The 144,179-nt window shown below is 39.9% G+C and overlaps 3 protein-coding genes and 1 long non-coding RNA gene across 12 annotated transcripts in view; 3 read left to right on the forward strand and 1 right to left on the reverse strand.

Annotated features, from left to right (window-relative positions):
* Positions 1–12,712: 12,712 nt before the first annotated feature.
* Positions 12,713–20,182, forward strand: LOC120297194. Of its 2 annotated transcripts, XR_005553720.1 has the most exons (4): positions 12,713–13,217; positions 13,398–13,516; positions 14,813–14,905; positions 19,824–20,182. It is a non-coding gene; the product is annotated as an uncharacterized LOC120297194 (long non-coding RNA). The 2 variants fall into 2 exon arrangements; XR_005553719.1 differs by having other exon boundaries at positions 12,713–13,516.
* A 13,821-nt stretch (positions 20,183–34,003) lies between these two features.
* On the forward strand, positions 34,004–43,962 carry SIX1 (SIX homeobox 1). 2 transcript variants are annotated; one of them, XM_039319522.1, is made up of 2 exons: positions 34,004–35,598; positions 42,456–42,603. In XM_039319522.1, the coding sequence occupies exons 1-2, from the start codon at positions 35,098–35,100 to the stop codon at positions 42,465–42,467; spliced, it is 513 nt and encodes a 170-aa protein (XP_039175456.1). In that variant the 5' UTR covers positions 34,004–35,097; the 3' UTR covers positions 42,468–42,603. The 2 variants fall into 2 exon arrangements, with proteins under 2 accessions (XP_039175456.1, XP_039175455.1); XM_039319521.1 differs by having other exon boundaries at positions 34,087–35,657; positions 42,456–43,962.
* A 50,939-nt stretch (positions 43,963–94,901) lies between these two features.
* Positions 94,902–107,919, reverse strand: SIX6 (SIX homeobox 6). Its single transcript, XM_039319542.1, has 2 exons — positions 107,090–107,919; positions 94,902–98,159 (listed from the first exon to the last, which is right to left on the reverse strand). Exons 1-2 carry the CDS (start codon positions 107,659–107,661, stop codon positions 97,982–97,984), a joined length of 750 nt encoding a protein of 249 aa, XP_039175476.1. The 5' UTR covers positions 107,662–107,919; the 3' UTR covers positions 94,902–97,981.
* Positions 107,920–108,508: 589 nt separating this feature from the next.
* CUNH14orf39 (chromosome unknown C14orf39 homolog) overlaps positions 108,509–144,179 on the forward strand; it is a 38,256-nt gene continuing 2,585 nt past the window's right edge. The window contains exons 1-17 of one of the 7 annotated variants that reach the window (XM_039319534.1): positions 108,509–108,639; positions 108,946–109,103; positions 127,029–127,085; positions 127,703–127,759; positions 128,205–128,331; positions 129,415–129,504; positions 130,258–130,445; positions 131,378–131,420; positions 132,522–132,642; positions 133,247–133,359; positions 135,072–135,205; positions 136,261–136,340; positions 136,877–136,953; positions 137,053–137,114; positions 141,933–141,994; positions 142,462–142,613; positions 142,720–142,858. In XM_039319534.1, coding sequence (XP_039175468.1) covers positions 127,037–127,085; positions 127,703–127,759; positions 128,205–128,331; positions 129,415–129,504; positions 130,258–130,445; positions 131,378–131,420; positions 132,522–132,642; positions 133,247–133,359; positions 135,072–135,205; positions 136,261–136,340; positions 136,877–136,953; positions 137,053–137,114; positions 141,933–141,994; positions 142,462–142,613; positions 142,720–142,858 — 1,494 coding nt within the window. In that variant the 5' untranslated portion in view covers positions 108,509–108,639; positions 108,946–109,103; positions 127,029–127,036. Of the gene's footprint in view, positions 108,640–108,945; positions 109,104–125,640; positions 126,038–126,381; positions 126,435–127,028; positions 127,086–127,702; positions 127,760–128,055; positions 128,084–128,204; positions 128,332–129,414; positions 129,505–130,257; positions 130,446–131,377; positions 131,421–132,521; positions 132,643–133,246; positions 133,360–135,071; positions 135,206–136,260; positions 136,341–136,876; positions 136,954–137,052; positions 137,115–141,932; positions 141,995–142,461; positions 142,614–142,719; positions 142,859–144,179 lie in introns of those variants that run through there. The other 6 variants (XM_039319539.1, XM_039319540.1, XM_039319536.1 and 3 more) reach the window with 6 other exon arrangements.

The following is a 144,179-nucleotide window of genomic DNA, read 5'->3' on the forward strand; positions in this document are numbered from 1 at the left end:
CAGCATCACTTGGATCACCAGGGCTGGAGATGTAAATTTAGTATCATCATCGTACTGAAGACACCTCATCCCATGGTGGCACATGATCTCACCTAATAGTTTTATGTAGCCATGAAAAAGAAATAGAGGGAGCACTGAGCCCAGCGGCACGCTATAAAGGGAGTGATGGATCTCTCAGTCCCTGTCAGCACCAACTGGGACAGACTTTGGAGAAAAGAGCCAAACCAATGCAATACTTTGTCACCCAGCCCCAAACTCTTTAGCCAGCACGAAAACATACCATGGGTGATGGTATCAAAGGCCACTGAGAGGTCAAGAAGGCAAAGGATGGTTGCTCTACAGTCATCCCACTCTCACCAGAAATCATTCATAAGTCTGACCAATGATGTTTCTATTCCATAACCTAGCCTGAATCCTGAATGGAAGGGATCAAAATAATCCGTTTTATCCAGGATACTTTGAAGCTGCCGAGCAACCTCCTGGAAATTGGACAAAAATGTCTAGGCATTTGGGATCAAGCAATGGCTTTTTGAGGAGAAGGTGAACCAGGGCCTCCTTAAAATGTCCTGGGAATGTTCCCTCCTGCTGTGAAGAATTTATCATTGCCTGAGTCCACCTAGCAGTCACCATCCTGTCTGCTTTCACCAACCAGGAGAGACAGGGATTGTACTGACAACATCGAGAACCCTGCCCACTTCATCAGGTCCAACAGGATTGAACCGTTCCCAGATAACTGGGCAAGACCTTTCCCCATGCGTCTCACATGGATCTGCACCATGCAGAGAATTTACTTTCCTATCTGACTCCCTAAAAAGTAGAGGTCAGAATTTGCAGTAAGTATGTTATGATCATCCAAGAATATTCAAGAGCAGAATGTTCAAAACAATCTGGGATTCCCTTCAGTTTAAACAATCCTGAATTAGTGTCTGAAACAATCTGGAATATTTCTGATCATGTCAAGCTATAAACGTTAGTCGAAGTCACACATGCAGTAGGATCCTAAGTATAAAGTATTTGTGCAGGGTTTTTTTTTTTTTGGTTGTTGGGTTTTGGGGGGGGGGGGAGGGAAGCTCTGCTGTAAGTGTGTCTGCTTTTCATTTCCCTGCTGCTCTTTTAGTATCTGGGGGCAGAAGAGGAGGCTGCAGAAGTTTGCTAGAGGAAAAATAAATATTGTCTTTTCAAACAAAAGGGGCTGTTTGTTAAACACCATCAGCGGTTGCATGCTACCATTGCTCCCTTCCTTGAGACTGCATTAAGCTCCCAGGAGACAGCAGCTAAGCAGTTGCCTACAAGTCCGCGTATCAAGACTGGAATGGGATTGGACCCAAATTAGCTCTTTCACATTGGGGTACCAGAGGACAGAGAAGCTATTCTGAACAAAGAGGTTATGAACTGAATGTGTCTTTTGCATTCATAAATAGTCCTCTGCTTAAGCGATGGCTTGTATTTCTGCATCCTGGCACAAAGCCCACTTCTAGCCTTATCTGAGGGTTGCCCCAACAATATTGGGTGTCTGAGTGCAAAAGTCAACTTGTGTGCCACCTTTCTCTCCACTAATTCCCCTGGAACGTGTGCCCTTACTCTGTCCTTACCAAATGGGGCTTGGATAGGAATAGGGGAGGGGTTCCTCTCCTGAATGTGGTAGTAAAAGTTTGGTACCCACTAATATACATATAAGCTGCATTCACTAGCAAATATATGAGATGCCCCCTTACCATGCAACCAGATAAAAGGCCTTCATGTTTTTACCTATATCTTTATTTACAGCTCTGTTTGCTATAATAATTTTCATTAAAATATATATATTAAAGTTGCCTGAAAAAAATCAGTCCAAGAGTCACTGACTGAGTTCATAAATTGGTCTAACCCAGTTTGTTTTAATTATGGTTTCCTGAGTTTCAACTACAATCGGCTGGATGAAAACAACATACAAAGGCATAAACTAAGGTTCCCAGATGTCAGCTGAAATTTTGAAAGCATGCTCAGATTGTTCAAAGTAAAGCCTCCAGGGCTTGTCCAAGGCATGTCCACAGAATATGAGTCAAAAAAGTCCAGGTGACACTGTAATCAAAGCTTTGATTGCTCTTTTTTGGCTGTGATCTTGACTGCATTTTACCTTATCTGGTGGATAACCTAAGCTTGTCCATTCACAAATTGGCTACCATGGTGACTGTAGCCAGGCATAACCAAACAACGTACCAACAAGCAAATTTGTGATGCTGTTCCTTGTTCCCTCCCCCAATAACCCACGTAATGAACTCCTAGCTTATTTTTTTTCCTTAGCAGGCAGCTTACCTTTACAACAAAAGCATTGGCTGCAGCTAAAACCACTTGTTAGTTTTATTTTCTAAATACATAGAGAGAGCTTAACTAGAATCTAACTTCATTCTTGACAATAACGTTAATTCTGGAGACTAATACTTGCATTGCTGCATGCCAGCTACCTTTTTGTTTTAGTTCTTCATTCCTCAAATAGGGGCAAGGAGTCTAATGGGCACCATGAGATCTGGATACAATATGCCGTGATTTCTGGCTCCACTCAACATCCTACTGAGAGTTTGCAAATCTTAAGAGCAGTGGTTTCAAAGTTGTTTCCCAGGCAGCCTTGGAATTTGCCTGGCCTTTTTTCAGGAAGATTTCAATAAAAGTATCCATGGGTAAGATTCATTTGTTATTGGCATACACAGGCCAGGACACCCCCACCTCTGGTATCTTTTAGATGTATTAGGAATGCAACACCCACTCCAAATGTATATGGAAGGCTCTGGTTTAGAGAAACTGGATCCTAGCTGTGAAGCACCAGCATCTGTCAATAGATGCTCAGGAGCAAGGATTGGAACAGTGTTGACAGAAGCTAGTCTACAGGTTTCCTTCTTTAACAACCCTGCCAGAATCACTTTTGGTGTACTCTGAGTAGTCGCCATTTAAATATTCATTGTATTGTTTTGGATTGAATCCTCTAAATTTGTTTTATTTTGGAACTCAGTAAATTAGCCAAGTTCTTAATGTGCTGCATTCCATCTGCTTCTTCAGACATTCTACTAATGCAAACTATTGATTATTTTGGAGCTTCACCAGTCTGTTTTGTAAAGGCATCTAGGAGCTTTCCCACTTGGATTGCAACCTGGATAAGGGAAGAAGAATCTGGACCTTTGTGCCAAACCACAATCTCAATCTAGACTGGAGCCCAGAGCTATTTGTGGCAACAGGGGAAACTAATTTCTACAACAGCAAAAATGTTATCCTATGGCTAATTCCAGCTCCATTGTGGAAATCTGGACTATCTATAGCTCATTAGAGATAATTAAACCATAGCCCATAGCATGAACTGAAATTGCACGATTCTTAAAATGCATTTTGGAAAATAACAGCAACAGCCTATAACCTCTATATCTGGGGTCAGTTAACAGGGTGCAATGATGAATTTTCATATGGGCCACATATATTGTCAATATGAGCAACTGATAAAGCCATGAAAACATCCCAGAATACTGCAGAAGAGGCATCACATGATTCTCATAAGACAGAAAGTTTGTGAACTTCACTGTCCTTCAGTTAAGACCAGCTATAAGAGATAATAATTCTCCAGAGCAGTGGGGAAGAGGGAAGGACAACTAAGAGGGACTGACCTTGCCAAATACAATAAATGCTGAATGAACAAAAAAATACTTTGGCTGTCATACAACCCTAATAGGCTTCAGTCATGCTGCCCCACCCAAACAAATTTCCCACTCAGAAGAATGCTGAATAGGAATGCTTTGTGGATATAAGAGCCAAAGAGGGAGGGGGACAGAAAGTACATTGGCAACTGGCCAGCCAAAGAAACTTGCAAAAGGTTGAAATGTATTCAGAATCAAGAATTGGGCATTCCTGTCCTTTATCTCACCATAAGCAAATTTACCTCCAACAGGGGGAGCTGCAGTGAATATCTGAAACAGCTTTTTCTAGTGTAATCCACTTTCGTATGTTGGACTTTATATTCCATAAAGTCATGGTAGCCCCTGATGAAAATACAACACATGTGGAAGATGCCACAAGGCAAAGGTTTGCACAGTATCTACATAAAATCTACTCTTGCAATAGATCTGCACCCGTTGTCCCATTCCTACTCTGCCTTCCTAGCCAATCTGTCCTATTTAAAAAGAAGCTAAGTGGGATTGCACAGTTTTAAAATTATAATTTGCATAGTTTAAATTTTTTATTTGCTTTTCTATTTATTTTTTAGGATCTGTAAGCCGCCCAGAGTTACCCTATCAGGGAGACGGGTGCCATATAAATTTAATAAATAAATAACATTGGGTTAGTACCCAAGATACTTAAATGGGAGACACTAATAAATTCCAGGGGCTGTAGTCAAGATTGGAAAATAGGGAGCAGGCAATTCCAAAGAGGAAAATAACAAATCACTTTCATAATATTGCCAAGGAAACTATATGGATGTGTTCATGAAGTTACCAGGAGCTGAGCTCCATTTGAATACTTTATCTTTGCTGCTCTTCTCTATACCAAAACTTAAGGGATAGTATTTCTTCTTCCTCTTTGGGTAGTACACCACAGCTCCTTGCTTGGCCTCCCCTTTTAAATTTCTTTTTCTCTCCAGGTCAATTTCTGTACTGCCCCTAATTTCTCTTCCATTTTATGATTTTTAGTCATAGCATTATTTTGTAGGATTGCTCCACTATCTGGAAATTATACCCTATCAAGGTTTCACCCATGTTAAAAAGAGTATTAAAAACTATAAAGACCACAGTCTTTATAGTCTTTATAATGGATTGTGGATTAAAAAGCTAACAAAACAATATTTCAGTTGTTTCAATAGCAATTGATGGGGCTTTGTTTCTGGATCCAATTCAAGATGCTAGTGTTGAGCTTTAAAGTCCTTCAGGGCATGGGTCCAGGTTATTTGAAAGGCTGCTTTTCCCCATTTTCATCTGCCTGCCCCACTAGATTGAATTAGAATGGATATTTTATGGGTCCCATTGTATAGGGAGTTACATTTGGCAGGCAGTACCTAGGCAGCCGGCTTTTTCTACTATGGTCCTTGTGCTATAGCATCTTCTCCCCGTGCCACAAAGTGAGAATGGCCGCCTCATCCCTAGGCTTCTTAAGGTCTCTTAAGATCTGGTTATGTCAGCAGGACTATGGACCCTATGGGAGGACAGGTGAACTGGTGAGGTGGTTCCCTTGCTATTAACATTTCTTCTCCTATTAATTTTGTTTTAGCTGTTTTATAGTGTTTAATGTTTTACTTTTTGTTATTGGATATTTATTGTTCTAGTTTAATTGTATGCTGCTCGTTATCACTTGCCTTTGAGATAGGGGCTAGATAAATTAGATAAATAAATAAAATTGACAGTCTTTATTCAAACTAATAAGAAAGTGACAGCAGCTTGAAGACGTAATTCAGTAGGCCCAAAAGCAGGCAAGTTTAGGCCTGGCTTAGTGAACCCAGCAACCTCCAGATGTATTTATTATAATCCCTATAATTCTGCAGCCAAATTCAAGAAAAGTAGCTTATTTTGCAGTTCATGGTATCCTAGCACTCTGCTAAATTTACTGCCATTCAAGAAAGGAATAGAAGGATTTTGCTTCCTTGCAGACAGTTGAGTCCAAAGCACTGTTGGTGGCAATTGTGGCAGATGGGACACCCACCATGTTTGTGTGGAAAGAACTGATAACCTCCCCCCTTCCTTGATGCTTGCTTATTAAAGATGACCTTTCCCCTTTCTAAAATTTCAAAGCTGATGTTCTGAGCACTGAACAGACTGTGTGCCATATGTAACATGACCTCCGCTCTGTTCTGCTGGAGCGCTGATGGCACCACTAAGGGGGTGGGTGAAAGGTCTCTCTCTCTCCCCCCCCCTCTCTCTCAGCAGCTTTCTCAGACTTACCAGTTCTGCATTAGGGTATCCCCCAGCGTCCCCCATGCCTTCCTCACAGGAAAACTTCATTTAACAATGGGAAAGTCTATCTCAAAATGCTTGAAAATGAAATACAGCATACTGGTAATTTTGCTTACACAGAACATTTTCTTTTTTTTTTTTTTTTTTTTTTAATTGAAAATTTTTACATTTTACAAAAACAAATCCCCTTCCCATACCCCCCCCTACCTCACCCCCCCCCCTTCCCAAGCTCCCAAACCCTCCCCTGGACTTCCCAGAGCTGAGTACAGGCTTAATTAAAAAAAAAAAAAAAAACTTAAAACACTTTTAAAACCTAAACAAATTTAAATACAATCATCATTCTATATAAGCTCCCTCCAAAAACACAAATTTAAACATTACTTTCTTTGAATATCTATATCTATAATATAAAATCTAATTTCTCCCTCTTTCTTTATCCTAAAACGAAAAAATAAACATACAAATCTTTGTTATACCATTAAAGCTAAATACTCTTAAAGAACTTAAAGTAAGTACATATTTCCTTCAATCTTCATAATCTTCTCTCCTATCCAAAAAGAAAAAAAAAAAAAAAAAAAACTTAAAAAACCTATAAGTCCTAAACAAATCTAAGCACATTTAATTAAACAAATTATTTTGTCTTAAAAATATTAATAATAATATTTAAAAACTAAAAACACTTTTAAATCCTAAACAAATCTAAATACAATCATCACTCTATATAAACTCCCTCCAAAACCACAAATTTTTAAAATTTAAAACATTAGAATCCACTCACTAAAATAAGCAAATTATAATCCCTTCAAAACACAAATTTAAACAATATTATCATTAAAGGTTCAAAACTTAAAACAACAAAGTTAATAAACACATTAAACATTTCAATCTTCACCAATAACTAATTCCATCCATAAAAAACTACATCCTTATCAATCTCAATTATATTAGTATTATTAATTATTCACATTCCAGTTTTTTCCATTCTCCATTCTTCCATTCTTCCATTTCCCTTCTCCATTCTTGTATCAAACTCGTAAGAAATGCTGCAAGTTCTGCCTTAGGAGACTGCTCCAAAATTCCTGAATCTCCCATCGACTCCGAAGCCAATAAGGGTTCCTTAAATTCCTCCTTGTATTGATCTTTACAATTGTAAGTTGTACAAGTTATCCTCTGCCCATTCCTCTCTTGTTGATGCCCCTCAGACTGAGATTTCCCAGTTTCCATTTCAGGCAACAATTCCACCCTTAAAGATTGCTCCAAAGACTTTGTAGGTCTAACATCTCCCAGAGATTCAGAAACCACTAAATATGAAACTTCCTTAACCTTCTTCTGTTGCTGCTTTTCTTTGGGATTATATACTGCACAAGTTGTCTTCTGCTCCTCAACCTGGACTTGTTGAGGCCTCTCACACAAAGATTCTCCAGTTTTCATAAATATAGGCTCTTCAAACTGTGATTCTACATTCTTTTCTTCCAAAGCTTTAAACTTAATTGATGGCGATGCACATACCCCCAGGACCGAAGTATAAAAATCTTTTGCTTGAAAAACAGTATTAAGTCTATAACATGTCCCCAGGTAATTCACCACCATTCCAATCGGAACATCCCATCTGAATGAAATTTTTCTCTTTTTAAGTTCATTTGCTAAAAAAGCAAACTCCTTTCTTCTTCTTAAAATTTTAGATGGGATCTCTTTAAAAATTATAACATCTTGTGAAGCAATTTGAAATCTCTTCTTATAATAGGCTTGCACAATTTCATTGCGTAAAGATCTTTTACCAAAGTAAATTACCACATCTCTTGGCAGATTCTTCTGTGCTGCCACCACAGAGTTAACCCTAAATAATTTTTCAATTTCATTAAGTATTCCCTCTTTTTCTTTATTCAAAATCAATGCAAAGTCCTTTGCAACCATCTCCTTCAGATCTCCTTGCAAAGACTCTCCCAGGCCTCTAATTCTTAAGGCATATTCCATTTGTCCATATTGAAGCATAAGAATCTCATTTTCCATTTCTTTTTCCATACTTTCAATTTTCCCCTCCATTATGTCCACTTTTTCAGCTACCTCTTCCACATGGGAGTTCACCTTTTCAAGAACAGAAGCAACACCTTCTAAAGCCAAAACAAAATCTTGTCTCAAGATCTTATTGTTTTCCTCTAAAATCTTTTTCATTTCTGCCCTAATTTGAATTATAACATCTCCCATCATGTCTTGCAAGTCCTTCATAGTTATTAGCTGACCCCCAGAAGAGGGTGAAACTGTTGATTTAGAAGCTGTAGAAATCCCTGGACGCTTTGGAGCCATCTTAAAGAAAAACCTTTAGTCCTTCTTAAAAAATTATAAAAATTCCTTCAAAAATCATAACTCCCTCCAAAGAAGGTCATTATAATAAAAAGAAAAAAGGGAAAAAAAGGAAGAGAAAAAGAATTAAAAAAAAGTTTTACTCCTTCTTAAAAATTACAAAAAATTAAACAGAAAAAAAGTCCTTCAAAAAAGGGTCATTACAATAAAAAAAGGGAGTTCAAAGGAAAAAAAAAGGGAGAAGAAAAAAAAAATAATAATAATTAAATAAAAAAAGTCCGTTCCAAAAAAAATACTTAGAGATACCAAAAACAACCATTCCAATCATAAGGAAATAAAAAGAGAAAGGGAAAGGAAAGAAAGAAAAACACCAAAAAGCCTGCCGGTCAGCATTCTAACTTCCAGAAAAAAAAACACCGAGGAGTTTGCCGATCGCCATTTTACTTTCCCTTTCAACAAAGAAAAAAAATAAAAAGAGAGAATAAAAATAGAAACAAATCTTAAAACTTAAAATCCAAATAAGTCAAAGAAAGCAAAAACTAAATCCTCTACTCAGCTCTGTCCATTTAAAAAAAAAAACTCACCAGTTCTCTTTAAGCACGGAGGTGTTTGCGGCGGCTCGTTTTGTCCCTAAGGACAAAAACAGCTGGGAAGCGGAGACAAGTCTGAACTCCGTGGGAGCACTCCTTTCACCCCCCCCCAAAAAAAAACTTGGGGGGTGCGAAAGAGGCTCTACCACTATTCAGACACTCTCTACCCCCCCCCTTTGCCCGGGAGGGGGATTTTGAACCGCTGAACAGCTGGTGTCTGCTGTTCATAGCGGTTCTTACACTTACCCAGGAGGACGGCTACAAAGTAGCCGCCATCACGCACGCAAAATCCACCGGAAGTCCAACATTTTCTTTGCAGAATGCAAAAACAGAGTAGAGAAACAGGATCATGATGCAAATCTCAAATGCCATTCAATCACACAGCCCTAGGAGTAGTTTGTCCTGAAGAAAATACACAAATTGCAAAACGCAGGTGTATTGCTATATTATTTTGCTGTTTTTTTTCCTCACTTCCCCTTCCCTTTAAAGCTGGGATTTAGAAATCTGTGTATATGCAGACTGACTCACTCTCATTCAGTTTAAATACTTCAAAATGTTGGAAAGAATCAAAGAAATGAGAGCACAGAAAGAATTCAACTTGGCCATTTCATCTGGCACATTAAAATGTAAAATGTAAAATTACTTTAATTTGTGATTCCTTGATGCTCTCCAAGCTTGATTGCTTGCTTACAGACCTTTTATTCTCCTTTATTGAGACCTTTCATTATCCAACTAGGTAACATTAGCATTGTATTTTTAATTTATTAAATTAAATTAGTAAACAAATTTGAATTATAACATCAAAATAGGCTTTATATTGCAGACTTCAAACATTATTTCAACAATTTCTAAAGCTGTCCTATCAGGTGAATCACTGGAACTTCTTTAAAACATAAACATATTGAAGACACAGTTCTAGATTTATCTATTTGAAAGAACCAGAGTCTTCTGAGGGTGAGATTGTAGCCATATAATTTATTTGTTTATTTATCACATTTTGAACTGCCCATTTCTCTCAAAGAGGGACTCTGGAAGGTGTACAATAAAACATCAGAATATAAAAACGGCATATAAAAATTAAAATATTAGGATTAAAATTTCAAAATTATTTTTTTAGAAGGAGGCAAGAATAATTAAGCCCTATTAAAAATTAATTAATAAAGCGAAGGAAGGGCTCTCAGGACACCAACCAGCCTCACGGCTGCAATCATCCTTTGAGCTCCCCACTCGAGGCAACAGAGTCATTTTTTAATATAAATTTAATAAATAAATAAATAAAGTAAGATGGCTGGAAGGGGCTTCAGAGGTCTTCTAGTCCAACTCCCTGCTCAAGGCAAGAGCCTTATACCATCCCAGTCAAATGGCTGTCCAGTCTATTTTTGAAAACATCCAGTAACTTCAGGAGGCAAGATATTCCATTGATTAACAGTTCTTACTGTCAGAAAAATTCTCCTTACATTTAGGTTGGATTTCTCTTTAACCAGCTTCCATCCATTACTTCTTGCCCTGCCCTCAAGTGTTCTAGAGAATAAATTAATCCCCTCTATTTGTGATAGTTCAGTTTACCTCCTGTGTACAGAGCCCTGAATGTAAGATTGCAGTCTGGTAGTACCCTCCCAAACCTAGAGTGCCTCTGCTTTAATTAACAGTCAGTGCAGGTAAGAGGATTTTTGGGAGGTTTGGTCCCAGTATATTGGAGAAGCAGCATAGTGGAGAAAGGGCTACCTTGTGTATTTATTGGCAGAACGGGATTTGAAGAATCAGAAACCTGACACTTGCAGCTCCTAATTGAGAACATACACCAATTTAACAAGCCAAAATATAGATGAAATTTTCTGGTTTTGCAACTCAGACCCCTCTTTCTTGCCATGATGTCAGTCTAAATAAGTCCTGAAGTCTTCTACTAACCAGAGATTCCCAGTTTCTCCTAACAGAGAAATTATGTTTAACATCTTTGAATACAGAGCCAAAGTATACTATAAAATACCTATTTTATCCTTTTAAGTAACAAATATAAATTATGTCAAATTCCGTATATTGTTTAATACACAAACTTGTCCAAACAGGAAGACAAATGTTACATTTATAAAGGAATATCCATAGCCCCGTAGAAGTTCTGCAAAATGGGCAAGAAGGAAAGTTTAAGGCTTCCCTATGTAAAAATAATATTTCCTTCCATATACAGTACTGGTATTGGGAAAAGGTACTGTATCTTTATTGCGCAACAGGAATTACAGGCATTACTCGACTTATGAACATGTCGGTGCGGAGAATTCTGTTGTAAATCATGATGGCACCCACATGATGACCTGGTTTTACAACTTTTTTGTGATGGTTGTTAAGCGAACACATGGACTTTAAGTCAACGTGGTGGTTGTTAAGTGAATCCATGCATTCCTATGGGTGCTTTTTGCTAGAAACCAGCCAAAAAGGCTCAAAACTGGCAAAAAATATCATGAATCGAAGTCAATGACCACAGAACACTGCAGCCAGCCATAAAGGTGAGCCAGTTGTCAAGTATCCAAAATGCAGCCATATGATTCTGGGTGAGTATACAGCCATTAGAAGTCCAGAACCAGGCCATAAGTAGCTTTTAGGGGGGTCCATCATAACTGTCACTGAGCAACAAGTGAGGACTACCTATATAGCAGCTTTCCTTAATCTGAAATGCTTGATATCTTGGATCTTAACTGCTAGAATGTCTGGCAACAGATGCCACTTGGAAAGGCTACATTAGGCGAGACAGGTGTGTGAGGAGAGGTGGTTTGTTTCCCTAACTCAAAGCTACACAGTAGTAACCAATCTGAGGCTTAACTTCCCTTGGAAAGAGGAAGAGATAAGGAAACTGAGATAACAGGAAAGATCATTCTGATACCAAATATGGTAGCATATAGTAAACCAGTGTTTCTCAATATTGGCCATTTTAAGATACCTGGACTTCAACTCCCAGAATTCTTCAGACAGCATACTGGCTGAGGAATTCTGGGAGTTGGCCCACACATCTTAAAAGTTACCAAGTTTGAAAACCCTGTAGTAAATTATGTTCATTCACCATCTGTGAACACTAAAAAGGTCAGGAGTTAAGGTTTTATTAGGAAGAACTATATAAGCCAATGTTTCTCAACCTTAACAACCTTTAGATATGTGAACTTCAACTCCCAGAATTCCCCAGACAGCATATTGGCTGAGGAATTCTAGAAGTTAAAGTCTACACATCTTTAAGTTGTGGAGTTGAGAAACAGTGACCTAACCTTTAGAACAGCGCTGGGCCTCCACATCTTGATTAGCAGCCTCCTCTCAGGCAATTCTCAAGTTTTAAAACTTCGGTGGGTTGAGGCAAAAGGCTGTTACAGCATTACCAGATGGTTTTCTCCGTGAATCATGCAGCTGACTTCTCCGCTTGGCCTCCCACCTCTCTTGCGGGCCATGTCGTTTTTCTATCCCTCCCTTCAAATCGTAAAATATATATATCGGGAGCAGGACAAATGGACAAATGAATGCAAACGTGCAAGCAAGAATCCGCAGGCAGCTTTCTTTGTTTGGCCTGAAAGTGCGGACTCTTTCTTTTTGCAAAGGGAACGCGCTCGTCGTTTTCGTGGCAAGCGCGCCTTTGTCTCCCCTCAGACTGTAAAAAAGGGTCTTCGTATCTTTTTTGGGGGGGGGCTCCCTGAATGATCAATTCGCGAGGCACTCATTGCCCAATTTGTCTGCAGCGCTTGCTAAACCTACTTCGAAATGCATTATCTCGTTTTGAAAAGTAGAGGGGGAAGAGGGAGCTCGTAAGGAAGTCACAATTATCCTGGGCTCGGATTACTGCAAATTCCATTATGCTGAGAAACCGGAGGGGAGAAAATGCCCCGTGAAAATGCGGATTGCTTTGCTAATAACTCTGCGCAGTTAAAAAAAAAAAAAAGACTGCTCTGTCTGCGGCTCCGGTCTCTAATTTCTGCTTGCCGAGATAGTTTTCCCTCTTCCCATTTGTAATTTGCCGGGAAGGTGGGGGGACGTAATGCTGGAAGAGGAAGATGCCTGTTTTACCTTAAGAAATCGTTCGATGCTGAGCCGAGCTAAACTGAGCCGAGCCGTCGGTGCGATCCGGGGTTCTTCTCTATTGTTGAATAGATCTATGGCGTCTGCTCAAGAAATGTAGAAGTCACTTATTTTTGCTTCTGTGTTCCCTCGCATTGTTCAGATGTATTCCGAATAGAATAAAAGAAACGCTGTATTTAACGGAGAATGTTCAATTTGGGGGGTGGGGTACGATTGCTTCTTCTATGTACCCCTGGAAAGGTTGACACTCGAGAAGATTTTTTTTTCTTGAACTCGACAGTGGTCACCAGAGCAGGACCTGGGGCAAAAGTCAAGGCTGTCACCCAGGAGAGGAGGCGGTGAAAGCCACATAACTGCCCTCTCTCATGTTAAAGTAAGTGAAATCAAACGCATTCCTATCTAAAGTAGGGGGGCAAAAGGGTTGCCCTAACAGCCGTAGGCAGTTTGACAAAACATCCCTTGTTGGATTGGTTGGGGGCAAAAAAGAGGCCCCTTTGGGGGGGCTGTTCTGAGGGGCAACACCCTAAAATTCTTCAAACCTTCTCCCAACTAGGGTCTGGCCCTGCCCACTTAGGGCATGTGACTCTTGACTGGGTTTATGGAAAACCTTTTGTTTCTACGCAATCTTTGTGTTTGGAAAGGAGCTCAACTGTCCCCAGGGTGAATTAAAAGGTAAAATGAGGTGATCTAAGGTAACCGGGGTTTCTAGAAATGGTAGTGGGGATCAGCGTTTTGATTTCTGAACACTTTGCTTTTCTCAGAATGGTATATATATGCAGTCCACTTTCCTTTAAACCAGTGTTTCCCAACCAGGACATACTGGCTGGGAATTCTGGAAGTTAAAGTCTACACATCTTTAAGTTGTGGAGTTGAGAAACAGTGACCTAACCTTTAGAACAGCGCTGGGCCTCCACATCTTGATTAGCAGCCTCCTCTCAGGCAATTCTCAAGTTTTAAAACTTCGGTGGGTTGAGGCAAAAGGCTGTTACAGCATTACCAGATGGTTTTCTCCGTGAATCATGCAGCTGACTTCTCCGCTTGGCCTCCCACCTCTCTTGCGGGCCATGTCGTTTTTCTATCCCTCCCTTCAAATCGTAAAATATATATATCGGGAGCAGGACAAATGGACAAATGAATGCAAACGTGCAAGCAAGAATCCGCAGGCAGCTTTCTTTGTTTGGCCTGAAAGTGCGGACTCTTTCTTTTTGCAAAGGGAACGCGCTCGTCGTTTTCGTGGCAAGCGCGCCTTTGTCTCCCCTCAGACTGTAAAAAAGGGTCTTCGTATCTTTTTTGGGGGGGGGCTCCCTGAATGATCAATTCGCGAGGCACTCATTGCCCAATTTGTCTGCAGCGCTTGCTAAACCTAATTCGAAATGCATTATCTCGTTTTGAAAAGTAGAGGGGGAAGAGGGAGCTCGTAAGGAAGTCACAATTATCCTGGGCTCGGATTACTGCAAATTCCATTATGCTGAGAAACCGGAGGGGAGAAAATGCCCCGTGAAAATGCGGATTGCTTTGCTAATAACTATGCGCAGTTAAAAAAAAAAAAAAGACTGCTCTGTCTGCGGCTCCGGTCTCTAATTTCTGCTTGCCGAGATAGTTTTCCCTCTTCCCATTTGTAATTTGCCGGGAAGGTGGGGGGACGTAATGCTGGAAGAGGAAGATGCCTGTTTTACCTTAAGAAATCGTTCGATGCTGAGCCGAGCTAAACTGAGCCGAGCCGTCGGTGCGATCCGGGGTTCTTCTCTATTGTTGAATAGATCTATGGCGTCTGCTCAAGAAATGTAGAAGTCACTTATTTTTGCTTCTGTGGTCCCTCGCATTGTTCAGATGTATTCCGAATAGAATAAAAGAAACGCTGTATTTAACGGAGAATGTTCAATTTGGGGGGTGGGGTACGATTGCTTCTTCTATGTACCCCTGGAAAGGTTGACACTCGAGAAGATTTTTTTTTCTTGAACTCGACAGTGGTCACCAGAGCAGGACCTGGGGCAAAAGTCAAGGCTGTCACCCAGGAGAGGAGGCGGTGAAAGCCACATAACTGCCCTCTCTCATGTTAAAGTAAGTGAAATCAAACGCATTCCTATCTAAAGTAGGGGGGCAAAAGGGTTGCCCTAACAGCCGTAGGCAGTTTGACAAAACATCCCTTGTTGGATTGGTTGGGGGCAAAAAAGAGGCCCCTTTGGGGGGGCTGTTCTGAGGGGCAACACCCTAAAATTCTTCAAACCTTCTCCCAACTAGGGTCTGGCCCTGCCCACTTAGGGCATGTGACTCTTGACTGGGTTTATGGAAAACCTTTTGTTTCTACGCAATCTTTGTGTTTGGAAAGGAGCTCAACTGTCCCCAGGGTGAATTAAAAGGTAAAATGAGGTGATCTAAGGTAACCGGGGTTTCTAGAAATGGTAGTGGGGATCAGCGTTTTGATTTCTGAACACTTTGCTTTTCTCAGAATGGTATATATATGCAGTCCACTTTCCTTTAAACCAGTGTTTCCCAACCAGGACATACTGGCTGGGAATTCTGGGAGTTGAAGTTCACACATCTTAAAGTTGCCACGGTTGAGAAACATTGATTTAGGCTTTCAGAGCAAAACATGCAGATGTTACATTATACTATAACCCAATCAATCTTTACCAATTAAAAATCTTTCCATTTATTTCAACAAATACAACAAGCAAACCACTTTAGTTTTATTGGAAGAAAACAATAGAATACTCAATACAACAGGTGTATACTATTATTTAAATTTCTACTAACCTTGTTTGCATCCTGCATTAAACCATAGTTTGGTTAATTGTTGCTTGACTAACAATTGGCTGATTTTTTGCAATTTGTTAAGCCATAAACTAGATTTGCAGACTACAGTGTCTGATATGCACAACAGGCTAAGGCCAAACAAAGTTATGTTTACATTTTTATAGACCTATAGACTGTTTGGGAAACGAATGACCTGAAAGATTGCCTTCACTTCCCATTCCTTACTATGAAATTAGTTTCATAGATCATGTTATTATACTTAGGAGTAACTAGGCTAAGGACAGAAAAAAAGACAGTCTTTTGTTATACCCATTGATGTTTGGAGCCAATCTGAAATTTTGGAGGAGAGCTGATGTGTGTGTATGTATGTTATATTAAGGTTTTATGTTGTGTTGTCCTTTGCACATATTTATTTAAATTCAATTAATAAAACCTTTTTGAGTTGGTTAATAACTCCACTTACAGCACATTTTAGGCTCAAAAAGGGTATATTCTAGTCTTGCACAGTGAAAATGTTTTTGTATCCTGAAAGTGCAGTCTAAATTTACATCTATTGTGGCATAGAATGTGTCAAATCAACCACCATTCTTCTATTTCAAGTTTCTAAAACACAAGGGAAAAACTAAGGCCCAAAAGTTGCTCAACAACTCTCAATCTGTATGTTTACTTTCTTTCCCCTTCACTTGAGCTGAATCATTCGGTGTGGAGGAAAAGGAAGCAAAAGGAAGAAAATACAATGAAACTTATTCCCAAGAAACTGTACTTAGAATGGTAACCTACCAAGCCTAATCAGCTCATATCAGATCTTCTGTCGTAATGTTAAAATTGCAGCCCTGTGTAATAACATGCTTTTATAGAAGAGAAGCAGAGGCCAAAAAAAGACTTTTATGCCCAAGGCAATCAATGAGCAAATGGATTAGGTTCAAACAGCTTGACAGAACTTGAAACGAAGTTGCTTAGGCTTTGTGTATGCAGGGTCAAAATACATGGATGTGGCTAAGACAAGCAGATAGCATAAAATAGCTCCACCAAATTGGAACCAAATTGTGTTAACAATAGATTAGTCTTTGAGAATACAAAAATCAGTCCTCATTGCTCTAGAATCAAGCTTCCTATTACTCCTGAACTCCATAATCAAGGGATTATACAACCTTAACCTATTAGTTGGAAAATCTGCTATTTCCTGCTTAGAATTTCTCTCTAGCCTAAATTCATCTTGCATCATCTGGTCAAGATATAGAGATATTTATCTTTTCTTGGTATATTTTAGAAACAAGCCTCCCACTGTTCACCATTCATTTAAACAGGTATGGGGAAATCATGTCCTTCTCTATATATGCATTCCATAATTAAGGTATTACTGTGTCTGCAGATACAATTATTTCAAATTATAATTAGGATTGTTATCTAGTGTAAATAAATATTAGTTACTTAATGAACCATTGTAGGTCCACTGGCAGCTGTAGAAAACAGTATTCGTGGCTCTTTGGTCCAATTCAAAATACCTGTTTCCATGATTACTTAAATGTCTAGACATATACTAGTAAAAACAATTGTTAAGGAAAAAAGTCTTCTTTGTTTTTAGAAACTTTGTGTATGTTTTATAAAAATGCATCCTCCTATTAGGAAGCATCCCATTTAAGAAAAAGAGTGTGACTCTTACAAGATGATACATGCCATCTGTAGTTTTTTTTATGAAAATCAGTGTTTTCAGCACAAAAAAATTGGATGCTTAATCAAGATATTTTTTAAATATAAAATCATTTCAATCAATTAAACTAACAGATTAAACTAGATTGCTATCTTGGTTATGCCTTCTTTAAAAACTACTTGTTTTGGAATTCCTCAATATTTTTGATGCTACATCCTAATTTTGACTACAGTCATACCGGTATGTATTTTGGGGATTAATGTTTATTGAATTTAATGGATTTTTCTTCCAAATATATTTGCATAGCAAATTTTTAAGAAGAATTTTTTTAAGTTTTTAAGAAGAAACTGGACAGCCATTTGTCCGAAATGGTATAGGGTTTCCTGCCTGAGCAGAGGGTTGGACTAGATGACCTCCAAGGTCCCTTGCAACTTTATCATCATCATCATCATTATTATTATTATTATTATTATTATTATTATTATTAAATGTTACAATATACATTTTGTTTGATAAAAACAAAGGATGCAATCTAATATCTATCTGCTTATGAATAAATCCCACTAAATTCAAGAGCATTTACTTCTGAGCTTATGTGTATAGGATTGCACCATCAGTAATGAATTTCAAAACTGATTCTGAGCTAAACAGGAGCCTGGCTACCTAAATCAATACTGAAGGTTTTTACTTAATTGCTCACAGTCTTAAACAGTTTGAAAAGAGATCTCCACCTCTCGATGGCTGGAATCAGTGGGATTTTCTTGGGTTGATATATTCATTCATATTGGTACTTTCATATTCATTCATATGGGTTAATTCTATCTAGAAATGCTTTCATTTGAGGCTTTGGTAGTTTAGAGAGTTTTGTTTCCTTGATTTGGTAGGCAAATAGGAGGAACAAAGAACTGTCTGAACTGTAAAAGTGGGTGCTAAGGGCAGCATATTCCACAGAGGGCACTGTTTTACTGTCTAGCAATATCAATTTAAAGAGTGTGTTTATTTATGTAAATAAATCAATGGTTGAACCCTAAAATTGGTGTACAGTTTTGCTCTCTTGATTATTATTCCCAGGTACAATATAAACAGAATTTTGGTTCCTTTTGTTCAGTGAAGTACTAATGAGTAGTGTTCAATATCAGTTAAATTCATATAAATATTCTAAAACAAAATTGCTTGGCAGAATATGTCAACCTTTGTGATTTGTAATGTGTTTATGGTTTAGAATTTTCTGTGGGTTCAGCCATATGCCAAGACAAGATCATAGTTGTGGATTATACTAAAACCCAACAGATTTTTTTAGGCCCTACCCAGGAATAAAAACTGAGTCCCATATGTTCCAATTGAGAATATACTCACAGAATAGGGTCTTTTCAGTACTGGTGTGTCATTGTGAAATTTTCTCCCTAATTTATTCTCTTCCTGTTTAATCCTAATATAGAAATTACTTTTTGTACTGGCAGGTATATATATTTTTTTCTTCAGCTATCTTCTTGAATGTTGATATTGGTATATATTTGATTTTGGGGGGAAAACTTTAAAGAACAGGATATAATTATATAATTGCAATTATATAATTATAATTACAATGAGCAAATGGTAAAACTTGGGCAATGAAAAGGTATTGCAATGATCTGTTGGATAACTTGGGTGAAGGGTGGACAGAAATCAAAATAATACATGCTTAGTTGTAAACTCCTAATGTTGATGGTTGTAAAAGGAAAAAAAAAGGTGTCAGGATACTGCTTGAGTGCTTTTCTGGCAGCAGAGAGGAGAGCTATTCATGTGGAGCCTTGAAAAACTGCCCTGAAACAGGATCTGATTCACACATTGCATTAAACCATAATGTGATCTGTTTGGTTTGGGTTTAGTATCTTATATGAACTCAAGCATTTGCTTTATGAATAGAGCTGTCCTGTATTAGAATGTAAGAAATCATCTATTTAGAATTTATTTTGCAAAGTATAATTAAGCAAAATCAAGATTTATCACATGTGAACTCAGTGTCTTATGGCAGTCTGACAAGTTGGTACCTCATCATGTCTCTGGAATTAGTGCTCATGTCCCCACCCCCAAATTAAGAATGAAATAATGCAGTCTGGCAGAACTGGAAACAAGGCACTGGGCCCTCTTTAACATCCTTTCATGCAGATGTACTTAAAATCAATATATCTATCCCTATACCCTGCAGCTAAAATATCTAAACCTGCAATTATCTGGAAATAAGACAACTCAAAATTAATGAGGCTTATTTCTGCATCGATATAGACTTGTGTGATAACGCAACCAACTTGAAAATTACTCTGCACATGCTCAGTCCAGTCTGGAATATTACCCTCACCTTTTCCAAGTAATGTGTGTTAACCAGTTTGTAGATCCTAGTATCGCAGATCTGCTTGCTTTACTATGGGCAGGAGCTAGAGTTCAAAATACTGAATGGGGAGGAGGGATAAAATGAAGCCCCCCCCTCAGAAAAGGGGAAAGTTATAACTTTGCTGTGATTAAATAAAGGGTTTAGAATAACAACAAACAGTTTTGAGATATTTAAAAACTTTCTCTATCTCCTCCCCCAAGCCCAAGTCTCCACATCTTGAAGTAATCAGCAGCTGAGAAGAGTGCGTCCCCTTGGCATCTCAGGTTAAAGGAGGTCCAGGAAAATGTGGTGGAGCCATTACAAGAAACCTGAGAGGCATTCATCAGGGACTCCAATTGCCATCGCATTAGGATTGATTGGAGAGCAGCAATACCGTAATGACCCGGAAAGAAGGGCAACCTAGTGCCTTTCCTTTCGCAGCTTCTTCTGGTGCCCCCCCCCCTTTCTCGTTCTTTTTTTTTCCCCTCAAAGGAGCGTTTTATGTTACCCACATGGCTCTTTTCTTGTGGAAATTTGCTTGGAGAGAAGAAAAGATTGGTATAAAGCACTATTATTATCATGAGTTGCAGGGTTTTTTGAGGATATCTTTTTAAAATTCCTATGGGGATAATATAGTAGTGCAAGTATAAATGAATGGAGCTGGGGAATGAATCAAAGGGGAGGTGATGGTAAGATTAACTGCCTGCTGAAGTTGCCCAACATGCCCAAACTACTTTGCCTTAGTACCTTAGGTGATTTCCAGTCCAAGTGCGGTGGCCTTGTGGGTCAGTGTATGCTATGAATGGAGAATGAAGCCCATAAGTGAGTAAGTGTGCCTTAAGAATACAACTTGGTAGGTTCAAGAGCTCTAAATTATAGTTGCTGACATAAATCGTGTTCATGTTTGGGAAGCCCCATTGAGTGCTATAACTATAGCTTGTAGAAAGGAAAACTTGTATAGAATAAAACATGCATAGGAGTGACTGATGCCAGGCACCCAATTCTGGGACCCTCAGCGTGGAATAAATAAAAAATAAAATAAAATTACTTTTTTTTCTTTTTAAAAAGGCTTGGTATAGTCCAAGCTGAGAACCAGGCAGAAAATGAAAGCAACTTTTTAAATGAGTCATTTGATCAATTGGTCCGGGTGTTATTCCTCCTGCTCTAGTTTTGGTCCTGCAGCCCTTTCCTATATACCTGGATCAGGGGCAGCTTGGACTTTCTGAGTAAGGGCCACCGAGATAAATCTGTCAGTTCAAGGTTTTTGAAATCCTGGGCTTAGCACCCCGAATCAATTTCTTTAGCAAGAAGCATCCGCTGAATCTGAAGGGAGCCCGGCGGAATAAAACCTAACAGCACCGGCGTGGCTGGGTCTCCTGGAGAGTAAGCTCCTCTTGAAATTTACCTCCAAGAGAGTTCCTTCCCGGCAGAGGTGCAGCGAAGAAGGTACACGTGTGCACCTGCGCGGCTCGGGCCCCTTGCCTGAAAAGCGAACGGCGGCACATTCCCCCTACCCCCACCCCGGATTGCCTGGAGCTTCCACCGCCGCTTCGTTCCCACCCCAGGCGAGAGTCACTATTCGGTAAATCTCCTTTTCCAGGGTGCCAGCCGGGACTTCCCCGCTGCTTCACTCACCCTGGCTCTCAGAAAAAATAAAATAACAGGTCCAAGGTTTTTAACACCCCTGTTTAAGAATGCATGTATGTTAAAGCTTCGTTTCTCCCCCGTCCCCTCCACAGCCCTCTTTTTTTCTGCGCCCTCCTCAACGGCTGGAGCGAAGGGGGAGAACTAAGGGGCGGCGGCCGCCGGCAGGGGCGCTGAGGGGGTGGAAGCGGAGAGGAACCTGGATAAACAGAGCAGCTGCAGCTTCGCTCGGCGCTTTGCGCCAAAACAAACCGGCCCCTCCTGGTCTGGCTTTAACTGCCGCTCACCGGGTAATGAACTCCATCTTTCCAAGGCGAACTTAACTGTTTATTTAGTGTCACCCCACATTACCGTCACTGGCACTTTCCTCTGAACAGAAGGAACTGGAGGCTTTCTCCTCCAAAAAGGAAATTCTTTCTCGCTTAGACAGACTTCAGCATCCAGAAAGGACCGACCAGGCGAGCGGGGGAGGGAGGGAGGCCCTGGGTCCTCTGTTTACCAAGCAGCTAGCGGCAAACGGCGTAAGGAAAAAGAAAGGCGGGCAGAGGGCACAACGGCACGTGTGGACTGCCTCGGTTGCAACTCGCGTCCCCTTTTCGGAGCCCTCTGTCAGCCGGTTCCGAAGGGCGGCCTCGTTACGACTCGCCCGAGGTCCACGCCACTTTAGGCCGCAGCCCGACCGGCGTCGCTCCCCGGAAGTGGATGCATGCGCCTTATTTCGGCATTAACGTGCCGGGCCTGCTGCGGGACACGCTTTGAAGCCCTGTCAGGGACGGGAACCGGACAGCGTGTCTTTGCTGGGGACGTTGGGGGGAGAAAGCCGCGTTATGGGGGCAGAAAAGCAGGAATCGGGCCTCAGCTTTTCCGACTACGTACATGTTAAGGAACTGACTCTGATGCTTCTGATAAAGAGCCGCAGGTCGGGAAAGCTTTTGAGCTCATGAAAGTTATGCCTTTCCATAACATTATTCGTGGAAAAGGCGCGACCAGATTCCTGATTCTTTGCTAGGAAGGGCGCCTCAGATGGGGCCTTGGATAAAGATATAATCTGGCAGGCTCACTCTGAGTTAACATTGTTTTCGAAAATTCAGTACACTCCGAAGATTGGCCTTTGGGCTGCAATCCCCTCTGCTCAGGCAGAAAAGAAGCTGCCTCCACTTCAGAAGAATGGGATCCTCCTTATTGACTTACATTGCCCCCTTGCATCACCCAAATTGCATAAAGCCTGCCCTTATGACTGATAGGAGACTATTGTATGGCAGAAACACATTCTAATAACTTTATCTCTCTGCTGTGTCCCCACAATGTGTTAGACTTATACCAAGCTGCCAAGTGAAACAGGTTCAAGTTCTTAGTGTTAAAGGAGTATTTCTGCTTCTTCAGACACCCTCAAAGCTTAGTCATCCACTACCCTAAAAGGAACCAGAAATAACTAGAAATAGGAGTTGATAATGTACAGTAGACACCAGCTCTCATGCTAGTGTCCTTTCTCTGTCAATTGAGTGGAGACCACCAAAAGAGCACTGATGTAGCTGCAGGAGTTTATTCAGCTATATAGTAATGAGGTAAGCCAGTGAGAATCTTCTTACTGATTTAAGCCAGATAAGGAAAGACCTGGAAGATTCTCCCAGTAGGGGATTCCTGCATGGACAAGCATTGCTTATTGGAGGAAAAACAATCACCCACTAAGCTTCCTAACAGTAGAGAGTGGAATTAGGAAAGTGTAGGTGCTTGGGACAGCAGATTTAACAACCTATCAAGTTGCCCAGTTTATAGATCCTGCCAGGATTTGTGAAGAGTGGTGTCAGGCACAAGCAAGAAGATCCAGTCATGAAAGATCAAAGTTAGATACTTTATTGTGTTCTACCTATATTGCAAGAATCTCCCCAGACTGCTTGCCTACCTTTGGGAACAGATGGTTACTAAGGCATGAATCACCCTGAGCAAAGCCTCTTGATCCAGGAATGGATGCAATTGGTCCACAACTGCCATCTGTTCTTCAAGTAGGAGAATTAAGGAGGGTGGCTTAATTACACACTAACTCTGACTACAGAAGTGCATTCCCAGCAGAGTTAAAGATGGAAAATCCTCAATAACCAACAGATACTCAATCTTGCCCAGGTTGGGTCAAAATCTATTCTAAGTGCATAAACAGCCCTGTGGGGTGGGCACACCTATAAATCATATGATCACCTGCAATGGGAGAGAGCAATTTTATTTCAGAAGAGTTTTCCTGAATTGTATAGTGTGCTGTCTTCATCATATGAAAACCAGAAACAGATACCGTGATGACAGTTAACATATTTCTCAGACCTTTTTCATATTCCTGAGTTGAAGAACTTTTGAGTAACAGGACTCCAAAGAAGGCAATACTGGCTCAAAATCTGCTGTCTCCATTGCCATCTTATATTCTGCCTCTGTTGCTTCTGTTTCCAGTTCCTGCTGTCCCTTGACCTCCTTCCAAGGCAGCAGGTGACAAAGCTGAACAGTTTTTGCCCACCTTCAGGTGCCCTTGTGTGGTGGAAAAATACTATTTTAATATAAGCAACAATTAAGAAAACATAAGGATATCTCCCTCATGAGCTGGGATAAGATGAAAACAAGGTCACAAAGATATGGCAGGACAGAGGCATGTTTTAGCATGGTTACATGCAAATGTGGAAATGACCAAATTAATTTTTAATGATACACATAAAAACAGTTTTGATCACATTGTCACAACTTCCATTTTGACTTTTTTTTTAAAGTCAAACCTTAAAAAAACTTGCAACACCCATTTTCTTGAGGCTATGGGCAGATGATTTTGCTGCCAATTGTATCTAGAGGGAAAATAGAGTGCACCCTGTTTTAAAAATTAATTACCTCTATTAATGCTCCAATTGAATTGGTTTAGGAGTTGTACTCTTCTTAAGGGTTATTAAGAGTAGTGATCCAGTAGCACATTGGTGTGGTAGCCAAGAGAGACTGGGAAAGTGGGAAGTCTCCAGGCATCCACAGTGGAGGAAAAGGGAGGCAGGTGATAAACATGAATTATGGTGCTGTGATGCAAACTCTGCCTAGCATGTGATTTCACAATTAACATTACAGATAGTCCTCAAGTACGATCACAATTGAGCCCAAAATTTCTATTGCTAAGCAAAACTTTTTTTAAGTGATTTTAGTAATACAGATGTTAAGTGAATCTGGCTTCCCCCATTGACTTTGCTTGTCAGAAGGTCGCAAAAGGGGATCACATGACCTCAGAACACCAAGCATGTGAATTTTGTTTATGTGATCATAGGAATTCTGCAATGTAAATATGAAATATGGTGCTAAGTCACTTTTTTTCAGTCACTAAACAAACTGTTATAAGTTGAGGACCACCTGTACATCATTTTGGTGTCCCTGAAATAACAGATGCCTGTTTTTATCTCAAGTTCAAACTACACATCTGCCATGGTGTTACTATATTTTTCTCAGCCAATTTTAACTCTCTCAGCTGCAATAGAGAAATCTTGTGTGATAGGCGTAGTATGTGCAAAGTGCCTTGAATATGCAAAATCTTATAGGAGAAATTCCACAATGGCTCTGATTGCCACCATGATCACAGATTGGAAAGGTCACAGTTTACCCTACTCACAATCACATGGACTTCTTGCAGCCCAGTCCCACCCAGCTTCAAGACATATCTTTCACTGATTTTCTTGGGTCCTGGTTTGTTCCTACTTAGATTTCTGTGGAATATCCTTTTACATGCCTTAGTGTGCTTTCTATTCTCTCAGCAATTGATATCCATGTAATCCAAGGATTTGGGTTGAAACTTTTGGTGGGAAGGGAAGATTATGCAGAATGAGTGAATCTGCAAGATGGGCATCCTGAGACCATTTTAATTCAGCTTCCTCAATGAGATGTTCATTTGTGCTGTTGTACAGATCCCATCATCCCCAGTCAATCACTGAGGATCTTTAATCTGCCTTAATTCAGAATGTAAGTCTCATTGGTTTCCATGGGACTTATAACAGGTTTATTATGCCTCAAATAGCAGCCCTGCTTAGACAAAGGAAGGAGACACTACATCCCACAGATATTGGTGAGATCAGAAACAGATATGCTCACTTGGTCTCTTATTTAATGTTTTCTCTGATGTGTGAATGGGAGAGAGAGAAAGAGAGAGAGAAGGTAGGGTGAAGACAGCGCACCCAGGAATCTTTCACACATTCATTTGGAAGGGAAAACATACTCCCTTCTGGAAGGGTTGTGCGCGCCAGTGGCACTTTCCTTCTGAGTTGAATAAACTTTACAACTTTATTTTTTCCTCCTCCTTCTCCTCCTCCTCCTCTTTCAATAATACCCGCTTTGTTTTTACAGGTGTCTGGACGGCTACGGCTGCCCAACCAGTCCATTGAAAGCCTCGTTCGGTTTTTTTTTTTTTTTAATTATTTTTTCCAGTCGCTTTGGGCGGAAATGCTTTTAAAGGATGGCACTAAACAAGATGGGAAAAGCCCGGCAATCTCTCGCTTTTTCTTTCTGGCGTTTTAATTTTGGAGGAGGAGGAGGAGGAGGAGAAAAAAGAACAAAATACAAGCCCTTTATTGTTTAGAAATCAACCAAGCAACTGGCCCTCGCTCCCTCTCGTTTCCCCGCGCTTAGCAGCCAGGGCGGGTGAGATCCGGTATCACGTTTCAGATTCCCACTAAAGATAACGAAATGTGATCTATTTTTCAGAACAGCAAGTGGATGGGAACGAAGCACAACACAAAACTCATTTGCTAATGGCCCGGTTTTGTATTTCCTCTTCTTCTCCAGGGTCGGAAATCGCTGGAGTTTTGAGTTACTTGCTGCAGTTCGCTGGCCGCATTCTGCAAATCCCTTCATTTTTAATTAATAAACGAAGAGAAGGGAGGGCAGTCCCGTCTGGAGCTTTTCTTTTCTTCTTCCGTGAGCCCCACCTCGGGCCTGCATTTTTAATTTTAAAGAAACGGGACAGGAAAGTGGGTCTAGCTCAAAGATTACAGACAGACAGACAGACACACACACACACCACAAGCTAGGGATTTGAGCTTTCTATTTATTGGGTTTAGATGTTTATACCGCCTTGTGTTCAGGAGCTCAAGGCGATGTCCACAGTTTTTCCTTTCTTCTATTTCCCCCCATAACGCCAACACGGTGGGGAAAGTTGGGCTGAGACACTTATGGAGCCTCCGTGGGGAGGTGGTGGTGGAGGACTTGAGACAGGGTGTCTCCTCCCTCCCCCACCCCCCGTTCATTCTACGGGCAAATCAATTTGAGAAGTGCTAAGAAGCCTGCCAACTCTGCCCGGTGTTTGAAATGCCCACTAATCACCCATTTGTCCAGATGTAAATCCAACCGGAGTCCAGGAGGCCGGAGGGTATCGGGTATAGGATGGAGGTGGCGTTGGGTTTAAGCGGACCTGTCTCAGGGATAGGCAACCTTGGCTCTTTTATGACTCGTGGAATTCTGGGAGTTGAAGTCCACGAGTCATAAAAGAGCCAAGGTTGCCTATCCCTGCTCTAGGGTCAACTTGTCTGGGACTGCAGCCTCTGGCAAAGCACACTGCTGCAAGGTCTCTTGGGGGGGAATTTCGGAGCAGGCGGCCCTGGGTTGCTTCAAGTTGCAGCCTCAGGCTGAGTTAAGTAGGGGAAGACGCATTCATTTCTTGGGAAGGGCTTTTCTCAATCCATTGGTCTCCAGATATGCGCAGACTACATTTCCCAGCATTCCCGGTTAGCCAAAGGCGACGGTTGAAGGTGGAAATATAAAACGGCTTCGATGCAGAAACTTCCCTCAACCAAAGAGAAGCTGAGGAGAATTGCAGTCAAAATTACTTTAAAATTAACCAAGATGTGTAATTAGCTCGGTTGTAACGATGAAGTGCAGCGGATTTCCCTCATCCACACCGTTGCCAAGTAATGCCCTTCAGTAACAGGGTTCGGCTTTTATAGGGTATTGTTTAAACTTTCCAGCCGGGCAGTAGCCACCACCTACCCCGTGAAAACTGCAATCGGTACTTATCTCGAGAGAAGATCCTCTGGAATTTAGGGCCACTCCTGAATAAACGCAGAGAATTTAAGGGCATTTTAATTAGGCTTAATTTTAGGCGAAGATGTTTATGTAGGAAGCCACGGGCAGTGGTGGGAGGTCGGCTTTATATGTGAATAAAGGATAATGTGGGAGTTATTTTATTGGGCTTGAGGCATTTTCATCCATTTTGTATCGTAGCCACTCCGGCTGTCCTCTGGGTTCGCTAACTTAGAAGAGAATGCCACATAAACTTCGGCTTCATACCAGATTGTTTAGAACTTTAGATCAGGGGTCCTCAACCTTGGCAACTTTAAGACTTGTGGACTTCAATTCCCAGAATTCCTCAGGCAGCTTTTTTTGGCTGAGGAATTCTGGGAATTGAAGTCCACAAGTCTTAAAGTTGCCAAGGTTGAGGACCACTGCTTTAGATCATACCTCTCCTTACTGCGGGTCAGCCTGGCCAGGGATTGTGGGGGTTGTAGTCCAGACTATTTGACACGTGGTGGGCTACTTCAGCACAAAACTCAAGGCTGAGCTTACAGGTTTTCAAATTCAGGTCTTACTGAATTAAACCACAATTTATGAACTTCACACCTCAATGCACAAGTATAAGAGAGATTGCTTTTGCAGGTCCATCTGGAGTGCCTGCCACATTTCAAAATGAGCTAGGAAAAAAAATAAAATGCATTTGATATAATTGAATTAATTTTGCATTAGATTGATTAAATGCAGTAAATATGAATACTTCGGATACATTTATCATTTCCTTCTTTTTTTCTTACATTAATTTTTTGGAAAGTTTCTATAGATCATGCCCACAAATGGGAAATTGGGACTCCAGTTGTGCAACCCAGCAGTAAACCGTGGTTTACAAGCAACAGTGGCTGAATTTAGACTAAGCCCAAAGAACTAAATTAAGTCTTAGTGCAATGCTGGATCTCATCTTTTTTTAAGAAATATGGCCAGAATTGGTTTGGAAATGCTCAGTCCGAGGCATGGTTATCCCTGAAAACAGATCGAAATTAAATTAGAAGAACTTCTGGATAAGCGAGATTAACTGCCAGCTGCAAGAAGAGTAAGAAGCCTGATCGCTGTTTTGCTCGTCTGCTGAACCATAAAATAAGGTAAGATTTGTGACTGATTTTTTAAAAATTATTTCAGTAAGGAAGGAGACTTTAAATTCTCTCCCAACCTTGTGCTACCCACCTCGGTTTGACTATAAAACCCATCATCCCCAGCAAGATGACGGTCTGTGTATGTATAGAGTGTGTGTGTGTGTGTGTGTGTGTGTGTGTGTGTGTGTGTGTGCACATCCCCCCCACCAATCGATTTGCAGGGTACTAGGCAAACAACAGCGATCCAATCTCCTTGGAAGCTTATAAATACAGCCCCGACGCCCACGGATGGGAAGAAGACAAAATATTGGTTTTAATTAAAGCGAGGTAGAGACCCCTGGCGGTGTAGCGAACGGAGCCAAACCTTTGCCTATATCCCCCACCCTTCTCTGGCGTTTCACAGGGAACCCATTGGAGTCGCCTTTCCCGAAAGAAGAAAACAAAACAAAACCCCAAACGGAACCCTTCGCTGCGGACCGACCGCTTGCGCGCCGGTTGCTCTGAGAAACGGCGCTGGATATTCGTAACGAGAGAGTTCTGCCCTAAAATCGCGACTGGAGTCCACCGAGACCTTCCTCCGTTTCCCAGAAGGGCGCTTGGGCGGCGGGGCCAGCCTGCGACCCGAATTCTCGGGGAAGCTGATGCGGAGCTCCCGTTCGGGGCCGCGCGATTTTGAGGTCCAGGTTAGGCAGCCCTTCGAGCGCGTCTTTGGGAAAGAGACCCGGCGCGGCGCGCCAAGAAGCGTCTGGGGAAGCGGACGGGAGGGAGACCGAAGGGCGGTCATGCGGGAGAGCGTTTGCAACCAATTTCGCCTCGCTCTGCCTTTCCGCTGGCCCGCCAGTCCCGCGGGTAGAACGCGTCAGACCTTTCTCCCCTCGAGTCCTGAACAGAAAGCCGTAAAGCTCCCTTCAGCAAAGGCGGCGGCGACAGCAGCGGCCCCTGTTTCAGGGGGAAGCTGGGCGCGTTGGGCGCCGGAGCTTTTTCCCCTGCGGCTGGGAGAGAAAAAAAGTGCTGCGCGATTGTTCGAAGATTTAGGGGTGGGATGGGGGGCTCCTGGTGCAAGTGTTGGGGGGGGGGAAGGACTTTAAAGACTCCCGTTCCGGTCCCCTCGCAGCTGCCTTGTCAATAAGCATCCCGTCCAAGCGGAGACATTCTTTCTGGCACACGGCTGGGACAGAGTCCCTCGAACATCATCGGGACCAAAATAAAACGGGCTGGGGAAAATTACCAGACACCCGGTCAGGGGCCGGCCGAGAGAGGAATTCTTCCAGTCCCGATTGGTTAGGCCACCCTATCGACAGACGAGCTGGACCCGACGCCCACCGTCCTTCCAACCAGCCAAGCTTTGTTAGCTGAGAAACCTGTGTCCCCCCACTCTGTGTGGAAGGTCGGGTTCAGGCACGTTGTCTGAACAGCCTGGCAGAGGGAGCCCCAATGTTTGCTTCTGAAATAATAATAATAATAATAATAATAATAATAATAATAATAATAATAATAATAATAATAGTAGTAGTAGTAGTAGTAGTTATTATTATTATTATTATTATTATTATTATTATTATTATTATTATTATTATTATTATTATTATTATTAACCTTCAATTTGATTCACAGTCTGGGACTGGTTAAAAAAACTTAACAGTTCAAATCCTAACCAAGGACCTGTAAGAACGTCTGAGTATAGAGGCAGTTTCTAGTAGGGTGGTGGTTTTTTTTTTTTTGGTTTTTTTTACAAAGTCAGGATATTCCTGTCTAATCAGTTCAAAATTTCCATAGGTATTGCTCCAAAGACACCTATTATTATTGGTACAACCACTGATTTCTTCTTATTATTATTCTTATGGTTATTCTTATTTTCATGGCAATAGGTTCTGGAAGGGTCCCTTTTGGGTACTGTGTGCCCAGTGATGACAGACACCATGTCATACTGTTGAAAGATTGGTGGGGGGGGGAGAAAAATCTATTATTATTCCTCTGGATCTCAAGATGCTTTAGATTACATGAAATTCTCCCTTCCTTTTATCCCCACAATAACTCATCCTTATGCTGAGAGAGAGAAGTCTGGCTCAAAGTCACCCAGTGACCTTCTGTAGCTGCTTGGGATCTCATCATTACACCAAACTGGCTCCCACTAGGCTGCTGTGAAGAAAAACACCGTCCTCTTTATGGTGCCTGGTTGTTAAAGCAAGCTGATTCACAGATTTGTGTAATGGGAATGTGGTCTCCAACTTCAGTGCACTGCTAAATTGGAACAGTATACAGTACCACATCTGTATTACTGCATAGGCTTCCCTTATTAGATCCCTTCCAAGTATGCTGGGTTCTGAGTCCCATGGGCAGTTTGGGGAAGACTAATTTAGAACTATAAAAATTAAATGGAGACACAAAAGGCCAATAAACATTTTGTTCGGAATTATGCAGTTTGTGTATGTGTGTATGTGTGTGGTGAATGGGGAGAGGGGTTATTAAGGCAAGTGGCCCAAACAGGGTTTAAACTTTATTTTTACAACATAATTAATCAACCATATTTATATGGCTGACAATCTCACAAGAAGTCACATGGGAGGCTTACAACCATTTACTTAGAAGGAAGCCCCACTTCATCCAAGAAAGTTTTCTTCCACATATGATTGAATTAACAAGCTACATTCTTATGCTTAGCCAAGTCTGGCTGATCTCCAAATACTAAATGAATGGGACACCAGTTAGAAATCTCAAGTAGGTTAGACTGGGGGGGTGGGGAGCAGAAAGGAAGGAAAAGGAAAGATCCCAGAAAAAAGGACAACATTAACCCATTTTGATACTGTTGCCAAGCAAACCACATAGATCCCTCAATGAAGTTCCCAGGAGCTGGACTTCAAGGGAATGTTTTAACTATTCAGGGAGTCAGCTTTCTTTGAAATAGTGGGGCTGGCTCCAAAGTAAACCTATGACTTTGTATTGTTCTTTTTTCTTGAGCAAAGCTGTAGGGGGAGAATCCAGAGTCTTTTAGGAAAGAAGATAATATGCATGATGCTTTCCAAATATTTCTGAGCAAAGTAGGACCTAAGCAGTCATCACTCCCAGCTCTTCTTTGCCAATTGGTTTGTCCCCACCCCACCCAGAACCACAAACTAGCTGAACACCTTTAACTCAAGGTTAAAAATGCAGCTAAGTGTGCTTGGTTTATGATTTTGTGTGCAGCAATGAGAAAATGATAGCAAAATTAATCCTGAGCAAATGTGACATATTGAGTCAATCCTCTCCCATATTTTCTAGATGAGAAGCCAAAAGGTACTCATGGCCTTTCATGGTAACATGGGAGATGCACACCAGCCAGATCCATAAATTAAGAATAAATCTAAACCTCTAATCCAGTTTCCCAAACAAGTAAGCTGTAGCTGTAGCTCTGGGCCTGAAGCCAAAGACTGCAACCCCAAACATTTCTGCCACTGTGAAGGAAAATGGTTGGACAGAGCACATTTACCCACATTCATAGAACAGGGGAGAACTGAAGGATGTCATATACAAAATATAAAAATGCTCAAACATTGTAGCTGGAAATAAATGCCCCTGGGAAATTTCTAGCTAAAAAGACATGAATCTGGGGGTGGGGGAGTCTGAAACACATTAGTGGTTCTATTTTCCGGATATGCTTGCTTGGGTCCCACTACAAAGGATCCACAACTCCCCCCCCCAATCTCCTTAAGGGTGCCAATTTCAAAACTAAGTACCACATTTGTTTGACTTTGCTGCAACTGATTCCCTCTGGCCATCAGCTTTGCTTTACATTCTGCAGTGAATTTAAACAATTCTTTCTAAGAACTAGAAAGGCATTGGTTTGCTGGCACTTTTTCACTTATCTCACCCCCATTGTTCTTATCGCTGGTTCTCCTGACACAGATTAACTTTATTTGGATGGGCTTTAATTGTTACTCTTCCAGGCAGGTTATCTTCCTCCAGCCTATAATTGCTTCTTAAACCAGTCCTCTAAAAGAAGAGCTGGGAGAACCACAGTACTAAGTGGAAATGCAGGGAAAAGGAAGAATTATAATTCAGAATTGTTTAATCCCCTTAGTGCCACTCAGAGCAGAAGCAGAAGCTTCATTAAAGTTCAGCTCTAGCTATGTCTGCTCAGAAGAAAAGTCTACTGAGTTCAATAAGAGTTGGTTCCAGTGAATATAGAGTTACACCACAGGCTTTTTATATTGCTTTTACATGTTATGTGTTAGTTTACCCAGATAGGTAGCATCACTAGCAGATTTTGGTTGAATCCAAGAACACACAAGCACAGCAATTGGATGGCAGGTTATTGGATAAATCTGGCTTGACTATGAAGTAAAAAAGAAAATCTTGGAGGAAAAAAAGCCATTGGGCCAGTGGAAAAATATTTCCCTATATGGGGGGGGGGTTTAAAAAACAATCACAGCTGTGTGGTAGAGTTGAGCTACACTCAAAACTTTCTTTTTTTCTGCCACCTTTTCACTAGGAGTGTGCATAATATTGATTCCTAATTTCATCCTCTTCATCTGCCTGCAGAGCAGGGGGTTCTCAACCTTGGCAACTTTAAGACTTGTGGACTTCAATTCCCAGAATTCCTCAGCCAGCAGCTGGCTGAGGAATTCTGGGAATTGAAGTCCACAAGTCTTAAAGTTGCCAAGGTTGAGAACCCCTGCTGTAGAGAGTGAGGGGAAATGACCTTAATGGAAATATGCAAGAACCATCACCTAGGGGCAAAGAGGCTGAAACATTTTTGAAGTCCAGAACAATAAGATAATGTTTGGAAGCAGCTTCTGATTCACTGAATTATAAGGAGGAGGAGGAGACAGATACAATACAACCAGATTCTGTTATTACAGCCAATCTCAATAAAATAATTTTAGCTTTCCTGGTCTGATTTACCTAGTGAAGCTGATATCACAAACAATGTCTGGCTAATCATTCCAGCTTGAGCATATCACAACTACACCATCTAGCCATAGTTAATAAACCCAAGTCTGCGTTCACACAACAGGGTAAGTTAAAACCAAATGTGGTAGTGGAGCCAGTTGGTGATCTGGGTCTGGATTCTTTTTAAAATTCTCCTTCTTGCTCTGCCCATTAACATTGCTTTGACATGGAAGTCCAAAGTGTGTATATTATTCAGAGGAGGCCAATCCTCCAACTTCTATGGATTCACTTTGCCAGATAAACCTGGGAAAGCCACAACTTCATTAAGGGGGCATTCCCCCCAAAGCATCTGATGATAAGGCTTCTTCCCAGGCCCAGGGAACAAATCGGGGTCTGGCTATGAGAAGGCGGGTAGCACCATGGCCTGAGCAACCTTCCATTCCCCAGACACCTACCAGCTGGGAATTATGGGAAGAAAAGTCAACTAAATCCAAACAGTCCCTGCTGGAGAACACCTCAAGGACATTAGCTCTGCTTGTGTTTCCAGACGGTATTGCCAGAGCAACCAGCACCTTGATTCCTTGTTTGCATCCAAAGAACTCTGGGAGCAATGCTCCACTCCCCTTGGCTTGGTGCTAGCCACAGGACTTACCTTTTAAGGTTGGAATCAAAGGTTTCAATCCATCAGTCCTTTTTATTCTGATGATTATTAATTTTATGATTAGGAAAATCTCCACCTCCAATCCTCTGAAGGCAAAGTTATGAGGCTCTTTTAATTATTTAGCGCATACCATAAGCTATTCATCTGGGGCATCATTTATTCATTCACAACATTAAGGTAATTAAATATGAGCTCACCGGGAACGAGTGAATCTTGAAAAGGAGAAGGAGGCCAGTTGGTTGGCTGGAGGGTTAGATGGATGGGTAGCCAGCGAAGTGATGGACCGAGGAAAGGAGGGGGGAGAGAGGGGGTTGGTGAGCTGGCTGGCTGGCGGTGGGTGTTGGCTTCTTCTTCTTTTAAAGTCGGCAATAATTGATTTGCACAGAATTTCGTTCCCCTTAGCTGACACTTGAGAACCGGCTCATCTTGCAAGGTCCTGACGTGTCTCCCTTCTGGGGGCAGATGGAGGGAGAGAGAGAGGAGAGGAGAGGAGAGGAGAGGAGAGGAGAGAGAGAGAGAGAGAGAGAGAGAGAGAGCGAGAGAGAGAGAGAGAGAGAGAGAGAAACCTCGAGCTGCTCGCTTCCCTTTTCCCCGGCAGTCAGTCGCTCGGCTCCAACCAGAGCGCCCGCGCCTTAGAGCGCCGAGCGAGCCCAGCTCCGCCGCAAAGTCCCTTCAGCGCCAGGCTGAGCCGAGACTGCCTCGGGGCGGCCGCCTCCGCGCCCGCTCGCCCGCTCGCTCTCTGGCTCCCGCTGCCGCCGCTTGGACTGGGCGCGCGCTCCGATAGGCGCTGGAAGCGTCCAATCAGAAGAGCCCGGACACCGAGGCGGCTTTAAGCCTGGCTGCGGGAGGACCCCAGCAAAACTTTCCCCGGCAGCAGGAACTCGCCGAGAGCATCCATTTCCTCGCCGCCGCCCTCTTCTGCGCGGGGCAAGGCTCCCTCTCCTGGGTCCCGGCTGCCTGGTTGGGGGATCCCCGCCCGTTCTTTCGGGGCGCTCGGACGCGGCTCCCGCTTCTGCCGGCCCGGGGAAGCAGCCGGGGACGGCGCCGCCACTTTCCTCCGGCTCTTCTTCGGGAAAACCCTCTCCCCCCCCCCCGGCTTCCTTCGGCCAGCTAAGCCCGCGGCAGTTGGGCTGAGGGGTGGCGGCGGCGGCGGCGCAGCAGCACCAGCAGCTCGGACCCGGAGCCATGTCGATGCTGCCCTCCTTCGGCTTCACGCAGGAGCAAGTGGCGTGCGTCTGCGAGGTCTTGCAGCAGGGCGGCAACCTGGAGCGGCTGGGCAGGTTCCTCTGGTCGCTGCCCGCCTGCGACCACTTGCACAAGAACGAGAGCGTCCTCAAAGCCAAGGCGGTGGTGGCCTTTCACCGGGGGAACTTCCGCGAGCTCTACAAGATCCTGGAGAGCCACCAGTTCTCTCCGCACAACCACCCCAAACTCCAGCAGCTCTGGCTCAAGGCGCACTACGTGGAGGCCGAGAAGCTGCGGGGTCGGCCGCTGGGTGCCGTCGGGAAATACCGCGTGCGGCGGAAATTCCCCCTGCCCAGGACCATCTGGGACGGTGAGGAGACCAGCTACTGCTTCAAGGAGAAGTCCCGGGGCGTCCTGCGGGAGTGGTACGCGCACAACCCTTACCCGTCGCCCCGGGAGAAGAGGGAGTTGGCCGAAGCCACGGGCCTCACCACCACCCAGGTTAGCAACTGGTTTAAAAACCGGAGGCAGCGCGACCGAGCGGCAGAGGCGAAAGAGAGGTGGGTTCTGCTTGTGCTTCGGACTCTTCTGGGGACAAAGATCTCGGCGGCCCCCAGAGCAGCAGCGCTCTCGGGGAAAGGGGCTTTGGGGCAGGTTCCGCCGATCTCCCCCGGGGACTTCCTTCCCGCGAGGAATCTTACGCTCCTCGGCCGAGATAGATATGGGGGCAAGAATTACCCTGTCACTTGAACGTGGAACAGGAACAAAATAATGGGAGGTGCCGACGATCTGGACTGGCGTGGCGTCTCACCGCCGTAGGGCTGAAGCATATTTGGCTCGCTTGAGGCTTTTGGGGTGTATGAATCCAACCCTTGCGCTCATCTGGGGGGCCCCGCGCGTTGCGTAAAGCTAAGCAACTGGGCGAATTGAGCAGGGCCTGCTCCGGTTAACCTTGGTCAGAGCGTTGGGCCACGCCAGTTGGAAGGGCGAGCCTTCGCTAAAGTTTCTGTGTTCTTTCCCTTGGCTGGTTTGCTAAGCAACGATTTCACCGCCCCTCCTTGCACCACTAACTTCCAAGGGATTAGGCCACGATCCTGCACGTTATTTACTTAGGCGCAAGTGTCCGATAAACCCAACAGCACTTTAGTTTAATAGCTGTGCCTGTAAGGAGGCAGATTAGTTGCGTAGTTAACCCTCGTGCCTTAAAAACCAGCGGGCCCTGAGCTTTAATCGGATGGAACCGCTAGAGCTCCATCTGGTGCTCTCCAGATGTGTGGAACTGTAGCTTCCAAAACCCTCAGCTGGCCGGGAATGATGGGAATCATAATCCAATAAGTAGGGGACATCCAGGCTGAACAGAACGCGTCCAGCCTTTGTTTCTAAATAGGGAGAAGCACTAGAGAGGTGTCAGTTAATTGTATTTGCGTTGTCTCTCCACCGCAACCATCTCTGCCTTGCAAGGGGATCCTAAAGCGAAGTGTTACAATGCCTTTTGAAATGCGCTGGAATTGATGGATTCAGGAATGAGCTCTCAGTTTTCCATGGGGGGGGGATGAGGAGGAGGAATGAGACACCCCCTCCCACACACATTTTCTTTACACCATCTCATGATAGAACCCTAACTTTTTCTTAATGTTCCTTAGTGCTTCTCCCCTCCCCCAGGTATTATTCCAACGTACAGTGCAAACAGAAGTGTGTTGTTAGGCTTCTTCTGGGAGGATCCAGCCAAGCAAAGCAGTCCCTCAAAGACCACCACTTCGTGTCTTTGTAGCCCCCATAGTCTTCACATCCCGCAACCCCCACTAGGAATCACTAGTGATTCCTTCCCATTCTCTTTCCTAATTTTTTGGTTCTTGCCACCTGCCCCTGGATGCTGCCCATTGCTTCCCAACTCCACATATTCTGGGGGGGGGGGGAGAGATATACTGCCTGCTTGCCTTCTGGTCTTGAGTGGCAATCTTCCCTTGGCAGCTAGAAATAACATCCTCAAATAGCCCTGGGTGTTTCTACTAGAAGCACAGTCTCCAGCCTGGCTTATTATGCTCCAGTACAGCATGGTTTGAAAGCCAAAGGTAAAAACCAGTGTGCAAGCTAACATTTCCCTGATGGTGATGGTAGTAGTGATGATGTGGTTGATATCATCATCAGCAGCAAAAAGAAAAGATGGAGCTATCTCAATTGTATGTCCAGTTTAGATTTTGTGGTTTTAAAATATTCACTTCCTACTCTGCACTGCAGCCTTCTGAGGAGGCCATAAGATTTGAAGGGGCTGCTTTGTGTTTCTGGCTTTTTAAGGCAGCTAAAGGTTAGATTGGGGAGGTCATCTCCAGAAAAGGCCCAGAAGCTTTTCTGGGGATACTTCCAGCCTGCACTCCTAAGCCTGCTTTTGCGTCACTCCTGGAACTCGGAGGAATTCAGCTGACCTCCTTCAGGGCCAGAGGCTCCTCAGATGCCTGTCACCTGGAAGGCAAGAGAGGGGACGGTGGTCGCCATTTAGGGTGCCCAGAAAAAAGAAGCCGGTTGGGAAGAGTAAGCGGGAAGCCGACTCTCTTTCTCTCTTCCGTCAGACCCAGCCAGAACCACCCCCCAGTTAAATGGAAGTGCTTAACTTTAAGATGGTTTACATGTGTTTAGGATTAGGGTGTCAGTCGCACTGATGGGTCCCAGACCTTCCCCACCCAAGATTTGTTCCAATATCTCAAGGCGAAATCCAGAGACTTCTATTTCCAAATCTTTCCCCTCTGAGGCCGGGCCCTCAGTTTTGTTCAATATGACAGGCCCAGGGAGGGAGGAACAAGTGTGTGTATGTGTGTGTATGGAGAGGTGGGTAGATGGGTGGTGGGTAGTAGAGGGGTACCCCCCCCAACAACCTTCATCAACTTGATGTCCTCCAGATGTGTTGGGGCTACTGCTCCCCGAGTTGCCAGGAAGCCCCACCTGGGAATTTTGGAGATTGTAGTCCCTGCACATCTGACCGAGGCCAGGTCGAAGAAGGCCACAGCGCCAATTGCTGCAGGGACAATTACAAGGGCGGGGGCGGGGGAAGGGAGGCTCAGGGGGCTAGAGTTGGGCTCTGCCCCCAAGATGCAGGGCTGGCAGGACTGTTCAACTCGTTCCGTTGGAGGTTTCCGTTGCTAAAATTGCCAAGTGCAGCCTGGAAAGGAAAACCCAGAACCAGGGCATCTGGCGCTAGACCACCAGAATCAGCGGCAATGGTGGCAGCGGTAAGGGTGGCGGACTACAGCCCGGAAGACAGGAAGGGACCTTGGGTTGCCTCGCCAGCCGTGGCTCTTTCGATCCTTTTATCTCCGAATCTCTGCGGACTGGATCACTTGGGGGAAAACGGTCTGGCGTCCTTCTCCTTGCGGATGGCCTCTGGAAAGTAGCTCCCTCTTCCCCTGGCTTTCTCTACAAGGGCGACGCGGACTCCACAAGGCGATTTCCCGAGGGGACGCGGAGCTACGCGGTTGGCTTCAGAGGTGACGCCACGCGCCTTATTTCGGAATCGTTGGAGAGCCCTCTTCCTTCCGACGGCGCATACTACTCATCAGTAGAAGGAATTCAGACCGTCGATGATATAGTTCGGATACAGTTGGAAAGTCTTGGGCACGTAGAGCAAGTAGAGGCCAGGTTCTTGAGCAAAAAAACACACAATGTCGCGTATTGGGCCCGAGATCCTTCAGTGAAAAATGTCCGCAGGGCATGGTCGGGCTATGCCCAAAAACATTTTTACACGTAAATTGTAGCTGTTTCAGGGGCAGCAGACTCAACCGGAGTCGGCCTTAATTTCGGGGTAAAAACAGCGAGTCTAGTGCTCCAGCTTTCCAATGTTTGCAAAGATGGGCTACTTTCCACTAAGAACGTCCATTTTACTCGTCGATAAAAATGTTTTCGCACCGCTTTTGGTGCACGCACTCATCCCACACGTTGCTCTGCTCATATGAAGGGGAGAGGTAGGAAATGGAATCGTTAGAAACAAAAGATTCCACCATCTGACAGCATCTTCAGAGGTGCTGTCAAGTTCCAAGTCTATTTTAAATCTAGATAAACTGCCATGACAGTGTTAGCTTTTCGGAACCGCCCCCACTCTTAGAAACTGGATAAAGGCGTTATTTGAGATAACTTTGGCCTTAATATTGGTTTACTTTTTTTAAAAAAAAATCCCATATGATTAAAATTGGTTGCATTTCTCCTGGGCTCTCAGCTCTATAGAGACTGCAGCTTTGCTGTGCTCTGGACAATTTAACATCTAAAGGCGAAGCAGCTCGTTGCTAATGCCAGCCTCATTCGGGCTGCGGACAGTGCAGCCATCTGAACAAGCAGCTACATTGGTGAAGAACTGAAGGGAGAAAAAAAGTCATTTTCTCTGCAGAAGACCCGGGAAAGTTTGTTTTGTTTGTTTGTTTGCTCTTCTTTTTCTGCGAGCAGCTTCCGAGTTCCGGCTGGAGCCCTGGGCACGATCCAGCCTCCCCACTCAAAGCGCCTTAAGGCTGTCGCGCTTTGACAGGCAGCGCCCTCTCAAAGCACCACTTCGCAAGCTTCGGATCCGTCTTGGGGATATATTGGAATCGTTGCGGCTCAAAAAATGGCAGCGCAGCCTAGGGATGAATGGAGGCGGGGGGAGCGGGACCTTCGGCCGTCCGGCCTCCATCCAAGGTGCAGATTGTATTGCCTTGGGAAGCCGAGCCTAGCCTTCAACTTCTGCGCTTCTTTCTTAAAATAACTCACACCTGCAAGGATGACATTGGCCGACGGGGAAGATGCGCCGTGCGGAATGTGCCCCCAAAGGGAGAAGAATTCAGAGCTTCTGGTGACGTCTCTGCGATTCGTTCACTGCCTTTTCAATAGCTCGAGTCTTTGGGGAGCTCGGTTTCATCGGACGCGCAGCTCCCCAGGTACAGAGTTTGGCAGCCGGTCTTCAAGGGCCCAAGCTGGGAAGGGAAGACCACGAGGTTACCGGTTTCAAAAGGAGCAACCGGCCAGCTTCCCCTCCCCCCCCCATCGCCCAAGAAGCTCCTGTGATCACCGGCTCCCCGCAGCTGGGCGGCTCGGCCACATTTCCAAATACGCTCCCGCGGCACATCTGCATCTTCACCTGGGTTCAAAAGTCGTGGAGATAATACACATCTGTCGGGAAGTTAGGGGGGGGTCTCTCCCCGTGGGATTTGGGAATAACCTGCAGAAGGCAATGGGACTCCCTTCCAGCTAAACGCTCTTGAGCTATATATGGTATAAACCCAGAAGGTCTTTTGTGACCTGGATAATAAAGGGCGACTTCCCTCCCCCCCCCAGCAATTAACTTTCCTAAAGTTGAAAGACCAAGTTTTCCAGACCCACGACACCCCCCCCCCCCCGAAGTTTGGAGGGCGCCTAGAACAACTTCCCAAGTACTTCCTTCTCCAGCCAAGATGCGTGTTAAAATGAGTTGTTGTGGCATCGGAAGGCATAATTAGATCTCGTATCTAAGCTCATTCAGATGCCCGAATCCAGTTAGTTCAGGCAGTGAGGCTTGCAAAAGAAAAAAAAAAAGAGGGAGAGTTTTCCAACCCTGACTGAGACTTTGGGAGGAAGAAAAGTTCCCTGTTGCCCTTCTGAGATGCTTTCCTTGGAAGCAGAACTTCTTAAGTTTGAAGAGGGATTTTTTTTCTCTCATGAAAACTTTAAGAGGCTCAAAATATAATGGCAGGCATGACTCTAAACATTCTTTCCTAGCATTCGATTTTTAAAAAAAAAGTTAATGGCACTTTTTTAAAAAAAATGATATTTTTGTAAGTTGTTTAATATTATTATATAACAGAAGGCAATACATAGTTACACCATCATAAAAGTCTTTATAATGGAAGAATTTGGAAGTTATGTCTCACAGGGGTTTTAACTCTGTAATCAATTATCTGGAAATCAGATATTAGCAGGACTTCTTTCTAGGCACTATGCCCTGGAAGGACCTGAGGCTGAAAGCTTAGGTGGATTTTCAGTTTTGTGTTTTTGAAAGGTGATTATTTCCTAGATTGATTTCATAAATTTCCGTATTTCAAAAACATTTTCTTTGCCTCCCTTTTTTTTCTTTTCCTTCCGTTATCCTGTTTTTAATTCAAATAATTTTGAAGCAATTCCTGTTCCCTCAATAGGGCTCCCCTCCAAGACAGCTGCTTTTAGGATTTCAGCAAGTGGCTCCAGGCTTTAGCACGTTTGGCTTGGTTGTTCAAGTTTTATATTTTCATCTTGCAGATTGAAGCCATTTCCTCTTCCCCACCCTAAGATAATGAAACAATTGATGTAATCATATTAATTAAACACTAATTAATATTAATTGAATTAATTAAATGATATATTATTAAGAGTCTCCAATTTCAAGTAGATTCATTTACCAATAGAAGAATTAAAGAGAAACCTGGGATTTTAGGGACATTTTCAAAAAGTGTACAGCAGGCTCCCATTAACTTTCTAAACGCACTCATGCAGTGTTCTTATGTGGCAGCAAATCTCACGGAACACAATTATAACTTTATTTGGAGTGAATCACAAAAGAAACTGCTCAATTCCTGACAGTCAGAACCATTAATCAGTGGAACGACTTGCCTCCAGAAGTTGGGGGTGCTCCAACACCGGAGGTTCTTAAGAAGAGACTGGACAACCATTCCTCTGAAAGCTTTTCTGCTTGAGCAGGGTGTTGGACTAGAAGACCTCCAAGGTCCCTTCCAACTCTGTTATTCTGTTATATGTACAGCAAGAATTCTATGTAATCTTTCTTTGCAAGTCATTTCTCGAAAATGGTATATTTGTCTGAAATGGTATAGGGTTTCCTGCCTGAGCAGGGGGTTGGACTAGATGATCTCCAAGATCCCTTCCAATATTATTATTATTATTATTATTATTATTATTATTATTATTAGTAGTAGTAGTAGTAGTAGTAGTAGTAGTAGTAGTAGTAAACCGGGGTGGGGGAGAGGGGGGGGAGAGAAGTGTCTTGGAGGAAATAAAAATGTACTGTGATGCCTAATGTTATCTAAAGTTGGTGGGATTTCTATGTATAAAATATATTTTTGAGGAAGGAAAGTTTTTAAAAATGTAAAGTTCCATCCAAGTTTATTTCCCGAGGACTGAAATTTTGCAGGGATCTGATAATTACATTCAAATTAGTGGATTTTGCATTTAGGCCAGCCTTCCCTAACCAACCCTCCAGGTGTGTTGGGAATCTGCCAGGAATTCTGGGATGTGTGTGTAGCACCCATCTTTCTGGAGAGTTTGAGATTGGGAAAGGCTTTTCTAGAATTACTATTCCACCCCCACCCCCTTCACTCCATTATGTAACCAGTTTGGCCTATAACTAATTTCTCCTTTCTCACCTCCCTTCCCAGAGAAAACACTGAAAACAACAATGCATCTACCAACAAACAGAACCAGCTGTCTCCTCTGGATGGGGCCAAGCCACTCATCTCCAGTTCCGAAGAGGAGTTTTCGCCCCCCCAAAGTCCGGATCAGAACTCCATTCTCCTGCTCCAGGGCAACCTGACCCATGCCAGGAACTCCAGCTATTCCTTGACTGGCTTAACTGCCTCACAGCCAGCCCACAGCCTCCAGCCACACCAGCACCAGCTGCAGGAATCCCTCCTAGGCCCTCTTACTTCCAGCTTGGTGGACCTGGGCTCATGAGTTCGTCCCCCCACGCAAGGTGGGGCTTGTAAATAAGGGAACTGTGTCATACATTTTTTCTCCCCCTCCCTACATCCCCCGTTTTGTTTTTGTTTTTTTTTTCAGAATGTTCCTGGTGGTTTTTAAAATGACTTTTAAAAATCCGCTTCTAAATCATCCAGTTTCCATTTCTCTTTATGTAACACCTCTCTTGCTAAACCATCTTATGGGTAGCCAAACAAAGAGAGAACATCCACCCTTCTGATGCATTTGTGGGGCAATCCTTGGTGTCATCCCTCCATTGCATTCTTTTCCATTGACTTAATCTTTCCTGAGTTGGAATGACAGGTTGTTGCATTTTGTTTAAAAGGACAGGGAGCATCACCAAGCCAAGTTAAGCACTTAGAATCCACCAATTTCAAAGAGAGATTTAAGCACTGTGGATTTTAACTTGGACTGTGTCCTATCCTTTTGTTTCCTAGAGGAGGAAAAGAAGGCAAATATTTCATAGCAGAATCCTAAGCATCCTTACTCAAAAATAAGGCCCATTAAAGTAAATGAAGCTGACAAAGCAAATCCATGCATGCTTACTCAGAGGTTTGCTACGGTAAATGGGGCTGATAAAACAGCTCATATAGGAAGGGGGCCCTTACTTTCCACTAAGGACTTAGTGATATATTTTAATAGGTGGTGGTGGGTAGTTATTTTGGCTTGAATTCTGGGGGAATAAAGAGAGGGTATAAAGTACCAAAAATTAATTCTAAAAGGGAGATTTGGAGAGGGCAAATTAAGTTTACATTTTTCTTTTTTGGTCAGGCTTAGATTTCTGAAGATTTGAAGTAGCTTTAAAAAAAACAGGGAAAGATGCAGTATTAGCTGAAGAATGTCAAGTGCCTATGTCTTAATGCAGAGGTGTGAGCCCTTTAGGTTAGATTAAAATTTCATGAGAGTAATGTTATGTCGGTGATTTTTCTGTTTACGGTGAATTTTGGAAATGAATCTGTGTGATTTTTTTTTATAATAGTAACAACAAAAGTTGTTCCACTTACCTGGACATCTTTCATAATCCAGACTCTTTTTCTAGGTTTTATTTCTGTCTGTCTCTCTTTGTCTTTTTCCCATATCGTTTGGCTTGAGAAATCAACTGGCAATTTGATTACCGCTAGTAGCATGTGCTTTCATTTCCAGGTTTCTTGTACCCACAGAAATCTAAATTAAACTTGATAAGACTGATAAGACTCTTAATGTTATTTATAATTGGATAATAGTCAATGTATATTCTCTGCTCTCTCCCCCCTCCCCTTCTGCTCTGCTTTCTATGCCTAAAAGTCATTCAAGTTGGGGGGGCTATATCTACTCCAGAGGAATTTCCTCCTGTTTCAGGGAAGGTCTTGATCAGGAAAACATGGAGATAAGACTCCAAGTCTCTTCTTCAAACAAAGGAGTCTGGGATATTTTTGAGATCTTCTTTCTTTTTCCTCCTGGCTTAAGGCAAACAAATTAACCTTTATTCAGAGAGAATAAACATTGATGCCCCCTCTTCTTTTGGGACCAGGTGGAGCTTACAAAACATGCAAGTTTTTGAATTTCCTTTTCATTAGGCAGTAAAAGGTGCAGCAGAGGAAATGAGGTTGGCTTTGGGTCCATGTCTGTGGCAGGTTAGTCTTGGAATTCAGGGGGATTTCTTCCCTTTGTTTATCCTGCTTTGAAAGGATCTTGTTTGGTGAAGAGGATTTTGAAATATGAGCACCATTTGTAAAACCCTAGTTGGCCTAATAAAGGCACTGACTTAATATGAAATTCATACTACCTATATAATAACTGGACTATTGTGCACATTGACATTGTTCTATGGTCTTAATGGGGGAGAATTAGAATACTTTATCTGGCCAAGTGTGATCAGACACACAAGGAATTTGTCTCCGGTGCAGAACCTCTCAGTGTACATGCAAAGCAAAAGCAATTGGTCATTTAGCAGGATGGCAGTTCCAATACTGCATAACAAGCCCCCCCCTGTCTTTATGCACATTTGAGTCAACAAACTAAGGCACTGAGCAGACCCATTCTCACACTATGCTAAGCTATGTGTTTGCTTAGGACATTGATGGCGAACCTTTTAGAGACTGAGAGCCCAAACTGCAACCCAAAACCCACTTATGCATTGTCCGAGTGCTGGGTGGGTGTGGCCAATTGGGTGGGCATGGCTGCAGTGGTAACGGCAGACTGGGTGGGACTAAAAAGTTCAATCAGTCAATTCCAACTTTGCAAGATCTCTCCCCCCCCCCCCACAAGAAGTTGAAATTGACTGATTGAACCTTTTTTTTTTTGCACATGGCAGCGAAAAGGTTTTATAAAACCCAGCTGAAGGCCTAGGACTGGGGTGACAGCCCACAGAGAGGGCTCTGAGCCATTGGCTTAGGATAATACTCTGTTCTGTGAATGCAACTACAGTTTGGACATTGTGGGAATTCATTAGTAGTGATTTATTTTCCGAACCTGGGTTTAGCATGTTGATACATTCTTCCTAGTAAGCACACACTGGAGGAACAAGTTTTTATTATTATTACAGCTTTATAGCTCCCCTGTCCTGAGATTTCCTTGGCTGACTAAAGTAGGTGAGGCTTCTGGGTAGAACTTCTCATCTGGGTGGAGGGAGGGGCTTTTCTTTTGCCCAGATTCTCAAAAAGGCCTTGTTTCCTCTTCCCCCACTTCACAGCCCTGCCAGGATTGCTCCCAACAGAGCAGGAGGGCTCCCTAGCTGAAACCTCAGCGGGCTTAGTTTGTTTTTGGCTGCTTCTTATGTGCAACCCAGCCATTATGGTACCTAGAGCAGACCATGATGGCGTGAACAAAAACTAGTTTAAAAATGCTGGTTTTCAGCATATTGCCTGGAACATAGGAAGCACTGAGGAGTGCATCAGTAGGGGAGACAAACTGAGACTCCAGTAGTGCCCTATTCAAAGTGCAAGCTAAGCTCCAGAGTCAGAGGAGGAGCTCCACATTCGGCAGGGCCCCCAATAGGCTCTTCTTCCAAAAGGGGCTGCTGGAGAGCTTGAGACCGAAGGTAGCTGCAGCCTGGCCCAGGGAGAGTCACATAGGCCCAGCTTTTGTGGAGCAGCACCCAACCGAACTAAAGGCCCTTCAGTAGAATCACATGCATTTTGTGTTTGTGAGTGCATGTGAGGGGAAGGGGTAATTTTGCTGGGTTGCAGCATAATCCAAGCCATGTTTTACTCCAGAGTAAATGCTCTGATGGCCAATGACTTTAACTCCTAGGTTATCTTGACACGGTGCACTGATGGAGTTTTATTCAGGCCCTGGAAAACTCCAGGGGGAGGGATCATTTGAACTCCTCCCCCCCCACACACAGACCTTCTGACCTCCTTTCTTCTTTCCTTCTGCACCAATGCAATTTTTCTTTGCCCCCTCTCTTGGCCTTGCAAATCCCTGGCCTCGTAAAGGAGGAGCAGAAAGTCTCCCTAACTTCATGGCATTATCTATTGGCCTTCTTTTTCTAGGATTTTTTTTTTTTTGGGGGGGGGGGTTGTTCCCTGCCTCAACAGTTAGGATCCTGGTGGCCATTTCTGACCCGTCGCCTCTTGGCAGAGGTAGGAGGACCCCAGCAATTGCCTCCCGCGAGGCCTGAATCGCGTCCAAACGCGATACATTTATTTATTTATTTATACATCACTACCAAGGGAGAATCAGGGAAGGCTCTGGACGCCGGTTTAGAAATAAGTCCTCTTCCAGGGCGGAGCTTCCTTTCTTCCCGGGGCCCTAAGTAATGGGATCGCAGCCTCGCTGCCCGCTCCCCCAGATCCAACACCCCTCTAGGACTCAACGTCCTTTTCACCCCAGGACTCCCGACGGCCAAGGAAGCGCGCTGGGACGGCAGCCCCTCGCCTTCGCTCGCCGCATCCCTTCGGCTCCGAGTCTGCCCAGCGGCCCTCCGGCCAGCCTTTCCCTACGGTCGGGGCCAGGAGCTGCCCCGGGAGCCCCGAGTTTACTCTTAACCCCGTTAAGAAGAGAGACCCGATTCCCCAGCTAGCTGGCCTTTCCAGCCCGGCTCCAGCTCTGCCCTGCCTCCGTTTCTGCCTCGGGGCTAATGACCCGCGTCTCCCCTGTTAGCGTTTTGCATCATTAAGCCCTTGTTTATCTAGTGGCTGCTCTGCTGGCTCTGCCGGGCTCGACGGCGGAAGGACGACCCGCTGCGGGAAAGAGGGGCACCTTGTGTCGATGTGGCGCCTTTTTTAAGGCTTTCTTGCCTGCGATAAGCACCGGAGCGATCCGCAGGGCCGCCGAAATGGAGCCTCCAAGAACCCAAGCGAAGCAGAACGGACAGTAAAGAGGCTCGTGTGAACTCAGCCGGGTTGTACTACGAATCAAGCAACTAGGAATCAAACCCCCCTAAAAAAAAAAAAAAATACTCCTATCGAAAACTTGTCTCTCGTCTCCCCCATAGAGGAACCGCGTCCTGGCTTTGGCTTTTGCCACAAGTGACTTGTCAATCCGTTTTCACGCCTTGTCTCCACGCGAAGAGCTGGATGGACCCTTCGCCGGCAGCACCGCTTGGTTCTCCCACCGGAACGGAAGTAGCTGGCAAGAGGGCCGGAAGAAGGAGTAGGTCGCCTTCGCCGAGAGTCGGAGGGAAGTTTTTGTTTTGTTTAGGGAGAGTAATTACAGCCCTCTCGAGTTTCTACCAAAGGCAACGGGGCGATATATATATCTATATCTATATCTATCTATCTATCTATCTATCTATCTATCTATCTATCTATCTATCTATCTATCTATCTATCTATCTATCTATCTATCTATCTATCTATCATCTATCTATCTATCTATCTATCTATCTATCTATCTATCTATCTATCTATGTAGGTCTTTGGTTGTTCGGGTTTTCTCCCACGTAAAATTGGAAGTGTCTTGGCGACGTTTCGACGAAGTCCCATTCGTCATCTTCAGGCTGGTGCTTTCAGCTTCGTGCCTCGAGGCACGAAGCTGAAAGCACCAGCCTGAAGATGACGAATGGGACTTCGTCGAAACGTCGCCAAGACACTTCCAATTTTACGTGGGAGAAAACCCGAACAACCAAAGACCTACATACAAATACCCGCGAAAACCTCAGAAAACATATATATATATATATATATATATATATATATATATATATATATATATATATATATATATATATATATATATATATATATATATATATATATATATATATATATATATATATATATATTATCCTTAATAGGAATGTTATCTCTTCGCTTTTCCCATTTTAAATATATATTAATTTCTTCCATTCGGAAATATTAAATGCTTAATAGCTTGCCTTTGGAATTTGTGAAAAACGTTCAATGCTTAACTTTGGTTGGATCAAGCTTCCTCAAAGCAATATCATGGTGATAAAATATTTCCACAGTTATAAACCTTAATGAGAAATGAAGCATTTAGAGCTGATGATGCTCCATTCTTTAAAAAAAAATGAAAAAAAAAAATCCAGGAAACTATAGACCAATTGGCTTGAGAGCAGCACTTTGGGAAAATCCTACAAAATATCATAGGATGGATTTGCAAGCATTTAAAATGGTATTACAGAAGCAAGCATGGTTTTGTAAAAACCAGTCATGCCAAACAAATCTTTTTCTTTCTTTCTTTCTTTCTCTTTTTTCTTTTTCTTTCTCTCTCTCTCTCTTTCCCTCTCTCTCTCTCTTTCTTTTTCTTTCTCTCTCTCTCTCCCTTCCTTTTTTTTTGACACAATGACTAGATTAGTAGATCAAGTAATGCTGATAGGGTAGTGCATTTTATCAAAGATATAGTATCTTACTTATAAAGTCAAACAATATGAAATAATTGGTCACAGTACCAAATATTTAGATTCACAATAGATTGAATAACTGTAGCTTTACATTAATCTTGTCTTCTATGATTACTTGGAGGCAAGAATCCAGGAGGGTATTTCAGGGTTCTCTCCTGGGCCTAGGGCTCCTCAACATTTTCATAAAAGATGAAGGAGTTGAATCTGATGATGACCCAAAGCTAGGATGGATCACTGACTCATCAACAGACAAGCTCAAGATTCAAAAAGATCTTGCTAGATTTGAACATTGGGCCCTATCCAAGAAAATGCAGTTTAGTATTGAGAAATGTGGGGTTTTGCATTTAAGATAAGGAAAAAAAACAGATGCACAAAACAAACAGATGTTTAAGGTAAGTTGCATCTGTCTTGTCAGTAGGACTTGTGCAAAGGATCTTGTGTCCTGATAGACCAAGCATGAGCCAGCAGTGTACTGCAGCTCTCCAAAGAATTAATACACTCATGGGCTGCATCAACAGAGGTGTAATCCTGGATTCATGCGATGTGAGTTCTACTTTATGCTGCATTAGTCAGACCACACCTGAAATAAACAAAACTCCCTTTTAGCAGTGCTGATGTTACCTAGTTGGCTTATGATAATATCTGCAAGAAAACAGCCAAGCCCAGACACCACCAAAGATCTCATAGTTCAACCCGGAACCACAAATATTCTCTTCTATTGATAAATCAGGAATAATTGTCCAGTTGTGGTTGCCACAATAATAGCAGCCTTCAAATATATGAAGAGCTGGGAGGATGTGGACTTATCCTCCATAATTCCTAAGGATAGGACAAGACCTAACAAATGAAAGCTTTACAGGGAGAGGCTTGTGCTTTGAGAATTATTAAGCAGTGGAACAGCCTAACTCCAGAACTGTAGGTGGTCCAACCCCTGTTCAAGCAAAGGTTGGACAGCATTTGTCTAGGAGGATATGAGGATTTACCATGAGAGATTGGATCACCATGGACCCTTTCAACTATGATTCTGCAAGTCATGTCAATTGCGCAGAATGCGCATCCTTGTTTGCACAGGAAAACAACCAGAGTTGGCAAAGGTATGCAAGGATTGTTGGTAGACAAAAGAGGCAGTAAAAATGAGGGAGCATGAGAAAAAGACTTGAAAATAACCCTGAGCTGATTCTTTATAATATAAAAGGAGATACAGGAAGATTCTGGTCAGATTTTGAAGATTCTGTTATTATACTCTACAACAGTTGATTTATGGAAGGATAGTCTTTGCAGTGTCTAATTCCTAATCATGTCTATCTTGAGGAGATGACCATGGCTTACACTGGAAATTGCTTCTGGTGCAAATGCATTTATCTACTGTCAAGTAATAGATGGTATTTGAGGCAATTTCAGTTCCATTCGAAGTGAAATCAAAGTTTAATCTGAGTGATGGCAATAGAGTTAACTAGCTGTGTTTCTAGAATACACTTAATCCAGGTCATATAAAGACCTAACAGTTGAATTAACACCACAAAGATTGGTTAATTTCAATATTGGCTAGTGGGTTTCATGTGTGTGGGAGAGTTGGTGTCTTACATGTTAACTCAGAAACCAAATTCTATACGTTACATGAATGAAAGAGGTGATGGAGAAGAGGTTTTTTAAACTCAAGGATGGTGGTGCCTCCTGACTAGACCTAGGGTGTAATGGCACTGTGAGAACCTGGAGAAACAGAAAGAAGGGCCTCAACCAAGACACTAGTCAGATAAGAGAAATCTAAGTCAGAAGCAGAAATGTAATTTGAGAAAACATCTCAGATTTGACTTTTTCTATGTATTGTCATCTGCCGCCTTATGCTACTATGGCGACAGTCTGCCATGAACTCTGGGGAGGAGGAATGGGAGGGGGGGGGATGCTTGGGGGGAAAGTGAAAGTATTGCTGTATCTCCCCAAGGCACTGCTTCAAGATCACCCTGCTGGGAGAAGAAAGGAGCTGCATACCAACTGATGAAATTCTGAAAACATCTTGCTTGAACCTGATTGGTCATGTGGGGGGGGGGGAATCAATGATGACAGGCAGCTAGGGGATGGAAAAATTGAACTTAGGGATTTTGGTGCGTGATTCTCAGTTCTGGTTATGCATTACTGCAATACACTTGACTTCTAGTAAAATACCTTTCTCAATAAATGGAGCCAAGGATCAATCCTATTTATAGATATAAGAGCTGGCAGATCTGACAACTATCTTTAGGATAAACAAAGGGAAGGGTCTTGCACCTTAGACTTGCAAGATTCTGTTCCTGTAACTCTATAATAAAATTAGCATTCATAACTTTGTCTGGTCTTCCTCAGAGGTTTGACATGGTTTGGGAATTACAAATTGCCAGCTGTGTGGTTTATGTTTTTCCTTGAGAAAATTTCTTTGTCTGCTTTCATAAAACATGAAAAACTACAATACAGTTTGCTTGTTTACAGCTAACTTGATTCTTGTTGCTGCATACATTCAGTTGTGGGTCATTTAACAAAGCATGTAGTATGAACATAACATATATTAATACATACTTATTCCAAGTGTGATCTGACTAATGAAGCATAAAATAGAATATGAGATAGTACGTTCTGAAATGGCAGCTTAGCACACAGTCTGGCACTGAGCATTTACTTCTTAAAATATGTGACTTGATGAATGCTTTTCTTTACAGAACATCCTGGATCTTCATACCAGCAGATAAAGTCCCATTAAATCAAGATTTCATTTTCACATTTAAGTTACTATAATGACTACATCAGGGATGGTGCACTGGATTCTTAGAAAAGGCATGTTGTCTGTTAAAGCTGGCCCAAGACGATTCCCTCCTTGGATGGGACAGTAAACGCCACTCCCACATTAGAAGAGTCACCTGACCTATCCAGAAACTAGTATTTCAAAATAGTTACATTATTTTGGTACAGGAGGCAGGAAAGTCCACTGGCATTTCTCCTCCCCCCCCCCACTTCGGCATTAAAACTACAAGTCCCTTGTTTTCTTGCCCTGAAGATTTGGTTGCAATAAGTCTTGTAAATTTACTTGTGTGTAAATTATAATTTTATTGTTTTACATTGTGCTGCTGGAGGATGATGAAAGCTGTAAACCAATACACATAGAGGTCCAGACACAGTTGGACCTATGTTACCAACATTTATATAGCTCCACTTATTTGAGAGTTAGTAGGACTTTTCCTTAAAAATCATGAGCCTGTAAATCTTATCCTACTGTTTTCCCTAGTTAAGAAAAGAGAATTGTATTGCCTCAATTAAACTGATTGGCAGCAGATTCAGGACAGGCAACCAAAACACATCAGTAAAGAGAAAGAATCCCCTTGCTTTGACTGTGTGATCATCTCTATGCATTTTTCTTGGCAACAATATGGAAATGGTTGCCTAATGCCTTCTTCCGGGAAGTGTTTTGGAAATCATTTGAGAGTGTAAATATAGCGCTTGTTTGCAGCTCTTTAAACCAGAGATAGCTTATCCTGAGATCATGAGGCTGTTCTTTTCAGCTGTCACATGATCCCAGAAAATGTGGGACTGTGTTTAACAGTTGTGAACAAGTCCTACTTCTGCAGACCTGTGTGTTTCAGTTCATTTATTTGGAAAGGAAAACAAAGTACTACTCAGGCCTACTACCTAGGTAGAGGCATTTTATAAATAATAAAGATTCCAAAGTCTGTCACAAGCTATTATATTTTATAAAAGACATTGGCTCTGATGGATGGAATCTTCAGGGCAGTATACTTTTGAATGCCAGATTCAGGGAACAAAAATATTCCTTGCTCTAGGGCAGGGGTAGGCAACCTTGGCTCTTTTATGACTCGTGGACTTCAACTCCCAGAATTCCTGAGCCAGCCATGCTGAGGGGAAAGGGAGAGGTTTCCAAGCTGAGCCATGCTGGCTCAAGAATTCTGGGAGTTGAAGTCCACGAGTCATAAAAGAGCCAAGGTTGCCTACCCCTGCTTTAGGGCCTCCTGGCAACTAAAGACAGTGGATTAGAACTTATACAAATTATCACATATGTGTTCTCCAAATAACTCCAGGGAGGGAGCTTTTTTTTTTCATCGAGTTCTCAAAGGCAGGAGCCTCCCTTAATGGTGACTGCTGATGAAAAAGCCCAATGGGAAATTGTTCCTTCTTTTCGGTTGTAATCAAAGTGTGGGAAGTCAGGGAGGATGCGGACCACTGGAGAGAGAATTGTAGAGTGAAAGCCAAGACATTCTCAGGCAGCTCTATCCATGTGGATTTCATTGAAATATGCTTTTCTTTTGAAATAATTTGCAAAACAACGTCTCTTTTGTCAGACTGGATCAGAACCATTATAAAAATAGCAAGACCCTTTCTCTGCCACATTGAAGGTAAACTCTCTCAGATGCCACCAACTCCTTCCCCCCACCTCAAAATCATTGGTTTCAACTTTCTACCCCCAGCATTTTAAATTTGGTTCCAAAATTTCACAACTGCCACTTGTACATTTCCTAGTACTGATGCATCTCACAAGTGCTAACTCCTCTGGCACTATCTAGAAATCTGTCAAGTAGACAAATTTATACCAGAGAGGTAGATTATTATGTAGTTTACACCCCCAACAAGCCTAAATGTCCATTTCAGTTGTCCATGTAGATAAGACTAATTCTCCATGGAGGTGTAAGTATTTAACCCTTCCAAGATATTCTTCTAATGACTACCTGCTTCCTCAACAATGGACAGTCTAATGATGGTGGAGAAATTGTTACCTTAGGAATGGGAAACTATCATATCATCAAGGTACTATCCCTGGGTTGTGATTTCCAATTCACAAGGCTATGCTGTCCTACTACGGTAATTAAGGAAAGCAAATGGAGCCTTAAAGCCCTCAATAGTTTGTGGGATTCAACAAAATGGCCTTGGAAACTCCAGTGGTGCCCGGATGGTGCTATTGCTCACCCTGTAGTGTGACTCTTAGGGGGCCAGAAATATACTAGTATCCTCTATTCCTAGAATCCAAGGATACAAACTGATTTTTAGAGAGCACATGTGTGTGACAATTCACATTTCTATTGCCTTTCTACTTTTAACCCTTTTTAAATAAGGATTTTTGGAGTTGTTTATCTCAATAGCTCAGTTATTTGTTCTGTGGCTCAATCATCTGCCTTTCATTTATTTTTTTTCTTGTTTCTTGCCTTTATTATTTTTACAAATGATTCAAGATAAACATATCTAACACACCTTCTTCCTCCTATTTTCCCCATGGAAACAACCTTGTGAGGTAATTTAGGCTGAGAGAGACTGGCCCAAGGTCAAACAGCTGGCCTTCATGGCTAAGGCAGGACTAGAACTCACTATCTCTGGCTTTTTAGCCAGGTGCTTTAACCACTAGACCAAACTAGTCCTAATTTACATCCTTGTGTGCCTCAATATTTCTGTCATTGAAAGCCTCCCTGCAACCCTTAAGCTGTTCTGTTTCTGAATGCCTTTTCTTTCCTATTTTCCTATCTTTGGTTACTTTTCCCTACTCTTGTTGACACTAATTTGATTAGCTATCTCTGCATGCTGTCCTGCTCTTTCTCTCACACAAACACACATGGTGGTTTAGTGGGTTTATTAATATCCCCCCCCCAACTCCCTTTACCAAAAACCCAGAACTGTCCCAATTAAATCCAGCCACAAACAGACAATGCTAGTCCACAGAGCAATGGCTAGTGAATCCATAAGGCACTTGAAAGTTTCCCAATCAAAATAAAACCACCAGGAAAAATGAAACCCCCAATACAAGAGGGTTCACAAGAAAAGTCTAGAGTTCAGAAGGCACAATCCAAGTCAAGGCACAGTGTGAATTCAAAGAAAGGCAAGAATCACAACCAGAAAACACAAAGCTGTGTTTTCTGGTTGATTGAAGTGAACTCAGTGTTCTCAGCATTGCCTCCATTTGTCTGCTATGCTAAATAGCCAGCTTCTGGTGCAGCCCATCAAGAAGGGTGAGGCTTTCTCCTCATGAATAATCTGGCTGACCTTCTCTGCTCCTGCCTTTTCTTTGCCATGCATGTTCTTGGATCAGGTGCAGAAGGTAAATCCTCTTCCTCATCACTGAGTGGCTGTAGCTAGCTGCATGCTTTCTCTATCTGAAGCCTCAGGGTTGTCCTGTTGCAGCTGTGCTTCAGCTTCAGCCAAATCCCTCTTAGACGGCTGGTTGGAGCCATTGACCAACTCCCCTCCAGATGTGCCTGGAACTGGTTCATCCTCTTCCAAGCTGACATCTGGAGAGGTATCTGTGGAAGCCCTCCAGGGAGGTCATCATACCCTGTTGGACAACAAGGATGTGTGCAGTTCAGCTCCTAGAGTGCACTAACTGCAGTTTAGTTAGGTCAGAAAATCTAGGTGACTGGGGCCCCCCGAGAAGGAAGAGATTTTTTTAAAGAAAGGTTTTTTTTAAAGAGGGGTGCAGTTCAAGTGCTCTTGGGAAATTCAAGGTTCTGAATCTTCTCATATCTGCTGAAGTTCTCAGCGTATCTTCTGGGCAAGGGGTCAGTTCCATCTATTCTGGTTTTCAGATTTGGAGTGATTTAGTGGATCTGTGTAACAAAAAGTCATTCATGTTATTAAGAACAGACTTGATTAAACCAGCTTGGGATATACTGAAAATTGGGAGGGGGGCTCAAACAATTGTAATGTAAATAGCATACTGAGCAATTCCTTTCTTAAAGCAAAAGCAATTTATTTTCTTTTGCCATGAAAATCTAGTTTGTGGCATAATACACAAAGGTCTGAAAACAAGATATTAGTAAACACATTTGTTTAGTTCAAGGATCATTTTGAAATGCCCACCTCATTAAGTGGGAGTATCTGTCAGTTGAAGGAAGCTTCAGATTCTCTAAGAATGTGAATTTATGACATTTAATGACATTATTGAGAAAAAAGCCTCATAGAAATCTTATGAACCAGGCTGCAATCTAATAGTCCCTTCCCTTGCGCTCTTCTGCATTCATTCCAATGTCTGTTTACTCAAGAGTAAATTTAGTGACCAGGGTCTCTGCCCAAAAGAAGGATCAAGCCTGTTTTACAAAGGGGAGGGAGGGTTGATTCTTCTTTTAGTTGTGTTTGCTCTCAGACTTCAGACTGTGATTTAAAATGCAAAGCTCTGCCACTTGGTTGCTGCAACCCTGCCCAAACAGCTGGTCTCCACAAATCAGCGAGGGGAAGGGGCATTGTCCTATGGCTGTTTGGAAAGTAAACATACCATTGCTCATTTTATTCCAAAAACAAAGGGATCACCTTACACCCTCCCTCCATCTCCTGTTTTTGTCTGCCCTTCCTTCTCCCTTCTCAGATCCCACTCCTTTATTTCCACCCTCCTTTATTTCCACCCTCCAGGCTAAATAGTCTACTCCCTACATGGCAGAACTGATTCTGGAGACTGTGGCTTAATAATGGCACCAATGTAGACAAGCAAGTTGTTTTCCTGACTTTTTTTTCCTGTCCTGCTACCTCTGCAGAATGCCTCACCTCATAGCAGTTTAAAGGTAAAATCCGAGCTCAGCTCCTTGCAAGGAAATAAAGCCTCCATGTATTTTTTACTGGCAATAGATGTAGTTCCTCACTGCTGTCTTCTGGGAGCCTTTCCCCTGCTCCTTCCCATATGTTTGGATTTCCTTGTGGTCTCCTATTCAGAACTAATCAGGATGCCCTGTCTTAATTTTTTGAGATCTGCTTACTGCTGCCACCTAACAGAATATAATGTTTTAAATCAAGAGTGGCAACCTGCTGGTGAATTTTCTGCAAAGCCCCCCCCCCAGCCCCTTGGACAGCAGTCCTACATTGGCCTTCTTGCATTTTGGCCTTCAAAACTAATGGAACTTTCTTTCAAGCAGATCTATGTAGGACTGCACTACTAAGATTTGAATCTTCTTTGTAAGAACTCCCAGCCAGCAGAGGAATTCAAACACAAGAAAGAAGTTTTCTCAGAGAAATAATTTAATCTCAGCATTACGACTTCAGAGGCAGAATGGAAAAGAAATGCCCACTTATAGTTCCTGTTGGTGCTCTTTAAAACAGATATGGCTGCTCCATGGTAGCAGAATCCCAGGAAAAGAAGTATTTTGTTTAAAAAGGTGCCAAGAAGTGCACTCTTTCCCCTTCACATCTAAAACATTGTATAGTCTAAGCAGGATAACAATTTTCCTCAACTTGAAAGAAATAGATTGGGGGGGCTAATCTGGCTGATCCAGTCTGATACAATGCTTGGCAAATGCAACTCAAGAATTAGAAATATGTGGAGACCTGTGATCACTTAAGTAAGTGATCTAGAGACAATGCATCAAATGGAGAACTCTCCTTGTGGAGGTGTTCAAATAAGTCTGGCTTCACAGATTCTTGGACTAAACTGGGGTCCCTTCTAACTCACACATTTTATGATCCTAGACCACAAAACAGATTTCAGTGAGACCTTTGAGGCAGTGGTGGGATTCAAATATGTAAACAACCAGTTCTCTGTGTGGATGCCGCTTCTGGAAGTCCATTATGGGCCTGGGCAACAAAAAATTAGCTACTGGTTCTGCCAAAGTGGTGTGAACCGGCTGAATCCCATCACTGCTTTGAGGTCTAGAAGAACAATCATTTAAATGTTGATGCAGAATACTCAATTGGTGGTTTCTCTTTTTTTTATCTTTTTAAAAACCTGCTGTGTTTCAAAACACCCTTTAATGCTCCTTTGAATAGCCAAATACAAAGCTTTTTCTCATTTAAACTACTACTTGGAACAATAATTTTGCAAAACTTTAATATTAGATTTTTTTTAAAGGGGGCAAAAAGTATTTTTTCAGCAATAGAGTTTATTTGAACTCTGAAAAGAAGGACTGTAGTTTATATGCTCTGGAGTTTAGTAAATGTATTTGGCATCTGAAATTTTAAAAGACCTTAGGTATATAAGGGTGACATCTTTCTCCTGCCAGACATCTCGAAGACAAAGTCTACTGCAAGTAGAAAATATTGGGTTCCACAATGGGAAATTGTTTGTTTTTGTTTTGTTTTGTTTTGAGGCTCTCTAAAGCAAATTCAAAATGCAAGATACAAACTAGACTCAATTTATTCTCTCTACTCTAGTGGTTTCAGCTGTAGGCGATCTTAATATGGTCTCATTTCAAACATTGTTTCAAATACAAACAGCTTCTTGAAATATTTATTTGAAAGAGGGACATTCTATTGTGCTAAAAGGAACTTACTTATTCCTATTTGCAACCACTGATCATTCTTTTGCAAAAGTATGATGAATTTAGTATAGTTTACCATCCCTCCCTATCTCATTTTAATGACCTTAAGATTGTAGCTTTCTTAAATTTACTTTCAACAGAACCTCAACTGGGCCTGACATGGAAGTTTCAATCTAGGAAGATAAACATAATGAGCAGGACAGAAAAGTGCTGCATATATTTGAGAATATTCAACCCCCCCCCTTCAATTTCCATCCAAAGAACAGCTGCTTCTATTATGCAATTTCCAGCTCATTTCTTCTCATCACTAAAGACCTCACTTGAAGGATGTAGGTAAGTTACCTTTGGGGATAACTTGAAAGTCACCTGAGAACTTTTCTTTCCCCACTTTGTTCTCTTTAAAAAAAAACAAAACTTAATATCTTTCCTCTCCCACAAAGGAGAAGGGGGAGGCCAGACAGCTTATTTCATTACCTCCCTCCTGCCTTCCTCTCCCTGACCGATTTCACACTGTGGTTGTTCATTCGAAGAAGGAGCAAGGGAGGAAACGGAGAACAGCCAGGAGATTAATTCTTACCTGCTTCCTCCCCCTCTTCCCTGCAATCACCTGCTTAAAGGGGTCACAAATAGTAGGTAGCTATCTCTGCCTTCGGCTCTGAGAGACTCATTTGTTTGGTGACAGCTGAGTGACAAGGCCTGAAACCTAAGCTCCTTGCTTAGCCTGATGCGTGGATAAAAAGCCCCTGAATGTGTGCTTCCACACCAAACATTTCAGGAAATGAAAGTTGTAACAGGATCCCAGCCCTCACCTCCCAGCAGCCAGTGCACAGGGAGACACAGAACTCAAAGAAATGGATGTAGACTCAATTCAGATGAGAGAGAATGGGAAGAAAGAGAAGAGGGAGGCTGAGAAATCTGGAAATGGAAGATCCTCTTTGTCTGCCAGAGTCCTTGTTGTTAGAAATATCCATTCTGAAGCGCTCCATTTGACTCCCTGATGTGACAGGCAGCAGGTTATATGGAAGGGTGCAGTGACTCAAGAGATTGGGTGCAAAATATTCTATTGAAATTTGAATGAAGATAGCAGGAGGGGGGTTGTATCTCTTTGCTGCCATCTAGTGGTCATCTGCATTTTTGCAGTCCAGATATGGTAATCTTACAGTAGGCCAGTGATGGCGAACCTTTTAGAGCAGTGGTTCTCAACCTGTGGGTCGGGACCCCATTTGGGGTCAAATGACCATTTCACGGGGGTCACCAAACAACGCAGTCCACCATTTTTCCCCCTTTTCCTTAGCTGTGCTACTCCCTTTTATTCTATTGGCTTTTGAAAGCCAATAGAATAGACTCTCTTGAATAGAGTCTAATTCTATTGGCTTTCAAAAGCCAATAGGAATTGTCCAGGCTGTCTCTGCCCTGCTGAGCCCGCCAAAAGTCCCATTCTGCAAATGGTGCTGCACCAGTTGAGTAGTCCTTGACTTACGACCGGTTGAGTAGTCCTCGACTTACGACCAGTTGGGGGTCGTGGCATTAAAAAGGTTGAGAACCACTGTTTTAGAGACTGAGTGCCCAAACTGCAACCCAAAAGCCACTTATGTATCGTCGCGTGCCCGGTGGGCGTGGCCCATTGGGTGGGCATGGACATTGGGTGGGCATGGTTTCGGACTGGGTGATACTAAAATGTTCAATCAATCAATCAATTCCAACTTTGTGAGATCCTTTTTTTTTTCCGGAGAAGTTGAAATTGATTGATTGATTGAACCTTTTTTTTTTTTTTTTTTTGCACACGGTGGCAGTGGCCTAAAGCGAAAAGATTTTATAAAACCCAGCTGAAGGCCTAGGACTGGGGTGATGGCGTGCGTGCCCACACAGAGGGCTCTGTGTGCCACCTGTGGCACGTGTGCCATAGGTTCGCCACCACGGCAGTAGGCTAAAAGTCTATGGAGATTCTCAGTCATCCAAGTCATGGTTGTCCCAAAGTTGCTTTTTCAGGAGGCAACTGGACTTTCTTGTTTTTCTTTGAAGACATTTTGCTTCTCATCCAAGAAGCTTTTATTGAATTTTTAAAAAATTTTAAAAAATCATAAAAGAAAAAGATAATAAAAATAGCAAATAGTGAAAAAAGAAAATAGAGTAAGAAAGAAAGAGAAAAAAGACAATTTAAAAAAAGGAAAAGAAAGATAATAAAGAAGTAACTTCCAATCTTCCTGAAAGGAGTTACAATACATTTATATTTTGCCCTCTCTCTCTTTCTAATGTTAAAGGTAGGCTTTATACGGAAAATGAGCAGCAGTGATACTAACAGGGGTGCTCATAGGATGTTTCAAACAGTGCATGTTGACTGGATTTTGTTGCCCTCTAAATTTCCCACAATGCTCCTGCTATATTGTTGCTCTGAAACAACTTTCCACAATCCTGCAGATGTGACTGCAACTTCTAAAATTCTTTGCCTGCAGAGAGAGAACAAATGTTTAAAAATTGTTTGATGAAAATGGGTGAGAAACTTAAAAAAAAAGTCACTACATAACATGGGAAGAATTATGAACCAAATCCATAAAATTTACCCTAAAATTATAATATAAAAGAAAACTGGTATGTTTTACAGATGGTACACAACTCAATAATTTCCAAAACAGACAAAGCTTACAGTAATAAAAGTTGGAAATGCCGTGAAGCAGAAGGAACATTTTACCACATGTGGTGGACATGTAAACATACTCAAAAATATTGGAAAGACATATAGTATCACCTGCAGCATTTTATAAATTACCTTTGAAATAAAATTACATTTTTTACTAGTTCTATCTCAGAAACACCATAATTTACTGAGATACATGCTTATGGTTGTGAGCATAAACTTTGCACAATATTGGAAGAAAGATACAACACCAACAATTTCTGATTGGAAATTTAAACTTGGAAAATATACAGCAATGGCAAAACTAACAGCTTATATCCACAACACAACTTTAACCAAATTCAAGCAAGAATGGTTTCCATATATACAACACATCATGTAGCAAGGCAAACACAAATGCATACAATATGGTTTTTAAGGAGGTCTGAATGTTTATAAACACTGTGAATCACAGTATAAAGAAGGAGGAGTAAATACCGATTCACTTTTTCCAAGCAGTGCTCTTTTTTCTTTTTCTTTTTCCTTTTTCTCCTTTTAAACATTTACAAATATCGCAATACATCATTTAATATTATGTATTAAATTATAAGCTCAAAGATTGAAACATTTCTCATACTATAAACTAATTAAATGCATTTTGCATCTGTTTATCAATGTCGTACTTAGCATTAGTAGTGCATTTTAAGCAACCTTGTGTTCATTCACATTTCAGACTGTTAGAAATCCTAAGAATGATTTATTAGAAATCATATTTAACATTTTTATACTTACTTGTATTTAAGAGTTTAATTCAGATGTGTCCAATCCATAGTCTGCAGGCCACATACAGCCCTGGAGTAATGCAGGCCTACAAGATTATAATAAAAATATAGGAAGCTTGTTATTTATATACATTAACTATATTATATATATTTATATAGGGCCCAAGATAATTCCTCTATCATTCTTCACTCAAGGAGGCCCAGGCAAGTGAAAAGATTGGACAACCATATTTTAATTCATCTAAATCTTCATAGTGTAAACAATCTCTATTTTCTATTGTATAAATACTATAGTAGCTATATTCTATAATGTATTGTTTTATAATGCAGTAAAACAATTTGGTGAAAAAAAGGAAAGCTAATTCTGGAAATTGAAATCCTCAAATATGTTGGAGATTACAGCTGGGAAGACTGCTCTAAAGCACCATGGAAATATCAAAATGGCTTCAGCCATTCAGAGATTGCTCAGAGCACTGGAACAGTATCAATTTTTTTGATATAGACCTAGATATCAGAGTGGCCACTCCTGGGGCTCCTAGCAGCTGCCTAAGAATGGTGATGCTCATCCTTGGTCCTTCTTAGATCTTTTAGCCAATGTGGCTTTTTAGTTTGTTAATAATGATGGGGAATTTCCCTATTCAATAATATCTTCAAAGCCATTTCTGTAATGAGTCAAAGTTGGGCAGTGAAAATACAGCTGAATCCTAATTCCTACATTGTTCCTACATTCTAATTATCAGCATAATTGCTGTTAATTATGAATTTTGGGCAAGCCTAAATTAAATTAGAAGTTTTGCCCCCAAAAAGGATAATTTGATTTAGAATAACTTTCTTAAATCTGTTTCAGTTATATGTCAGTGACTTTACCCCCATTATATCTGCTGCAATTTCTTTCAATTTGATTACAACATCTCTGGAAGACGCCAAGGAAAACTCTTGTACCCTACCCAAGATATAAATGCGACTAAGTTTTATTTTTACTTTCAGATGTGTCTAGAGGTTGCAAAAGTTGCTAACAGAATTGGCAAAACTATTAACTAGAGAACAGCTATGGTTTTACTACATTTTTTTTAAGGAAAAGAAAATGCGGTTGTTTCTATGAAATATAGAGTAGGCTTTTTCTCACAAGAATGAATTTGCTTTCTTTTTTTTTCCTTTTACATGGGTGATACGATTCTCTCAAGGGCAACCACTGAAAGAGTCTTGTGGTTTGGATTTCCTGGTGAGAACAATTGAATATTAATCTTTAGGACCAGGTGGGCGCAGGTTACATGACATTATTTTTGCAGGACTTCCTTTTGCTTACATGTCCACCCCATCAGACCTGGCATCCCATGCCCAACTATGTGTTCAATATAATTTTCTGCCTATTGTTTAGAAGGCCAGTCTTTATTAATGTATAAGCAAGAAGCATGTTTTCATTGGCTGAATATACAGTTGCTTGCCAAGTATGAGAAACGGTACAATTTGGCACAACATCACATTGAATGGTACAAGAACACTCCCTAAAAGATAAACTTAAATATGTAACTGAATTGGCAACAAAACATTATGGTGTAAAGAAGTATTGCGCCTTAAGCTAGACAGCCAACCAGTCTTGTCCTTTTCCATTCCATTTCTTCCTTTAACCAGTCAATATTTCAGTCCCTTTGTTGGCTTGGACCTAAGTGGGAGGTTTCAGCAAACTCTTCTCTTTTCCCATTTTTTAAAAAATATTTCTGCAAAGCTCCCTCTTGTACTTAGATGGTGCTTTTTAGGCTGAAAACTGAATTTACTACAATATTTATGAATTGTTATATAGCACCATCCCCATGGTGTCATTTTACACCTTGCCCAGACCAGTTTACGATCTAAAATTTGACACTGGGGAAACGTCTGAAGAAGCAGGAAGTAGGAAATAAAAAGAGGAGTAATATGTGTTTTTTCTCATTCCAAAGCAGAAACAAATGGAGCGCTTAGAGACTGCAGTTCCCAGAATTCTCAACTCAAGGTTGGGGAGGTCTGCAAAAGGATATGAGAAGTCAGGGGGGAGGGGGGAGAATGCTACAGGAACTTTCTGCATTCACCTTCTTCACTCTGCATTTCATAACAGTGTAATTTTTCTCTCTGTTGATTTCAATTATTGAAGCCAACAGCTTGACCTAAAATCTTGGAGCACTGGGGAAGTACCTGAGAATTGGAAAAGGGCTGATGTGGTTCCCATCTTCAAGAAAGGGAAAAGAAACAGACCCAGGAAACTACAGACCAATCAGTCTAACATCAATACCTCGGAAAATCCTGGAAAAGATAATCAAAAACAGATCTGTGAACAACTAAAAGTAAACAAAGTTGTAACTGGTAGCCAGCACAGGTTTGTTACCATCAGATCATGTCAAACCAATCTTATTTCAGTCTTTGATAAAGTGACTAAATTAGTAGATCAACAAAATGCTGTGGGACGTAGTATTTTTAGATTTCAGTAAGGCATTTGACAAAGTAGACCACAACTTACTGCTTAGTAAGCTAGAAAAAGGTGGAATAAACAACACCATCAGATGAATCTGCAGCTGGCTAACAAACCATACTCAACAAGTAGTCCCTAATGGACTATGGAGAGAAGTAAGCAGTGGGGTATCACAAGGCTCCATCTTAGGCCCAGTACTCTTCAATATCTACATAAATGACTTAGATGAGGGAATAGATGGGGAACTCATCAAATTTGCAGATTATCCTAAACTGGCAGGAATAGCCAACACCCTAGAAGACAAGCTCAGGATCCAAACTTGAACAATGGGCCCTATCCAACAAAATGAATTTTAATGTGGAGAAAAGCAAAATTTTACATTTAGGTAGGAAAATCAAAGGTATAAGTACAGATTAGGCAAGACCTGGCTCAAAATCAGTGTCTGTGAGAGGGACTTTGGAATCCTAGTGGATGATCACTTGAATATGAGTCAGCAGTATGCAGCAGCAGCCAAAAAAGCTAATACAATCCTGGGATGTATAAACAGAAGCACAGAATCAAGATTACGCGAAGTATTAGTACCGCTTTATCAAACCTAGTAAGACTGTACCTATTGCAACCAGATTTGGTCACCATACTACAAAAAAGATTTTGAAACTTTGAAAAAAGTTCAAAGAAGAGCAACTAAGATAATCAAAGGCCTGGAGACTACAACATATGAAGAATGGCTGCAGGATCTGGGTTTGGCTAGTCTAAAGAAAAAAAGAAATGAGGGTGACATGATAGCAGTATTCCAGTATTTGAGGAGAAATTTCCTAACAGTGAGGACAATTAACCAGTGGAACAACTTGCCTTCAGAAATCATGGGCTCTCCATCATTGGAGGTTTTTAAGAAGAGACTAGACAATCACTTGTCTGAAATGGTATTGGTTCTCCTGCCTCCAAGGTCCCTTCCAGCTCTATTCTATTCTATTCTATTCTATTCTATTCTATTCTATTCTATTCTATTCTGTTTTTGGATAGAGCTCTCTGCATGGATGGGTATGAGATAATTGCCCTCTTGTGCCCTTCCCCAGAAGGCTAAGTAGCTGTGCCAAAGTATCAAGAATTTAAGGCTGCAAGAAAAGAATCAAGAAAGATAAAGCAATATTTGAATTATGTTCTCATATATCTATAGATTTGTTACATGTTATTCTCTCCCAAATCCTGGGTTATTATTGAAAAAATGGACAAGTCATCAAATATCAACAGTATTTATGCCTTTCTTCAATAGAATCCCAATGAACCAAAGAAATAAAATTTATCAGGAAGATTTTCCCTAGTAGCAAAAGACAAGCAATTTTTTAAACTTTAAGCACCAGTTCAAGTCTCCAGAAACTTTTTCCTTCCTTCCTTCCTTCCTTCCTTCCTTCCTTCCTTCCTTCCTTCCTTCCTTCCTTCCTTCCTTCCTTCCTTCCTTCCTTCCTTCCTCCCCTCCCCTCCCCTTCCTAGAAGAAAGGGCTATTTTAAAATAGCAAGGGAATTAGCCTTAGTGGATCCCATAATGCCTGCTGCCTACAGCTCCATGAAAATAGACCCAGAACTGCAAGGCAGTGTTGTTCTCTCTGGCTGTTTGTTGAAGAAACAGCATTCCAGGGCCCAGTGAAGGCTCTCCCTTTGTTTTCTGCCCTGTGAACGGACATTGAAAAGTATGAAAACAGGTGCAGATGTTTGGGTTATATTGCTGCAAGAGCAAGGAAAAAGGATGTGGCATCATTAGTAGAGGGTTTATTTCAGGCTTTCTTGTATATATAGTAATAGTAGTAAAGTTGGAAGGGACCTTGGAGGTCATCTAGTCCAACTCCCTGCTCGGGCAGGAAACCCTACACCATTTCGGACAAATGGCTGTCCAGTCTCTTCTTAAAAACTTCCAGTGTTGGAGCATTTACTGCTTCTGGAGGCAGGCTGTTCCACTGGTTAATTGTTCTCACTGTCAGGAAGTTTCTCCTTAGTTCTAGGTTGCTTCTCTCCTTGATTAGTTTCCACCCTTTGCTTCTTGTCCTGCCTTCAGGTGCTTTGGAAAATAGCTTAATTCCCTCTTCTTTATGGCAGCCCCTGAGATATTGGAATACTGCTATCATGTCCCCCCTTGTCCTTCTCTTCGTTAAACTAGACATACCCAATTCTCGCAACCGTTCCTTATATGTTTTAGCCTCCAGTCCCCTAATCATCTTTGTTGCTCTTCTCTGTACTCTTTCTAGAGTCTCAACATCTTTTTTACATCGTGGTGACCAAAACTGGATGCAGTATTCCAAGTGTGGCCTTACCAAGGCATTGAAGAGTGGTATTAATACTTCACGTGATCTTGATTCTATCCCTCTGTTAATGCAGCCTAGCACTGTGTTGGCCTTTTTGGCAGCTGCAGCACACTGCTGGCTCATATTTAAGTGATTGTCTACTAGGACTCCGAGGTCCCTCTCACAGTTACTACTATTGAGCATGGTGCCACCTATGCTGTACTTGTGCATTTGGTTTTTCTTGCCTAAATGTAGAACCTATATGGTACTATTGTATAATAAATATACAAAATCATAAACTATCTGCCAGGTTTGGACTTATAGAGCAAAACATATGTACACATTCTGAGTGCTTGCTGTGCTTGTAGTGATTGTAACTATAGACAGTTTGGAACAGCCTGTATTTCCCCCCCCCTCTTGTCTGTCTGTCTGACTGTCTGTCTGTTTGGCTAGCTACTTTCTGTCTTCGGAGATCTCTACCTAGGAATTGTAGGCAAGATCATGGAAAAGAAGACAAAGGCAACGTCTGATGTGTGCACATGATTGCATGCTAGAACTTCAGTAGAAATAAATGGCAGCGCTTACTCATCCAGTGCACTGATGATAGAGAAGGTCATCAACTTCAAAGGCTTTAAAAGAGGAGCAGATAAATGTATGAAGAAAAATATTTTCAATGGGTTCCAGTTTGGATGGCTATATGTTACCTGCTAGATCAGAAGGAGTATGTTTTTGAATACAATTGCTGACAGAGAACAAAAGCTAAGTTTATTGTTCTTACACCATTGTTCCTCAAGTGGTAATTGCTATGTTCTGCCTGCCAGGACTTCTTTGAGGCACCTGATCAACCTTAAAGGACAAATAATGTTGGACTTCCTATAGAAATGCCTTTCATCTCATCCAGCAGAGATTCTGTTTGTATATAACCTACAATCATACTTTTAGCTGCAAATGTGTTTGAAGCATGTCACCATGGCCAGTCCGGCCCCTCATTCTCCTTGCTAGAAGTTAACTCATTTTCTGCCTGCCAACAACATATTATTTCTCTTCCTAGGTTTCAAATTCTTCCCCCAAGTCTCCTTTTCTGTTTATTCTTTTCTTTTCAATATGGTCATTATTTCCCATCTGTTCACAACTAACTTGCCATTTCAATCCTTTCTGGTAGTTAGGCTATCTTGAACTAATTTTCTGGATCAATTGAATGGAGCAATTTATTGTGCAAGAAAAAAAAAACAACCCAAAGGCGGTGTCACTGTTCCATTTCCATCCAGATTTAGACTGCTGCTGTGAACAGTGACACTGAAATGCTTAGGCCACCATTGGAATAGCAAATCCCAAAGGTGGGGCTAGAATTCAAAGCCTCCCAGTTTCTAGCCTGGCGCCTTTACCACTGCATCAGATTGGCTTTCTAGAGGACCACTTACACTACAGAGTGTGTGAGTTGCAAATCAGGCTTTGAATTGATGCTTTCTAAAAAAGCCCCTGATTTGGACCCACCCACATTAGGAATCATTCAGGATTCAAATACAGCAGAGAAGATGTTTGATAGAGGAAGAAGAGGTTTGATATATAGGACATGTTACTTTCCAGACGCTACAACTGAGATCAGCAGACAAACCAGAATTTTCTTTAAAAAATATTTCCTGTTTTGAAAGGCAGCAAGCCTGCAGTTTTCACTTCAAACATTCAATGCAAGTAATCCTTGTCTGGTGTTTGAGTGACCTCTACTGGCTGCAGAGTCTCATTTGTATGCTATCCTTAGGATTTAAAAAAAAGGGACAGAGAATTATCGTCTACCAATGATGAACCATTTTATTTTAAAACAGGCCTAAATTTAATTATATGTTTCATTATTGCCCATAATGGAATTTACAAGCCAGAATGTCCCTAAAATATTTAGAACCTCAAATAGGTGTCAAAAAATAAAACAGGAAGGAAGGAAGGAAGGAAGGATTTTAAGCAGTATTGCATAGTTTACTTCTCCTTCATCCTATTATTACCTTTTGCATTTTAAGGGTCCCATTTATGAACCCCTGTTACACATGTCATATTATTGTCATTCTTGTATGTGTTTATTGACTGGATTATCCATTGTGACTGTATAGTAAAAAAAATAGTGAAATGCTATATCACCCTCCTAGCACATAGGACAATTCTTTCAGTAATTTTATGTAAGTTTTGCTCTGTCTGGTCCTCCCTAGATAAAGGGAGGGTTGCAACTTCAATGGCCAAGCTAGATGGTAATAATAGAAACACCAACTTATTGGGAAAAATTGAATGATACATTGCATGAATAAATTATTCCTTCTTGCTAGTCTTGACTTTCAGGAATTGGAATCCTATGTCAAATGATCTTTCTTCTCTCTAACTCCTGAAAAATCATTTTTTTACTGCTCTCTCTTTAAGTTTTCCTTAAGCTATGACTATTTGCTAAGCTTCCATAAGCTTTTGTACAACTATTCCTCACTTACTAACTATAATTGAGACTAGCAACTCTTTCACTAAAGAACATAGTCATAAAGTAAAACATCACATAACCACATCATCAATTCCAATTGTAGTTGTTAAGCAAGTCAACTGCTGTTGTTAAGTGCAACATTGTGTGACTGCAATTTGCAACTTTCTGCTGACTTTCCCATTGAGTTTGTTTGTCAGAAGCCAGATGTGAAGGTTACAAATGGAGAGCACGTGACTTCAGGACACTGTGACCATTGTAAATGTGCACTGGTTGCCAAGCGCTCAAGTTGCAATCATGTGAACACAGGGATACTGTGACAAGTGCAGCTTTCAGGACTGGGATAAGACTCCTTCTTCAGCCCTGCCAGAACGTCAAATAGTTTCTGAATGAGTTGTTGGTAAGCAAGGACTATCTGTAATACATTTTTAGACTTTATTATGCTAATCTTTTTGGTGTTTGGATATTCTTTTTTACAAACTCCCTATTTTTCTTGGCTCCTCCAATGCCTCTCTTTAAAGATTTATTCCAGCCCAGCCCTTCCTTTTCACTATTTCCTGTCTTGGGAGGCCTGGAAGCCAGTAATGTGGGTGCAACTAACAGCTTACCTGCACTTGCAATTGACAAAGATCAGTAAGGTCTCTCCGGAGATCTTGCTGAACAGATAGAATCCTTATGACCGGAAAAGCTCAGCAGGCATAGCAGCCAAGAAACTAGATAACAACTTTTCCCCCTGTTTTGCCATCAATAAAAAAACAATATATTAATTGCTTCCAGATATGCAGTCACTAAATCTGTTGTCACCTAGTTGCATTGCTCACGCAGAAGAAGAAAATATAATTTTGTTGAAGTTCCCTCTGCCTGCCCCAAAATGTATAACTCAAGATTTAAGTTTTCACCTTTATGTTCAGGTAAACCAGCATTTTTCATCTTAGACCTCTTAAAATGTGTTGGTTTAAAGCTCTCATATTTAGTCTTTGTAGAAGGCTGTTGATGAAATACAACTTGGTGTTTCTAGGATCCACATTCTGTATTGCTTCTGCTTTCATATATGTAAAAAATGGTTAGTTGAGCAGGCAGGAACAATCCTTTTCAGCCAACAAGAATAGTTAGCATTTGGAGAGCATTTTGTGGCTGGCTGGCTGAAATAAGTACTATGATTAGGCTGAGCATTAACAAAGTGGCTGCCGTGATGGACAGCATCAATCACAAAGTGCTCATTTAAAAGAAGGTGAACTGATGACTTAGTTTCCTATCGCCTGCTCCAGCTTTTCAAGATGATACCTTCATCTTAGTATTACTTCTGGGGAAATGGGCAATATCTATACCCTTGGGAGACAGCCAATTTCCATTTTTGGATCTATGTGGAATTAAGAGACAATTAAGTAAAAGTAGATATGCTAGGTTGGCCCTTAATTTTACAGGTGTCACCTTTCCTTCTTTCTCTTGATCAGGTTGAAGCAGGGAAGATGGCATGTGCCAAACAACACATTCATGGGTACATTAATGCCATGGACATTAGGTTGCTCTCCCAGTATTAAATGTGAGCCTGGCCTAATTTCCCTACTTTCCCGGTGGGAAAAATTTCAGCGATTGATCATTCCCTGAAATTCCAGTAAAAACAAAGATCCTTCTGACTATAGACAGTAAAAAAAAAAAAACCTCAGAGAATAAAAACCAGCTCAGAGGCGTCAGCTGGCAACCTGCCCCTGTCCCAGAGGCCAGCTCAGAGCTGGCCAGCTGGCAGTCTTCTAGGTGTCCCTGCCGTCCAAACAAAGACCTCTTTCAGAAGGGAGTTCGGCCTTTTTCGTGCCCGTGCCAGATGTTCAAACTGATCAAAAACAAAGGATTTTGGCAACCACCAAGCAGGAAACTAGAGTTCATGTGGATATGTGACTTACAGCTCAACCCATGAGGCTGAAGTGACGGGAGATGAAGCCCCATTGACCATGATTTGCTTTATGGGTTCCCCTCCCCAGGAACAGGCATTCAGTTTGCACAATTACATGAAAGAGTATCTGCCATCAGTATATACAGTAGAATTAGACAAACCCTTTTTTGACTTGATATTTCCAAAGACTATCCAGTATTCTTAAACAAGCATATCTAGACCATAAAATCACGTATTTGAATATTTTATATATACATCAGCACACAGAGACACAGAGACACAGACACACACACACAAACTTGCCATCACAACTTACTCTAAAGCAGAGGTTTACCTGTTAGTTTAAAAAAGAGAATATTCCTGAAACCCCTGAACAAGAAGCAAAGCTCTAGTGACAGAAAATTGGCTTTGCAAGAGTAAACCTTTTTTTTTTTCAAAACAATTTTTATTAGTTTTCCATTTTACACCAACACAGCTTAGGAACCCACATGGAAACATGGTAATCCATTTTTTAAAAAAAACGAGCAATAACATAGTACATATATACCCAGTACTTCTTAAAAATTTCCCTCTCTATCTATATAGAATATTATGATCAAATTAATACATTTTCAAATGAATTCATTCATTATTATATCTAACCATCAACTGCATTATTCAATAAAAATTTTAATCTATAAAAACCTATATTTCTTCACACATTTAAACGTAAGCTTAATGAATCCATTTATTTAAAAACATTATAATCAAGTCGTTATCTTTCTAAAACCAATTCATTCATTAATATAACATTTCATCCAAGTTATATAATTAAAAATAAACTAACATTCTCTGTCTATTTATATTGTTATAGGCTCATTAAAACATTTCTAAAAAAATTTTCATTTAATATATCACTCTATATAAATTTCATTAGTCAATAGGAATTTACAAACTCATTATCCATCCCAAAGATCCTGTATCATGCTTTCTTAATTTTGCAAATATTTAATCTTAAACTAACATATTCAAGTGCCCCAAGTGTTTTTTTTATTTAAGCATTATTAACTCCAAAAATAAATTCTTCTCTTGTTTTTCACTGTGTCTCCAAATCTCCAATAATTAATTCCATCTTTTCCCATATTTCAGTCCTTTTCTCGTTGTACCATCTTTAATATTAAAAACATATAAAGCCCTTTTAACAAATTCCAAATCCAAATCAATCCGGATCGCTATGAAACTTTTACCACATTACTATAATCAAATTTAATATTTATATCTTATCCTGGGCTTTTTTTTATTCCAGATAGGTTTCCACAATCGGGCCTCTGCCTGCCACACTATACACACCCAAAAAGAAACTCCCATTGTGCATTTTGTTAAGTTAATGTAAAAGTTATAGCTAGTCTGAATAACTCGTGGCAGAATATCATTTCCCCTTTCTTTTAGCATTGTATAAATTTCAATTAAAATCTTTTCTTTTATATCATCCTCTTTGATCAAACCTTGCTCCTCTTCCCATGATTTTTTCTCTTTCACAAAGTCAAATGGTGTCTGGAAGTGAGCTTGTTCTTTTGAAGTAAAATCAAGAGTAAACCTTTTTTTTTTAACCTTAGTTTCACACAACCCCATCGAGTTCTCTTGGCACCTAGAATTGCCTGGAACCTAGTTTGAAAACCCTATTCTAGAGAACCATGGGACTGCAGTTTGATGAGAAGGTTGGGAATTCTCATTATTAACTTGATATTGGATTTGAAAACTGCATTTTAAAAACTCTGGTTTTCTTTTGGAGGGCTGGGATTGAGAATTAGAGCTACAAGTAAAAAGATTTTGGCTCATGCAACTTGAGTCCTAACTCTTCCTCCTTTCCTTCACAGGGTTTGGTCTTATATTTGACTCTTAGAGCAGGGGTTCTTAACTGATTGACTCAATTATTCCTTTTTCTGGTCTCAAATAATGTGATTACCCCACATATACAACTCCTCCCCTTCCCAATTTCGTTATTTTATATCAGTGTCATTCTTTCCACTTTCATTAACTTTAGCATACACTTTTCTCTTTAAAGTCACTGACAACAGAATGGCTACTTAAGAGACAAGTTAGGAGAAGGACATGAGGTGGATATGATGGTGAAAAATAATTGCTATTGACTAAGCTGTGTATTCTCAAAGCAGGTGCTACCATCAGCATGACATCAACATAATACATGGATAGCTGTTTCATCATATAAATGCTGTCATTATGTACTAGCTCTATTCAGGAATCTGAACTACTAACGGTCAAAGTGAATTGGCAGTAGATAGGAGTCAAAAGGAATTCAAGGTGGGCTGGACTTAGATCTCTTGTGGGCATGAAGGGACTTGAGACTGATGACATGTTTGACCCCTCCCTCAGGCTCAGGCTGGTCATCTCCTACAATCTGTGGCATAATTGTACCCATAGACTTCTCATGGAGTACATTTGGTTCCATGTCTCATCTAACAATACTTCTGGTTTTCATTTATACCACAGAAGCATTCTTAGAAGTATGACCATTGTTGTATCCCACAAACACATGATAACCATTTGCATACTTTGTTAATGGCATGCATTTTCTCTTGCGACAAGCAGAGTTAATACTGTACATTATGGAAGGCAGAAGTAAGTAAGGCACAGTTATGTGGTTTTTCACTTAGCGATCATGTAGTTTTATTTAATGACCAAGGAAGAAGTAAGCTCATAAACCCTATTTCAGTCATATGGTTTTCTGCTTAGCAACGTTGGCCCCAGTTGTGGTCAATAAGTGAGGACCACCTGATATCTAGATAAGAATTCCTACATTCCAACTCTTCTCTTGTTTCTTCTCTGATCTCCCATAAATATAACATCACACATAACTAAATACAGCAGCTTGCAGAAAGTGGAAACACAACTGAATTTGCATTGTAAAACTTGGCAATAAAATACAAATCTTGAACATTTGCAGGAAATTATTTAATCTCAGTTTCCAACTCACGGTTTGAAATGCTTAATGTATGTATAAGATATACTCCTTTTAATAACCCAATCTTTTTATTTGGCCAGGCAAGTAAATTACAACTTCATCATGTCCAGTCTGAGTTTCAGAGAACAGAAAAATAAATCTGCAACAAAACCTTGCTTTGTGTGTGGTATGATTCTAGTTGGTGTGCCAAGCAGTCCAATCTTTCTCCAGGATACTTAATGCCTCTGTCCTTTTTAGTTTTTCACTCCATCACTCCAGATCAAAATTTCCTGTCCATTCAACATGTGCTGTTTTCACTAGACTATTGTGTTCTTGCCTTAAATATTAACTGTAGATCTGCAAATCTTGGGGTTCCCTCCAAGACCACAAAGGCCTTTATCTGTACATGTACAGTTTGGACTGATTAAAGAAGAGACACTTGGGAGAATGAGTTTCTAGTTAATGCAATGTAAAAAGCACAGAAGCTCCTAGTCTGCTGTAAAGGGGTCAGGATGCAAAACATACATGAAATTGGACAAGCAATTTGTCTTTAAGAGGACTCATCCACATTTGTAACAAAAGTAAAGCCTACCCATTTTCTGAAACTGAAAATAATCAAAGGAGGAAAATCCACTTTACCAAAATACATCCAAGGCATCAGAGAATCAAAATAGCCCCAAAACAATTCTTCAGCCAGGTAGAATATCTTCCTTCCAATAATTTCTGGATGAGAAATGTTGCAAGGCTAGTTAGAATAAAATTTAATGTTATTATATTCATTCCACATAAAAGAATGTAATTTGATTCTAACAACTTTTCTCCAGTCTAGCATTCCCCTGAGATATTGGGGCTGCAACTTCCAACTCCCAGCTCCAGAATATCCATCTGAAGAAGACTTGGTTAAGGAATAGTGAGGTACAGTATAAAATATTTTAGAGAACAAATTAGATAGATAGATAGATAGATAGATAGATAGATAGATAGATAGATAGATAGATAGATAGATGGTTTGGACTGAGAGAGACCAGATCAGAGTCATCCAGACAGCTAAGGTAGAACTCAAAGTTTCCTGCTTTCTAGGCCAGACCTTAACTACTAGACCAGGGGGAGGCAACCTTGGCTCTTTCATGGCTCGTGGACTTCAACTCCCAGAATTCCTGAGCCAGCCACTGAAGTCCACAAGTCATAAAAGAGCCAAGGTTGCCTACCCCTGTACTAGACCAAACTGGCTCTGACTCAAATGCTGAGTTGTTCACCATTAAAGAGATGTTCTCTCCCTTGCATTTGCTGAGAAATGAATTCCTTCCAGAAGTATTTTATTTTGTTTACTTTTTTGTATTGAACAATTTATCTATTATTATCAGCCCAGAATTCATGAAGGCTGAGTTGGAACATAATTAGTGAAAGCATCATAATGACACAAACTTGACATTCATAAACATGTTAAATTTCAAATAAGTTCAAAAAATATTTTGAGCCATAAATGACCACACAACAGTCCAAGTCACAAAATGTGAAACTAACCAGTTTAAATTAACCCAACCCAGCATGTGACCATGCAGCCATTAGAACTTTCACTGAGATAAACATGTTCATATTGTGTAAATCCAGCCATTGCATGCAGTCTCTTAGAGTTCTTTCAATAGCCTCTGCTGCTCCAATTACAAATTTGTGCTTATGCCAGGAATTTTTCATCTTATTAAAAAAAATAAGAAGGAAGGAAGGAAGGAAGGAAGGAAGGAAGGAAGGAGGGGAGGGAGGGAGGGAGGGAGGAGGGAGGGAGGGAGGGAAAGGAAGGAAGAAGGAAGGAAGGAAGGACGGAAGGAAGGAAGGAAGGAAGGAGCTGATTGATGCATTGAACTAATACTTTAATTCCAGAATCTGGTGCTTAAAATAGAAGAAGGTAGGCAGAAGGTCTCTCACCTGATCATCCTTTGTGAAAACCCCTTTTTGCTATTCTGCTTACTGAACAATTCTGTGCTTGTGCCCTTGAATTCCATTGGTCTCACTGCTCAGAAGCATGCCAAAAACTGCAGGTGGGAATGACGTGGCTAAAACTGGAAGGCGAAGAGGGATGGTGAGATGACTGAATTTGATTAAGAGCTTCCATAATCTTCCTACAGTGCACTCACAATTCAAGAACAGAGATCCTTCTTAGTTTTGAGATTTAGCAGATAGGTAGATATCATTCTAACTGTGTCAGTATTCTTATGCTCTGAATTCCATTTAAAAGGGAAAAAAAAAGATTAGCCAATGTCAAACTGTTTCCTATGGATTAAAATTACAGTTGATATAGCTTGGAATGGAGTTATTTAGCAGATTTAATTAGTTAATATATAATAAATACATGAAAAAATACACTAATCCAGTGGTGGCAAACTTATGGCACGGGTGCCAGAGGCGGCACTCGGAGCCCTCTCTGTGGGCACACACACCGTCTCCCCAGCCCCGCCTCCTCCCACAGGCCCCTCCTCACCAGCAGCCCCCCCGGAGGAGAGTCGCCCCTGGGCACGGCCTACGCGAAGCAGCGCAGCCAAGGACATGGTAGCCGGGCAGCAAGGACAAGACTCTGCCCTTGAGCCCCGTCACGTGCAGATGCTGCTGCGGGGCATGGGCGCAGGGCGTGGCCACCATGGCGCTGCTGGGCTGCCTGGGTGATCTGTGGCAGGCAGTGGAGGTGGTGGGTGGCCCAGTGGACAGGGCAGAGCAGGGACAGGGACAGGGGGTGGTTTTGGGGCACTCGGTCTCTAAAAGGTTTGCCATCACTGCACTAATCTGTATAGTATTAAGGGAAAATTAATAGTGGTATGCAGAAATTATTGTGCCTGTTTATTTTTATTTATTTATTAAATTTATATGCGACCTGTCTCACAATTAGAGAGTGCTTTGAATGAGTCTTCCACTTGTACAACCTAGTTCTTAGGCAGCAACATCAGAGGTATCTCTGAAGAAAGATCAATAGTTGAAATATACTGAACAAACATTCACTTAGGTAGCAACAGATTTCTTTCTCTTTTCATTTCCCACCTATAATTTTCTATTTTATTAAGGTTTCATCTGATTGTAAATATGAGAATCTATGACCCTCCAGATGTTGCTGATTATAATCCTTGTCCTTATAATCCTTGTCAGTATCTCAATAATGAGTGATGTGGGAGCTGTACAATGGCATCAGCTGAATTAGGTTCCCTAAGGCTGTATCATTGCCAGCAGTTTGAGACGGTTTGTAATCACAATGAAATCATAGCAATAAGAGTTTGAGCCATCTGAACATCAGTGTTACATCACCAAAAAATAACATAAACATAACAATTGGTACTTGAAGGACAAATAGGCATTTTTTACTATTTCATTTATTAGTTTTAATAATAAATTCCACCACAGTTGCAATCAACATGTAGTTGAAAATAATAATAATAATAATAATAATCCCAAACTCAATGGAGGAAATACCATAAAGGCAATCAACACAACAATCAAAGGCAATTCCAGTCATTAGATACACAGCTGGAATAGTGGACTGGACTCAAGCAGAACTAAAAGCAATGGATAGGCAGACCAGAAAAATAATGACAATGAATCATGCCCTTCATCCACACAGTGACATTTACAGACTTTATCTACCAAGGCAAATAGGTGGGCGTGGAATGCTGCAAGTACATCAGATGGTTGAAGAAGAAAAAATGGCTTTGGAAGAATATCTGAAGGACAGTGATGAAGATGCACTGAAATTAGTATATCAGGAAGGCTTACTGACTACTGGAGAGACCAAACTGGCCTACAAGAAAGACCAAATGAAGAACAGAATAGAGGCATGGGAAGACAAAGCACTACATGGCCAATACATTAAAAAAATAGCTGGGAAAGCAGATAATAAAAAGACCTGGCAATGGCTAAGAGCAGAAAAATTGAAGAAAGAGACTGAGGGACTAATTCTGGCTGCACAAGACCAAGCCTTAAGGACAAATGCATATAAAGTCAAAATTGAGAAGACAGCAATAGACAGTAAGTGCCGCCTATGCAAAGAAGCTGAAGAAACAGTGGACCACCTGATAAGCTGCTGCAAGAAGATCGCCCAGACTGACTACAAGCAGCGACATGACAAAGTAGCAACAATGGTGCACTGGAAGATCTGCAAGAAATATCATTTGCCTCTAAGCAAGAACTGGTGGGATCATAAAATAGAGAAAGTCATAGAAAATGATAAAATTAAACTTCTCTGGGACTTCAGAATTCAAACAGACAAGCACCTGCAACATAACACCCCGAACTTAACAATTGTCAATAAGAAAGACAAAAAAGTCTGGATAGTGGACGTGGCAGTGCCTGGAGACAGCAGAATAGATGAGAAAGAACTGGAAAAGATAACAAAATACAAAAACCTACAAATAGAAATAGAAAGACTGTGGCAAAAGCAAGCAAGGGTAGTACCAATAGTAGGCGCCTTGGGTGCAATCCCAAAACAACTGGAGCACCACTTGAACACCATTGGCATTGACAAATTCGCCATTAGTCAATTGCAAAAGACGGCCTTACTAAGAATTGCTTCCATCTTGCGATGATATCTGTAATACCATCAAACATCCACATCTGCCTATCCCAGGTCCTTGGTAAGGACTCAATAGGTAGACAAAATGCCAAATCCAGTCTAAACATCTGGCTGACTGTGAGATGATCCATAATAATAATAATAATAAAGTTGAAAGGGACCTTGCAAGTCATCAAGCTCAACCCCCTGCTCAGGCAGGAAACCCTATACCATTTCAGACAAATGGCGGTCCAGTCTCTTCTTTAAAACTTCCAGTGTTGGAGCATTCACTGCTTCTGAAGGCAGATTGTTCCACTGGTTAATTGTTCTAACTGTCAGGAAGTTTCTCCTTAGTTCTAGGTTGCTTCTCTCCTTGATTAGTTTCCATCCGTTGCTTCTTGTCCTGCCTTCAGGCGCTTTGGAGAATAGTTTGACTCCCTCTTCTTTGTGGCAACCCCTGAGATATTGGAATACTGCTATCATGTCCCCCCTCGTCTTTCTCTTCGTTAAACTGGACATACCCAATTCCAGCAACCGTTCCTTATATGTTTTAGCCTCAATCCCCTAATCATCTTTGTTGCTCTTCTCTGTACTCTTTCTAGAGTCTCAACATCTTTTTTACATTATGGTGACCAAAACTGGTTGTAGTATACCAAGTGTGGCCTTACCAAGGCATTGTAAAGTGGTATTAACACTTCACGTGATCTTGATTCTTGTTAATGCAGCCCAGCACTGTGTTGGTTTTTCTGGCAGCTGCAGCACACTGCTGGCTCATATTTAAGATATTGTCTACTAGGACTCCAAGATCCCTCTCACAGTTACTACTATTGAGCAAGGTACCCCCTATATTGTAGCTATGTATTTGGTTTCTTGGAGACTTGTGATCCCAATGAATAGCTGTATACTACCCTCCAAAATCTAAAGTCAGCCTATTGTGCATGAAATACCAGATTCTGTCAAATTCATAAATGAATTTTTCAACCTTGGCAACTTGAAGATGTAGGGACTTCATACTGACGGGAATTTGGGGAGTTGAAATCTACACATCTTCTTGTTGTCAAGGTTGAAAAAAAGTTCTAAATGCCTCTGACTGGCCATTGTAGAGTGTGGAACTCTGGACTATACAGTACAGAGCATAGATCCAAACTAATAAGCTTCTTCTTATGTTCCTATGGCTTCTTAATTCCAATTTTGGTTTCAATGAAATAGTTTCCCCTCTGACTTGAAAAGAGCAACCACTCCAAAAGCATCCACATGGTGGTGCTAGTGACTAGGGAAAGAAGATGAGTTTAGCTGCCAAGTCACTGGGGGACAAATTGGATTTGATTATTCTGGTTATCCACATCTTCCTATCTAATCCTGACTTGATCACTGTGATGCATTCTGTGTGAAATTATCTTTGAAAATTATTTAGCAGTTGGATCTGGTGCAAAATGCAGGTGAAATATATAGGGATCATAAGATGCCTGCACTGAAAAATTTGCACTCTTTGCCTGCTGCTTATTAGGCACAATTGAAGGATTTTGTAGCTTTAAACAACATAGGGTCTGACTGATTAAGGGATTGCTTGTTATTATAAATCTGTCCAGCTGTCAAGATTTGCAGGACGGTCCCTTTTCTCACTCTTAGAGGCCCCCTTGGGAAAGGGTGTTCTGCATTGCTGACACACTCCCTCTCACCATTTAGATAGAACATCTGCAAAGATGCATCTCCTTCACCAGTCTTTTAATTGTTAAATGAATTTAGCATCTATTGTAGGGTTCAATTTAAACTCTATGTTTAACTTTTGGTGTGGTTTTTGTATTCTTTTAGATTTTTGTTAACCAATCCAGCTTGAGTTTTTCCTAGATGGGGGATAAATCAAATTAAAAAATTAAATGAATTTTAAAAGTATTATCTTGTTTTTGAGTAGATTTTAGATAATTATTAATAGTTTTAATTATATTATTATTTTTGTTTTAATTTGTTAATATTTGTTTTGAAATGGAGTTAAAGTGTGTTATGGTTTTGATTAATGGTATAGTTGGTTTATGTTAGTTAGATTATGTTTGTTTACTTTTTTTTCCTCCTGTAATCAGCTCTGGAAAGTGGGGGAGGGGGGAAGGGGTGGGGGTTTATATTGTAATAAATTTATAAAACTTTTAAATAAAAAAAAATTAAATGAATGTTATAAAAAAAATGAAAAAAATGTGGGGTTTGACAAATATTCAATAATACACCCAGGCCTATTTAAATTTTTAAGAGGAAAATAGACAGAGGTCTCCCAAGAAGATAACTTCCATCTTAGGAAGTTAAACTTTGCTTGGATTGCCATGGCCCACACTCCAAAAGACGGAGAAGGTGCTTTTTGCGAAGTTTTCAATTTAAGAGATGGTACAGATGCCTTAAACATCTACAGGGTATAAATTTAATTTTGCTTCTTAACCTTCTCTACTTGCACATACAGACACAGATACAGACACACAGACACGAACACACACTATTGCATTAAAAAAAGTGGAAGAGCTATCTTCCACTTTAAGGAATTCAATTTTCTGGCAGAAAATCTGTGGCTCCTGGATTGCATGTTTTAAATCCTTGTTTTAAGCATAAGAACAAATGGAAACCTTCCCTGCCCAGTACAAGTCAAGATGCACAGTCTCAAAAACAGCCATGTTATTTTGGCAGACAACGCCGAAAATCTTACCAGTATCTGTTTGCTATTTTTTTTCATAACTTTCAAAATGAACTGTTTGAGATACTGCTTCACTTTGTCTCCTCACTGAAATAGCCCAGTATTTCCTTGATTCCTGATGTTTCCTAAGCATATGTGTGATTAGAGCCAAAATGGCGTCATTCATACATAAAAGACACCGGACTGGAAGTCCATTTTGGTGGAGTCACACATCATATAGCCCCATTTTTTTCAAGGAGAATCCATAATCGTTATTAGCTATATCTTGCATCTATGATTCTTCCAATCAAAGGAAATAACTTTCTGATTAAAGCTCTTCTATAAAAGGTAATCATCCAAAGAAATGATAAACACTCACAATTAAATTAGAACACCATAGAACATAGAAAAATAGAATTGTCCAAGCCTCTGCTTGAGCAGGAAACCCTAAATCATTTCAGATAAATGGTTATCTTGTCTTTTTTTTTTAAAGCCTCAAAAGTGATGGAGCACCCACAACTTCTGAAGGCAAGCTGTTCCATTGGCTTATTGCTCTTACCGTCAGGAAATTTCTCCTTAGTTCTAGGTTGCTTCTCTCCTTGATTAATTTCCATCCATTGTTTCTTGCCTTGCCTTTTGGGGCTTTGAAAAATAGTTTGACCTCCTTGTCTTTGTTGGAGCCCCTCAAATATTGGAATGCTGCTATCATGTTTCCCCTAGTCCAGTGGTTCTCAACCTTTCTAATGCCGCGACCCCATGTTGTGGTGACCCATGTTGTGGTGACCCCCAACCACTTATACATCACCGGGTGCCAGGGACGTGGCCAAAGAAAAGGGGGAAAAAATGGCAGACAGCCTTATTTGGCGACCCCCGTGAAATGGTCGTTCGACTCCAAATGGGGTCCCGACCCACAGGTTGAGAACCACTGCCCTAGTCCTTCTTTTCATTAGAAAAGACATACCTGATTCCTTTAACCATTCTTTGTATGTTCTAGCCTCCGGCCCCCGAATCATTCTTATTGCTCTTCTCTGCACTCTTTCCAGATTCTCAACATCTTTTTAATATTGTGGCGACCAGAACAGGATGCAGTATTTCAAGTGTGGTCTTACTAAGGGTTTGCAAAGTGGTACTAGAACTTCATGTGATCTTGATTCTATCTCTCTGTTAATGTAGCCTAGGACTGCATTGGCTTTTTTTGGCTACTACTGTATACACTTGGCTCATATTTAACTGATTGTCCACTAAGACTTCAAGATCCCTCTCACAGTTACTGGCATTAAGCCAAGTTTCACCTAGCCTGTACCGATACAATTGGTTTTCTTGCCTAAGTATAAAATCTTACTTTTATCTCCATTGAATTTCATTTTGTTAGAAGGGGTCCATTGTTCAAGTCTGTCAAAATCTTTTTGGATCTTGAAACCATCTTCTGGGGTGTTGGCTATTCCTGCCAGCTTAGTGTCATCCGCAGATTTGATGAGTTCCCCTTCTATTCCCTTGTCCAGATCACTTATGAAGATATTGAAGAGTATTGGGCCCAAAATGGAACCTTGGGCTATCCCACTGTTTACTGCTTACAGGGATTTTGTAAGTTTCTGAATCCAGTTTTGTGCATGATTTTCTGAAAATAAGCCCCAATGAGCTTGGCAGGGTTTACCTATTATTAGACAATTCATTTTCTAAGTATCCTGAGTTTTAACAGAGTTTGGCCACTGGAAACAAAATACTTGGCTTTTCGTTAGAAATTCAAACAATCTTAGCTAGGGAGTGACCCTAACATTTTGAGAACATGTATTTTCTGAACAGGGATGTTATTATTTACTATTAATGTCAGTATTATTTTTTTAATATATGGTAAAAAGTGATGCCTATTGCTGGTCTATCACTGTAATAAAGTTAATAATAATAACAAACAATCTCAGAAATAATTACTAGCATTTTAAACAGTTTTTAAAATGGAATCTCATTATTGGAAACAGTATCCTCCCTCCTTTTTACTTAAGTTCTTCATTCATTTATGAGTATTTTCTGTAACAAAGCAATACAAGTGGAGCTGCAAGACTACAGATAGTCCTCGATCAGAATTTCATTGCTAAGCTAGACAATTGTTACATGAGTCATGCCCAATGATAATAATAATAATAATACCTTTTTTGCCATGGTTATTAAGCAAATCATGGCAGTACATCACACAGTCCTTGATGCAGTTCACTGCACTGAATTATGCTGCAAATCTGGCTTCCTCTATTGAATTTGCTTGTCTGAAGCCAGCTGAGAAGGTTGCAGATAATGATCATACGACTTCAGGATGCTCCCACCATAGCAAATGCATGTTAGTTATCAAGCACTTGATTTTTTTTATTGAAAAGTTTTATACAATATACATCCCAAGACCCCCCCACCCCTCCCCCCCACTTCCCAGAGCTGAATACAGGGTTACAAATGAACAATCAAACTCTAAAAAAAACATTACCCAACTATACAAGTAACCAAGTCCATAACGCACTTTAACTCCCTTATAACATAAATATAAACAAATTAAAAATAAACATAATAATATAAACAAATCAATATTGTTAAACTATACTAAAACTAATTAAAAAAACTATTAATACTACTCTAAAGTTTACTCATAGGCTAAATGAAACTTTTTAATCCCATATTTATTCTGAATATACTGTAATCTATCCATCTTCTCCAAACCGAAATATATCTTTCTTGTGAGTGATTCTTCAAGTAAGCAGAAATTTTTGCCATTTCTGCTAAATTTGACACCTTAAGCGTCCAATCTTCTATAGTAGGCAAAGAAAGCACTTTATTTTTGATCACTTGACCATGGGTATGTAAGTGCAAGCACTAGATGTAAGTCAATTTTTTAGTGCAGTTGTAACTTCAAATAGTTGCTACATGAATGGTCGTAATTTGAGGACTACCTGTATAATCAAACTCCAATTATGAGCAAATTAGACAAACAATTGGCAAGACTCTTCACCAGATGTGTTTCAAGCCGAGGCTGGATCACAACTTTCACTTATGATTACATGTGGATTCCTATTAGAATTTTCAGGTGTTACTGCTTTTTGCCAGAGAGAGACAGAGGGAGACAGAGGAAGAGGGAGAGAGAAAGAATTTTGCATATATTTGAAAATCTGAGAAATGACTTAAATTCTGCTTGCCAATGTCATATGGTTTTATCTTTTTTTCAGATTTTTTTCTCCAGTCAGAACCAATCAACCATGCATTGCACAACAACATCTGTGAGTCTCTTGAACAGAAGATGTGCTATCTGGTCTCCTGCAGACAGTAATCATGTGTCAGTGGACTGAGTAACCACATTGCAAAATGTTGTAGCTTGCTCTTGTTTTCTTCACACTTGTGTAAAGGAAAAAAGGCTGATTGTATCCTAAATTTCAAGACAAGTGGTTCAGTGATTTTTAAAGTCTGGGTGGGTTTGAACATGGATTCCTATTGCTCAAGTCCAGCAGTTTAACCACTAAAACATATTAGCAAGTGCACTTTCATGTACCATTTTCAGAAGCCAGCAGAAAAACAGTAATTCTCTCAGGGAAATCCAGAGCCCCATTCAACAGAGGTAATAGAAGGGGATCCACAAATGCTGTCTAAACATATTTTATGCAGCTGCCATATATCTCAATTGGGTATTCTATACTTCTGCAAGCCCATGGGATGGGGAAAATAAATCTAAATGGTTATTAAGTAGAGTCGGAAATGCCTTGACAGCACCATTGGACTTGGGAGCTATTTGTATCTGGAATCAAACCTGATATAAAGTAGGAGCATGGTAAACGGCAGGACACTTATTTCCTGTTTTTCTATAGCTGCTAGTGGAAGGGGATACCCTATCCACGCAGACTCCCTTATTCTTTTCCATTTGGTTGCTTTATATTATCCATATCAGAGCTGGGCTGCTGGGCTGCTGGGCTGCTCTTGCTAGCGACTACAGTACAGTTTGGTCCATCAATCAATATGTGATTTCTGGAAATCTTTAGTCAGGCTTGAACCAATGTTAACTTCAGCTAGAAAAGCTATATGAGAAGTAACAAGAAGGAAAGATCTGAATGACAAAGATCTTCTGGAGCTGTCTCATTATTTTTAGAGATATCTCTGGCTCAGGCAGGAAATCCTATACCATTTCAGACAAATGGTTGTCCAATCTCTTATTTAAAGCTTCCAATGTTGGAGCATTCACAACTTCTGAGGCAGGTTGTTCCACTAATTAATTGTTCTCAGGAAATTTCTCCTTAGTTCTAGGTTGCTTCTCTCCTTGATTAGTTTCCATCCATTGCTTCTTGTCCTGCTCTCAGGTGCTTTGGAGAATAACTTGACTCCCTCTTCTTTGTGGCAACTCCTGAGATATTGGAATACTGCTATCCTGTCTCCCCTCGTCCTTCTCTTCATTAAACTATATATACCCAATTCTAGTTTTTATATGTTTTAGACTCCAGTTGCCTGATCATCTTTGTTGCTCTTCTCTGCACTTTCTAGAGTCTCAACATCTTCTTTACATCGTGGTGACCAAAACTGGATGCAGTATTCCAAGTGTGGCCTTACCAAGGCATTGTAAAGTGGTATTAGCATTTCATGTGATCTTGATTCTATCCCTCTGTTAATGCAGCCTAGCACTGTGTTGGTTTTTTTTGGCAGCTGCAGCACACTGCTGGCTCATATTTAAGATATTGTCCACTAGGACTCCGAGATCCCTCCCTGTTGAGCAAGGTGCCACCTAAACTGTACCTGTGCATTTGGTTTTTCTTTCCTAAATGTAGAACCTTCCTTTTTTCACCATTGAATTTCCTTTTGTTAGACAGTGCCTAATATTAAAGTCTGTTAAGATCCTTCTATATTTTAAGCCTGTCTTCTGGAGTATTGGCTATTCCTGCCAGCTTGGTGTCATATGCAGATTTGATGAGTTCCCCATCTATCCCCTCATCCAAATCATTGATGAAGATGCTGAAAAGTACTGGGCCTAAAACAGAGCCTTGGGGTACCCCACTGCATACTTCCCTCCATGTAGATGCAGTTCCATTGAGGACCACATGTTGAGTGTGGTTGGTCAGATCTGGATTTTAGCCATAACTTAAACCTGATCCATTTCCAGCTTCATACATAATAAGTAGTGTACACTCTGTATCATTGGATGTAAATTTAGTGTGTACAAATACACATTATTATATGATTTTAAAAAATCCTAAATAACAATAAAATATTTCCAAAGTGGAAGCAAAAATAGCAAACAAAGAAAAAAATTAACAAGTAAAAAGTCAACAATATAATTAGTAAATAAGTATTAATTTTAGATGCCTGAAAATTTCAATGCACTCAAAGGACTTTGGCAACAATTGTGATTAATCCTGTCTTTGACAAATTGCTGGCAAATGGTCTTTAGTTGGAAATCTTGTTGCCAATTCAGTTGGAACAAGCTACAGAAAGCTACAACACAAAGCTGTGGCTGTAGAATTGCAAAATGATCTAAATTTAGTTACCAGTAGTTTTTAGATATAGGAGGCAGTATGGAGTGGGCCAACCAAGTTGCTTTGGAACTGTCTAGATAACCAGGTTCAAGTTCATAGTTCATGGGTTACCTATATAAATTCACTAAATAAACAACTAGTGCTTTTCAATTGATTACGGCATGTACCATCAATTCATCAGTGACTCCTAACAATCACATTGATAGATTTTTTTCCTATGACTATTTGTCCCTAACCTGGTCTTTCAGGTCTTCCAACTGTGCACCCATTGCCACAATAACTGAGTCTTTGCTGGTTACCCTCTTCATCTCTTTCCTCCCACCATTCCCAGCATCGGAGCCTTCTCCAGAGAGTCTTCTCACTGGCCTTCATTAATATACTGCCATCTGTCTTGCTGCTGGGCCAGTTTAATAAGGTTCTAGTGAATAATGAATGAACAACTCTATGTGGGTCAGGTGCAGTCAGAACAGCTAGCCATGTTCTAATTTATTGTGAGCATGATAAAGATAAGCAGAATAAGCTTATCTCACCTTTTCTATCAAAACATTCAGGTCATCCAGATGATTTCTCTTTCCAGCTGTCAAATAGTCACATAAACATTACAACACACAGCAGCCAAATTTTCTGTAGCAGCAGAAGTGTTTTTTGTAATATCCTTTTAAAATGAGTCTGTTTATATGTGATTTTGATATACCTACAGACTGTCCTATATTTGATGCTGCTGTACGTTGACCATAATCAAGGTTTTCATTTCATTTCTGGATATCTAACTGACAGACAAGTTTGTTGATGGGATTTTTTTGAAAAAAGATTATTAAACCAATCTAGAATTGGTCAGTTCACCCAATACAGGTAGTCCTCCATTTATAACTACCGGTATTTGTTTAGTGCCCGTTCAAAGTTACAATGGCATTGAAAAAAAGTGATTTATGACCATTTTTTACACTTGTGACTGTTGCACCATCCCCATGGTCAGGTGATCAAAATTTGGATGCTTGGCAACTGACTCGTATTTATGATGGCTGCAATGTCCTGGGGTCATGTGATCACCTTTTATGACCTCCTGGCAAGCAAAGTCAATGGGGAAGCCAGATTCACTTAATAACCATGTTACTAACTTAACCACTACAGTGCTTCATTTAATAATGGTGGCAAGAAAGGTTGTAAAATGGGGCTTAACTGTGGTTTTAAGTCAAGGATTACCAGTAATGAATGCTTCAATATGGAAACAGTACTTTGTAGAATAAGACACTTTATGAAACAAGACACAAGACACTTGTGATGAAGGCTGGTTAGATCACTACCATTACATAAGGATGAGGAATACATGCCACTTTAGAAAAGAAAGAAGCCAACAACTGCTCACTTGGGTTGCTCCTTCCTATGCTGCATCTCTCATAGCTCTGTCTCCTAAAGCACATTGTTCTTTCCCAGCCTATAGCCATCCTTGTTAAAGGCACAAGGACCAAACCCCTGTTGATAAAATAGGCTGGAGACTTAAAACAAAACAAACCTCTTTTAATATGAGTGACAAATCTGCCAAATAGTCCAAAACACAAACAGCAAAACTCGATCCAAATGAAAGAAATAGTCCACAGGAAACACGATGCAAACAGAAGAGTAGTCACAGCAAGACGAACAGACCAGGATCCCAAGAAGTACTTTGCAAATGGTTGCCTTCAGAACCAGCACCCCCACACCTCCTCTTTTTATACAGCAATCCCAAGGCGTTGCCTCTCAGTGCCTTATCCTTTTACCCTGGAGTTGCTGTATTGACTGCTGCTGATTTACTCTCGCTAATTGACGTGTGCGAGCATCAATTAGCATGTCCATCAGGTGTGAGTCCTCCGAGTCTGACTCATTCTCCTCACACAGCTGAGCTTCATCAGGAACACGACTGGAAGGCCCAGGCTCTGCATCAAACCGTGAATCCTGTAATTCATCAGAGCCTTCCTCTGCCCCTGATGGCCCTTCAAATGCCTCCTCCACCTCCTCCTCAAATTCCTCAGACTCAGCTGTTGGGAGCACAGGCTGGCACGGAAACACAACACACATGATAACCAACTCTAGATGTATCCTAGGCATCTCCCCATGAGGTGATCTCTTGGTGCAAAGAGACACTGTAGCCACTCACAACAGAAAAACATGTCTCTCAGCATCTCTTTGGGGAAATGCAAATTGGCTTGCTGGATGGTGCAGGGAGCCATTTTAGGACTAATGAAATGGGTGCTTTAAATAGCAGATGGTTATCATTGCAGTAAGCTTGATTACTCTGTAGGGTAATGATCAGAATTATGCTATCACAATAGCATTCTATGGAAGCAAATGTTTGAAGTTAGAAATGATAGTTGGATTTTTGAAGAAGCAGGGTAGAAAAGGGTATTGATGCTTTTGAACTTTGGTGTTACAGAAGACTCCTAAGAATGCTATGGAGACAACAAAACAAAACAAGGGGTCATGGAACAATTTAATACAGAGATCTCACTAGAGGCAGAGATAATCAGGCCCAGATTGGATACATGTGATGGATTAGTTTTCTGAATAAATTACCAATTTGTAATTGATACCAATTACCAATGGTCAGCAAATTACTAACAATGTGGTAATTATTATTATAATGACTTTTAAAAAGAAGAATAAGATTGGGTTAGGAAAGGAGAAATCTTAAGAATGAGCAATTTCAAATGTTTATTTCATATTAGCCTGTTCACGCAATATAAAGTACACTTCTGAAGGGCAACCTTCTTGAAAATTTGCTTAGTTATGTCTGATAGAGGTTGCATTTTGAATTATTATCATGGTTACTGTGCTGTTACTATACTTTTGCAAAACACGTAAGTTGATGTAATGGAGAAAAATGGTAGAATCATAGAATCATAGGGCTGGAAGGGACCTTGGAGGTCTTTGGTCCAAATCCCTGCCCATGACAGGAGACCTGATAACATCCCAGACAAATGGCTGTCCAATTTTTTCTTGAAAACCTACAGTGATGTTGCACCCACAAATCTGTTCCCTTCATTAATTGTTCTCACTGTCATTAGGTTTCTCCTTAGTTGAAGGTTGGATCTGTTTTTAACAAGCTTTCACCCATTGCTTCTTCTCCGATCCTCAGGAGCTTTGGAGAACAGGTTGATGCTCGCACCTCTGTGGCAGCCTCTCATGAACCAGAAGACAGCCATCATGTAACCCTAATTCTTCTCTTAGTTAAACTAGACATATCTAGTTCTCTTAACCATTCCTCATACAATTTATCCTGCAGACCCCTTATCATTTTAGTTGCTCTTCTCTGCATTCTTTCTAGGGTCTCAGCATCTTTTTTTGTACCACAATGATCAGAACTGGGTGCAGTATTCCAATTATGATCTCACTAGTGCAGTATAAAGTGATAGTATCACCTCTTGTGATCTTGATGCTGTCTGTTGATGCAGTCTAGGAATGCATTGGCTTTTTTGGCAGCTGCACCACACTGCTGGCTCATACTTAAGTGGTGGTCCACTAGAACACCTAGAACCCTCTCTCAAATTACTATTGTTGAACCAGGTACTGCCTATTCTATATTTATGCATTTAACTTTTCCTGCCTAGGTGAAGGACATTACTTTTCTCATCACTGAACTTCATCTTGTTAGCTAGGGCCCAATGGTCAAGTCTGTTAAGATCCTTCTGAATCTTGAGTCTATCATCAATTCCCCACAACTTGATGTCTTCCACAAATTTGATGACCTCTTCTATTTCCTACTTGAATTCATTTATGAAGATGTTAAAGACCATGGGGCCCAAAACACAACCGTGAGGTGTTCCACTGCATGCTTCGCTTCACATAAACGTAGTTCCAGTGTAGTTGGTTAGCCACAGTGGTGGGATTCAAATATGTGAACAACTGGTTGTCTGTGTGGATGCCACTTCCGGAAGTCCATTCTGGGCCTGGGCAACAAAAAATTAGCTACCAGTTCTGCCGAAATGGTGTGAACTGGCTGAATCTCACTACTGGTTAGCCAACTGCAAAGCCTTCTGGTGGTGGTACTATCTATCCCACATTATTCTATTTTACTGAGAAGCAGGTTGTGGTCTACTTTGTCAAATACCTTACTGATGTTTAAGTATACTATATCCACAGTGTTTCCCAGTTCCACTAATTTAGTCACTTTATCAAAAAAGACAATAAGGTTTCTCTGACATGATCTGTTTTTAACAAAACCCATGCTGGCTTTTGGTAATCACTTTGTTCATTTCTAGATGCTCACAAATCAGTTGCTTGATTATCTTTTGCAGGATTTTTCCAGATATTGATGTCAAGGTTATCTAGTTTCCTGGATCCACTAGATAACTATTTTCTTTGGTTTTTTTGTTAGAAGAAATACTATGGATGTTTTACACTTTAGTTTATACCCATTTCCAGTCAATCTCTCTGTGCTTCTATCAAAATTAACTTTTTGAAACTTTTTCTGTTCAGAATTAAGATTGTTCTTTATTTATCAAAAAAATTCTTGCATGCTTTCAGTCAGTTCTTCCTCTCTCTGTTTTGTTTTGTAATCAGACAGACACATTGCAAGCGCTCTATTTGATTCTTCATCACAAATTCCAGCCGGCATCCTTAAAAATATATGTAATGGGTTTAATGGAACCACTGGAAAATAAAAGAAGCTGACTAATTATTTTTTTTAAACGTTCATGTTTTTGTGTTAAGAAACATTGTGTTTTGACACCAATCCATTTGTGATAGTTGTAACTATTTTCAGCAGTGACGTATTCTCTATCCCCAGCCCTACCCTTAGACAATTTTCAAACAAGACCAAAAATCCATATTAACTTTTGAAATGCATATATTCTTGGGAATGTTTAAGTTGTCCTAAAAGACAAATAAAAATATTTTAATATGCAAACCAGTAAATAGGCACTCCACTCTTTTTCCATGGTTAGTCTCCATCCAACAGTACAGAAAGAAGCATGTACAAGTTACACAATGTAACACAAGAGAACCAGTTTTGAAATAAAAAGATATTTAGAACTCATTTCAAGCCAGAATAAGCAGGATGTGCAATAGAATATAAAATAGAGTATTCCATCACATCTCCACTCCTCTGTAAGCTGTTATAAAACTATCAGAGAGTAGGGAGGGCTTTTAATGATGTTTTCTACAATACTGTAGCTCACCCAGTATATTGGCACTGAAATTGGTTTGATATTTCTCAACTTTGAAAAAAAAAAACCAACTGGGTTTTCTTTTCATTTGTATGGAAATAACACTGTATTTCATCCACTAGAATTCAAGCATTTTATTTAACCCTATCCATTGCTCCCAGATTACATTTGCAGTTTCCCAGCCTTTCCTGGATCATACCTTAAACATTGGAATCAAAATGGTCATTTCTGTATTCTGAAGTGCAATTTTTGCCTTAAACATAGCTATTTTGCATATTTTCCTAAATTCCACTCCAAAATAAAAAACTGTCTAAAATTTCAGACCTGACCACTCTATTCCTAAGACCATATGAGCAGCCATGTCACCTTCAGCCCTTGCAGGACGAATAAACAAACACAAATTGTAGCTTTTAGAATCCAAAAGGAAAACCCCTTGACTTATCCCAAGTGTTCCAGCTGCCCTTCCTTCTATATGAGCTGCTTCCTGTGATGGTTGTAATAATGACCATGAAAGGTAGAATGGCTTTGAGTCATTGTGATTGGCCTCAAATAACTCAACAAAACAAACAGGGATTCAAATACTGAACCTTTGGTCCAGGCTCAACCACTTCTCTGGGACCACCTTCGGAATCAATTTGTGACAGCAGCAAAAGAATAAGAAAAAAAGAAATGAGTGTTTGTATTCTGGACATCCATCTGCTTTCTAATATGAGCATTATCCTGTCCTCTGTTCCTAAATTAATCTATCTTGGTTAATAATTAATCTATAGGGGTCATTTGACTTTCCATTTGTGTGTCTCTGCTTAACTGCGTTGAGGATCACTGCTGTGTGCATATGTGTGTCATGTGTGTGTGTATTTAACCCAAATTTATTTCCCCTTTTGTTTATCTGGTGGTCCCAAGCTTGCTTTTGTCTGCTTTAGCCCTGCCCTGCAGGAGGTAAAAGGGGCTAAGAGGCTGTCTGTTAAAGGGAACAGCTTCTGTGCACAGCTGCACCAAGCCAAGACTCCTGTCTCCCTTTTTTTCCCCCCTTTGCTCCCTGCAAAATCTATCCATTGACAGCTCACTCATCCCCCCCATCTCTTCCCAAAACCTACCGGCTATTCAGTCCTGATAGAACCCTCCCAGGCCCCTTTTGTCCCAGGGAGAACTGCAAACCCTCTCATTAGTGCTTATTACCCTGAGCCGTTTGACAGCCTCCCTACCAGCTTACAAGACTTTCCCATTCAGGCATGGCTAGAGCCTGCTCTCCTTCTCAAAAGAAACGGAAGTATTCAACTGGTTGAATAGAGGGGAAAAGCTGTTTCACTTCTCCTCCCTCCCTATTCAGGCTATTTTTGATACAATATTTTCCTCTTTGTTTGGCTAAAGAGAGACAGGTCAAGGCAGACTTCTGGCAAACCTTGCTTTGTTTAATGTAAATAACCAATTCCTGTCTTCCTTCTGCACAAGGAAGGCCTCTGTGTATTTTCCTGTGCAATTGGATGGATGCATTCAGAGGTTTTTAAGCTGACAGAATGGACTATTTCACCCTTTAACGCTAATTTTGGTATCATATGTTGATCACAGCAATTCATTTCATATCACGTCAACGTGTTCCATCATTTTAACCCCGATAAACCTATGCCCCATTCAAAGAACGAGGGAAGCAAAGCCCATCTTAGAGGTATTTTCACAGATGTGAAATTCTTCAGTGGCAAGGATAAAGGCAGTTAATTTCTGAAATTTATTTATTTTTTCTCTTAAACAACAGGTGGGGGAATGTTTGTAAACAGTGGGCAAGTCCACCCCTAATATTCCAGTTCTTCAGTCAAAGCAGCAACAGTCTTTGACCTCCTTATTATTGTATATTTCAACTTCCTACCTCCAGATGAAGCAAATGGCTCTTTAAAATCTTCTCTTATACATGCAGCAGAGTAGCTTTTCCAACTTGGTCTCTTCCAGAGATCCTGAGACTGCAGCTCACTGAACAAGTAGCTAGCATGGGGTAGAAATTCTGAGAATTGCAAGCCCACTATTGTTGAAGTGCATAAAGACAGGGAAAGTATCAGTAAAGGTCTATGCAAAGAATTATCTCTGCTCTACTGTATGTAGTAATGAAGATTCCCCAATATCTGATACCTTAATGAATATGTATTCTTGAGAACAACAGGGAAGTGAGTTCCTACTGCCATCTTCTGGAATATCTTTTCAGCTTCCCTGTTCAGCATACAATATGAAATTATAAATTATATATAATGTAAATATAAAACATAAAATAAAATGAAGTTTCCTGATGTTCTCTTATCCAAGCACTTTCACCTCCTTAGCTGTTTTGAAATCAGCCAAGGTCAACTAGGAGCTACCAATGGGATCTCTAGTGCAGTCAAAAAGTGTCCACTGTAAACAAAGGGGAGCCTTTTAAAGTTTGGGAGCCTAGGCAGGAATGTAAACAAATGATTAACATGAGGAATCCTAAATCAGGAAGATGCAGTTTAGGGATGGGTGAACATGCTGATCGATGATGGGAATGCTGCATGATGTTGGAGAAGTGAAGCCTGAAAAGGGGTGGTGGTGGTGGTGGCAATGTTATATAGGGTGTTCTAGAGAAGGTCACAGGGTGCCAAACAAAAGAGTTTCCATGCTGCAACATTTTGAGGCACGTTTAATATCCACTTCAGTGTCTCCGATGCTAACTCCTTGATTTTGATTATACAACAAAGAATTTTGACAAAACTGCCTTCTCTGCTATGAACAGTGTTTGAAAAAGGGAAGCTATTTTAATGCCCTTTGGCAGTATCTTGCTTCCAACATTTGTGAGAAATACTCTGTTCTTGATCTTCAAATTCAGATTCAGTAGGAGTTCAAGTAATAAAGGCAGAGATCAATATATTAATCTACACCAGTGGTTCCCAACCTTTTCTATACCCTGCACCCCTAGAACGCTGATATATTCTCGCACCCCTTATAAAAGTTCAAAATAATGGCAACAAATTATACATATACACTATAATTTTGAAAACCCAAGTTTTCGCACTCCCTGGAATATCGTCTGGCCCCCCTGGTTGGGAACCCCTGATCTACACTCACATTAATGCCAAAGCCACTTGGCTAGAATCCAAGACCTGCTAGGGATCTTCCCACTCACAATGAGATTTCCCCAGAGAGTGTGCTGATTTTACATTTAGCAATTAGTTTACCAAAAGGATCAGCTAGGCTGGACAGTGTATTATCCTGCACGTACTGTATTAAAAGGCAAGCAAAGAGATTGTTATCCTATTCAGAGTTATATTATTATTACACTGGATCATTCTTATTTATCAGCTTTGGCTCAGAATTGGAGAAAACTGGGTTACATACTAACTGAATTATATACTGAAAAAAATAATTACTTTAGCATTACAATACATTAACTTGAATTATTGAATTACAACTAGATTCTGCTCTTTGGATAATAGAATGATTCAGCAACATAGACAGACATGTCTCTAAATTCATGCTAAAGCAGAACCCCACTTTGGTTTATATTCTGCAACTATTAGATCTCTCTTCCATTGACCATGAGAGAAAGTTGGATGAAATGTTCAGTAAGAGATCTTTTAAGGGAATAAATCTGGCTTAACTTCAGATAAATAAATAATTTAAAATATGTATTATAATAAATGGGTGATTTTTAATTATTTAATTATATTATATTGCATTCTTTAATGTATTACAAATGATTTGCTTTACTAGGTGTCATTAAGTAGATTCCTCAGCATGTTTTCTGTCCACTCCCAGCAGATATTTCAATATTGCCTTACATAAGGTGTGATTTTAAGACAAGGGATTCTGAAAATTCATTCTAGATGGAGGACTTAAATGTTCCTTTATCTGCTATTCAGTCAAAAGTGAACCCTGTTGCACCCAATACAACTTACTCCCCTAGTAATCAGTTCTTGGAGGGGGTATTCCAGCTTGCTACCTTCTGTTTTCTTTAAATTAAAAAGAAAAGAGAGGTTCTGACTGATACATGGGCAACCCGTTTTAGCTGGCCTGTAGCCTTTTACTGGCAGTAGCAGAGTGATACGGCAATTCAGTCCCCAGAAACAGAACTGAAACATCTGAATAATAATGAAATTTATTTCCAAGTAAGTGGGGGAATATTAGAATATACAACATTGCCTTCTAAGCAATAGCTTTCCAGTAACCTCTCTAAAAGACCTGGCTCTGTACCCTGCCTGTCATTTCTTCCATATTTTCCCAGCGAAAAGAAATCAAACTGCAAGCAATCAGCTTATTTTTGGGAAAAAAAAACGCCACAGAAAAACAAGACTGAAACAGCACAGCTCAAGTGATTTAAAGATCAGTGCTCAAACTCTGTAATGGTATAAAATCCCTTTGGCTGGGGAAGGAGAAAACCCACACACACTAAAGCAGCTTAGCTGGTGTTCCTGCTAAAGGCCTTTTGCTTTCTTTCACCAAATCTCGGGCCTGTTAGGCAGTGGGGGGATCTACCCAACAAGCCAGGCAAGCATTTGCAGGGTTCCTGCCTGCCTGCACCTCTTAGTCCAGGGGTAGGCAACTCTTTTATGACTCGTGGATTTCAACTCCCAGAATTCCTGAACTAGCATGGGTCAGCATGGCTGGCTCAGGAATTCTGGGAATTGAAGTCCACTAGTCATAAAAGAGCCAAGGTTGCCTACCTGTCTTAGTCTGACCCACAGCAGATTAAAAAAAATTGAGGAGTTTGTCTCAATGGAGTTGTGAACCTAGGTAAATATCTAGCAGCTCACAAACATGCTCATTCATTAAAAGGCCCTGGTAAGTGTTATAGAATCAGCTCCTTGTTCCAATAAAGAAGCACAGCATTAGAACATAGCCTGAATGGGGACACTCAGGTTCTGCCTCATGAAATTTTAATTCCAAAGTGGAGGGGAAAAGGAACAGAATAGAAATACAATAAAACCAGTATCACTTTTTAACATTAGCAAGAATAATGTATAGGGTGGGCAATGGGGAGCAGCAACACGCTTTATCTTTGAATGAAAATAAAAGCTTGATTTTAAAGATTGATGCTTTGTATCTGATGGTACAACCCTATTTTATGTAGGCTTACATGGAAGGAAGTTACAATACTTCAAAGACACTTACAAGTAATGCTGCAATCCTACACTTACCTACTTCAGGGTGAGTTGCATTTGCTTTTCTTGAGTACATATACTTAGGATCCCATGGTCATAGGATTGTACCGTTCCCTGGACTGATCCTATGCAGTTAGTACATAGAAAAACTATTGAAGCATGAAACACAATATAGTATTAATTTTGCTAAATAGATAAGAGTATACAGTAAATCACACTGTATACCATATTTATGTAGCATATTTTTAAAGTGGTCCATGCATTTTTCAGGTTAATACCTATTAAACCCTGAAATGAATAACAGAAAATACCTGGATCTTGATATTGGCCAGGTTAATTTTTTTTTCTCAATAGCCATGGAAAAGTTTTTACAGAAAAGGAAGTACAGCTGCAATTCTGTATCATTTTCCATACTGAAAAGATAAGGGATTATATTTTATAGTATTTAGAAGGATTAATTTTGTAACCCTGCTCTTAAGGACTATTTCATATAATTGGGATTTAGGAATCTGAAAGTGAAAAGACTATCATCACATCTACCCCTTTCCTTGGAATATATATATATATTTCTCATATATATATATTCCAAACCTAGGCATGATTACTTAGAGGTTGAATATCCTATTGACTTAAGGGGGCTTATTGCAAGTAATATGCTAAAATGGATTGTAGCCTCTTTCCAAGATGCTAAAAGATTTACTTAGCTTTGTTTTTTTTAAATGTAAATGCATTTCTGTTCCCTCCTTCTCTTTTCTTCTCTTCTTTTATCTCTGGTTCAATCTGGCTGGTAAGATCATTTTATTCCTAAATCATAAAATCCTGGGCAGTGGCGGGGAGGACTCAGCAATAACCACGGAGCAATAATTTTCTTTATAAATGAACTTCCAACCACCAAGTCACCAAGTGAACAAGTGTTACTTAAATAGGAAAAGGATCTACTATCTACTAGCTGTGTGCTCAACAAAATAAGTGAATGCACTGGTCTTCCACATTGTATTGTGGCTGTGTTTCTGCAAAGTCAGTCCCTATGGCTAGTATATAATTTTGCATTGAATGAATCCATAAAAGAATTGATTGAATAGCCTCAATGAGACAATTAATAATGAATAAAGTAAATTGCAAACACAGTTGTTTTGCAAATTCCCTCTTGCCAGATATTGTTCTTAGCTACCTTTCTCATGTTGTTACTGACCCACCCTTCTCAATACTGTTCTTTCCAAGATTAAGAATTTTTAACACAATGAAGGGAATAGCAGAATTTATTTTGCTCACCAAATATATTACTATACTGGTTTAATTTGTTCTTTCCGTTTTCTGGCTGCCCTTCTTCTCCATACAATATCAGATCCTGCACATGCTCCACAAATGGAGGAAATGAAATACAGTGTCAGTTATTCACATAGGCACCGCCCCATATAATAACAATATTAATAATGATTAGGGTCACCAAATAAGACAATCTACCAATGGAGCAATTTAAATAACTCAATAAACATTATATAAAATATTTATATTTATATATATATATATAAACAAAATAAACAAAAATCACTGTCTTTGCAGTCGGATATTCCGAGAGGGAAAATAATAGATTCCAGTAGGCGACGCAGGTCTGTCACTCTTTCTACGACCCGCGCGCCCGTTGTTTGATTCCACACCTTCCAATAGCTCCTGCTTGAAGAATTCAAGGCTTCGGAGTCTTTCTCTCGGCAGGGCCTGTTGCCGGGGTTTCTCAGGTGCGGACTGCGGACAAGGCCAAGAGCTGAAGCCGGCGAGCGAAGAGGGCTGGCCTTGTAACGTTTCGGGGGCCGCCCTCGGGGTATCGCTGCGTCCTCGCCAGGTCCCTCCTCGGCCCGCAGCCTCCGCGCTGTAATCCTCGCAGGTTCGGCGGGGCCTTTTTCTACTGCTCACAGGTCGCCTTCGCTGTCACTGGAGGTGATGGAGATGGCCGAGGAAGCGGCGGCTTTACTGGATAGGCTGGCGGCGGGACTGGCGGCGGCGCCGAGCGGCGGTTCGCCCGCGCTCTCTTCCTCCGACGGCAGCGACCGCCCCGCACCCTGGGAGGAGAGGCCTTGTTGCTGGAGCCTGCGAGAGGGAAAGGAGAAGAGAAACGGTCGTGACTCGAGCGTCGGTCGCCACAAAAGGCCACCCGCCCTGCGCCCGGCCTCCTTTCCCTGCTTTTGCGTTACGAATCCCGTTCCCCAATGCTGGTTCTGCCCCTCTTCTGGCCCGCGGAATTCTCCGCCGGTGTTCGGATCCAGGGCCGAGTTAAGCCTCCCGAATGGAATACTCCACTCATGTCTATATTATTGTTCCCCTGCACCGCTTTTTCTCCGTTAAATCGACAGCATGGATTGCATGGGAAAGACTAAGATACAGTTTTGTCTTCCGCCATTATGTGTTCACTAATCACTTTGTGTTGCGTGAAACATATTGATCTGTCTTTTCATTTCAGTACTCATATATAATTTTGATGACAATCCTACCATGTTGAAAAGTCCAAAGAGCAATTCCCTTTCTTTTTTTTTAAAAAAAAAATCCTCTGCATTGCCCCCTCACCCAAAGACCACATTCTCCCCTTCCTCCACCTACTGCTGCCTTATCATCTCCACTATTTAGCCCACTTAGCATCATTCTGCCTTCAAGGTTACTACAAAATCATAACCCCCCCCCCACCATCTTAAGACAAGCCTCCACAACATCTCCCCTCTTAATGGCAGCTACAACATAACCCAAACATGGCCCGGTTACAGACAGGAGGCTGCAAAAACTTATTTTCAACACAAAGGTCCAATATCTTCCCTGAATTTTCTGTCTCACATATAGAAATTATACACAAAATGTATATTTTTATTGTCAAATAGGATGCATTCTTACAGTCAATGTCAATGATTCCCAGTACACATTTGTGTAGCTTTCTTGGCAACATTAAAACAGTTTGCCACTGCTTCTTTGGAGATTTCTTTTAAAAAGTATTGATTGATCTTACTCCTCAGATTTCCTGTGCTCCCTATCCCACTATTAATTAGGTCTAAGCCTGATTAACTATTGGTGGAATAAGGCTGCCTCGGAACTGCTACTTATAAAGTTGTTTTTGGCGTAGTGAGATAGAGACAAACATGATATGTTTTGGTCCTATCAGCAACTAGCCCTGGAGATAATTATCATCTTGGAAGTCTTTTGAATAGGAAATATTCAAAAATATGCTTCCCTTTTTTTTCCTTAAAAAAAAAAAAAAAGTCAGATAGGCAAGGAGCATGGCCAGTCGATGGGAGATATCTATGGCCCTCAAGTATAATAAAAGCTGGCATGGTATATCTATCCTAGATGCTAATGTACTGAACACAATAGTATTTTGGAATAAACATAGTGTAAAATATTAAGATTCCACACAATTACATTTTGACAGCTTTTCCTTTTGTTTCTTCCTCTTCAATATGAAGCTTTAATCATTAATTTACTACAAATATTATTGCAACCATTTATGAGTTCTAAATATTGATTCCTTTTGAAATCAATTGCAGTCCAAATAACAATTATAGGCATAGTGAGTCAGTGGTTAGAATGCAGTATTGCAGGCTAACTCTGCCCACTGCCAGGAGTTCAGTCCTGACAGGCTCAAGGTTGACTCTACATTCCATCCTTCTGAGGTCTATAAAATGAGGACCCAGATTGTTGGGGCAATATACTGGAGGCAATATGCTGATCTGCTGAGAGAGTACTGTAAAGCATTATGAAGAAGTATATAAATCTAAGTGCTATTGCTAAATAAAATACAACAATTGTCTTTTTAAATGACAGCAAACTGAATCTTTAAAAAGTAAAACATTGTAATTACATCAAGTTTTAAGAATTTGAAAAATATAAGAAATACTTATCCCCTAAATAAGAAAAATGATTTTATTATGGAATGAGGCTGTGATGACAATATACAAAGTTGTTTTATACTGGCATTTCTCATTATTCAAGCAAGTAGCCAGAATAAAACAACTTTGTATATTAATATCACAGCCTCACTTCATAACAAAATCTTTTTTTAACATCTTGATTCCTGATCACATTTTGGAAATCTTTCACTGAAATAACAAAGTCTTCCTAGCTGGTCTCTGTATATTTGTGACATGATTTTTCAGGGATAGTCTGAGATAATATACCTGATAATAAGTAGGAGAGTCAGTTTGATGTAATGACTAAGGAAGGCATCAGGCTAGAAATCAGGAGACTGAGTTCTAATCCTTTTTTACATGCAAAGTGATCCTCGGCCAGTCATGTCTCTCAGCCCTAGGAAATAGGTTTGGAAAACATTTCTGAAAAACCTTGCTAAGAAAACTGCAGGGACTTGTCCAGACAGTCATCAGGAGTCAGTAATGACTCAAAGGCCTGCTCACCCCCACCCTCTCCCGCCTCCACAGGCTTACTCACACTTTGAGGTAATATAAAGTCCAGGTCAAGGAAAACAGATTGAAGACCAAATAAAATGTTTTAATGAATCACCTAATTTGATTTTGGCCTTAATCCCACATGCACTTACAATGGCACAATCACAGCTTGACAACACAGTTGTTCTCCTTGGCTTCACAATATTAACCTCATCAGCAGGAAGTCTTAAATTATCATTAGTAGTACTATTATACATGCAGTGTTTTCCCTCTTAAGCCAACATTATGCTACCATGGTTAAGTTGTATTAAACCTTTAAATGGTTACTGTTTTGTGGAGGTGAAGATGTGTACTGTAAGCATTGGGAGGCATAGCTATCCGGCTTGACCTTAGGTCACTAGTCAGCCTTTACTACAATCATTTCTCTCCCAGCTCCCAGTCTCCATCTCCACTTTATTTTCTAGGTTCCCATTCCTGTCAGTTCTTTCCATATTTCTGACAGTTAACTTCTCTCCAGGCACCCCAAAACATAAAGCAGAATTGTACTATTTTAATCTGGGAGTAAGCATGCCACATTTGTATGAACTTATTTTAGTACAGTAATACCCTGAAATGGATTTTTAAGATGTAGCAATCCTGCATTTCCTTCTACCAGAGAATAATGATGGCTGTTGAAATAGGTTTTATTTGCCTATTTAATTTTAATTCTTTCTCTGTTCACCTTTGGTTGCCCAGGAGCTAGTTTGTTTTAATTATTTTTCTCTATCAAACCCAGTCAGTTGAACAATTATACCGGGATCTGGTTTCTTCCTTCTGCAACTAATATCACCCTGATGTTTCCCCATATCTTTCATTTTATTGGGGGGGATGATCAAATGGGATGATTGGTTGGCGGGGGGGGGGGAAGAGAACAATCCAGAATCCTGAAATAAGCCACCATATCTTTGCTGTGATACAAAGATGAACATCCAACAACTGAAAGAAGCTGTACTTGACAGGATAGCCTGCAGAACAATTGCCTATAAAGTCGCCAAGAGTTGGACACAACTGAATTGTTTTTTGCTATAGTGCCCAAAATGGTGGATGGTTCTCCCACTGGCTGATGACATGCTGAAAGTGGACCAAAGCAGAACATTTCAGTCACCAATCCTATTATGACTGATACCCTCAAAACAGGGCAGCATCATTTGGCAAAGCCTAGGAACAGATACAATACAATACAATAGGGATTGACATCAGGGTCAGTAGTTGTTATTCTGATGTTGTTAAATGCCAACTCGAGGGTAGATGGATAGCACTTTTAACTCAATGGTGGGGAGTGGCCCATAGTAAATAGTGTTTCCAGCTAAGCTGCTTGGAGGTTTGTTTTGGGAGGAGAGATTTTCCTACACTTCTAACACTTGCCAGTCATTTTTGGAATCCAATATATATACTGTTTCTTACAGTGCTTAATATCCCTTACAGACCTCATTTGCAAAAAATCTCACCAATGTATCAACTTAACCTTTGCATCACAAAATATCTTTACGTTCTGCCATATTTTCCCCACACCAGTTTCTCTTACACAATGCAACTCTCTGTGTTATCAATGCTTATTTTCTCTGCCTCCTCATATATAATCTCTATCCTAGGTAACATCTACTGTACTTCTTAACTTCAAAGCAAGACAGACCACATTCACCACAGGTGATATTAAACTCTTATTTCTCTCCTTCTAGGATAAGTTTTAAATAGATCAAAAATTAATCATTATATAAAAAATAAATATATCTGTGGCCAAGATAGCAAAAGAGAATTTCTTCATTTATAGTTTGGATATGTTTGAGAATCAGAGGATGGGCATAAATAAAAGAGAGATTATTCTTTCAGGCTTCTCTAGCTAACTCTCCTCTATTACAAATAAATTGCTGAGCATAAAAGTTTATTAAATACCCCCTCTCCCCCCTATTTGATATTTACCCACAAGACTGGGTCAAATCAATTTGCCATTGAAGGCGAGAGAGAAGATGGTACCCCTCCACAATGTAGATGACTGGCATAATGGCTGAATTTATTTATTTTAATATCAGTGATGGTACAATGTCCTAAATAAGAAGCTACAGTAACTTAAAGGGCATAGAAGAGGGAGTATGGTTGATACAACTATGTGTTTAAACTATAGAGTCTACACTATATATTTTATTTATATTCTGTCTTCTGTCTTTCATTCAGGAGATCAAGGCAGCATACTTCCATCTTCCTTCTCTTATTTTTTCCCCCACAACAGTTCTCTGAGATAGTTGGATAGAGAAAGAACAATTAGTCCAGAGTCATCCATCTAGTGAGCCTCTTTGGCTGAGGGTGATCTAGAACCTAGGTGGGCATCCCCAATCCTTTTGCAATATTTTAACTATTACATCATGCTTGCACTCAATTTGTGGTCCAGGTGCCATATACAGATACCCCACATCCCCCCAGATTAAATTGTCCATCAACAATAAACTCCAACACTCTATCTGCTCTCTATGCCTTACCCTGCTGTCCACTTTGTAAGTGAGGTGTGGATATGAGAACTTGATGAGAGGAATGTTTATATATCTCTTTTAGATCTGTGAATCAATGGAGATAATGGGACGTAGATACCTATATATGTGTTAAAACACATCACAGATAAAAATAAAATTTTCTCTGTCCCCCTAATTTTCAATATTTCCCTCATCTAACCATTTTACAGTCCCTGCTATGCTATTGCAAGAATTGAATGGTTCTCCCCCAAATATTTATATTATATCTTCAAATGCTGTAAGTTTTGGTTGTTGCATTGTACTGGTATTTTTAGCAGTGTCACAATATCTTGGCTGTTTCTTTTTTAGAAGGCATTTCTCGCTTTATAGAAATGGGTTTATTAGAAATGCTTTGTTTTACAACCTCTCCTATTCTCATTATATATGAATATAATTATATGGTTTTACTAGGTTTTTCACTTGAATTAAGATCTTATATAAGTATTTGATTTTTATTTGAAATAATTCCTTTATAATACTAGAAGATTGAAAGTCAGTAATATCTAGAATATCTAGAACGTTTATTATAGGATACATGAACGAATATGAAAAATACATTTTGAGACCTGTTACAATATATTTTCTTTGTTATGCCAATTGTAAAGGCTACACATGTCCCACAAGAACATATATAAATATTGATGCTTTCTTTTTCTTTTGCAAGTAACAGTTACTTCACATGTAAATTCAGTATTAACAAAACTTCACATCATAGATATGTCTGAGGAATAAATATGCTACCCCAAAAATGCAAAATATCTTTTTAAAAATATACCTATCAAGGTATTTAAGAAAATGGTGTAAAAATTGTTTCAAGGGAAAAAAACATTCAGAGCTGAAATGTGTATAAAATACATTTCTAGTACTACTATTATCTCACACTTTCATCAAGCTATAATTGCTGTTATGCCTGACTACTGCTCTTAGAACAAAGAAGATAACTATATTAATTCAGCAGAAGTGGGCAATGTGAGTGAAAACAATATCCACAATTATACTGTCAAATAATAACAGAATACCACAAAGAAGATTTAATTGAGTAAATTCTTCCTGAAATTACATTTTACAAATCTATTCTGGATTACACTAAGGATAAATAAAAATACGTGTATGCATCTGAAGTCTTAACATCTTATCTGAAGTAATTAAGTTTTTGATTCTTTATTTCAAACTATTGTTTATCTTCCCAGTTTCAATAATTTAAATGAAAATTGAACTGGGTTGTGTGTACATGAGTTTAAGAAGACATTTTTTTTCTACTGTAAGGATACTATCTTTCAATTACTTCTTCCTATGAAACTTTAAATGATCTTGCCCATCAATTGTACAAATAACCCTTCTAAACCCTTCTTATTTTTATACTCCCTCTTATTTTACATAACATTTCTTTATATTCATTATATTTATAAAATCTAAACACCCATAGAAAAAGAAAGGATATTTTATGAACTTAGCTTTCAAGACAACAGAAAATAACCCATTTTAATTGTACTTCCAAATTTACAGAACAAAAAATATTTTATTTTAATTACTTTAAAAAACAGACACAGACAAATTATGAAAATGATTACCTAACTAAGCAATATATGCTGTATTCTTGTCTTCTTCTCTGCCCTAGCTGTATCCTAACCACACCAAACATCTAAGCCTTTATTATAGTTTTGCTTCACTGACTTTTTGTGGTGTTAGAAGATTTAAGGAAACCATGTACTTAAGGCTGCACTTTGGGAAATGCTAAACTCAATGATATTTGGTTACCCAGTTCTGTTATGAAAAATAGCTTATAATTAATAAGCTAATTCTTATTAATCATCTTAATGAAAATTCAAGAATTTAAATGATGGTATTACCTCAAATTAATTTTCCCATACATTTTGTCCTTGAGATAACTTATATGTTAGGAACAATACATTCCACTTAAACTTGGAAAAATTCCTATTGCCCAAGTAAACTTCGGATTAATAGTGAATTTCTCCAGGAAGTATATAGGAAAAGATAGTATTTTAGTATAGCCCCTAGCTGCATATCATGTCTCATGGATTTAAGTTGAGTATTGTGGAAGTCAATAGGACCAAATTGTTTTACATTCCTGCACTTTGACACAACAGAGTCATGAATGGGGAGCCATTGTTTGCCTCCTGAAAAATAGAGGTCATTTGTGCTAATTAACATGTCTAAATGGATCAGAAATTCTCTTCTATTAGAGCAAGGCTTTTATTTAAAGCACATTCTTTCTTTCTTGGTTTATTCCTTATTTACTCCTATACAGGCATGCATAGCTTAAAGTGTTTTTATCATAAAGCCATATACACTATCACCTACATTCTACAAACCATTGCAGTTAATATTCTTCCAAAAGGGCATATCCTAGCTGCCACCTATCTTCACAGAAATGGAACAAAAGATAATGATTTGGCTTCATGAGAAAGATGTATGCTTTATACTGAAGCTGTTTAAATAAAAAGCTTTAAAACATAAGATATCATTATTTTTAACTTTGTTGGTAATCAGTTTTGCTGCAGTTGAATATACATATACCATAAGGCTTTATTTGTCTAACAAAATGCAAGGTTGTATCTTAAACCTTAGTAAGCCATATTTTAATAAAATTAAGTTGGAATCACATATATGTTTTACATTTCAATTCTTGCCTTTGTTCAAAGTATATGTCGGATAAATGGTAGAAATGAAAAATGTCGAAGAAAATTACAATTATAAAAATTAAAATGTTTCATTTCATTGGACTTTAAAACTGTATGTTACATAATTGCCATAATTTCTTTGAATTTTCAATTAATTTAAAAAAACATTTTGCAGTTTTTTAACTGCATCTCTTCACCTGCTACTAAAAGATGTTTCAGAATGGAATTCAGCTATGTCAAATCATTGCCTTAAAATATTATATAGAAAAATAACTGCCATTATATACTTACATAGAATTTCATTAATTCTCAGTTTTGTATATTCATCCCATGGATAGTTGATATTTAATTGTTAAAAGTAAGCAGATAGCAATATATTAATCTGTAACTCATGACTCCCTATTGGGGATTATTTACCTATGAACATTCTTTTTAAAAACCCTTCCTTAAATTAGTACAATAGGAAATAAAAAACATTTAAAATTAATAAAAATTTACTTTGAAAAGAAATGAACTGCATGCAGTTAGAATGGTTACTCCTGCATACATGTCAACAGTGAAAACCTGCGACTGTCAAACACAATTGCCTTTGCGATCCTCAAAAAAATGACTTATTTAAATAAAAAATCCCAGAGGCTACAACAGACCACTATTCCTGCAAAGCCAAACTTTCTGATTCCAGGTTGACAACTATATCATAAAAGCAAAACTTCAACATCAACAAAACTGACATCAATCTATATTATGAGCATGGTGGAAGGAGCCCAATTTATCTCCTCGCTTCCTGTTCCTGTAGAACCAGCTAAGATTTTTGAGACAGGATTTCAAATAAGGAGACTCTTTTGAGCATTTTTGGCAAATAACGATAACAACAATAATAATTTAAACAACAAATCTGCCCATCCCAGGCCCTGGAGAAATATTGAATAGGTGGACAAAAATGCAAAATCCATCTGACTGACTGACTGTGCGGCCATAATCATAACCATATCACAAGTGTGCAGAATATTCCTCTGACCTCTGATTAAGACTTAGGAGCATGGTCTTTCTTCCAGATAAATACGCTCAGGATTACAACTGGGTTCCAAACACGTGTATTCTGGAGCAGAACTCACAGAAACTGGACACCCGCACCGAACGTGTAAATAGAAAATGGATCCTATTTGCATTTTTGGCTGGTCTTACTGGGGTCTCCATCACAGGAGAACCTAGCCTAAAATGAGGCTGGGAAACGCTTCGATCCAGTGGATTTAACGAGCAGTGCCAAGCAGCCCATCAAGTTAGGACGCAATAAGATTTACTTCTCAGGGCACGGCGCGCTCCTTGACACTCAACAAACCGTACGGCTGACCCAGGCTTAGCCTGTGGCTGCTGGATGAATCCTGGGCAGAGCTCAGCTACCCGCCCTTCCCCGTCGCCTTCCTCCTGCGTCCCGGGTCCGAGCCACTGACCTGTTCTTGGCGGCGGCGGCCCGGTCCCTTTGGCGCCGGTTTTTGAACCAGTTGCCCACCTGCGTGGGGGTGAGTCCCGTGGCCTGGGCCAGCTCGCGCTTTTTGCTGGGGTTGGGGTAAGGGTCCTGCAGGTACCATTCGCGGAGCAGGTGCCGGGTGCGCTCCTTGAAGCAGTGCGTCTTCTGCTCGCCGTCCCAGATGGTGCGGGGCAGGGGGAACTTCTTGCGCACGCGGTACTTGTCGACGGGGCCCAGGGGCCGGCCGCGGAGCTTCTCGGCCTCCTGGTAGTGCGCCTCGAGCCAGAGCGCCTGCAGCTTGGCGTGCGACTCTTTGGGGAACTTGTGGCTTTCCAGAATGTGGTAGAGCTCGCGGTAGTTGCCGCCGTGGAAGGCCACGATGGCGCGCGCGCGGAGGACCGACTCGTTCCGGTTGAGCGCCTCGCACGCCGCCGGCGCCACCGGCAGCGACCACAGGAAGCGCCCCAGGCGCTCCACGTCGCCGCTCTCCTCCAGCGTCTCGCACACGCCGGCCACTTGCTGCGGGCTGAAGTTGAGGATGGGCAGCTGAAACATGGAGGCGGCCGGGCGGGCTCCTGGGCCGAGTCGCCTCTTCTCCTCCGCGGCTCCGGCTAATGGAGAGCTTCGGCCCTTCCTTCGACGCCGGGCTCCTGGACTTCGGCGCCCGCCTCTTGTCCCCTGAATCTGGAGCCGAGCCGGTTCTTCGCTCCTCTTCTCCTGGACGAGCGCAGAGGTGCAAGAAAGGCGGCGGTCTGGCTCGCCAGTCGTGGAAGCAAACGCCGCTCTCGCCTTGCTTTTTTTTAATTTTATTTTACTTTTTTAAAAATCCCGGCCTTCCCTTCCGCATCGACCCTTCAGACGGTCGCTTGGAGAACGTGTAACGGCAGCAGCTGCGGCGCCGTCGCTGCCGCACGCGTGCTGCGCTCAGGCGCTGGGAAGCAGAATGCCCCGCGCTCCGTCGGTGGCCTGAAGTTTGGGAGGGAGGCAGGAGGATAATGTGTGTGAGAAGGAGGAAGAGAAGGGAAAGAAGAGAAAGAGGAGGGAGGGAGGGAGGATGAGGAAAGCCCCCAGATGCCCCCAGCCAAGGATCCCCCCCCGCACATTCTTTGCCGTCGTCGCCTTTTCTGCTTCTCATTTGCTGCTATTGGCCTCGCCAGATTGGCTGCCCCTCCGTTTCCATGGAAAGGGCGCCTGCCCATCACTGTCAACCTTCTGCCAATCAACGCCTGGAAAGCCAGCCAACACGGGAGCACCGGCCAGGCTGGGAGAGAAAAGGGTGGTCTTTCGCTCGGTCGCTCCTCCTGTCTCTCCCAGCGGTCGAGAGCGCTCAGCTGGGGGGGGGAGGGGCGGATTTGGGGGAGAAAAGATCGCGGGGTGCGAGGTCGAGCCGAAGGACGCGGAGAGAGGCTTCTGCGGGCTGAGCAAAACGAGCGGGGCGTTGCCATGGGACGGGAAGAAATAGCCCGGCAAGGGGAGATGCGGGCCAGAACGGGGGACGCCGCGGTTTCTACTACAGATCCCGTAGGAAAAGAGGTGAGAGAACAAGAGAGGACGAGGCTGCCCAGCCAGTTAACTTGCCCGCTGCAAGGGGGGGGGGTACCAGTATAGGGGACCTCTAACCCGGTAGCATTCTGCAGGATAGCCGGCGGGGAAAATGTACTTTTTCATTATCTTACCATTTTATACTTGCCCCTGGTAGTGGCGGGACCTGAATTTGAAACTCCTGCACGCCAAAGCGAGGGCTGTGTAACTGTGCCCAGGTCCGTTTCCTAACGTAACGGGCTCACAAACGCACATCCTGAAAGTCCGGGCAATGAAACTCTTTCTCTTCATTTTCAGCTTTCCTCTCGGTCTGGAACCCCATTGGCCGTGAACTGCGGAGTAAATGGCATTGATTCTAACGCTCGGTTCTGAAGGAACTGGCGCGGAACAGGCTGGAAACCTGTGACGGATCGCTGGAATATTAGAGGGTCGTTTTGCCCCCAGATACTGGGGAGGTAATGAATGAACACGCGCACATACACTTCACACCTGCGTTTAGCCTATAGCAGGGATCTCAGCCAAGAGATTTTTTTTAAAAAAATCAGAATTATGGAAGGCATCAATGTAAACCAATCTAATTCTTGCTGAACCAAAGTTAGTTCTAAGATTCAATGACTGTATTGTCTTCATATTATAGAACATGGGTTACAAGTCAAGTAAAAGATCTACTGGCTATATGTGAGCATATTAAACTTGGTTTGTTTAGGTGGTTTTATGTTTTTGTGGTGAAAGCATGATGTGTAAACCCAGCCATTTAGTTATCTTATACTTCGATTTGTAGCGGGAACAAAGAAAACAGCCAATTTGGTATTTGGGTTAACTGCGTAGTGTAAATGTGTGTTTCATCAATTTCTGATGGATGAAGCTGCTTGGATCAGCAGTCTCAAACTAACAAAAATGTGTCCAGTTAACGATGTTTCAATCTTCAGACACCTTTGCCTGGATGACTGTGAGTCCTCATCCACGCTTGAAATTTACTTCCAAGGGTGAGGAAGATGGAAGCCGTCCAGGAGAATGAAATTCGCTTTCCCGAACAGTTGAAGGTTTCCGATACTGATTCAATCATTAAAATCTATTTTTAAAACTGTGAAAGAATATTTGAAAACCATCGGCTTTTTCTCTTCATTGGGCATCCAGGAACCCCGTTAGCGACCTTTCTTGGTGGGATCCTTCCCACCCCCCTGCACACACACACACACACACACACACACACACACACACACACACACACACACACACACACACACACCATTGGCTTCTTAATTTGTGCCCAACTGGCCGCCAACCCCACCATTTCAGATCACATCTTTGCGCTCCAGCAGCCTCGAAGAAACATTCAGAAAATCCGGGAAAGAAGTGAGAAGTCATTTGTAGGTCAGGACAAGCAACTTCCAAAGAAATCTTTTACAGTATTGAGCAGATCTCAGTGATAAGGATTAATCCCGCCTTCTTCAATTTAATATTAGGTAAAGGGCCAGTCCCTCGCTCGAAATGAACAAAAAGAACCCCACATTTACTATAATGCTTGGGGAAGTTGTTTTTAAAAAGAAAAAATAATTATCATTTTCGCATTCGGTGTTTTCGTTCCCTGGAGAGAGTGAGCTGCAACTTTAGGAGGAGGAGAAGGCGATGCAGGAAAACTGCCCAAGGTGTCCGATTTATTCTAGAACACTCCCCCCCCCCAGGCTGGTGCTTTCTAGATTGGCGGTGGTTACGTCCTCCGATTAACGGACAAGTTGATCGCGACCGTGGGATTCGTATTTCAGCACATCCGAGCGTCCTTAGGTGGCGGGAAGGCTCGCCTCAAAAGCAAATCTAAGACACCTCTTTTCCTTGCCCAGAACATTAAAGAACAGCGTTCAAAACCTGACACCCCCCTTTTAATATTTGGAAAGGAACTGAATAGTAACTTAAGGCAGAGCCTTTTAGCAACACCACGTTGCCTGGCTTATTGTTAATCCTTTGCGGGGGGCCCAGTTCTCAAAAGGGATGTTCTCTTAATGGGAGACTTGGGGAGATTTCTTTCCTCATCGTGGAAGAGTTGGGGGGCCTTAGACATGCGAATTATAAGCAATCGCCGTGGAGATTGTTTGGCGTGTTCTTTTTGCGGTGAGAGAAAAAAAAACAAAACACCTCCAGCTTGAGACGCGAGCAGCGATCTCTATCTGGGGAGAGAAATCTGAGGCCGGAGGGAGGCTCTTCCACCTCTTTTTTTTCTCCAGTATCAAGCACCCGGCGACTTTTTCTCCGGAAGATCTGGCAAATCAGGCGGCAGATACATAGCGCAGATAGTTTGGAGGTGTCGGGTCAGATTATTGCACGCCTGGCTATGCGCCGACGTTCATTCTGACGGATAAGCTGATATTATTTTCACATATCTATCCCGTTCTCTCGCGGGGGGGGGGGCGGGCGGGGGAAAAGCCCTCTGAGCCATTGTCATCATTTATGCGAAGCTTGCAACTGGCGGGATGGCAAGCCTTTCAGTATCGCTCGTTTTCATAGACACCGTCGGGAGAGGTAGAGCAAAAAGTCAAGAAGGAAAGGGTGCGTAACCCATACTTGGGAAAAGTCGTCTTGGAGGCAGAAGCGCCAGACCCGATTCGTTTCAAACAGAGCTATTTGGATTTAAAACAAATAGAGATGTCAGTCCTGGGCATGTTTATTGATTCTGTGGTATAAACCTCAAACTGCGGGCAGGAAGGCTTATTCCCCAGGTTCTGGTTCCATAGAGCTGCAGCTTTAAAAAGATGTATAAAACCAATTTTTTAAATAGCAAACTCCTGGCATCCAAGGAATAATCAAAGCTGAATCTACAAGAAATAGGAAGAAATGAAGCTGTCATGGTTCCGATAGATGAAACCCTTCAAAAGAATTTCGAGGCATTGTTTACCTTAAAGAATCTTTTATTCAAGAAACAAAGTATGGACATTACATAGTTGAAACCAGAAACTAAATTTCCCTCCCCTGGATACAAAGTAACAAAGTGCAATCCCATCCTCCAATAAATAGTCATAAATCACATTCCCCAATTAGCTGGAAGCACGGGCTTTCTCCCCAGCTCTCCAGCCTGCCAAAACACTATCAGCTCTGGGCCCAATGTCCTTGGGTTCCCATGATTAAGTTATTATTGTTATGACTAGTTGGACTTTCATCCCTATTCCCCCTCCCAGCAGCAACTAATTCTAAAAGCAATAGAGAAAATGGCTGCATTTCCATCTGTTGTCAAAGCAAGAACATCTGATGTTAGCACCGTTGACAGAAACATTTTAATGGCCTTTTGCCACCTCCCACAAATATTCATAGAATTTCAATCTTTGGGGTTAATTTAATTAACAGATGCATATAACTAATTCATGTGCTTTATTTGGAATGTATTAGATATTGATGATTTTCAGGAAGGATTAAAAAAGGGAGACATGAAAAATATGCTGCCTATTGAAATTCCATAAGAATTCCCACTTTGAAAAAGTATATTACTCTGGAGATTTTAATTAATCTCAATCTGAAATGCACCGAGAGATCCCTCAGAAGAATTGATACCAGTACAACTTATTTATTTATTTACTCTCACCTTTGGGACAGGATCCATTGATCCATTAAATAAACCTTACTTTTTATATGTTTATCCAAGAAGAGATTGCACATACCATACTTTAGAAAAAAAAAAACTATAAACTGGACTTTGAAGTAAATGAGTTTAAGACTTGGAAGAAAGCCCCTGTGGACAGTTTGTGTGTAACTTTACACCATATCACTTCAATCATGTTAGTCTGTTGTAGCAGAAACAAAATCTTGGTACACTTTATTCATAAAGTTTTGGCATAAGCTTTGGTGCACTATGATTGTTTCATCGAATGTACTGAATGTTCTCTATTAAAAGATGTACTCTATTTCTGAACACCCAGGTATAGATCAAGAAGAAACAAAACATTTGCAGGTATACTTAATTATCTGTAAACATTGATCATTCAGAAAACAATGACAAAGTTATCATTGCATAGACTAAGACAAGTGAAAGTACAAAACCTTGATCATATTTATTACAGCCTAAGGGTACAGGTGTGTACACACTTATCTGGAAACAAGTTCTTTCTAATATACTACACATGAATAGACATGTGTACAACTACATTGTAAGGATTTTGGTACAATAATTTATGTTAAAGAATAAACTCATGATTAAAGAATAAACTCATGCTTAAAGAATAAACTCATGCTTAAATGTCTTCAATAAATAATCTTGAATCTTATTTATTTATGTGGGGAAAATATCTGATTAATTTTTCAGAACTGGCTGTTTAGTGCCCATATTTTTTTCAATCACTATAACAGAAACCAAGGAGGTAGTGAATTGAACAGTTCCTGTTCAAAATATTTTGATTTAACTACCTAGTATTTATTTTCAGAGCATATTTACTCAGTTTGCACTCATTGTGTATTCTAGCTGCTTTCCAGGGCAAACCCTATTCTTTACTAGCACTGATGATCTTACCTAGTTTGGTAATGAAATATCTGCAAGAAAACAACCAAGTTCAAAGAGCATCAAGGACCCCACCCTTACCTAGGTTAAATAGACCCTAGTGGTTGCATTAAGTATTCGTATAATATAGTATACTAAATTTGCCTATTTCAATATAACATATCAAATTTGACTAATAGTATGGGGTGAAGACACCCCTCATATGTGGTGACTGCATTGACACACCTCTCCCTGAAGCATGAGTGTGAGTATATACAGACACTTTTAATATATCATCTTTAAATCGGTTTCTGCATTGGCAGCCATTTTTTTTCTTTAACTTTTTCCACAATTTGGAAGATCTTTTTCTTACTCATTTGTTAAACGAAGCAGAGAAATGATCCATAAGATCTTCAGCAGACATTTATTGGGATGTTTGGTAAATGCAAGCTTGTACCTATTGTATTACCCTTCTACACAATTCCTTGCTGATATGTTTCAGTCAGCAATTCATGAACGGCCTCGTTTTCCATGAAGGCCTTCTAAAGAAATAATACAAACAAGAAGGCATTTCCAGAACAAAAAAACAAGACTGGTTCTATCTAGTTGTATTTGCCATCAGTATGGGACAGGTCATGATGGGAAGAACTAAAAAAAGATGAGGTGACATTGTATTTCAAAGAAATGGTGGGGTTATAGAGACTGCATTGCATGGATATGAGTTTGTTAACAACTCCCTGTATGAGAGGCAGCTGCCAACAAACTGGAAAGGGTGAGTGGTAGTGTGCCCCTTTCTCAGAGGCCAATTTTGGATCCTGAAGTCCTAGGTAACTCATGGCTATTCTTCAACCTTTCCTTTTTTGAAAGGTTGTCAAGGCAGTGGTAATGGATCAACTATGTAGCACCCTAGGAAGAAGCTTTGAAAGATTCAAAGTATATTTTGTTATTAATATGATATGATCTTGAATCACATGTGAGGCTGATATTGCGTTATAACTCAAATCTGAAATAGAAAAGATGTTCTTTAGGAATGCTTGGGCTAAACAAAGATCTTTTCTTTAAATTGTCTTAGTAATAGATACATATGCTTAGCAATATATATACAATATTACAACTGAAACATGCATTTACTAAACAGTTTGGCCTACATTTAGCAGTCTCTCAGATACTTGTAATTTTAGTTTCTGAAAGAGATGCTGTCCTTGAAGGGAAGTCAGTTTCATGGTATTTTAAAAAGTGAAATATATTTAGTATTACTTATATAATTGAGCTGATCGGTGGAAGGAATAATTAGAATATCCAATTTTGAAGGGTCAATAGGCCCAGGTATTAAAAATATGAAATATGATTTAAAGATAAAACTAATTCATCAGACAATATTATTTGGATTCAAAGAATATTTAAATTTTTTATATTGGCCATGGAAGCAATATTTAACTTATATCATTTGATTTTGTTTTGTTATACTCTGGTTTTGGTCTCAATATATATGTTAATATGATTTTGAAAAAACATTAAACATCTCAATGTCATTTTGAATTGCATTTTTTAAATATGGAATTTTTCATATTGTGAAGAGCTTTAGCTTTGCTGTATTGAGCTTGGAGTGCTGCAAAGATGATAGTTTTATGTAATTGGAAAGCCACTCTTCAGATTTTAAGAATGGTATTAAAGCAATGGTTTATTAATCGGCATATCCTTGGTATTTCTTTGCTTCAATAAAACACCACTTGCTATTTTTCTTGTATTTTATAAAATGTTCTTTATTAATTTAACTTTCTTTGTCCTTTATTTGGGATATGGAACTCTACCAAAATACAGATACAATTTTTAGCAGTCTCTCCCAGTAACCAAAAGGGATTTTCTAGGTCTGTTTTAAAAAACACAATCTTGAAAAACACCCAAAAGATTGGGTTTGGCTTATCCTTGAGTATATGCATTATTGTAGTACTTTCTTTAAGCACTGATATATCGCATATATACTCAATAGATAAGCCCATTCACAGATAAACTGACCATCAAATTTTTAATCAAAATAACATGAAACATGGATGAACCATGCACTACCTACAGACAGACCAATTGTAAACATTTAAAAAAATGAAAATTTTGAAGGTTGACTTATCCACAGGTAATGCAGTATCTTGGTTAAAAACTGGAGGCTCAGTTTATCTATGGATAGGCTTATATGTGAGTATATATGGTAAATATAAGAATATATATATATATATATATATATATATATATATATATATATATATATATATTTTTTTTTTTTTTCTGAGGTTTTCGCGGGTATTTGTATGTAGGTCTTTGGTTGTTCGGGTTTTCTCCCACGTAAAATTGGAAGTGTCTTGGCGACGTTTCGACGAAGTCCCATTCGTCATCTTCAGGCTGGTGCTTTCAGCTTCGTGCCTCGAGCAGCAATGTGTGGTCTTAGCTGTTTCTTCCTTTTAACTGCCAGTGGGGGTATGAACTGATTGGGTGGGAGCTTGGCTGTGTTCTGATTGGGTGGAGGTGTGTTCTGATTGGTTAGGGGCTTGGCTGTGCTCTGATTGGCTGGGGGGTTGGCTGTGCTCTGATTGGCTGGGGGGTTGGCTGTGCTCTGATTGGCTGGGGGGTTGGCTGTGCTCTGATTGGCTGGGGGAGTGTTCTGTTTGGTTGTGCTCAGGTTAGTCTGAGTTGCAGAGGGATTCAAGATTTTGGGCTGCCCTGCCATTCCTTGGCTTCGCGTTCGTGGTCGTGCTTCCTCTTCATGGAGGGTGTCAGTTTGCTTCATGTATGGATTGGGGGGGTTTAAAGTGGCTAATGATGCAGCTGTGGTCTGGCTTCTGGTTTGTGGTCGTGCCTCATAGTCAGTGTGGCTTTGGGTTTGTTTTTTGCGTGGATGTTTGGTGGTGACCTCCTGTGTGGTTTTTGTGAGTGTGGGTCTGGTATCATTTTTTGTGTTAGGGAGTCGTTTGTCAATAAGGGCGGGTTTCCAAATGGCTGGTAGGCGGGAGGTATCATCTCGCTTGTTCATGCTGTGTGGGCGTTTTTCTATCTCGATGGCTTCTCTGATTATTCTGTTATTAAAATGTTCACTTTTGGCAATGGTTCTGGTATTTTTAAAGTCAATTTCATGTCCTGTAGCTTTAAGGTGTTGGACCAGGGAAGATGTTGGTTCCTCTTTTTTGATTGAGTTCTTATGTTCTTCAATGCGTGCACTTATTCTTCTGTTGGTTTGTCCGATGTATGTATGGTGCATGGGATTTCAAGTGGTGCATGGGATTTCGTATACTCCTTGATTTTCTAATTCAATTTTATCTTTGGGGTTTCTAAGGATGGTGGATATTTTTCTGTTTGTGCAGAATGCTGTTTTGATGTTGTGTTTATGGAGGATCTTACTGATTCTGTCTGTGATGCCTTTTATGTATGGGAGGATGGCTTTGCCGTTTTCTTGTTCTTTGTCTTGGATTTTAGTGGGGGTTTCTTTTTGGATTAGGTTTGTAATCTTATTTCTATGGAATCCATTGGATGTTAGTACATTGGTGAGAGTGTGTAGTTCGGGTTTTAGGTGTTGTTCGTCAGCTAAGCGTTTTGTTCTGGAGATGAGTGTCTTGGCTACAGAGTTGATCTGTGCTGGGTGGTGGTGTGAGAGAGCGTGCAGATAGCGGTTTGTGTGTGTTTTCTTCTGGTAGATGGTGTGTCCTAGGGAGCCATTGGATTTCTTGTAGACTAAGACATCCAGGAAGGGAAGTTGGTTGTTAGCTTCTGTTTCCATGGTGAACTGTATTTTGGGGTGTAGGCTGTTGAGGTGTGTGAGGAAGTTGTCCAGTTTTTCTTTCCCATGTGGCCAGATTATGAAGGTGTCGTCTACGTATCTGAGCCAGAGTTTGGGTTTGTGATCAGATTTTTCTAGAGCTTGGGTTTCAAAGTGTTCCATGTAGAGGTTGGCAATGACAGGTGAGAGGGGTGATCCCATGGGTGCTCCTTCTGTTTGTTTGTATTTTTGTCCATTATAGATGAAGTATGTGTTGGATAGGCAGTGGTTGGTCAGATCTAAGATGTGTTTGGGGGGGTTATATTTGTTTTGGATAGCTGTCAAGGCTTCTTTGATAGGCACTTGTGTGAAGAGGGATATGACATCGAAGCTCACTAGTAGGTCGCTGGGCTGTAAGTTTTGTTTCTTTATGATCTCTATAAACTGGAATGAGTTTTTTACGTGTGAGGTGATGGATTCTGCATAGGGCTGTAGTTGTTTGGCGAGAAATTTGGCTAGGTTTTGTAGAGGTGAGCCTATGGAGCTGACTATAGGTCTGAGTGGGGTTCCTTCCTTGTGTATCTTGGGGAGACCATAGAGTTTGGGGCATCTGGATGATTTCTCTCTGGGAATGATTCTTTGCTGGATCTCTTCGCTAATGGGGGAGGCTTTTATTTTGGATCTGGTGGTTTTTTCCAGGTAGGTGGTGGGATCTGTATTTAGGGGTTTGTATGTGGAGTCTTGGAGTAGGTTGGTTAATTTGGTTTGGTAGTCAGATGTGTTCATAACCACCGTGGCGTTGCCCTTGTCTGCTGGTAGGATTATTATGCTGGTGTCTTCTTTAAGGTTACGTAGTGCTGTCTGTTCCTCTTTGGGTAAGTTGCTTTTGGGTGGCTTGCTGGTGCAGAGGATGTTGGTGATTTCGAGTCTGATTCTGTTGGCGTCGTCGGGGTTGATTTTAGTCAGGCTGGTTTCAACTCCACATATAATGGTTTCAGTGGGGATGTGTTTGGGAGCGACTGCAAAGTTGAATCCTTTGGAAAGGACATTGGTTTCGGCTTTGGTGAGGATCCTATCTGAGATGTTATGCACTGTCTGCTTCATGTGTGGCTGTGAGGGAGGAGGGGTTTGTTTCTGGCGTTCTTGTAGTCTTCGGAGTTTGTTGGTGTGTGTATCTGTCTTGAGGGTGGTCTGTGTTTCGGCTCTCCAGACGGCAAGTTGTTTGGATTTGTCCCAAAGTGCGGGGTGGATCTTGTTGCTGAGTTTGAGGTGGAGTGTGAGGAGATCTTTGTTAATTCGGTCTAGGAGGAATCTTTTTGTGTGAAGTTCATTTCTGATTAGGGCCAATTCTGTTCTTTTCAGGATCCGTTTGGTGGCTGCAGAGTTGGAGTGGAATTTCAGTTGGAAACATGTGGGGATTAGATTTTGATCTCGGCAGTTGCGTAGGAATGCGAGGTCGCATAAAATGGAAGCTCTTTGGACTTCAAGTTTTTCATAGGTCCTGGTCAGATGGTGGATTTCCTCCCCGTAGAGGTTCATATTTGTTTTCTGAGGTTTTCGCGGGTATTTGTATGTAGGTCTTTGGTTGTTCGGGTTTTCTCCCACGTAAAATTGGAAGTGTCTTGGCGACGTTTCGACGAAGTCCATTCGTCATCTTCAGGCTGGTGCTTTCAGCTTCGTGCCTCGAGCAGCAATGTGTGGTCTTAGCTGTTTCTTCCTTTTAACTGCCAGTGGGGTATGAACTGATTGGATGGGAGCTTGGCTGTGTCTGGAGAGCCGAAACACAGACCACCCTCAAGACAGATACACACACCAACAAACTCCGAAGACTACAAGAACGCCAGAAACAAACCCCTCCTCCCTCACAGCCACACATGAAGCAGACAGTGCATAACATCTCAGATAGGATCCTCACCAAAGCCGAAACCAATGTCCTTTCCAAAGGATTCAACTTTGCAGTCGCTCCCAAACACATCCCCACTGAAACCATTATATGTGGAGTTGAAACCAGCCTGACTAAAATCAACCCCGACGACGCCAACAGAATCAGACTCGAAATCACCAACATCCTCTGCACCAGCAAGCCACCCAAAAGCAACTTACCCAAAGAGGAACAGACAGCACTACGTATCCTTAAAGAAGACACCAGCATAATAATCCTACCAGCAGACAAGGGCAACGCCACGGTGGTTATGAACACATCTGACTACCAAACCAAATTAACCAACCTACTCCAAGACTCCACATACAAACCCCTAAATACAGATCCCACCACCTACCTGGAAAAAACCACCAGATCCAAAATAAAAGCCTCCCCCATTAGCGAAGAGATCCAGCAAAGAATCATTCCCAGAGAGAAATCATCCAGATGCCCCAAACTCTATGGTCTCCCCAAGATACACAAGGAAGGAACCCCACTCAGACCTATAGTCAGCTCCATAGGCTCACCTCTACAAAACCTAGCCAAATTTCTCGCCAAACAACTACAGCCCTATGCAGAATCCATCACCTCACACGTAAAAAACTCATTCCAGTTTATAGAGATCATAAAGAAACAAAACTTACAGCCCAGCGACCTACTAGTGAGCTTCGATGTCATATCCCTCTTCACCCAAGTGCCTATCAAAGAAGCCTTGACAGCTATCCAAAACAAATATAACCCCCCCAAACACATCTTAGATCTGACCAACCACTGCCTATCCAACACATACTTCATCTATAATGGACAAAAATACAAACAAACAGAAGGAGCACCCATGGGATCACCCCTCTCACCTGTCATTGCCAACCTCTACATGGAACACTTTGAAACCCAAGCTCTAGAAAAATCTGATCACAAACCCAAACTCTGGCTCAGATACGTAGACGACACCTTCATAATCTGGCCACATGGGAAAGAAAAACTGGACAACTTCCTCACACACCTCAACAGCCTACACCCCAAAATACAGTTCACCATGGAAACAGAAGCTAACAACCAACTTCCCTTCCTGGATGTCTTAGTCTACAAGAAATCCAATGGCTCCCTAGGACACACCATCTACCAGAAGAAAACACACACAAACCGCTATCTGCACACACCACCACCCAGCACAGATCAACTCTGTAGCCAAGACACTCATCTCCAGAACAAAACGCTTAGCTGACGAACAACACCTAAAACCCGAACTACACACTCTCACCAATGTACTAACATCCAATGGATTCCATAGAAATAAGATTACAAACCTAATCCAAAAAGAAACCCCCACTAAAATCCAAGACAAAGAACAAGAAAACGGCAAAGCCATCCTCCCATACATAAAAGGCATCACAGACAGAATCAGTAAGATCCTCCATAAACACAACATCAAAACAGCATTCTGCACAAACAGAAAAATATCCACCATCCTTAGAAACCCCAAAGATAAAATTGAATTAGAAAATCAAGGAGTATACGAAATCCCATGCACCACTTGTCCCACCACATACATCGGACAAACCAACAGAAGAATAAGTGCACGCATTGAAGAACATAAGAACTCAGTCAAAAAAGAGGAACCAACATCTTCCCTGGTCCAACACCTTAAAGCTACAGGACATGAAATTGACTTTAAAAATACCAGAACCATTGCCAAAAGTGAACATTTTAATAACAGAATAATCAGAGAAGCCATCGAGATAGAAAAACGCCCACACAGCATGAACAAGCGAGATGATACCTCCCGCCTACCAGCCATTTGGAAACCCGCCCTCATTGACAAACGACTCCCTAACACAAAAAATGATACCAGACCCACACTCACAAAAACCACACAGGAGGTCACCACCAAACATCCACGCAAAAAACAAACCCAAAGCCACACTGACTATGAGGCACGACCACAAACCAGAAGCCAGACCACAGCTGCATCATTAGCCACTTTAAACCCCCCCAATCCATACATGAAGCAAACTGACACCCTCCATGAAGAGGAAGCACGACCACGAACGCGAAGCCAAGGAATGGCAGGGCAGCCCAAAATCTTGAATCCCTCTGCAACTCAGACTAACCTGAGCACAACCAAACAGAACACTCCCCCAGCCAATCAGAGCACAGCCAACCCCCCAGCCAATCAGAGCACAGCCACCCCCCAGCCAATCAGAGCACAGCCACGCCCCTAACCAATCAGAACACACCTCCACCCAATCAGAACACAGCCAAGCTCCCACCCAATCAGTTCATACCCCCACTGGCAGTTAAAAGGAAGAAACAGCTAAGACCACACATTGCTGCTCGAGGCACGAAGCTGAAAGCACCAGCCTGAAGATGACGAATGGGACTTCGTCGAAACGTCGCCAAGACACTTCCAATTTTACGTGGGAGAAAACCCGAACAACCAAAGACCTACATATATATATATATATATATATATATATATATATATATATATATATATATATATATATATGGTTGTATATTGGTTGTATATTTTGATAATCATTTAATCAGTGCAATTAAAAACAATTTATGATTGGCCAATTAGTTGATATTCTTGTTAATAACATTTACAACATTGCTATTGTCATAAGCAGTTCCACAATTAATTTGCTGTATATTATTTATAATTCATATGTGACCTTGGAAGGTAAATTTTCTGTCTTTCTGCTTAACTGATTCTGCTTGACTCTGTGCTATTGTCAGGGTAACATCAACACATACACACACACAAACAGAAAACACTAACAAAAACTTTGTTTCTATACTGCTTATTTACAAAGGCTCTGGGGACATAACAATAAAAAAAACAAATAAAAAGAATCTTCTTATAAATAATAAATGAACTCACCTGTAAAATAAATCAAATAATAACTATTGAAAAAGCAAAATATTATTGTAGAAGGAGACCAATGAAAAATATCAATTAAAGGAGTAAATGCTATCTTAGTTTCAGAAAATAATAGTTTACCATTTGGACATGCACTGAAATAATATTAATTAGCAATCTAATTCTATATACAAGGTCTGAGTAAATATGGATTGTAGTTTCTGAAATGTCTATAATTGTTCCAATGTGATTCATAAACAATCTGAGATTGCCTGAGATAGCAAAATAAATATGAACAATAAAAGAGCTTGTAACAACTTGGGCTGTCTTATAATTGTGTACAACTTTCACTATAAAAACTAATCAACTGTAAATGCAATAACAACAATCCTGCAAAACAGTAGAAGGATTCATATATGATAAATATCAGGCTTTTCCAGATTTGGTTTATTCATTTATGTGATACACTATCTTAAGACAATAAAACATATTGAGATGGCTTCATTAGGTTTACATTCCAGTTATATAAAATTATATATAGACCCTACATAATGGAATGTTGTACTGTGGTACACTCCAAATACACTTGTAATCCTTTTCAAAGTCACCCTGACTATCTCATCCTTCATTTGCATTCCATTTTCTCAGTCCAGCAATCAAACAGTCTATTGTATTTCATTTGGTTCTTTGTAAAAAATATTTATTTACTGAGGTTTATATGCTGCTCCAATCCAACAGGACTCTGAGCAGCTTTCACTTCCTTTACAGTAAAAGTGTTAAAAATGTAACAATAATAAAATAAAATAAAATAAAATATCTAACCAAAAACCCTGCAGTAAATGGCCATTTTGGTAATGGATCTATTGCCTTTCCCATATGCAATGATTTGGCATAAAATAATTTTCTAATATTGTTATTGAAAAGTATTTGCAATATTTAGTTTTTGGTCTTCTGCCTAAATGCCTAATTGTATTTTACTAATAGAAATAGAATGGACTCCAATAGGGGAGCATCAAGATGGAGGTGATTGATAGATTAAAAACAGATCCTTGTCCTCCGCCCGATTGGATTTATGTGCTTTAGCTTTTGTATAGGTTTAACTTTTTTTAGATTGTAAGCCACCTAGAATTACCACCTAGAATATGCGGCCAATACATTTTACAAACAAAGAAACAAATAAAATGTTTATAGTATTTACAGAACACAAAGGAATCTCCTTGTGTATTGGCTATCAATGTATTTCCTTGCAAATATGCTGCACAAATTCTCCAGCAGATGGAGTATCTTGATTGCTTTTCTTTGAAAGTTCTGAATTAGGGAAAATGTGTTGGGGAAGCAAAGCCATTGCTTTCATTGTCTCAAGTACTGTTTTATTTATTTACAAGGCTTTTCAGCTGCTACCTTGTTTCTAAGTGGAAAACACTTGTGGACATTTTGCTAGTAACCCCCCAAAAATGATATTAATTTTGGGATTTGACAATTAGAAGTGTTTATGATTATAGAAATCTTGGGTATTACCAAATTTTAAATGAAAATATTAATTTGTTTATATTTGTAACTATCGAAGAAAGTTGGAAACTATTCTGTCTTTATTTTATTAGTTTTTTTTATTCTTTTGCCCTTTCCTTTCCCCTATGTTTTCGTTTTTTAATAAATTCTTATTTATTTTTTATATTTTATGTTTTGTAGAAAATTAGTAAGATACAATATATTTAAAAAAGCTTTTAAGCTATTCCAACTAAAGCTGACTCTGAGTGAAAGATAATGCCCAACTTCATAAATTCAGATATAAACAAACAATGGAACAAAGTGATATAAATAATAATAGAACATATCCTTAGCAAAAAGAAAAGAAGCAAGTGAACAGACGGGAATTTCATAATCAAAGGATCAAAAAAAAAATACCATTCTCCACCGGAGGGAGCAATTTTAACATCCCAACTGCTGGGACCTAATGGAACTGCCATATTTCAACAGACTTTCTAAAAACCAGGAGGAAAGGAGCCATTATGATGTCCTGAGGCAAGCTAGTTCAGAGCAAATGTTCTATAACTGCAAAAAGCAGCTCCTAAGACAGGGGTGTCAAACTGCCGGCATGTGGGCCGTATGTGTCACCGGGAAACCATGCCCACCCCATTGCCAACAATGGGGAAAAAGCTCTGATACGTTGCGTGACATCACATGACATCGTGAGTTTGACATGTCTGTCCTAAGAGAAGTAACTGAAGTATGACCACCCAACTCAAACTAATTGGGAATGCAGATGATATTGGGAAATGACGATCCTAGAGATTCCGAACCATAAAAGACTTTAAAGGTGACAAAACATTACATTAAAATGAATGATAACCACTGTAGTTTTCTCTTAAAGTTCTGGAAGACTTTTTTCCCTGTGGTTTATTCCTTGTTTGGGTCAAACACTAGACCTTGTAATTCAGAATTAAAAAAAATATTTATCACATAAGCCATTTTTTTCAGAGGATGGCTACATACTTAGTACCTGGAATCTGACAACCGGATAACGTAAATGGATTCTCTGTGTCCTCACCAAGGCCAAAAGACTAATATTGCATTATTTGAAAGATAAATGTATAGCCCCTTTCATCCAGTGCAGTGGTGGGATTCAGTCAGTTCTTACCAGTTCAGCAGAACCGGTAGCTAATTTTTTGTTGCCTGGGCCCAGAAAGGACTTCCAGAAGTGGCATCCACACAAAGAACCGGTTGTTCACATATTTGAATCCCACCACGGACCCAATGGATTGAAGACCTGATTGTCTTCCACCTATGAGTAGATTGCCTAGAGACATAGACTTTGTATGGACAAATGCAATGAAATGTGGGACTCATTTATATAAACTACAGTTAAAATTATAGTTATATCAATGTATGAGAAATGTATTTGAATAATTGCATCAAGTAACTATCTATAGAATTGTAACTATTAACAGTTAGGATGATATATTACCGGTATACCTTTTTTTCTTTTTCTTTTGTTATATTTTTTCACTTTTTTCAAAAAATATTTTTGCATCTTTTTGTCATTATTTTAAAAACAAAGAATAAATTTAAAAAATAGACTGTTCTGCTTGAAAATGTATTCCCTTGAAATACAAGAAGGTTCTGAACAACCCTCAAAGAAGTTTATTAACTGTTTCCAATTACTCCCTTATTCATAGGATTTGTATCTATAAGACAGAACTCAAATAAGATATAGGTAGTCCTTATTTAGCAACTGCTTCATTTAGTGACTGTCCACAGCTACAACAGTGATTAATAAATAACTGTACGACCAATCTTCATATTTACAATCTTCACTAGTTTATAAAGCAAAGGAAATCTGAAGTAAGATCGTAAGCACAATTTGGTTTCACTTAGCAACTGTTTTGCTTAATGATCAAGTTGCTGGTCCTAATTGTGATAGCTAAACAAGACTATCAGTAGAGAACCGAGAAACATACCATCAAATAAAACAGATATAGAAACTAATAATCTAGGAGCCGTGATGATGCAATGGTTAGACTGTAGTATTACAGGCTGACTTTGCCCATTGCTAGGAATTCGATCCTGACTGGCTCAAGGTTGATTCAGTGTTCCATTCTTCCGAGGTTGGTAAAATGAAGACCCAGATTGTTGGGGGCAATGTGCTGACATTTGCAAACTACCCAGAACGAGCTGTAGAGCACTATGTGAGCAGTATATAAGTGCTATTGCTATTGATATTCTGAAATCCACAGTAGATCCTTTGATTTACTTGGTAACTTTAGAAAATGAGAATAATAAGGAATGCTCTAATCTTTTATTGCCTTCAACCCAACTCAGTGGTGGGATTCAAATATGTGAACAACTGGTTCTCTGTCTGGATGCCACTTCTGGAAGTCCATTCTGAGCCTGGGCAACAAAAAATTAGCTACCGGTTCTGCCAAAGTGGTGCAAACTGGCTGAATCCCACCACTGACTCAACTGCTTTTCAAAAGACTCCTCCCTGTTCCCCTCCTGCCAGAGCAGTTACTGAATTTTATTGGACAAAATCAAAGGCCCAGCAGCCAATCACAGAACTGTTGCTATATCATACCCTGAGAACCCATGACTGCTCTCTTCAAAAGCTAAGAAGCCTTCAGTATTGAAGTGAGGGGAAAAATTTGCTTCTGCTGCCCAAAATATATGGATTTCTTTCTGATTGCAGCCCTCGGTGTTTCCAATACTTCTTTCTTAAATACTTGCTTTCCCAGCTACAGTTAAAACCGTCAGGGGAGAGGAAGAGGCTGGAGAAAAGCTGCTGAGGGGTCTGGCTGAGGAAAATGGCAAATAAAAGCTTGAACAAGCTTGCATTTGTGGACGTGTGATAGATGAAACCATTTTAAAGCTGCAAAATTGCTTCACATGCCAGCTGTTTTTATTCTGGTGGAATATTTTTTTTATTTATGAATAAAAATATTTATTTATAAATAATTTATTTATTTTTTATTATAGGGAGGGAAGTTAGTAGGATATTAGAACTGAAGTAAGGGGGGGGGGCAGCACCATCTTCCCCTCAAATAATGTTTGAATAGATTGGTGTATACAAATGTTTTCCCTTTTTGAATTCTCCATTAATTTACTTACACAACTGAAAACAAAGTTGGAGGAGAAATCAGACTGACCAGATATCAATCATGTTGTTAAGGGGGAAAATATGAGGAAGCACCTTAAGCTCATGTATAAAAAATAAGACAAATAACTTAGAGATAGTTTCTCACAAACAGGGGATCACCTGCTGTATCTCTCCATGGTTAGTCTCTGAATGGCTTGTTAATATGAGGTAATTTTTGTAATGCTGCGCTTCTGCCCCTTTGCTCTTCTAAGCATAGTGCTGAGCAAAAGGATGCCCCATCCTTTGCCCCTGCCCGGATATGTCTAGTCCCCACTCATGGATCCATATGTCAAATAATCTTTGAAATTTAAAAAATACCCTCCTGGATTTTTTAAAAAAAACTTTACAGACCAAACCAACTGGATTGTACCCTTCTTTTATCATATCTCTTCATTGCCCACTTAGCCATCTTTTTTTATTTGTTTGTTTTTCCTTATAGGAAAGAGTTTCAGTATTCCCTAAATATAGTAAATGTAAAAAAGAAATATGCATATATATATTTGTATATAGCTGCAGTTTTTGTTTTGTATTATTACGTTTTTAAGTACATTGTTGTATTGTTCACAACTGTCATGCACAACTTGAGGCACTGATCTTACTTCCCCATCTGCATGGAAGCTAAGAGTGATCAGTCTTACGCTGTATGATTGGGAATAATGATTATAACAATTATTAATGAACAAGTTTGAATATAAGAATTAGAATAAATCAACAAACAATAAAACAAATATTATTTGAGTGATTCCCTGCTTTTAAATTTAGGTTGCAAAATGGCTGACACTCTCTTAAGCAATCTGGACAAACTGCTGCTACAACTTGGTAGGTTGGAAAGTTTCATTCTAAAAAATAGTCACTAAAAGAAATTTGTAACTTTTTATCCCAGGTATTCAAAATTTTAGAATTATCTGAATTAATTGTGCAGATGGCCCTTATATAATCTCTTTATGAGAGGATGTAATATTACATAGAAATGACACTAGTTATAGTCTCACTAAAGCATTTCTTGGTGCAGACAATGGTTTAAGAAATTACATATGGAGCAATGTTGTTTGGAACAGAATAGAATTACAACTAAAGATCATTCAGATATTTGCAGATCAGATCTTTTAACCCTGAACTTTTCTATTACTTCTCATTTTCAATTTGCTTTTTCCTATTCCCATTTCTATTATTTTGCCTTCTGGCTTATTTAAATGGATATTACAAGGGGACGCTGTAAGCAAGAAAAATAATTCTAAACTGTAATAGTAAAAGTAATTTGGAGATACAGAATTAGAGCCAGAATAAATAGGGAAAATTGCATACTATGATTCAACTACTTAAATTCATGTAGAATGGCAATAAATATTGACCAAACTATGACTGAAAATGCATATTTCTTTTTTACATTTAAATGTTATTTATATCAATACAAAACATGTATATATCTTGTTCAGTTTTTCAGCTTGAACAAGCATCTTACTCAAAGGAATATGAAAGACAACAGATACAGCGTGAGTATATTTTATGAATATATAAAAAGGATGTAATATTATAGCAAAACATCAAGCCATGGTTCAATTCATGGATTTATTTTTACTTTTGCAGACTGAGTTTCATTTTGAATATTTAATATTTCATGAATATTTAATATTTCAGATTATAGAATATTTCATATTATTACTACTTTCCCCATAGCAGCTTTATTTCTGTCTTCCAATATCTTAGATATTATCACTTTAGTTATTTTCTTCCTTGCAATTTTCTCCCTTACATATCTACATATCATAATACAAATATGAAATGCTAGAGATACTTCATCATTTCACAAAATACCGGTAAGTTTTGCCATTTTGGTGTCACTGTGGTTGGGAACAGATGCTTATGTCTATGCTATGTCACAAAGTGTTTGTTTCAATCTTAAATTCTTTATATACCAACGTAAAAAATTATTTTCAGTATATACTGCAAACATTTTGAGGGAAAAGAGTGAAATCTGCCACCTACATGAAGAAATAAATAAAAGTGAGGAAGCAATTCTTAGCTTATGCAGACAAAATAATACTAATAAAGAGAACTGTAACATGTAAGTATATTGTATATACTTATATTTATTTATATAAACTATTTTTATGCTTTTTTTACTTTATTCTTCTCTTCACTGGAAAAATTTTCAAAATCAATAAAAAATCAATAAAAATAATTGTCTATAATAACACAGTGATGTCTAAATGATGCCAAGTGATCAATGACATCATCACATAATAATGCAATTATGCTATTATGTCACAATACAAGTTACAAATATGTAAGTCATGACATATATGCAATGATGTCATATCTGCTTGCACTCCTTAAAATTGCTTCCAGATTGCACCCAAAGGAAATTGTACAAAGCTGAAAATATGCAGAGTAATGTAACTCAAATCATCAAGGGGTTAAAACAATTTTCCTTTGAAGAATGTTTGCAATATTGAAGGCATAATCAGGATAAAGCAGTTAAAGGAAAAAATGGAAAATAGCAAATTGATAACATTTAACTTGTCATTCAAAATGCAGTGCACTAGAACATAATAACAGAATTGGAAGGGACCTTGGAGGTCATTTAGTTCAACTCCCTGTATGAGCAAGAGACCCTATATCATTTCAGACAAGTAATTGCTCAATCTCTTCTTAAAAGCGTCCAGCGATGGGGCACCCACAATTTCTGGAGGCAGGTTGTTTCACTGGTTAATTGTTCTCACCTTTAGGAAATTTCTCCTTAGTTCTAGTTTGCTTCTCTCTTTGATTAGTTTCCATCCATTGTTTCTTGTCTTGCCTTCTGATACTTTAGAAAATAGGTTGACCCTCTCTTCTTTGTGGCAACCTCTTAAAAATTTGGAACACTGCTATCATGTCTTCCCTAGTCCTTCTTTTCACTAGGCTGGACATACCCAATTCCTGCAACCATTCTTCATATGTCTTAGCCTCCAGCTACTAATCATCCTTGTTGCTCTTCTCTGCACTCTTTCCAGTGTCTTAACATCTTTTTTATATTGTGGTGACCAAATATAAAAAAGACACTGGAAAGAGTTCAGAGAGAATTATATTATAGCTTTGTTACTTCGGACAATTCTTATGCTGGCTCAACAAATAGATAATTATTATTATTTTAAACTTACTGATCTAGCTGGAAACCAACATATGTGATTTTGAAAAAACATGAAGAATCTTTACAGAAAGAACTTCAGAATTACCAAGAAGCAACAGAAAAAGACAAGTATGCAAAGACATTTGAACATTTCAAAGACATTTCATTTTACGACTTAAATATCTGTATTATGTTTACTAACCAGAATAGGATAGAGTTTTTAAAATCAAACATATTTTTTATTAAATTAAGAAAAATAAAATTAATAAAATATATATACTACAGTGCTAAAAGATTGAATACATAAGACTGAATCAATCAATGACAGAATTATTCTGAAATAATATAAAATATTATTTTAAGGGGAAAGAGTGATTTACAAACCCACATTATGGGAAAAAAACATTGAAATTACAGCCTTACATCTTTTGGCAATAGGGATACAGTCTTTTGGCAGACTGTATTCATGATGCGTAATCTGCCTTTTAGGAATCTGAGAGCTGAAGAGCAATGTCCAATGATCTATTTTATATCCAGTGACCTACTAGCCATATTTTGTTAAATGATTAGAGATAGTTATATTATGAATAATTTGATGTTCTATTCATTAATAAATAGAAGTGAAAATTGCATTTGAGAACAATATAAAGTATTTTTTCATGGGCAGTTAAATTAGGATGCCACATATGTTAATAGTAATAATATGTATTAATAATAAATACAAATTGTCAGAAATATTCACAGTTAATTAAATAATAGCATATGGTGTTAATATTGTTGCAAAACTTCAGTTGAACAGAGTATATATTGTAAAATGTGCTAATCCTTTGAAAATACAATTAATCACCAGTGAAAAATGACTCTATTTTCTTGTTTTAAAAGAAAACTGTACCAGGATTCTATGAATCAATATCAAGAAGTTTTCAGGCAGCACCAAGCAAAATATTTAGAGACTACAATTGCCCGAGAATATTATCGTGAAAAAAAAGAATATGAAGAAATTCAAGATCAAGTTCAACAAAATTCCAAATTACTTAAGCAGAAAGAAGCTGAATTGATAGATCTTCACAGTAAAATATGCTTTAAATAATTTTAATTTCATTTATGCAGAGTCTTTAGTTATGTAGACTATGAGTTAAAATAAACATAAAAGTTAAATTATTGTTTCAGAATATTTTCCCTTATAGGCATATTTGAAATGGCATTTCCCCCTGAAATTAAAAGCTATTGATAAAGATTGCATTATTCTGAAATCTGTTATATTATGCTTAATGTGTCTGTTTGCTTTTTTTTAAAGACTACTTATTTGGATTAATACTGTATTTTATACATAGATTAATTAATTTTTCATTCTCATAAACTTAATTTCTACATATTCAGTTCATAAACACTTTCTAGAACTGCTGATTTGGATTTCTAATGTTACATTTTTTTCCAAAATACCACGAGATTTGTAAGTATGCATAAATGTATCTATTTACATCTTCCAAAACTAATATGCCAAAAAAAGAAAAAAACTGGACAGGATTGGTATGAAGTAGAATTGTTCTGAGACATAAAATTTAGGTTTAACTAAAATTGGAAGGAATTAGCAAAATTCATATACTGAATGTTTTCAAAGAAAAAAAAGATTCTTAATAAAAGAAGAGATGGGACAACAATCATTAAAAGATGTATACCTGAGTATCATGAATATTGTGTTACTATGACACAAATTCATAGAAACTAGATAGGTGGTGATAGCTTTCTGAATGATTTTTTAGTATATTAGGAAGGAATTGTGGTTTCTGATAGCAATAGCAATAACCCTCACCCACTCACTAAAACTGCTATGTGAGCAAAATCATAAATGGGTGTATTAACTAATATTACTGCTATTATTATTATTAATAACTATTTCTATTAGAACAATAGAATAAACAACTTGGACCGTTTTCCTTCTTTGCTGTTTAATAAGATGCAGAACAGTTATGAGATTAATTCATTACCATCTTTTTTCCAGAACCTGGTCCTTTCCAGTCACTTTCTTCATGGGCAACACATATGTATCCATTCAACTCCTATTGATTCTATCATGATAGTTGCAAGCTGTTATGTCAGTTGATAAGCACATGTAGCAATAATGTATTTTGCCACTTAAGAAACTAACTAAATTAGAATGACGAGAAGTAATTGTGGACAATGCTCATATATTCAGGATACGTAAGTGTAATCAAGCTCCATATAGGGAAATAGGAAATACTAGTTTAAATTTGGTTTAAAATGATTACACTTAGTTAAATAAACTATCACAATAATTAGTTATATATTATTTTTAGAACTACTAAATGTAAATTGTTATCCATCCAATATACATCGTGCATCTTAAATTTTGGGGATAGAATTTAAAGCAAATTTGGCTTATAGCCTATGTCTAAAAATGGACATGCCCTCACTATTCTTCATCTCTCCCCTATATGTCTCTCTAGTTTTGTTTCAGTAGCTCCCTCAGTCCAATGAACCAATTTGAGATTTGAGGAGGGATTACACAAGAGCAGAGTAATTTGTTTTATTCCTGGATACCATTCTATCAGAGTATAATACCAGTGTACATGCATTCAATACATTGATGCAATTTTATTTCATGTTTTATTTGAAATGGAATTAACTATCTTGGTCCCAGATTTATAGAAGCTAGCAGAACTTCATCTTTTCAAAAGTTTTATGTAATGTTTTCTAAACTTTTGAGCATTTAATATACAAATTATACCATGACCACTAGACTGCACTGTAGCCTAATCCTCAATTTAATTTGAAATACTAGGACCAATTGTTGGAAGTCAATTTCACATAATTAAAATGCTATATGAAATTAACACAATATGCTGCATGTTAGTTACAAGTTAGCAATTTTTAAAATATTTGAATGTGTCTTATATTGTATACTTTGAGGGGGCTAATAACAAATGATTCATCAAGATGTTAATCACAAACTGGTAAATTTGGATGGAGAATAAAATTATCCAAATTATGGAGAATCAATTCATTGATTTCAGGTATTTAAATGAAAATGAACTCTTCATAACTATGAGCAGAATTGTGGTCCCTTTTAGGTTTTTATCTGAATGTTAAATTGTATGTTTTATTGACTCCTTAACATATGAAAGTGCTTCTCTGCAGCAGAACACAAAGGAAACTCTTACTCATGCAGCAGTTCTCAAGCAGCAATCAGTTGAACTTGTCAGAACTGCAAAAGAGCTAGAAAAGAAAATGAACTACTTCAAAGAGGTAAGTGCTTATGTTGCAGTCTATGTGAACATGTCACTGCATCAGATCACAGTGGAAAAGTAATATATTAGAGCATGGGTATCAAACTCGCCACGTCACGTTATGTGTCGCGATGTATCATGACTTTTTCCCCCCTGCATTGCCGGAGCTGGGATGGGTGCGGCCTCCACATGATGCAACCGGCCCATGGGCCGGCAGTTTGACTCCCCTGTATTAGAGACTGGAGTGTATGAAGTATTTCTGAAGGTGGGAATCTAATCTAAGCAGTGATTAATGAATAACTATATTTATAACTATAACAGAAAGGAAATGTATTTATAAGAAATACATTATAAGGATAAGTGAAGCCTAACACCTAGTTAAGTACATTCTGCCAGGAGAAAAGTCAAAGACTATTTGGTTTGTGCATGTATGCACGGAAAGTTAGACAGAAATAAGTGACTTCAGATTAGCTGTGTGACTCACAGGGTTAGGTTTTTTTTTTTTTAGGAAAATAGGAGGAGGAAGATGCTCTCTATCTTGAGTTATTTATAAATGTAATAAAGATGGGATAAAAATAAACAAATAAAACATTTGCACAAAATAAATGCATTTTATCTTTTAGCATTTAGGCAATGTTACCAAAGATCAAAAGCATACTGAACAGATGGAAGAGGATTCTAATGTGATAGAGGAAAGAGCAAAAAATCAAGAAAGAAAGAAGGACTTTGATGAAAGGTGGCATTTTAAAATCAAATTTATCACACTAAAACATGAGTTATAAAGAGGTTGCTGAACGTTGAAATCTTTACTGTCCAAAAGTTTTCCCCCTTACAAATTCATACTATTATAAATTGTATCTGCTTTACTTACTATTTTGCAGAGATATTTCTGTTCTAACAGGTTTAAATACAGGTTTTCAATATAATATTTACACATAAATTGACTAGTGTAAAAAGGTTCATATTATTAAGGTGACCAACTTTTTTACAATGAAAAGGAGGACACAAATAAATTGAAGAAAAAAATATTGTAAATAAAAGAAACATTTTATTCATTGCAACAATAATACAGAATACACTATAATATGATAAATGCATAATAAAAAACATTTGTAACAATAACATTTTATATTGTAATTATGCTTACATGCCGTGCCCCCGCCCTCAGCCGCCCCACCAGCATTGCTGCCCTGCCGTTTAGAGCGGGCCCTGCAGCTCCCAAAGCACCAGCTGCACCTGCTCCGGCCTCGGGGGGCAGCCCGCTGTTGACACACCCCACCTGCAGCTGCTCCACCAGCACCACCACCCACCCTGCGCAACCTGTAGAGCAGGCCCCGCAGTTCCCACAGCACGGAGGGCAGCCGGCCACCGCCGCCCCTCACACCCCCGCCTGCAGCAGCCCCACTGCCCCTGCCTCTTGTGCCCACAGCCATTATTGCCCTAGCAGGGCCGAAGATCAAGAGAAAGCTACCATGGCATCGCAGCTCCAGTCTCCTCCAGGTATCTTCGGGACTAACTAGGAGATGGTGTAGTTGGGTAACAGGGAGGAGTGCAAAGTTCCTGCCAATACACCTTCGCTGCAGACAACTTACTTGTGCAAAGTTTGCCGGCCAGATGTTTTGGCGTGCTCAGCAGCAATTCCTATTGGCTTTCAAAAGCCAATAGGAGTAGCACAGCTCATGCAAAAGTTGAAAAAAAAAACATCAAAAAAAGGTGCCAGAACGCCGTTCTGAGCGTTCTATGAGAAAAAAAAGCCCTGCAGATTAGTCTTCAAATATTGAAAAGGAGGACGTGTAGGAGGACACTTTTTGAGGGAGGACAGAACTCACAAAAGGAGGACTGTCCTTCCTAAAGGAGGACAGTTGGTCACCTTAATATTATACTTTTCTAATGTGAAAATTCCCTTGCAGTGATTACCTTAGAGTGGAATAGAGTCATCTTATATTGCCTAAAAAATATAAAAGGGTAGCTATGTGATCCTGGGAAAAGATGTGACTCAGTGGTGGGATTCAGCCGGTTTGCACCACTTCAGCAGAACCAATAGCTACTTTTTGTTGCCCAAGCCCAGAATGGACGTCTGAAAACGGCATCCACACAGAGAACCGGTTGTTCACATATTTGAATCCCACCACTGGTGTGACTGTTCTAAGAAGTTGTTGTTGGCTCCTAGATCAAAACATTTGCAGCAATAATGTACTTGTTTTCAAAAAGAAAAGTTTGTGTTAACAGTTTTAGTCATAGGTAGGTCAATAATTCTGTAACAATTTGGTATTTTTCCTATGCTTCTCATATTTCTATTAAGCAAGTTGCTCAATAGACATTATCCAGTGAGGACATTAGATTAGATTATCCATTTTTGTATATTCTTACCTTTTATTTCAAAGTAAAATAAAAGATGTGTCTCATATATTTCCATGTTTCTTTCATTGATTTAAAACTTTCTTTCAGCTTGTTCAAAGAGAGTCAACATTTATTGAATGAGAAAGAACACACATTTAAACCACTTAATCTACCTAGTATTTTTCAGAAATTAGTTCAAAGTGTGCCAACTGTGAAACCACTATTTCAGATCACAGACAGAGGTAACAAAATATTAAGAGATTTAGTTGTGAGATTTTGAGGTATATAATCTGAATATTGTAGAATATATTAAGGTACTTTCCTGCATAATTTGATATCTTTGTTGCAGGAAATGCAGGTGTTTCTATATAAGTCATATAGTTAGTCAAATACAACTGACTATTTTTTGTTTTCTATGGTGATATGCCATCTTTCCCTTTCAAGGGAGAGAGACACTGTCCTGCTCTGAGCCCATAGAGCTCTGTTTTGCCCTATTTCTCTTTTCTTACAAGAAAGAAATGTCACATCCTTTGTGGGCATACTTTTCCAAGAGCCTGGCACCATTTTTTAACCTAGATGTCATCACTATCTCAAACTGAACAGGGACAAGATTATTGTACTTCTGAAATCTAAATTGACACAGAACTTTTCTTAAAACCTTTTATCAGTATAGCCATCAACATTTGTAATTTTTATTTGATGAATATTCACAGAATCCATCTGTTCTTCATGGCTGAGATTGCATAGCTGCTGATTCATGCCCTGATTTCTCTCATCTGAATAATTCTAGTAGAATGCTGGGCAGATTATATCCATATTGTTCTTTTGTTCTGAGCCTCACTGAACTACCCTTAGTGCCCTCTGTTTCTACTGTCTATACTAGCTGGATGTTTGCAGAAGGTCAGCACAAAGTTGTATCAGCATGAAATTTGTAATCCCTACAGCTGATTCATGTCCTACTGCTCCAGCCTTTGCCTTGAGTCATTGCAAACACCTGATTTCTCTCCTAACATGTTTACAGGTTATCTTTGAATCATGTTGGAATAAGGGGAAAACACCGCGTTAACATTGCTTCAGCTAAAAAAAAAATAAGCCTGGAGATAATACCAAAAAGGTGTTGCCAGGACAATTTTGTGTTATGGTGGGTGCAAATAGTGAAAACCTTACTCAAATATTGTAATTTTTTTTACTATAAGATGACTACTACTATGTGATTACCCTTTTGATATCAGTTTTATATTATTCCTATGTGAGAATCAGCTGAATAATATAGAGTTCATAATCTTATATAATACAGGTGCAGAAAAGAAAGAGGACCTGGCAGGACATTCCATAGTGACTAGTATGTATTTCAACCATGTAGAAAATGAAAATCAGGTATGCAATCTGGTATGCAAACAAAAAGCAGAAGGAATAATATGCATTCATGAGTTCAGCACAATAAAATGTATTTAAAAATATTGTAGTGCATCTAAAGATAGTTTTACAAAAATCATTCTGTTTTAATTCTATTGGGATTCTTTTTGTCTAAGTATGAGCAGAACTATCTACTATATGAAGTCCTTTAGATCAAATGCATTTTGTTTCCTTTTAAATACAGTACAGTATAGTACACAATTTCATAAAAAAACAGGAAAGTTACTTAAAAGATATACAAGGTCCAAGCATCCAATGTTCAATTCTTTAAGACATGCTAAAAATAAAATAAATAAAAACAATAAAAACAAACAAATATACTGGGATTTTACTACAACAATTTTCCTTCCAACAAAAAGGGTAAGTTAGAAAGAATATAGTAGCAGGGAGGAATAAGTGTCACTTGAGTATTATTTTTAGTGCTCTAGGAGAATGAATGGATCTTCTATCAGAATTTTATACTCCTCTTAATTTGAAATACATTTTTTTTGTTTTAGAAATGTGATAATTCAGAAACCAAGATTGTAGAAACAGATTCATCTATAACAAATGATCCCAAAGAAATATCAAATAGGTAATTTTTCAGTCATCCTACCTTCATTAATAATATGTAGTTTATGAAAATATATGAAGATAATTCTGCTGATGTAAATTATTTTCTGAATTGTTTCAGATTATTAGCTAATCACAAGAACACACTTACTAAACAGTGCTTTAACACTGAAAATACAAAAGGTAAAAACTGTTCTATTGCTTGTGCTTCCAGAATGTTGAATTCCAATATTGCATGATCACTTTCCCCTCCCAAGGTTCCTGTGGTTTCAACATCTATCATTTCATCTCTGCTAGTAAAGATTAGATCCAATATGGCTAATCCCCTATTTCCCTTCTCTACTTTTTCGGAGACAAAATTGTCTGCTAGGTTTGTCAGCAATCTGTTTGATCTTCCACTTGAGTTTGTCTCCCAGTTGATGTCAGGATAATTAAAGTCCCCCATTACTATTGTGATGTGCTTCCTATATACCTTAGTTAGCTGACTAGCAAACAGTTCATCTATTTCCTCTGTTTGGTTGGGTGGCCTATAGTATACACCTATGGCAATGTCATTCCCCCCGCCCCTTTTTATATTGACCCAAATGCATTAAGTCAGTTTTCATCATTGTTGTGCAACTCCACCTCATCTTTTGTTTGGTCTGTTTCTTTTAAATAATTTAAATCCCTCTAGCTGTATGTTTCATTTGTGGGTTTCATCCCACCATGTTTCCTTAATGGCAACAATATAATATCTGCCCTCATTTACCTGAATTTCTAGTTCACCCTGCTTACTGTTCATACTCTGTGCATTGGTGTATAGACATTTGAGTCCTTTATGACTGACCCTGTGTTTACTTTCTACATAACCTGTGTGGTGCCTGAGTTCCCCTACTTTTTTTACCAACTGTTTGGTTAGTGCACTTTGTGTGGCACTCACTATTAAAAGCTTGATTTTGCTTGACAACAAGGTTGATATTCTTGTCCACACACACATTTATGTTACATGCACTGATAACCCTATAATTTTTAGATTGCCGGGGACAATTAACTCACTGCCCTTGTTGTTAAATATTCCTCCAGAAAATTTGTGAATTTATTGCCAAGTAACTCAGTCCCTTTGTTGGATGGATTCAAACCATCTCTTTTGTACATTTTTTCATTGGACCAGCTACAGATATTGTGTAACCAAAGCCTTCCCCTTTACACCACTCCTTTAGCTACATATTGAATTCTGCTATACGCTGGCCTTTTCCATTTTACTCCTTATACACTGGTAAAACCTCTGAAAAATTAAGCCCACAGCCTATCCTGCTAAGTTCCTGCCCCAAGCTCTGGAAATCATTCTGCACAGAGAGTACATCTTTTTGGGACAGATCGTTAGTGCCAAGATTCTGGGCCCAGTGCTCTTCAACATTTTCATCAACGATTTGGACGAGGGGATAGATGAGGAAATCATCAAATCTGCAGACAGCACCAAGCTGGCAGGAATAGCCAATACTCCAGAAGACAGGCTTAGGATACAGGAGTATCTGGACAGACTTGAACACTGGGCGCTATCTAACAAAATGAAATTCAATGGTGAAAAAAGTAAGGTTCTACATTTAGGCAAGAAAAACCAAATGTACAGGAGTAGTATAGGGGGTACCTTGCTCAATAGTAGTAACTGTGAGAGGGACCTCGGAGTCCTAGTGGACAATCATTTAAATATGAGCCAGCAGTGTGCTGCAGCTGCCAAAAAGGCCAACACAGTGCTGGGCTGCATTAACAGAGGGATAGAATCAAGATCACGTGAAGTGTTAATACCACTTTACAATGCCTTGGTAATGCCACACTTGGAATACTGCATCCAGTTTTGGTCACCACAATGTAAAAAAGATGTTGAGACTCTAGAAAGAGTACAGAGAAGAGCAACAAAGATGATTGGGGGACTGGAGGCTAAAGCATATAAGGAAAGGCTGCTGGAATTGGGTATGTCTAGTTTAATGAAGAGAAGGACGAGGGGGGACATGATAGCAGTGTTCCAATATCTCAGGGGCTGCCACAAAGAAGAGGGAGTCAAGCTATTTTCCAAAGCGCCTGAAGGCAGGACAAGAAGCAACGGATGGAAACTAATCAAGGAGAGAAGCAACCTAGAACTAAAGAGAAACTTCCTGACAATTAGAACAATTAACCAGTGGAACAACCTGCCTCCAGAAGCGGTGAATGCTCCAACACTGGAAGTTTTTAAGAAGATACTGGACAGCTATTTGTCTGAAATGGTATAGAGTTTCCTGCTTCAGCAGGGGGTTGGACTAGATGACCTCCAGGTCCCTTCCAACTTTATTATTATTATTATTATTATTATTATTATTATTATTATTATTATTACTATTATTAAGATGTACAATAGCATCCACATCACAGTCCTTGCTGGTGTTCTTGACTACTTTTTATGTTTCTTTACTCTTGCTCTCCTTTCTTTTCTTTTTTCTTTTACTGTTTTATCTATTCCTTAAGAAATGTAAAAATGCTGAGATGGTTCATATGGAAAAAATAGACTTAAATTTTTAAATGTAATTAATTTTTGAAAAAATCTTAACCAGTAAGAATACTTTGAATTTTGTGGGAGAAATCTTTTTAAAATAAGGACTGTAACAGGATCTATGATAAGCTAATAAGAATGATTGGATAGAAAAGAAATATTATATTGATGTGATTATTATTTTTAGGAATATTGGGAAAAATTATATATTTAATTGTTATCTATCAAAACAATAAGAAATGTATTAACTTAATGTTTGTAAAAGAGGACGTTTTGGGGAAAAGAGGAAATCAACTAAAACCCCATTATATGGATTATGGATTATAGAAATCAATTGTTCGTGATCGTTTAACAAATGTAAACCCAGACAACACATTGTTCACCAATTATTAAGTGATTTATGTTTTAAAAAATCAATAAAATATATTACAAAAAAAAGATCATAAAAGGTGATCACATGACCCTGGGACACTGCAACTATCATAAATATGAGTCAGTTGCCAGTTTTGATCACGTGATAATGGGGATGCTGCAATGGTTGTCAGTATGAAAAACAGTCATAAGTCACTTTTTTCAGTGCTGTTGTAACTTCGAAGACTACCTGTATAAATAAATAAATATGTTAAACCAAAGTCAAAAATTGTTAGGATCCTTCATAACTACTATTTTGTACACCTAATTTCCCACATTTTATTGTTTATTAATTACACAGAAGGTGTGATGTATCTCATTTATATGGATTATACTTGCTTGATCAAGCACCAATTCTAGGGCTGTGCAAATTCTTTGAAATAAGTTCTTTGGAATACATGACTTTTTTGTATTGTTAAAGCAATTTTTCTTTTTCCAAGCTTACACAACTGTTGTGAAAGCTTTGGATGCAAACCCTGTATGTTCTGGAAGATCTGGTTCAAAGGATTTGCAGAGCCCTAATCACTGCATCCTATTGCTATTGCTATACTAGAATTATATCCCATAATTCTTTTGGTTGCTCACGGTAGCATACTTTTTATTTACAGTAGTGGCCAAAAGTGTGGAAACCTTTTGGGAAAAGTGTATTTTTGAGGTTTGATGGCTAATAACACCACTTTTGGGGGGAGTAGTACCATAAAATTATATATCAACGGAAAGATAATTTAATCAAGAATGTAATGCAACAAAGTTTGTTCAATTATTTGTATTGTATTCTATGAAATGTTATAGCCAAATAATCAGAAAAAGGAAGCACAACTCGCTTAGGTTGATATCAGGGGCTTTTCTTCATCTGATTGTAGCCAATGAGCATGAGTGTTTAAAGAGCCAATCAGGTGTCATCTTGTTTTGGTAATGAGCCAATCAGATCACAGTAGGATTCAGTTATTGATGTCATGTATTGAAGCTGAGAAAAGGACATTTGTCAGTGTGTCAAGTTGGTTAGGTTTTTTTGTGTTCTTTCATTTAGTAAGCTTGTAAAACGTAATAAAATCAATGTAATGGTGCAAAGAGTTGACTGGTTGCCCAGAAAGCGATGTAAAATAGTACTATCAAGTGAACAAGGCCAAAATTTGTGGAAACTTAACCAAAGATGGCATTTCTACTGTTCACTTTTCCCAAAAGGTTTCCACAATTTTGGCCACTACTGTATTTATTTCATATGTGTAACAGAACACAGCATTAATGCAGAAAATTTAAAAAACAGCATATAAAATGTGCTTCAAAATATAAAAACAGAACAGTTAAATATTTTAAAAATGCACAATAAGAATGATGAGTAAAATTATGAATAAAATTAAATTATATATGAGCATTTATTAGAATGGCTAAGCCTATGGCCAGATATCTAGATTGTTTAGCTATTAGACGACATACTTAGGTAACATACTTAGGGATCTCCCTTCATTTTAACCCCTCAACAACCCTTCATGAGAGATTGGGTTGAGAGATCTGGACTGGCATAGACTTACCCACTGAATGCCATGATAAAATAAGCCTGAATCACAGTGGTTCCAGTCCAGCACCTTTACCATTATATTGCATTGGTAAGTTGAAGCACTGCACGCATTGAAGTGAGGCAAGAAATGAATTAAGTATGAATGACTTCTTTGGGTAAAGTGAGGTCTTCTTTTTTTCCTTCTCAATTGATCCTACAATGCTTGGCTCTTCACCTTGTTATATCCTACATCAGATCCCCAAGTTCTTAAGGTGGCCATTGGAATATTTTGCCTCTCACCCTCTCAGTTCATTACATTTGTTTTTTATTGTCTGTTTGGGAAACCCCTTCTAGGTGCTGAATTTCTCATGGGTCCACAATTTCAGGGAAATAAATCAAATGATGGATTGTTGTTTGGTATTCTGCTTTCTGTATCTTACAATCTTTCTGACATTGATGCTAAAAGCTGATATACAGCTATGTGACTGGAATATAGCAGCATGCATTTCTCTTCTCCAATAATGTACTAGTATAATCACCAATGCTATATACCATCTTGATTTTTATAAAATATAATTTTCTGTGGTAGGAAAAAAGACTGACTACAAACAAAAGGAAAACAAATCAATGGATTCTGAAGTTATATCTCAAGTTAGTTTAACGTCTTGTTATATTGTTCTATTAAATGATTTTCAATAATTTTGAAAACCAGATATATGCTAATATTAGTTGAGTTGATGTTTGCTACTTTAAAATCCTTACATTGTACCTTTTTGGAAGGCAGCTGGTTGAGAAAAATGCTCTTCATTTAACATTCCTGAACAGAAGACTAACAGCTTCAAATCTATGTGGGTAGATTTCTCTCTGAAGACAAACTTCAGTTCTCATTCCTTAATTTATATATTGATTTATAAATTTGGATAGTGTTTTGGGTAGCGAGATGGGTGGCATATAAATTAAATAAGTACATTTATGAAATAAATAAATAAATAAATTTATATCTTAAATTTTCATATTATTGCCCCAAAAGTGATTGTTGAAAAAATTTAAAAGCCCTGAATATATTTGTGGTAGTTGTGGTTTCCTCAAATATGATATAGCAACATTTTCTTGAACAGGATAGGCAGACAGAAATTTATACTAAACCTACTGGATGTTATTCTTCAACAAGAGATGAAGATACTGCAGCAACTCCACGGCTAATAACTCCAGAGCCTAACATACTTCCAAAGACACCTGACTCTGGTGGGATGAGAACTCCATTTGAACTGTAAGCATTGTCCAAATTCAAATTTTGCTTTTCTTCAGGATCCTTCTAAAGAATGATTTTTAAGTTCCACTTAATATTTATATCTTCTTCTCTTTCATTGTACTAGATTTCCACCAGAAAGTGAAGGATTACTGGCCAAGTCACCTGCTTTTTCTTTTCTTGCTGGATTTACTTCAAAGACACAGTCACCTGCATTTAATTTTTTTGATTTTTCTGCATTTGGAACTGAGAGTTCATTAGATCAGGTAATAATAAATGTTTAGTGTACTTAGCTATTTTTTTAGGGTGATTAACCCATTCACCAGGGAAACTTTGTGTTTTTGTTAAAGATTAGGCTAGAATTGACAATATTCAGATTGAAATCCTAACTTGACTATTCTTGAATAAAAGAGGGAAGAATAATCATGATCAGGACCTAGAGTTAAGTGGAAGAAAACCAATAAAGAGGTGCCAAAGCCAAGGAACAGAGAGAAAAAGGCCTGGTTGATGCATACAGACCATGACGTGACTTTGGTCTTGCTACTATAGTTCCCTTCTGCCACATTTCAGGTCACCGTTCCACAATGCTTCTTACTGGATGCTACATTATCCCTTACTGGATGCTACATTATCCTTTCTTGTTTTTCTTCACTTCTCATCCAAGAAGCTTCTTCAACTCTGACTGGATAGTGGAGAATGGAAGGACTTATATCCCTTACAGACAGCTGGTAATTTACATTCTTTTAGAGAATTGTTGAGGACACTTGGAGATTTATCTGTGTCTTCAAGGTCACCTGAGTGGTGCAAGTGGGTGTGGAATCTTCTTGGAACTGCTGAAAGGACACCTTGTAGACTGGAGATAATGTCATATTCCCCCCCCCCTCTATTGAGGGCTGTTCAGTTTTCACATAATGGCCTCTTTGACCCTCTTTCAAACAGCAATCGTCTCTGTCCAAAATGTGGACTTTGCTGTATTCAAAAGAGTGGCCTTTATCTTTTAAATGCAGATGGTTCTCCTATGTTGTGCCATGTGTTTATGAAGTAGTTGTTTTGTTTCCCCAATGTACAGATCTGCACATGTCTCACTGCATTGTACTGCATATACAGTATGTTAGTTTGTATCTGGGTGTTTTATCCTTGGGGTGGACAAGCTTTTGCCTTAGTGTATTCTTGGGTTTAAAGTGAGCACATATGTTGTGTTGGCTGAAGACTCTCCTGAACTTTTCAAATATTCCTGCAATGTATGGAATGACAACATTGTTTCATTTATTGTTCTTTTCTGTTATGGAGGAGCTCCTGCAGGGTCTTTTGGGGGCTTTGATGAAGGCCCATTTGGGACAGCTACACATTCTCAGGGCCTCCTTGATGTGTTTTAGTTTTTTTTTTCTTTCCCATCTTTGCTGGTGGGCCGGCCTTCAGCTTGGTGATGTAGGGTTCCAATAACTCCCATTTTGTGCTCCAGTGGGGTGAGAATCAAAATGTAAATACTGATCTCTGTGTGGCAGTTTTCTGTAAACTCCAATGTTAAGGCTTCTTTCTTCCTTAATGTGTATTGCACAGTCCAGGAAGGCTAGACTATTTTCTTTA

The sequence above is a fragment of the Crotalus tigris genome, unplaced genomic scaffold (genome assembly GCF_016545835.1).
Source record: "Crotalus tigris isolate CLP2741 ecotype Arizona unplaced genomic scaffold, ASM1654583v1 scf7180000023598.3388751, whole genome shotgun sequence".
Lineage (NCBI taxonomy): Eukaryota > Metazoa > Chordata > Lepidosauria > Squamata > Viperidae > Crotalus > Crotalus tigris.

What these genes read in the sequence shown, in the direction of transcription:
- SIX1 (XM_039319521.1), top strand. Translation starts at nt 35,098, where the DNA reads ATGTCGATGCTGCCCTCCTTCGGCTTCACGCAGGAGCAAGTGGCGTGC. An exon ending in GCGGCAGAGGCGAAAGAGAG is followed by an intron (nt 35,658 to 42,455) that starts GTGGGTTCTGCT and finishes CTCCCTTCCCAG; the next exon opens with AGAAAACACTGAAAACAACA.
- SIX6 (XM_039319542.1), bottom strand. Translation starts at nt 107,661, where the DNA reads ATGTTTCAGCTGCCCATCCTCAACTTCAGCCCGCAGCAAGTGGCCGGC. An exon ending in GCCGCCGCCGCCAAGAACAG is followed by an intron (nt 98,160 to 107,089) that starts GTCAGTGGCTCG and finishes TCCCTCTCGCAG; the next exon opens with GCTCCAGCAACAAGGCCTCT.